This window comes from Diuraphis noxia, unplaced genomic scaffold, assembly GCF_037042655.1.
Source record: "Diuraphis noxia isolate RWA-SAM2 unplaced genomic scaffold, SU_Dnox_SAM2 contig0001, whole genome shotgun sequence".
NCBI lineage: Eukaryota > Metazoa > Arthropoda > Insecta > Hemiptera > Aphididae > Diuraphis > Diuraphis noxia.
In genome coordinates this window covers 19,830,877-19,947,143 of record NW_028301711.1, presented here as the reverse complement: position 1 = coordinate 19,947,143, position 116,267 = coordinate 19,830,877, and the positions used below count along the sequence as shown (strand labels likewise).

Here is a 116,267-nt window from a genome sequence, read left to right as displayed (position 1 = left end):
ACGTTTCTCACAACGTCCGTTCAATTCATTATTGAGTTATTGTACGCTGTACTACCGGTACCGATGTAACACCAACTCGCATATTAATCAGATTTTACGTGTTCCCGGAACTACGATAGTATCTTTAGATATTTAGCTTTCCATAATTGTTTGCATCTAAGTATATCAAACAATAATAATGATCTAACATTGTAACCACCCGTTTACTGTGATAATCTTTTTTACTAAAATATAATTTGATATTAATTTATACGACAATATAAACATATGGTTTAGTCAAGTTACTATCATTAAAACTCATTCTTTGGGTGCTAATAATATATTTTTGTACATAGAAAAAGACCTTTTCACGTCAACCGATGTAATTGGTACATATTTCACAATATATACTAAATAATTTGAATCATACTGTTCCACATTTACGTTTAATGCAGTATCATTATGAATCAAATTAACTTATTGAAGTTCTGCCCATCCATTATTCTTTGAAAGAACACGATTGCATTTTTCTAAAATCAATTTTGCTACTTCACCATTAGCTTCCTCTAACTTTTGTTTTGCTTCTAACACAATATTTATACATTTTTCCAAGGTTTCGCCTAAAAAAAAATTTATATATAGGTAAATACAACAAATACTTGAAACAAAAATAAAAAATACCTCTTTTTTCTACTTGTGTAATTACATGTGGTATAAATCTAAAATTTGTTGTAATTTAGACCAGATTTAAATGTATAGATGGATCTTTTATAAGCTCCAGTGGTGGCCGCAGGGGGGGAGTTCAATCCGCTCCCCCCCTCGAAATGAATGGATGATTAATTTAAAACGTAATAGTTAATAAAATACAATAAATAATTATTTCAAAATAATGGTAATTATTCTTATTTTTTAACATTAATTTAAAATTAAAACTCAATGTTGTTATTCAAAAAAGTAAAAAACTTAAAAAATATAATTTTTTAATAAAAACTTTGTTTTTCTAACAACTATATTAATTTATTGAATGATATAATATAAAATACGTATTTGTAATTCAATATTAATAATGTGGTAATTATAGATATAATATATTAATGTTTAATAAATATTTGTGAATGAGGTTATGAGTAATATTGTAGTCTGGTGATTTTTTTTCCGATTACCTCGTGTACTTAGTACTTACCATAAGTCCATATTAGTCATATTTATCGCCATAACTACATAAGACGTTGAAAACTTAGAATCTTGGATTAGTATTTGCTATTTGGTATTATAGTTGGATCTACCATCCACATGACCTCACCTGGTTGAATGAATCTAAGTTTATAATAAATATGGCGTTTGTATACTTTATTAATTATTATTGTTTATAGAAAAATGTATTTTATTCGTATTTAATAGAACTATTTGTACCTAAAATCTATATACCTTGTTATATCTAATATACATATTGCATACTAACATACTCATTATTATATAGGTACCTACCTAGTTTTTATACAATAATCCTGCAGATTATATGAATTTTTTTTTAATCTATTTTATTCTAGAACGTGTACCTATACATTGTAAATAATTTATTATGTTTAGTTAATATTTTGAATCTGTTTTTGTAACAAATTTTGCAATCTACAAATATATTTATTATTTTTTTTTTTTTTTGGTAAAGGAAATCTTGAACAAATCCCAGTAGGTACTTTAAATTATAAATGTAAATAATTAAGTTTTTGTTTTAATCATGTTTAAAGCACCTTTTTAATCGTTTTTAATATTATATTATAATTCCTATCCTTATGTTATTATCTTTGCTAGGTAGTGAAATCATGGGCCATATATTAAATTAGGGTAACATTTTCTAATATTCATATTATTTGTCAGGTTATATGAAAAATGTATTAATGGCTTAATACCTACAATTTAATTGACCAATCATGGGCCACTAAATCATTAACTCACTATTGATTCATTAATTTTTGAGTGATTATTCATGCAACCCGGTGTATTAATTATGACATATAAATTATAAAAATAACATGATATAATAAAACTGATAAAAAATATGTGTAAGCTGCATTTTATAAGAACTAATTATAACAACTTGTATCACCAACAATGACGATTTAATTTTTTTGTTATAATTTAAAAATATTATTTGTTGGTATATGAAGCTTTTAGAGTATATTGTTATACTTTATATACACGCTATGTCATTTTAAAATGTATTTTTTGGGGTTTTATTTTATTGATTGTCGGTGTTACCTTTGCTCGGTTGGAACCGGTGACGGCGATCAAAAATTTTACTTGAATTCAGAAAGCGACCATCGTAACATTACCTACAACTAACAGGATATCTAATAACGCACATCTCAGAATGAATGGCAAAAAGAGTCACATGGTCAGGTGGCGAGCAAACTAGACTGGTTGGAGTTACACATAGATTGCTTGTTGGACTTGATATTCTATCAAAGCCGCTACAGGCTGCGTCTAAAACTTTGTTGCTGTGATTTTATTTTATTTTTTCATAAATGTTTTTCCGTGACATTTCTATGTTGTCCTGAACAATTATAGTAGTTCAATACAATTATTTTGATAAAACTAAATGTTATAATGATAATAATAGATATTTAGTTTATTAAAATTATTTTAATAGCTATAATAAGTAAGAGTACATCGATATCCATTAATCCTAATCAAAATTATTTTTAAATTTAAATGTAAATTAATCATATCGGTGACATTTTTGTGAACAAATAGCTATTACTAAATCATTACCATAATATCATCAACTCATTTGTCATCGTTAAGATGCTTGATAAAAAACCATCCTGAAAAACAGAATGTGATGGTCAAAACCCAGTTCGTTTAGTGTTCGACATTAAATTATAATATAGATTTTTATTTCTGCTCTCTTTTGCATCAACATCAAGACAACAATTTAAGTTAACAACATTTTTAACGGTAAGAAATATTGATTTTATTCTCGGAAGGTGAAATTCTAATTAGTTTTTTTTTTTTAAGAACCCATTGTTAAAATACATTTAATTTTAATATTTGTCGAGTACCCATTATTTTATACAATGTTAGGTTTATACCTACTAAAAAGTTATATTGTTTATGTTGTTTTTTTTTTTTTTTAAACTATATTCAAGTTATGAAACATTTATATTAAGTTCCTATTAACTATTATTTGTTTTTACACAATTATTTAAACTAAAAGTGAATTTTTATTTTGATGATTATTATTTCACTTTATTTAGCCATAAAATTTTTCCATATTAGAATTTCCCATTTCCTCGTGCTATTTCAAGTACCTAATAAGATTTTTAATATTTTATCAAGATATAAAGACATGAATAGATATGGCATTGTAAAATCTATGTGGCGTATTATGATATTAAGTTTTATTTTTTCTGTAAGTACCTATATAGTACCTATATTATATTTATAATAAACCATGTACCTTCTACCTACTGACGTATATTAATATACTGTGTACTAATACTTATAGATTTTTTCATTGGTTTTCTTACATAGGTAATATTCTGTAAAACTATTCTTTTCAAAGTTGTTACCAAATAAACTAAGTAGGTACCTAGTTTAAAAAAAAAGTATGTGTTCATCAATCTTTCATACATTTTATAGAACTTTTACACCAAATTGAGAATAATAAAAAAAAAATTTTCTGTAAAAGGTTATTCCTATAACAACTTAAAATTTTACATAGTATGATACCACTGACTTCTATAAAACCAAATCAGTGGTATTATTAATGTCAAGGCAGATATTGTTTGTGTCAATAATGTCAATAAGTCACTTTCAAAAGTCTTAAAATTATTTAAGATTTAAAGTTGAATGAAAATCTGAAAATAAATACGTTTATGAGACAGAAATAACTATTCTAACAAATTAAAGAATAGAAACGTTTTATTTTTCTCCTGAACAATTAGCATTTTTGACTTGACACGTTTCTCACAACGTCCGTTCAATTCATTATTGAGTTATTGTACGCTGTACTACCGGTACCGATGTAACACCAACTCGCATATTAATCAGATTTTACGTGTTCCCGGAACTACGATAGTATCTTTAGATATTTAGCTTTCCATAATTGTTTGCATCTAAGTATATCAAACAATAATAATGATCTAACATTGTAACCACCCGTTTACTGTGATAATCTTTTTTACTAAAATATAATTTGATATTAATTTATACGACAATATAAACATATGGTTTAGTCAAGTTACTATCATTAAAACTCATTCTTTGGGTGCTAATAATATATTTTTGTACATAGAAAAAGACCTTTTCACGTCAACCGATGTAATTGGTACATATTTCACAATATATACTAAATAATTTGAATCATACTGTTCCACATTTACGTTTAATGCAGTATCATTATGAATCAAATTAACTTATTGAAGTTCTGCCCATCCATTATTCTTTGAAAGAACACGATTGCATTTTTCTAAAATCAATTTTGCTACTTCACCATTAGCTTCCTCTAACTTTTGTTTTGCTTCTAACACAATATTTATACATTTTTCCAAGGTTTCACCTAAAAAAAAATTTATATATAGGTAAATACAACAAATACTTGAAACAAAAATAAAAAATACCTCTTTTTTCTACTTGTGTAATTGCATGTGGTATAAATCTAAAATTTGTTGTAATTTAGACCAGATTTAAATGTATAGATGGATCTTTTATAAGCTCCAGTGGTGGCCGCAGGGGGGGGGAGTTCAATCCGCTCCCCACCCTCGAAATGAATGGATGATTAATTTAAAACGTAATAGTTAATAAAATACAATAAATAATTATTTCAAAATAATGGTAATTATTCTTATTTTTTCAACCCCCCCCCCCCAAGAATTTTTTTCCTGCGACAACCCCTGATAAGCTCTTAATATAATATTTTCGTCAGTCATAAGCACATTTTCACAATGACAAACACAAAAAAAAAATATTCATGGTTTTGACGAATTTTTGTCAATATTTGAACTTCAAATGCTAATAAAAAAAAATTGTGTGGTCTATAAGTAACTCAAAAAAAGTCAAAATTTTTGAAAATTATACTGTATATAGATATCACTACCATGAATTTCAAGTATTTACAGTTATTAGTTTTTGAATTACAACCATATAAAAAAATCGATTTGGTCGAATACTGGTTTTGCGTAAAAATTCCCGTTTTTCTGTCATTTTTTTTATTGTTTTTCTTGATTTTTTTAAAAACTGTTGGAAAATGTTTACTTTTGATCTCTATAATGCACCAAGGATATTCACTTTATATTGGAAACCACCCCCAAAGTTTGAAATCGAAGCATTATTTCGACTAGTTATGCTGTACACAGACACAAAAACAAAAAAAAAACACACACAACATTGTAAAATCAATACATTCATCACTTCGTTCAGAATCTAAAATCAGGTTTAGGTTAGGTTAGGTTAGGTTAGCAAAAAAAAATTTAATCCATTAATATCAGAACGAATCAAATCACACTCCCCTTAAAAGAAGCATTTGCTACAAAATCCGAGCCCTATTCATCACTAATCAATATTTGACCAAAAACAAAAGAATTTGAAAATTAAAATAAATACCTAAATATAATTGTTACGACCTTATGCTTTTTATAGGACTAGAAACGTCATGTCTTCTTCTCAGTCATCGTCGAAAAATCGTAAACCGTCATTACATGGACTTCAAATGGCGATGGACAAATGTCAGTCGGATTGGGATAAGAACTATAAGATCAACAAGATCAATAAGAGCATTGACAAAACTAAGCAGACTGCAATTGTCTTACCCTCACAGCGATTTGATGTCAAGCCAATGTTTCCAAAACCGTCTGGTCGTCAAAACTAGGATCTAAATTGTATTACATTCTAATGCTATATTATTATATTATCAAATTTGTTTTTTAATAATAATTGTTCGTAGATTATTGATACGAATTATATATCAAAATTTTTAATTATTTTTTTATATTACATTATTATGTCTTAATGTAACAATTTCATTTCAGCATCAATTAATCAATAATTAATACTACATTGAAAAATTATATTAATAACTACGTGTACTCAATTAATTAATTTCCCATTATTGTTCATAAAAATATGTTAAAAACTAATTATTGTAAGTCATATTACATAATATTGTATGTAGGTAGCATATTTGAAAACGTAATCATATAAGTGAATATATAATTTTTAATCATTTTAAGATAATATACAAACAATTTACAATTTTAAAAATGATTGTAAATAATAATAACTATAACTCGTTTTATAGTATAGCTAATTAAAAAATTATAAAATGTATTTATGCTAAAATGTTGGCTCTTGATACCATTGTATTTATCCACGTGGCTCGTAGACGTATTCATGTTTGCCATCGCTGTTATATACAATTAGTGGTTTATATTAAATTGATACAATTGTCCTGCAAAAATTTTACTGCATTATTGGGCATGAAACAAATCGAATAGAGGAGCTTATGCAGGACGGTTGACTACAGGTAGAACAGTGTTTCTTAACATTGACTTTACCATCCTCTAGTGTGTATTTTGGTTTGTTAGGGGGGTGGTGAGCTTTCAAATGCGGAGTAAAGGATAAAAAAAAATTATCAGCGTTATGTGACACATATTATCGTGTTATAAATATTATTTATTTTATGTATAAAAGTTTAAATCAGAGTCAAATAATATTTTTATTTTATTTTAATTTAAAAAACCTAATCATAAAGGTATGAGATTTTTTTGTTGGTGATGGCTGAAGTTTATAGTCCTTGTCTCGACGTTCTAACACGGCACACGGCCCTTCGTATCGTGATTCGTGGTTGAAGCGGCGCGTGTTGCACCGGACAAACACTTGACTGACGGTGTCGAGTTGCGGGGGCACAAATATGCGCCTAGACGAGTCGTGATTTGCCCCCGGTGGCATATTGGCATTCTGGGATCGGTCTCGGCACTTGTATTCTACTACGCACTCTCATTTGTCGATTTTAAATTTCCACCAAGTTTAAATATAGTTAACATATATAGGTAGTTATCATAATATGATTGATAAAAAGCATAAGATAGCAAATACCTATATTATTACGGTGACGTACCAGCTAGAACCCCGTCAGTTAAATCCCCGGGATCAAAATGTCACTAGGGTATCTAGTAGTCGGGGTATCAAAATGACTAGGAGAAAGTAATGGACCATAGGGGATCTAGTTGTAGAGACTCGAGAGTTCAACATTTCAAAGTGAACTCTGGTCACTCAGTAACCAGTGTACCACGAGCGTCGTGTACGAATTTCGGAGAAAAAAATCCCCCGACGAACGACCCCGGAAAAAAAAATCCGCAACCCTAGGAAAAAAAATCCCCAGACCGCAATATTACTCACAACCTCTTGAAAATGGTTGAACATATATTTTTAAACGTTAATTATTATCTATAATTAGCTCATTATTAATATTTAAACTAGCCTTAAGTACACTCGGACATCTTAAAGAACTAAATTTAGAACACCGCAAACGTATACAATTTGAGCACTCTTTTTGAAAATGATAAATAAATCCGATGTGCGCAGCTTTAGGTTTTTTACCATCAGTTTAAAAAATGTCCACCGTTTCCATAGCGTTGTCGTTCTGTACTTGTGTAGTGTGTGTTGTGCCCTAAATGTGTACTGAGACCTATAATATGTGGTACACTGAAAAACGTTGCTAATTTTTATTGTACAATAGAATGTTTCATGTTTGAACATGGTCATACCCTATACCCATTTATTTTAAGATAGAGAGTATCAAAATTATGTTAGTGAGCCCATTACAGATAAGATAGGTAATTGTAACCTTTTACCTTATAATATATATTATCAAAAGGTAACCGGTAGGTACAAACTATACTGCACACAACAATCATATTAAATAACATTTAAAAATCTTATATAGTATAAATTATCGTCAAAATGTTACAAAAAATTTAATATTTTATTTCGGGGATTTAATTTTTACAGACTTATACAAACATAAAATTAGTTTATAAAATATTCTGCTTTGGAATATAAAATTAAAACTCAATGTTGTTATTCAAAAAAGTAAAAAACTTAAAAAATATAATTTTTTAATAAAAACTTTGTTTTTCTAACAACTATATTAATTTATTGAATGATATAATATAAAATACGTATTTATAATTCAATATTAATAATGTGGTAATTATAGATATAATATATTAATGTTTAATAAATATTTGTGAATGAGGTTATGAGTAATATTGTAGTCTGGTGATTTTTTTTCCGATTACCTCGTGTACTTAGTACACTTACCATAAGTCCATATTAGTCATATTTATCGCCATAACTACATAAGACGTTGAAAACTTAGAATCTTGGATTAGTATTTGCCATTTGGTATTATAGTTGGATCTACCATCCACATGACCTCACCTGGTTGAATGAATCTAAGTTTATAATAAATATGGCGTTTGTATACTTTATTAATTATTATTGTTTATAGAAAAATGTATTTTATTCGTATTTAATAGAACTATTTGTACCTAAAATCTATATACCTTGTTATATCTAATATACATATTGCATACTAACATACTCATTATTATATACCTACCTAGTTTTTATACAATAATCCTGCAGATTATATGAATTTTTTTTTAATCTATTTTATTCTAGAACGTGTACCTATACATTGTAAATAATTTATTATGTTTAGTTAATATTTTGAATCTGTTTTTGTAACAAATTTTGCAATCTACAAATATATTTATTATTTTTTTTTTTTTTGGTAAAGGAAATCTTGAACAAAACCCAGTAGGTACTTTAAATTATAAATGTAAATAATTAAGTTTTTGTTTTAATCATGTTTAAAGCACCTTTTTAATCGTTTTTAATATTATATTATAAGTCCTATCCTTATGTTATTATCTTTGCTAGGTAGTGAAATCATGGGCCATATATTAAATTAGGGTAACATTTTCTAATATTCATATTATTTGTCAGGTTATATGAAAAATGTATTAATGGCTTAATACCTACAATTTAATTGACCAATCATGGGCCACTAAATCATTAACTCACTATTGATTCATTAATTTTTGAGTGATTATTCATGCAACCCGGTGTATTAATTATGACATATAAATTATAAAAATAACATGATATAATAAAACTGATAAAAAATATGTGTAAGCTGCATTTTATAAGAACTAATTATAACAACTTGTATCACCAACAATGACGATTTAATTTTTTTGTTATAATTTAAAAATATTATTTGTTGGTATATGAAGCTTTTAGAGTATATTGTTATACTTTATATACACGCTATGTCATTTTAAAATGTATTTTTTTGGGTTTTATTTTATTGATTGTCGGTGTTACCTTTGCTCGGTTGGAACCGGTGACGGCGATCAAAAATTTTACTTGAATTCAGAAAGCGACCATCGTTACATTACCTACAACTAACAGGATATCTAATAACGCACATCTCAGAATGAATGGCAAAAAGAGTCACATGGTCAGGTGGCGATCAAACTAGACTGGTTAGAGTTACCCATAGATTGCTTGTTGGACTTGATATTCTATCAAAGCCGCTACAGGCTGCGTCTAAAACTTTGTTGCTGTGATTTTATTTTATTTTTTCATAAATGTTTTTCCGTGACATTTCTATGTTGTCCTGAACAATTATAGTAGTTCAATACAATTATTTTGATAAAACTAAATGTTATAATGATAATAATAGATATTTAGTTTATTAAAATTATTTTAATAGCTATAATAAGTAAGAATACATCGATATCCATTAATCCTTATCAAAATTATTTTTAAATTTAAATGTAAATTAATCATATCGGTGACATTTTTGTGAACAAATAGCTATTACTAAATCATTACCATAATATCATCAACTCATTTGTCATCGTTAAGATGCTTGATAAAAAACCATCCTGAAAAACAGAATGTGATGGTCAAACCCCAGTTCGTTTAGTGTTCGACATTAAATTATAATATAGATTTTTATTTCTGCTCTCTTTTGCATCAACATCAAGACAACAATTTAAGTTAACAACATTTTTAACGGTAAGAAATATTGATTTTATTCTCGGAAGGTGAAATTCTAATTAGTTTTTTTTTTTTAAGAACCCATTGTTAAAATACATTTAATTTTAATATTTGTCGAGTACCCATTATTTTATACAATGTTAGGTTTATACCTACTAAAAAGTTATATTGTTTATGTTGTTTTTTTTTTTTTTTTAAACTATATTCAAGTTATGAAACATTTATATTAAGTTCCTATTAACTATTATTTGTTTTTACACAATTATTTAAACTAAAAGTGAATTTTTATTTTGATGATTGTTATTTCACTTTATTTAGCCATAAAATTTTTCCATATTAGAATTTCCCATTTCCTCGTGCTATTTCAAGTACCTAATAAGATTTTTAATATTTTATCAAGATATAAAGACATGAATAGATATGGCATTGTAAAATCTATGTGGCGTAGTATGATATTAAGTTTTATTTTTTCTGTAAGTACCTATATAGTACCTATATTATATTTATAATAAACCATGTACCTTCTACCTACTGACGTATATTAATATACTGTGTACTAATACTTATAGATTTTTTCATTGGTTTTCTTACATAGGTAATATTCTGTAAAACTATTCTTTTCAAAGTTGTTACCAAATAAACTAAGTAGGTACCTAGTTTAAAAAAAAAGTATGTGTTCATCAATCTTTCATACATTTTATAGAACTTTTACACCAAATTGAGAATAATAAAAAAAAAATTTTCTGTAAAAGGTTATTCCTATAACAACTTAAAATTTTACATAGTATGATACCACTGACTTCTATAAAACCAAATCAGTGGTATTATTAATGTCAAGGCAGATATTGTTTGTGTCAATAATGTCAATAAGTCACTTTCAAAAGTCTTAAAATTATTTAAGATTTAAAGTTGAATGAAAATCTGAAAATAAATACGTTTATGAGACAGAAATAACTATTCTAACAAATTAAAGAATAGAAACGTTTTATTTTTCTCCTGAACAATTAGCATTTTTGACTTGACACGTTTCTCACAACGTCCGTTCAATTCATTATTGAGTTATTGTACGCTGTACTACCGGTACCGATGTAACACCAACTCGCATATTAATCAGATTTTACGTGTTCCCGGAACCAGTGGCGTACCCAGGATTTTCGAATGGGGGGGGCTAAATCTATATCGGTATTCGGTACCATAATAAACACAACGTTTATGCTTTGCTTATACTAGGTCATTGTTACTAAAGATAATACGTTGTATTCAAAACCGTTTTTTAGAAATATCATGCTTTGTACTTTGTCTTTTTTAATATAAAATGTATTCCAAAACATGGCCAATGGGAGGGGCTGAAGCCCCCTAAGCCCCCCCCCCTGGGTACGCCACTGCCCGGAACTACGATAGTATCTTTAGATATTTAGCTTTCCATAATTGTTTGCATCTAAGTATATCAAACAATAATAATGATCTAACATTGTAACCACCCGTTTACTGTGATAATCTTTTTTACTAAAATATAATTTGATATTAATTTATACGACAATATAAACATATGGTTTAGTCAAGTTACTATCATTAAAACTCATTCTTTGGGTGCTAATAATATATTTTTGTACATAGAAAAAGACCTTTTCACGTCAACCGATGTAATTGGTACATATTTCACAATATATACTAAATAATTTGAATCATACTGTTCCACATTTACGTTTAATGCAGTATCATTATGAATCAAATTAACTTATTGAAGTTCTGCCCATCCATTATTCTTTGAAAGAACACGATTGCATTTTTCTAAAATCAATTTTGCTACTTCACCATTAGCTTCCTCTAACTTTTGTTTTGCTTCTAACACAATATTTATACATTTTTCCAAGGTTTCACCTAAAAAAAAATTTATATATAGGTAAATACAACAAATACTTGAAACAAAAATAAAAAATACCTCTTTTTTCTACTTGTGTAATTGCATGTAAAAATGCTAATAAAAAAAAATTGTGTGGTCTATAAGTAACTCAAAAAAAGTCAAAATTTTTGAAAATTATACTGTATATAGATATCACTACCATGAATTTCAAGTATTTACAGTTATTAGTTTTTGAATTACAACCATATAAAAAAATCGATTTGGTCGAATACTGGTTTTGCGTAAAAATTCCCGTTTTTCTGTCATTTTTTTTATTGTTTTTCTTGATTTTTTTAAAAACTGTTGGAAAATGTTTACTTTTGATCTCTATAATGCACCAAGGATATTCACTTTATATTGGAAACCACCCCCAAAGTTTGAAATCGAAGCATTATTTCGACTAGTTATGCTGTACACAGACACAAAAACAAAAAAAAAAACACACACAACATTGTAAAATCAATACATTCATCACTTCGTTCAGAATCTAAAATCAGGTTTAGGTTAGGTTAGGTTAGGTTAGCAAAAAAAAATTTAATCCATTAATATCAGAACGAATCAAATCACACTCCCCTTAAAAGAAGCATTTGCTACAAAATCCGAGCCCTATTCATCACTAATCAATATTTGACCAAAAACAAAAGAATTTGAAAATTAAAATAAATACCTAAATATAATTGTTACGACCTTATGCTTTTTATAGGACTAGAAACGTCATGTCTTCTTCTCAGTCATCGTCGAAAAATCGTAAACCGTCATTACATGGACTTCAAATGGCGATGGACAAATGTCAGTCGGATTGGGATAAGAACTATAAGATCAACAAGATCAATAAGAGCATTGACAAAACTAAGCAGACTGCAATTGTCTTACCCTCACAGCGATTTGATGTCAAGCCAATGTTTCCAAAACCGTCTGGTCGTCAAAACTAGGATCTAAATTGTATTACATTCTAATGCTATATTATTATATTATCAAATTTGTTTTTTAATAATAATTGTTCGTAGATTATTGATACGAATTATATATCAAAATTTTTAATTATTTTTTTATATTACATTATTATGTCTTAATGTAACAATTTCATTTCAGCATCAATTAATCAATAATTAATACTACATTGAAAAATTATATTAATAACTACGTGTACTCAATTAATTAATTTCCCATTATTGTTCATAAAAATATGTTAAAAACTAATTATTGTAAGTCATATTACATAATATTGTATGTAGGTAGCATATTTGAAAACGTAATCATATAAGTGAATATATAATTTTTAATCATTTTAAGATAATATACAAACAATTTACAATTTTAAAAATGATTGTAAATAATAATAACTATAACTCGTTTTATAGTATAGCTAATTAAAAAATTATAAAATGTATTTATGCTAAAATGTTGGCTCTTGATACCATTGTATTTATCCACGTGGCTCGTAGACGTATTCATGTTTGCCATCGCTGTTATATACAATTAGTGGTTTATATTAAATTGATACAATTGTCCTGCAAAAATTTTACTGCATTATTGGGCATGAAACAAATCGAATAGAGGAGCTTATGCAGGACGGTTGACTACAGGTAGAACAGTGTTTCTTAACATTGACTTTACCATCCTCTAGTGTGTATTTTGGTTTGTTAGGGGGGTGGTGAGCTTTCAAATGCGGAGTAAAGGATAAAAAAAAATTATCAGCGTTATGTGACACATATTATCGTGTTATAAATATTATTTATTTTATGTATAAAAGTTTAAATCAGAGTCAAATAATATTTTTATTTTATTTTAATTTAAAAAACCTAATCATAAAGGTATGAGATTTTTTTGTTGGTGATGGCTGAAGTTTATAGTCCTTGTCTCGACGTTCTAACACGGCACACGGCCCTTCGTATCGTGATTCGTGGTTGAAGCGGCGCGTGTTGCACCGGACAAACACTTGACTGACGGTGTCGAGTTGCGGGGGCACAAATATGCGCCTAGACGAGTCGTGATTTGCCCCCGGTGGCATATTGGCATTCTGGGATCGGTCTCGGCACTTGTATTCTACTACGCACTCTCATTTGTCGATTTTAAATTTCCACCAAGTTTAAATATAGTTAACATATATAGGTAGTTATCATAATATGATTGATAAAAAGCATAAGATAGCAAATACCTATATTATTACGGTGACGTACCAGCTAGAACCCCGTCAGTTAAATCCCCGGGATCAAAATGTCACTAGGGTATCTAGTAGTCGGGGTATCAAAATGACTAGGAGAAAGTAATGGACCATAGGGGATCTAGTTGTAGAGACTCGAGAGTTCAACATTTCAAAGTGAACTCTGGTCACTCAGTAACCAGTGTACCACGAGCGTCGTGTACGAATTTCGGAGAAAAAAATCCCCCGACGAACGACCCCGGAAAAAAAAATCCGCAACCCTAGGAAAAAAAATCCCCAGACCGCAATATTACTCACAACCTCTTGAAAATGGTTGAACATATATTTTTAAACGTTAATTATTATCTATAATTAGCTCATTATTAATATTTAAACTAGCCTTAAGTACACTCGGACATCTTAAAGAACTAAATTTAGAACACCGCAAACGTATACAATTTGAGCACTCTTTTTGAAAATGATAAATAAATCCGATGTGCGCAGCTTTAGGTTTTTTACCATCAGTTTAAAAAATGTCCACCGTTTCCATAGCGTTGTCGTTCTGTACTTGTGTAGTGTGTGTTGTGCCCTAAATGTGTACTGAGACCTATAATATGTGGTACACTGAAAAACGTTGCTAATTTTTATTGTACAATAGAATGTTTCATGTTTGAACATGGTCATACCCTATACCCATTTATTTTAAGATAGAGAGTATCAAAATTATGTTAGTGAGCCCATTACAGATAAGATAGGTAATTGTAACCTTTTACCTTATAATATATATTATCAAAAGGTAACCGGTAGGTACAAACTATACTGCACACAACAATCATATTAAATAACATTTAAAAATCTTATATAGTATAAATTATCGTCAAAATGTTACAAAAAATTTAATATTTTATTTCGGGGATTTAATTTTTACAGACTTATACAAACATAAAATTAGTTTATAAAATATTCTGCTTTGGAATATAAAATTAAAACTCAATGTTGTTATTCAAAAAAGTAAAAAACTTAAAAAATATAATTTTTTAATAAAAACTTTGTTTTTCTAACAACTATATTAATTTATTGAATGATATAATATAAAATACGTATTTATAATTCAATATTAATAATGTGGTAATTATAGATATAATATATTAATGTTTAATAAATATTTGTGAATGAGGTTATGAGTAATATTGTAGTCTGGTGATTTTTTTTCCGATTACCTCGTGTACTTAGTACTAACCATAAGTCCATATTAGTCATATTTATCGCCATAACTACATAAGACGTTGAAAACTTAGAATCTTGGATTAGTATTTGCCATTTGGTATTATAGTTGGATCTACCATCCACATGACCTCACCTGGTTGAATGAATCTAAGTTTATAATAAATATGGCGTTTGTATACTTTATTAATTATTATTGTTTATAGAAAAATGTATTTTATTCGTATTTAATAGAACTATTTGTACCTAAAATCTATATACCTTGTTATATCTAATATACATATTGCATACTAACATACTCATTATTATATACCTACCTAGTTTTTATACAATAATCCTGCAGATTATATGAATTTTTTTTTAATCTATTTTATTCTAGAACGTGTACCTATACATTGTAAATAATTTATTATGTTTAGTTAATATTTTGAATCTGTTTTTGTAACAAATTTTGCAATCTACAAATATATTTATTATTTTTTTTTTTTTTGGTAAAGGAAATCTTGAACAAAACCCAGTAGGTACTTTAAATTATAAATGTAAATAATTAAGTTTTTGTTTTAATCATGTTTAAAGCACCTTTTTAATCGTTTTTAATATTATATTATAAGTCCTATCCTTATGTTATTATCTTTGCTAGGTAGTGAAATCATGGGCCATATATTAAATTAGGGTAACATTTTCTAATATTCATATTATTTGTCAGGTTATATGAAAAATGTATTAATGGCTTAATACCTACAATTTAATTGACCAATCATGGGCCACTAAATCATTAACTCACTATTGATTCATTAATTTTTGAGTGATTATTCATGCAACCCGGTGTATTAATTATGACATATAAATTATAAAAATAACATGATATAATAAAACTGATAAAAAATATGTGTAAGCTGCATTTTATAAGAACTAATTATAACAACTTGTATCACCAACAATGACGATTTAATTTTTTTGTTATAATTTAAAAATATTATTTGTTGGTATATGAAGCTTTTAGAGTATATTGTTATACTTTATATACACGCTATGTCATTTTAAAATGTATTTTTTTGGGTTTTATTTTATTGATTGTCGGTGTTACCTTTGCTCGGTTGGAACCGGTGACGGCGATCAAAAATTTTACTTGAATTCAGAAAGCGACCATCGTTACATTACCTACAACTAACAGGATATCTAATAACGCACATCTCAGAATGAATGGCAAAAAGAGTCACATGGTCAGGTGGCGATCAAACTAGACTGGTTGGAGTTACCCATAGATTGCTTGTTGGACTTGATATTCTATCAAAGCCGCTACAGGCTGCGTCTAAAACTTTGTTGCTGTGATTTTATTTTATTTTTTCATAAATGTTTTTCCGTGACATTTCTATGTTGTCCTGAACAATTATAGTAGTTCAATACAATTATTTTGATAAAACTAAATGTTATAATGATAATAATAGATATTTAGTTTATTAAAATTATTTTAATAGCTATAATAAGTAAGAATACATCGATATCCATTAATCCTTATCAAAATTATTTTTAAATTTAAATGTAAATTAATCATATCGGTGACATTTTTGTGAACAAATAGCTATTACTAAATCATTACCATAATATCATCAACTCATTTGTCATCGTTAAGATGCTTGATAAAAAACCATCCTGAAAAACAGAATGTGATGGTCAAACCCCAGTTCGTTTAGTGTTCGACATTAAATTATAATATAGATTTTTATTTCTGCTCTCTTTTGCATCAACATCAAGACAACAATTTAAGTTAACAACATTTTTAACGGTAAGAAATATTGATTTTATTCTCGGAAGGTGAAATTCTAATTAGTTTTTTTTTTTTAAGAACCCATTGTTAAAATACATTTAATTTTAATATTTGTCGAGTACCCATTATTTTATACAATGTTAGGTTTATACCTACTAAAAAGTTATATTGTTTATGTTGTTTTTTTTTTTTTTTTAAACTATATTCAAGTTATGAAACATTTATATTAAGTTCCTATTAACTATTATTTGTTTTTACACAATTATTTAAACTAAAAGTGAATTTTTATTTTGATGATTGTTATTTCACTTTATTTAGCCATAAAATTTTTCCATATTAGAATTTCCCATTTCCTCGTGCTATTTCAAGTACCTAATAAGATTTTTAATATTTTATCAAGATATAAAGACATGAATAGATATGGCATTGTAAAATCTATGTGGCGTAGTATGATATTAAGTTTTATTTTTTCTGTAAGTACCTATATAGTACCTATATTATATTTATAATAAACCATGTACCTTCTACCTACTGACGTATATTAATATACTGTGTACTAATACTTATAGATTTTTTCATTGGTTTTCTTACATAGGTAATATTCTGTAAAACTATTCTTTTCAAAGTTGTTACCAAATAAACTAAGTAGGTACCTAGTTTAAAAAAAAAGTATGTGTTCATCAATCTTTCATACATTTTATAGAACTTTTACACCAAATTGAGAATAATAAAAAAAAAATTTTCTGTAAAAGGTTATTCCTATAACAACTTAAAATTTTACATAGTATGATACCACTGACTTCTATAAAACCAAATCAGTGGTATTATTAATGTCAAGGCAGATATTGTTTGTGTCAATAATGTCAATAAGTCACTTTCAAAAGTCTTAAAATTATTTAAGATTTAAAGTTGAATGAAAATCTGAAAATAAATACGTTTATGAGACAGAAATAACTATTCTAACAAATTAAAGAATAGAAACGTTTTATTTTTCTCCTGAACAATTAGCATTTTTGACTTGACACGTTTCTCACAACGTCCGTTCAATTCATTATTGAGTTATTGTACGCTGTACTACCGGTACCGATGTAACACCAACTCGCATATTAATCAGATTTTACGTGTTCCCGGAACCAGTGGCGTACCCAGGATTTTCGAATGGGGGGGGCTAAATCTATATCGGTATTCGGTACCATAATAAACACAACGTTTATGCTTTGCTTATACTAGGTCATTGTTACTAAAGATAATACGTTGTATTCAAAACCGTTTTTTAGAAATATCATGCTTTGTACTTTGTCTTTTTTAATATAAAATGTATTCCAAAACATGGCCAATGGGAGGGGCTGAAGCCCCCTAAGCCCCCCCCCCTGGGTACGCCACTGCCCGGAACTACGATAGTATCTTTAGATATTTAGCTTTCCATAATTGTTTGCATCTAAGTATATCAAACAATAATAATGATCTAACATTGTAACCACCCGTTTACTGTGATAATCTTTTTTACTAAAATATAATTTGATATTAATTTATACGACAATATAAACATATGGTTTAGTCAAGTTACTATCATTAAAACTCATTCTTTGGGTGCTAATAATATATTTTTGTACATAGAAAAAGACCTTTTCACGTCAACCGATGTAATTGGTACATATTTCACAATATATACTAAATAATTTGAATCATACTGTTCCACATTTACGTTTAATGCAGTATCATTATGAATCAAATTAACTTATTGAAGTTCTGCCCATCCATTATTCTTTGAAAGAACACGATTGCATTTTTCTAAAATCAATTTTGCTACTTCACCATTAGCTTCCTCTAACTTTTGTTTTGCTTCTAACACAATATTTATACATTTTTCCAAGGTTTCCCCTAAAAAAAAATTTATATATAGGTAAATACAACAAATACTTGAAACAAAAATAAAAAATACCTCTTTTTTCTACTTGTGTAATTGCATGTAAAAATGCTAATAAAAAAAAATTGTGTGGTCTATAAGTAACTCAAAAAAAGTCAAAATTTTTGAAAATTATACTGTATATAGATATCACTACCATGAATTTCAAGTATTTACAGTTATTAGTTTTTGAATTACAACCATATAAAAAAATCGATTTGGTCGAATACTGGTTTTGCGTAAAAATTCCCGTTTTTCTGTCATTTTTTTTATTGTTTTTCTTGATTTTTTTAAAAACTGTTGGAAAATGTTTACTTTTGATCTCTATAATGCACCAAGGATATTCACTTTATATTGGAAACCACCCCCAAAGTTTGAAATCGAAGCATTATTTCGACTAGTTATGCTGTACACAGACACAAAAACAAAAAAAAAACACACACAACATTGTAAAATCAATACATTCATCACTTCGTTCAGAATCTAAAATCAGGTTTAGGTTAGGTTAGGTTAGGTTAGCAAAAAAAAATTTAATCCATTAATATCAGAACGAATCAAATCACACTCCCCTTAAAAGAAGCATTTGCTACAAAATCCGAGCCCTATTCATCACTAATCAATATTTGACCAAAAACAAAAGAATTTGAAAATTAAAATAAATACCTAAATATAATTGTTACGACCTTATGCTTTTTATAGGACTAGAAACGTCATGTCTTCTTCTCAGTCATCGTCGAAAAATCGTAAACCGTCATTACATGGACTTCAAATGGCGATGGACAAATGTCAGTCGGATTGGGATAAGAACTATAAGATCAACAAGATCAATAAGAGCATTGACAAAACTAAGCAGACTGCAATTGTCTTACCCTCACAGCGATTTGATGTCAAGCCAATGTTTCCAAAACCGTCTGGTCGTCAAAACTAGGATCTAAATTGTATTACATTCTAATGCTATATTATTATATTATCAAATTTGTTTTTTAATAATAATTGTTCGTAGATTATTGATACGAATTATATATCAAAATTTTTAATTATTTTTTTATATTACATTATTATGTCTTAATGTAACAATTTCATTTCAGCATCAATTAATCAATAATTAATACTACATTGAAAAATTATATTAATAACTACGTGTACTCAATTAATTAATTTCCCATTATTGTTCATAAAAATATGTTAAAAACTAATTATTGTAAGTCATATTACATAATATTGTATGTAGGTAGCATATTTGAAAACGTAATCATATAAGTGAATATATAATTTTTAATCATTTTAAGATAATATACAAACAATTTACAATTTTAAAAATGATTGTAAATAATAATAACTATAACTCGTTTTATAGTATAGCTAATTAAAAAATTATAAAATGTATTTATGCTAAAATGTTGGCTCTTGATACCATTGTATTTATCCACGTGGCTCGTAGACGTATTCATGTTTGCCATCGCTGTTATATACAATTAGTGGTTTATATTAAATTGATACAATTGTCCTGCAAAAATTTTACTGCATTATTGGGCATGAAACAAATCGAATAGAGGAGCTTATGCAGGACGGTTGACTACAGGTAGAACAGTGTTTCTTAACATTGACTTTACCATCCTCTAGTGTGTATTTTGGTTTGTTAGGGGGGTGGTGAGCTTTCAAATGCGGAGTAAAGGATAAAAAAAAATTATCAGCGTTATGTGACACATATTATCGTGTTATAAATATTATTTATTTTATGTATAAAAGTTTAAATCAGAGTCAAATAATATTTTTATTTTATTTTAATTTAAAAAACCTAATCATAAAGGTATGAGATTTTTTTGTTGGTGATGGCTGAAGTTTATAGTCCTTGTCTCGACGTTCTAACACGGCACACGGCCCTTCGTATCGTGATTCGTGGTTGAAGCGGCGCGTGTTGCACCGGACAAACACTTGACTGACGGTGTCGAGTTGCGGGGGCACAAATATGCGCCTAGACGAGTCGTGATTTGCCCCCGGTGGCATATTGGCATTCTGGGATCGGTCTCGGCACTTGTATTCTACTACGCACTCTCATTTGTCGATTTTAAATTTCCACCAAGTTTAAATATAGTTAACATATATAGGTAGTTATCATAATATGATTGATAAAAAGCATAAGATAGCAAATACCTATATTATTACGGTGACGTACCAGCTAGAACCCCGTCAGTTAAATCCCCGGGATCAAAATGTCACTAGGGTATCTAGTAGTCGGGGTATCAAAATGACTAGGAGAAAGTAATGGACCATAGGGGATCTAGTTGTAGAGACTCGAGAGTTCAACATTTCAAAGTGAACTCTGGTCACTCAGTAACCAGTGTACCACGAGCGTCGTGTACGAATTTCGGAGAAAAAAATCCCCCGACGAACGACCCCGGAAAAAAAAATCCGCAACCCTAGGAAAAAAAATCCCCAGACCGCAATATTACTCACAACCTCTTGAAAATGGTTGAACATATATTTTTAAACGTTAATTATTATCTATAATTAGCTCATTATTAATATTTAAACTAGCCTTAAGTACACTCGGACATCTTAAAGAACTAAATTTAGAACACCGCAAACGTATACAATTTGAGCACTCTTTTTGAAAATGATAAATAAATCCGATGTGCGCAGCTTTAGGTTTTTTACCATCAGTTTAAAAAATGTCCACCGTTTCCATAGCGTTGTCGTTCTGTACTTGTGTAGTGTGTGTTGTGCCCTAAATGTGTACTGAGACCTATAATATGTGGTACACTGAAAAACGTTGCTAATTTTTATTGTACAATAGAATGTTTCATGTTTGAACATGGTCATACCCTATACCCATTTATTTTAAGATAGAGAGTATCAAAATTATGTTAGTGAGCCCATTACAGATAAGATAGGTAATTGTAACCTTTTACCTTATAATATATATTATCAAAAGGTAACCGGTAGGTACAAACTATACTGCACACAACAATCATATTAAATAACATTTAAAAATCTTATATAGTATAAATTATCGTCAAAATGTTACAAAAAATTTAATATTTTATTTCGGGGATTTAATTTTTACAGACTTATACAAACATAAAATTAGTTTATAAAATATTCTGCTTTGGAATATAAAATTAAAACTCAATGTTGTTATTCAAAAAAGTAAAAAACTTAAAAAATATAATTTTTTAATAAAAACTTTGTTTTTCTAACAACTATATTAATTTATTGAATGATATAATATAAAATACGTATTTATAATTCAATATTAATAATGTGGTAATTATAGATATAATATATTAATGTTTAATAAATATTTGTGAATGAGGTTATGAGTAATATTGTAGTCTGGTGATTTTTTTTCCTATTACCTCGTGTACTTAGTACTAACCATAAGTCCATATTAGTCATATTTATCGCCATAACTACATAAGACGTTGAAAACTTAGAATCTTGGATTAGTATTTGCCATTTGGTATTATAGTTGGATCTACCATCCACATGACCTCACCTGGTTGAATGAATCTAAGTTTATAATAAATATGGCGTTTGTATACTTTATTAATTATTATTGTTTATAGAAAAATGTATTTTATTCGTATTTAATAGAACTATTTGTACCTAAAATCTATATACCTTGTTATATCTAATATACATATTGCATACTAACATACTCATTATTATATACCTACCTAGTTTTTATACAATAATCCTGCAGATTATATGAATTTTTTTTTAATCTATTTTATTCTAGAACGTGTACCTATACATTGTAAATAATTTATTATGTTTAGTTAATATTTTGAATCTGTTTTTGTAACAAATTTTGCAATCTACAAATATATTTATTATTTTTTTTTTTTTTTGGTAAAGGAAATCTTGAACAAAACCCAGTAGGTACTTTAAATTATAAATGTAAATAATTAAGTTTTTGTTTTAATCATGTTTAAAGCACCTTTTTAATCGTTTTTAATATTATATTATAAGTCCTATCCTTATGTTATTATCTTTGCTAGGTAGTGAAATCATGGGCCATATATTAAATTAGGGTAACATTTTCTAATATTCATATTATTTGTCAGGTTATATGAAAAATGTATTAATGGCTTAATACCTACAATTTAATTGACCAATCATGGGCCACTAAATCATTAACTCACTATTGATTCATTAATTTTTGAGTGATTATTCATGCAACCCGGTGTATTAATTATGACATATAAATTATAAAAATAACATGATATAATAAAACTGATAAAAAATATGTGTAAGCTGCATTTTATAAGAACTAATTATAACAACTTGTATCACCAACAATGACGATTTAATTTTTTTGTTATAATTTAAAAATATTATTTGTTGGTATATGAAGCTTTTTAGAGTATATTGTTATACTTTATATACACGCTATGTCATTTTAAAATGTATTTTTTTGGGTTTTATTTTATTGATTGTCGGTGTTACCTTTGCTCGGTTGGAACCGGTGACGGCGATCAAAAATTTTACTTGAATTCAGAAAGCGACCATCGTTACATTACCTACAACTAACAGGATATCTAATAACGCACATCTCAGAATGAATGGCAAAAAGAGTCACATGGTCAGGTGGCGATCAAACTAGACTGGTTGGAGTTACCCATAGATTGCTTGTTGGACTTGATATTCTATCAAAGCCGCTACAGGCTGCGTCTAAAACTTTGTTGCTGTGATTTTATTTTATTTTTTCATAAATGTTTTTCCGTGACATTTCTATGTTGTCCTGAACAATTATAGTAGTTCAATACAATTATTTTGATAAAACTAAATGTTATAATGATAATAATAGATATTTAGTTTATTAAAATTATTTTAATAGCTATAATAAGTAAGAATACATCGATATCCATTAATCCTTATCAAAATTATTTTTAAATTTAAATGTAAATTAATCATATCGGTGACATTTTTGTGAACAAATAGCTATTACTAAATCATTACCATAATATCATCAACTCATTTGTCATCGTTAAGATGCTTGATAAAAAACCATCCTGAAATCTTAAAATTTCAAAAACAGTAGGTAGGTAGTATTCGTAGGTTAAAAATTACAATCTCCCAATTTTGAAACTCAAATTGCGTCCAACTGTTGAGATTAAATTAATTTTAAATTGCAGTTATATTATATTTTCCTCATATAATTGACATGTTACATGTACATTCATTTATTTATTTAAAATTAAGGTACAGGCAAATTAGTTTTTTATTATATTTATGATTAAATATTATTTAGTTAACAACTAATTTCATAATTTAACTTTCGTAAAAGATACAATAAATATCATTACTGAATCGAATCAATTCATTACACAACCTGTATGAAACAAAGATTTATTTCTTGAATAAAATGCAGCAATTTGAAACACAAATAATTAGGCATAGGATTAGAAGAGTATTAATACAAGTTATATACTCAGTTATATACTCAGAGTTGTATAACAACTCAACTCTAACAAATAAATTAAACACTAAATAATACCTATCCATTTGTTTACTAATTATAACAGTAAAATAAAAGAATATTTTTTAAGCTGTGTATCTTAAACATACCTAAGCTTTTTCTACTAGAATGATTTGTTTGAGACGTTAGCATTATTTGAAAAAGTGATAATAATTTTATCTGGACATAAATAAGTAATATTATTTTCGCAGGAAAGCAAACCGGGTTTTTACCAGCAACAAAATATAATCAATATGAATCAGTATTAGTTTATTTAGTTTTGATTAAAATGTCGTGCGACGTGCTATCAGGACGCATTATTGGCTGGCGAAGCGTTCGTAGTCATTGTGAATAAAAAAATTTAAAAAAAAGCAAAACCACGGAGATTTTGGTACGGCCAAGTCTTCAAAGTCGTGAAATCTACACCACTAGTCATCCTTTATCCGATTTAATATCTGATGATACCGATATATTAAATCTAGAATATAGATGCAATGCAAGTTTCAGAAACTTGTTTAGGATGGCACGTCTCAGTTTAATGAAATTACTAAACATGGTAATTCCTAGTATCACGAAAATTTACATTAATTTTAGAAAAGCAATACATTATACACTATAATATATGTATATTATACCTTTCACGAAATGTCCATTATTATTTCATAATTAGTTATTGAGAAAAACATTTTGGTATGATTAATCAAAAATAATAGTAACTCGTTTTCTATAACTCCAAGTTCCAACAAAAATGAATTATATGTTACCGTCAATGTCGGAAATAAGCCATTATCAGTAATGATTAGTCAATATTAGCAATGGCTAATTAGTTAAGGCAATACTGACAATGGCTAGGCAATATATAAAATGCCTACAATCGATAGTTAATTTGGGTAATATATTATTTATTTATATAATTTAAATCAACATAACCATGATTATTATTATTATCTTAATATATTTTATTTATTTTCATAAGATAAACTACCATGGCATTTTGATTTACATAATTTTTTAGCTGCTCGACAAGCACATCGATTATTTTGGCATTTTGTTTTACAATGACACCTTTCATATCCCTGAATCCCAGCAATACTGTTATGCCCGGCAGCCTCTCGGAGAGTAATTTCCTTTTCTTTTGCTGAATTTGTAGTCTCCTTCAAATCGAGAATGTTTTCGTCACATGGTATGATTTCTGTTCTCGTGTATCTGTGCTTTAAGAAACCATTTTCTGTACCTAATATTGTATAAATAAAAAATTAACTTTTTCTTATAATTTTCTCATTTTTAAATTTAACCACTTACATCATTTGTACAAGCCATCTTGAACATCGGTGACAACAGCTAATAAGTTAACTAATCGATAACCACCTTGGAAAATAACGATAAATGACAATAATATAACATTGACTAAACTTACCAGTCAATTACAGGAATATACTCCAATTGCCTACAATGACTGGTATGCACCGGCATTACTGACATTGCCTAGGCATTACCGTTATTGCCGGAATTACCGACAATGACGGTAACATATATATATATATATATATAAATACAATAATTTAAAAAATGTACGTATTTGCGCCATAATATGCTTGTGATTGTAAATTGTAATAACTAATAATATGTATTTTCCAGTTCATCCAGCCAGTCTGAGTACCTACAACTCGAATAAACTATTTTTCAAACAATATACATTGTATAAAACCAAAAATGTTAGTTAAAAAATATTGAAATATGTGCAAAACACGTACCTAGATAAATTTCCAAACAAATTATATTTAATTAAAATAATTCTAGTAATTATATTTAAAAAATCAGTTTTTAATAATAATTAGGGAATATCATCTTAAATGAGTTTAATTAATTGTGTTCGGTACGAGTCGCTTTATCACAGGTAAAGCTAATAATTATTGTTCGTGATGGAGACCGGTCGGGTTATCTATATTTTTATATAATAAAGGCGACAATCACCGACGGTCTTTAACCAGCCGTTAGTCAGTCGCAAATAAAATTCGTACCGAAACGCACCGCACTCCGAAAAAACAAAAAAAAAACAAACGAAAATAAATGATAAATTTAATTATTAAAAATACAAATTGCAATACCATTTTGTATAAAAACCATCATTTGGCCGATCGGCCAACGTCCCCACTAAATATGCCACGCGGCTTTCTTTGATATTTACCGACAACCATCGGGAACGACGTGGAACCGGCGGCTTCGGCCGATCGGCTACAAATACTCCGCGGCCTAGCGTCTACACCAAAATATTGAAACCGCACGCCATCGCCAGTGGGGACGCACCCTTAGCCATCTATGGCCTATGCTAAATGATTTAATCAGAAAATCGTAATTCTTAGATGCAATTTTCAACTAGGCTATTTATAAACTTTTTTTCCAATACCGCTGGGTGCAGATTGGTTGTTATCGATAGTGAATTAACTGCAACTATGACCTGGCCCTACACGTCACCGCGACCGTCTTGCATAGTCGTTTATTTATGTTAATTTGTGGCTATATACTGTGTATGTATTACTATTTTTGTATAGTATAGGTGACACCGGTAGTATGGTTACATACTATAGTTGCGGTCACTCAAAATGTATACTATATATACCAATATACCTAATATATACTTGGCATATACATAAAAATGTCATAGTTTAGTGATGTGTAGCCGTGTAGGCCAATTGATGACTATGGAAATGCTCTGAGCACGCGAATTTTGTTCATGTAACCCTGGTACTCGGAAACGCTACACTTGTAGCCCCGACTGACGTGTGTGTTGCTCCTCTCTGCAAACAGAACTCGCCAATACAGACAGCGTCGATGTAAGACACTTGTAGCCCCGACTGACTCTTCTCTGCAAACAGAACTTACCGATACAGACAGCGTCGATGTAAGACACAAAAGTTAGACGAGACTATAAGAAGTGTAACATTTACTATTATCAGGATTTCATGAACAAGATTCGAGTGCCTGGAGCGCCATCAGCTTGTTGACTCAGCTGATGTTGGATGAATGAGCGTACCACACAAAATCAACCGGCGCATTACACACTCCTTCAAACAACAGTCACATACTCACACCAAAGCCATAGTAGATTTGTTCAACAATAAATATATTTAAAAAATTATAAAACACTTATGTCTTATTTATAAATCATTTTAAAAAAAAAAGGTCAAATTATGCATTAATCAAAGGCCACAAATGTTGATATGAACTATATCTTGCATAATAAAATTTGTTATCACCGTTCTTCAGAGTTATAAGGATCTTAAACATACAATTCTTTTTCATGAGACTTGGTGGCTTATTAATCAAAATAAGCCACCTTAAAAACACTTAATTATAATAATTAATGATACTATGATAGATAATTAAATAAACCAAATGTTCAACATATATAAGTTATACATCAAAATCCGTCAAACAACTCAAATTAACATTATCGCTCATCTGCTTACATTAATATATAGGTACACTTCTTGTACCTAAACATATTTTTTTACTTATTACTTTATATGTCATTCGATCGGTATGAAGCTGGTCTCTCGGCTATGGAGGTAGAATTGTGTTTACGAATACCAGGGATCCATGAACAGGATACATGCGCCCGTTCGTTTTTGTCGTGATAGCCATAAACGATTGAACGGTTGGGTACATTTTATAGTACTAGTTAGCGCATGAACGAAGTCTTAATCACGCTCAAAAATATTTATGTACTTAAGAGGACGCTACATTCGCATACGCTGTCTTCGTCTTACAAACGCATAACATAGCAAATTGTATGCTCAGCAGATCACTTATAGCTCCGTTAGTATAAAATTTAGAGTAAATTAAACTCTTACAAAAATGAAAGGTAACATTATTATCGAGGGCACTCGTAGGCTTTTTTTTATATTTTAATTTTAAAGTGAGTTATGTGTATTTTAAAATTGTAAATTGTTTGTATATCTCGCCGTTTATTCATTATTTAATAACTATTATGCATTTATACATACGTTTATCATCTAATATTTATTTATTTATTTTTTGACATTTTTAAGAGTATTTGTTTTATTTTAACAATGCAGTAAGACCAAATAATAGGATTTTTACTATAACCAATCACTGCAGGTTATCAATGGTTTTAATATACGAACAAAAAAATTAAATTAAACTTAAACGTCCTACTCCTCATTTATAATTTAGCATGCCTAGGTGGACTATATACGGTAAAGGATCCAACTTTGTTTGGACATTATTATTAACAAGATATTAGCAGATAAAAATATAGTAGAATTTAATTAGTTTATAAATAAATTTAATATTAAATTAAGTTAAAAATACTAATTAATTATTAAATGAAGTATTAATACAATTAATTTTTCCAGTTTATAGGGTTTTTGTGTTCGTTGTTATATGACCTACCTACCTAATATATTATTATGTTATTTTAAGTCTCCCCTGAATAGTTTTTACTCTCAAACTGTTACCTACTGATGTACAGTCTTGTTAAGAATACGTTTCAAATGTATTCGGAATACTTGGAAATTAAATACTTGGTATCGTTTATATTTAAAATACACATATTCAAATACTTCCTTTTAGAAGTATTAAAAGTAATAAAGGAAGTATTTGAATATAAATACAAATCATTTTTAAAAGTATTCAAAATACTTCAACAAATACTTTTTTTTTAGTTAATAAGTTTTATATTGAAATATTTATTTTTATTTAGTTAATAGTTACCTAATTACGAAAAGTAATGATGGGCAAAATTATCTTGGTCTTGGTCTCGCAGCAGACTACGAATTGCTTTGCAAAATCAAGATCAAGACTGAGTCTGCAAGATCAAGAATCAAGATCATAGAACAATGTAATACATTTAATTTTAATTTTAAGCCCGATGTAATATTCGTAGATTTTGAAACATCTATACACAAGGCAATTCGCTTAACTTGGCCATTGGCTACTATAAAAGGTTGCAGGTTCCATCTAGGTCAATCGTGGTGGCGAAAAATCCAGTCTTTAGGGTTAAGTACGGATTATAAAGACAAAGATAGTGATATAGGAAAGTTTTTAACATATATATTTGGATTGCCATTTTTAGAACCTGAAATGGTTGGTGAATGTTTTGCCATAGATTTAGCTTCTATACAACCTTCAACGGCTAAAATACAAAAATTTTGCGATTATTTAGTGGAAACTTATATTGATGATGATTCTGATTTCCCCCCTGAAATATGGGCTACTTGTAGTTCCAGTATGTATTTGACAACGAATGCGTGTGAAAGTTTCCATTCGAAATTCAATTCATTATTTTATACTTCACATCCAAGTATATTTCAATTTTTGGAAATTTTGAAACAATGCCAAACAGATGCTAAAATAAAAATGCAATCTATAGTTTGTACTCCTCGGGAAACAACTAAACAAATTAATAAAAAAAAATTCATACTAACCCAAATTACAAAATTAAAAAACTTAGACATATCTAATTTTGATTTTGTAAAAATAATAAGTTTTAAAAATCTACTATAATTATTTTACTATTTATTGACATATTATTTGTAATTCACATATTTTTTTATTGTAAACAATTTATTATTTTATATTATTTGACTAATTGTATATATAGGTATATACTTTTAAAATTGTATACAAATACATCCATTCACAAAGTATTTAAAATATAAAATATACTTGCCATGTATTTAAATACTTTTTATACTTTATACTTGTTTCATAATAATTTTGAAATACTTTATTATTTGGTGATTAAACATATTATATATATATATATATATGTATTAATTATAAGGTATTTTGTGAACCAATGTGTGTTTGGACGGGCCGCAATCGGGATACTTAAATTTGGGATAAAATACGACTACCTGAATTCGGGCCGTAATCGGGCAACTCCGCGTCACTGTCGTAATGATGTTGTGCGATAAGTTAGTTGTTGTCCTAGGACCTAAAACGTCGCTCGCTAGGTACGGCATAAATATTTTCTACAATTAATATTGAGTTTTATATTTATTTAAATATTTTATGCAAGCAGTGTCTACAAGTATCTATAATGTCAAAATTAATTGAATCTACACATGAACGAGATGTCTTAGTGAATAATGGTTATATGTATTTGTTTGATGCGTTAAGTAGTGATGGAAAACGCCGTTTTTGGCGTTGCCGAAGTAAAAATGAGTGTAAAGCTCGGGTACACACAACAGCAGACGATATTGAAATAATAAAATCAATAAACGAACACACTCATGATTCCGAAGCAGCAAAAATTGAAGGAAATGTAGCCGTTAACAGTATTAAACGACATGCGGTTGAAACCACGGAATCGACATCAAATGTCATAAACGAATGTCTGGCCGGATTATCAAAAGCAGCTAAAGTAGGTGTAAATTTAGATTTGTACCTATAACAAAAATATATACAGTAGACCCCGCTTATAAGACTCACTTTGGGACTCACTATTATTATTGAATAAATTTAATAAACCTGATAAAAAAAACTAAAATTATAATAGGTAAATATTACATATAAAAAGATTATAATATTATACTTTAATAAAAAATTATTATTATTTATTCTTAAATCGTATGTGTATTTATGTACCCGTAATTACGATAACTGTATAATCGATAATCGTCGCGATAAATGTGAACTTTTATCTGCGATAAAAATTATTATACGTTATAAAGTACCAACAGAAACTAGAAATAATCAATAGAAGTATATTAATTATTTATTTTTTAATTAATATTTTTAGGGGGCCATTCAATCAAATTATGCATTGAAAAAACAAGTTAGAAGAAAACGAAATAATGCACTAGCCGTACCTGAAGCACCTAAGGATCTCACAACTCTAGAAATACCCGACGTATATAAAATGTATTCACCATCTGAAGGACACGTAGAACAATTTTTATTAGCTGATAGTGGGCCTGGGACAGACAGAATTTTAATTTTTGGAAGACGTCGATATTTGGATATTTTACGAAATTCTAAAACATGGTTAGGAGATGGGACTTTTAAAATTTCACCTCCACTTTTTACTCAAGTGTACGTTATACTAGCTGAATATTTAAATGGTGTACACCTTATTATATATGCATTACTGCCTGATAAATTTACAAAAACGTATGAAAAAACTGTTTCAAATGTTGATAAATTTATGTCCTGAATTATGTCCTACATCTATTTCATTAGACTATGAATTAGCTGCTATAAATGCAGTGAAAAAACATTTCCCAAATATTATTATTCATGGTTGTTTTTTCATCTCACAAAAAATTTAAAAAAAAAAATTGGTGAACTGCATCTTATATCAAAATATAATAACGATGCAGATTTTTCTATTTCTGTTAAAATGATAATTGCAATTGCATTTGTTTGCATCAACAAAATTGACATAGCAATCGACGCGTTGGCTGAAAATTTACCAGAAGAACTTCAACCCCTGCTGAATAAATGTTGAAATGGGAATGGTCCATCCTACATTATGGTCATTTATAACTTGTTTAAGAAAAATTCAAGCTGGAAGGGATACATATTTATTTCAACTGGAATCAGGAAGAAGTCCCCCTAAAAAGCTCAAAAAATATATTGACACGGACAAGAGACTGCTAAAAATAGTACAAGAATCAGATACTCGAGACATTTTAACCTATTTAAGAGGTGTAGCACATAATATTTCTTTACAATAATAATATTTTTTTAGTAAGTTTTTCAGCTTTATTATCAGCTATCGATTGTATTTTTTAATTAATAGAATTTTTTTAAATGTTTGAGTTTTTTAAATTAAATAAATAATAATTTTAATAAAATAAAGTCTTTAACTCCGTCAAAATGGCTTCACGCCAAAATAGCTTCGCGTCAAAATAGCTTCCCGCCAAAACGGCCGCGCCAAAATGTCCTAGATCCCTATTGGGACAAAAGAAAGGCTTGCAATTTGTTTGAGGTAAATAAGTCTTTATAAAATATATACATGAACTAGGTATATGAACTATAAAAAAATTTGTATTTTAAATAATGAATGACATAAGAATACATTTTGCTTATAATTAAGTAAATAGTATTTTTAAATATACATAAAAATGAATTTTAATTTTAATAAATTTAGTAATTGTTTTTCGGCTGTGTATCAAGAAACATTGATACGTTTTCATACAAATCTTTAGTCGACTGAGTACGAACCGGGTATGATCCTAGTACCAAAGAATTTGTTGATTTGGGGTGTGTATGTATGTTTGAATAATTGAGTCCTTGAATGCTATCACGAGTATCATTATCAGCTTCTCTTGTGTAGACATCTGTGTATACGTTGGAATAGTTGAGTGCTTGAATAGTATTATCAGTGTCATTTTCAGCAGCTTGGTTTGAGTTGACATCAGACCAAGACGAAGTTGTAGAGTACATTGGAGAGGAGCGTGTTGAATTATGACCGTCAACCTCATTAAGTTCAGCTCGTCCAAATAACTGTGACATCTCCATTTTAAGGATAGCTTGCGTTCTTGGCGAAAATGTCTTAAACGTATGTGCATACGACAAAAAGAGATTGTCAATGTGATCGAGTTTTGTATGAGTCTTATTTCTATTTTTTTTTTCAAGATAGCCAAGTACCGCAGCCACATCTTCTGTTAGTTCTTTCCGTTTGGTTGTTCTCTTAGGTGGTGGCATTTGCGTTGGGGAAGTTACATTTCCACTGTCAGACTCACCCGGCTCATAATCTTCATCAGTGATCGATGTTTCGTGAATCTGTGATACTGATACGTTTGAAGTGGTTGCTCGTGGTTGACACGGTACGCAGCAGCAGCCAGTACAAAGTACAGGCACCGTCGAGACCGAGCTACGACTTTATCAACCACCACCACGACATCGTCGACTCTCCCTCCACGCCGGAAAGGCTAGGCGGGACGAGAAGACAAGTCGTGCCGGTGTGACTGAGACTCATTGTTGCCAGATGGTACGATCTTGATGGGGAAATACGATTTTTTGAGTCTCTATACGATCCCCCACCAGAATCATTGATAGGGTGGGAAATATACGATATTTATAGAATAATTCAAAAGTAAACAATGATCATATCAATGTACCTATTTATAGATATTTTAAATATTTTTATTCATCGAATTTATAAAGTATAGTAAGTATAGTAATCAAAATGAGGTTTGACTTCGATAATCCGGTACTTAAGTCTTTAGATGATTTAAACCCCAAAAAAGTTTTAAGTAATAATCGCCCGAACTCATTTATATCAGTTATCCAATTATTTCCTAGATTAATTAATAAATATAATATTCAGGAAATTGATGATGGTTGGCGAAAATTTAATACTGTTGAATTAGAACCTGAATAAATTATTAAACTGAAAGCACTTAATGTTGAGGAGTTTTGGGTAAATCTTAAAAATAAAGAAGTTGATAATGAATACCCATTTCGTGTTTTATCTAATTTTGTTCTGACGAGTACCGGCCGCCGCCGGGCTCTCTCTCGTTCACCGATATCCGTGTGATACACACCGACGTATACCCGCCGACACTTTTTACGTCAATCATACGCACATAATTCTATCGTAAAGCAATAAACGTGGTAATCCCACATTTTCATCATTATTAGTGACCAACTGTGTTGTTTGTTCTTTCTTTTTACATCGTCACACCAACCTCACCACCATACGTTAGCGACCGGTCTTCCGCGGATCACCACCTTCATCGTCGCCGCCGAAGCCGCGTCAAATTGGCTCCCCGCAGAGGAATCCACCAAGTGAACCTAACCTCAAGACAGCGGAAAGGTTTTCACGCTGACACATACCTCGGGAAATTGCTTATATTACATTAGTATTATGATAGTTAACCAGGAGTGTGTTTGCCAGTAAGCTAGGATATCCAAGTTAGTATTACGTAACAACTTAATATAGTACGTAACAGGGAATTCCACGCGACTGGGCATAACCGTGATACGGATCGGGAAGTAGTTATATAACAAACACCACCCCTCCGCAACGCATACCTCTTCATCCCACAAAAATTACTGCCGAAAATAGCGCAGCGTACGGGTAAGGTACGGTGTCCAATGCGCGACCTGTCGCGCTCTACCGATTATTCGCGTTTCCCATTGACTGGTGTCCTACCCGCGACAATACCGCGACGAGAGCAGTGTAGTGCGACGCGTCGACGATTCGTTCTCGCGGTCAATATGTCGGCTATAGCATTTACATCACAAGAAGATGAACTTTTTATTGAATCTGTGCGTAAATATCCAGAGCTTTATGACTGTTCACACATGCAATATTTTAATTTAATAGTTAAAGATGCAAAATGGAAAGAAATTTCCCAAAAAATTGGAATGTCTGGTAAGTAGATAATATTTTTTTTTATTTAAATAAGAATAACGACTACCTATTTACAATCTGTGTACAACAAATACAATAAACAATTAATACTTAATAATGATAATATTTATATTTTTATATGATATTAATTATATAATTTTATACAATATATTTAATAATAATTATGTTTAACACGTTCAACGCCACGACGGGTTGTCAAACATGTATAACATTGCCCTGGTCGCCGGTGTCAACAAATATATAAATACATTGACAACAGTGGCGTAGCTAGACACTTTTTTCTGGGTAGGCCCGATATTTTGATGTAAGGATAACTAATGAATAGTTTTATAAAATAAAAATGTATCAGAATACCGTATATTATACATTTATTATAGGCATATCACACGGATTTATTTTATGTTGTACAACTAAAAGTAAAAAATTAAATTAATAAAAAAGATATAGGTATAGCTTTATTAAAATAGTTTTAGATTGAAAATTCCAATTTTCTTTTTTTCACTGATGCAAATTCGTCAATTACAGCAGATGGATTTTCTATGAATTTTCCACTTATTTCTCTAACTATTTAGTCTGCTACTTGTCATCGTTGACCTTAGATATGTTTTTACTATTTTCATCGTCGAGAAACTCCTTTCTGCTGAGGCACTAGATACTGGAATTACCAAAACATTTTCAATAATTTTTGTTAATTCTTCAAATCCAACTTTGTATTTTTTTACTTCTTGATATAATTCAAAAATATCAGATACAGATAAAAATAAGGTTTTTCCCAGTTGACATTGGTATTTTAATTTGGTAATAAATTCATTTGATCGATAAAATGGAAATGTTTCAGCATAACGAAAAATTATTTCACTGTCTAAAAAGGTTGATGAATTTTGGTCTAAAGCTTCTAAAGTTGCATACATATCATCATTTGTATTAAAACGCCGGTTCATTTCGAAATATATTACGTCTAAAATATTAAAAAATATTCTTTTTTGCTCTGTTTTCATGTCATCAGATGAATAAGCCATTCTTTTACCAGTGGTAATAGTTACATAATAATCGGCCAAAGTACTTGAATTTTGCCGAGTTCTATTTGATGACAAATTATCACTTTATTGCGTAGGTATTTTAGAATTTTGAGCAATAACCAATGATTGCTCATATAGTTCAAAAAACTTCTCATCATTACGTAACTCTAATATTTGTTGCTTTGTTGCATTAATTAAAAATGTACAACGTTTTATATCAAGAGTAGTTGATTGCAGGTTAATTGATAAGCAATTAATGATATTTAATATTTCGTTTAAGCACACAATTATTATGATAACTTCAAACTTAGCAAACTGTATGGCCAACCCCTTTGCCTCTGCAGCTTCTTGTTTTTTAGTACTTTCTCTAAATGCATTAAGAACTTTTAAAATATCAATAAAATGATTTTTTTTAAATGTAATACCCTTGGTTTTGAAACCCACCTTGTTTCACAATGTTGTGGTACTTTAAACTTAGTTTCATGTAAAAAAGCATGATGGCGAATTGTAGATACCGATTGGAATGCATAAATAGCTTCTAATAAACCAAGTATTTCATCTACTTCTTGAATATTTTTCGTTACATCAACTAGAACTAGGTTTAACCTATGAGCATGACAATGAATATACGGGCATGGATTTTGTGCTAATTCTCTTATTTTTGTTTGAACACTAGAAAAAGCTCCGGACATTACTGACGCACCATCATATGATTGACTTACACAATTTGAAACATCTAAACCAACATTATTTTAAAAAAATATTATGCCATCACACAGTGCTTGAGCATTTATATCTTTCAATTCGACAAAACCTAAAAATCTTTCTTTAATTTTTAAATCGTGCAAATATCTAATACAAATACTCATTTGTTCAATTTTTGACTGATCTCTAGCCTCATCTACAATTAAACTAAATATCTGGCTCCCAATATGAACTTCATTTACTATTAATTACAAGCTTTGAAGTAGCTTTTATTATATCATTTTGTATTTCAGGCGATATGTATTTGCTATTTTTAGGTAATAAATTAAAATTTGTTTTAAAATGTTCATTTTCGATGGAAAGTAATTTTATAATTTCTAAAAAGTTACCTTCATTTACGTCATGACGTGAACACAAACTTGCATCATAATTTTCACTATTGAATTCTTCTTTTCTTTCTCTTCGATGTTCTCGTAGTCCAATATCTTAATATCTTGCCGTGCACAATATAAAACACACCTTATTACACTTGTTAAAATAGCTCGATTTTTTATAACTTGCTCCTTGACTTGTTTATTTATTTGAGTCGAAACTGATCCATTTTTTTTGGTTGATAGCCATGCGCCATATTTAGCAATTGCATTTTTATGTGAAGTAGTATTATCATGTTTTTTAGTCATGTTACTTATATTTTTCCAATCAGAATATCCACCAGTAATTAGAACATCTTTTTCAATTTGCGAATGAGAAGGAAAATGACGACAATAATAACAAAATACGGCATTCATCTTAATTGAGTATTCCAACCATGGGTACTTATTGTACCAACTGCTTTGAAAGCTACGTTGCTTCCCAGATATTAAAGTACGAGGAAAACTGATGACAGGTTGTACAGCGGTATCCTCACAAGTTACACTAATATCAAAAATGTTTGAATTCAACTGTATATCTGTATCTGATATTGGAGTACGCGCACTTGATCCAGGGTCATTAGGTTCCGAAACAGTTGAAACAGCAGTTGATTTTGAATTACCTGATGTGATTAAAAAACGTTCCATTTTTCGAAAATGAGCAACGCGACGGACTACGTAAAAATAAAACCGAAATATAATCACTAGTCACTACGTTGTACTAAAGGCGTTCGCAGTGAAGCAGTGCGATTAGTATTAAACTAATCGACAATCGCAAGCATATCTATCCGACAACAACTTATATTACCGTCTCGTTACTCGCTGGCTACGCCACTGATTGACAATTCACTATTTTGACTTGTGATGAGATGTGATAAACACAGTGGCGTAAACTTAACCACATTTATTTATAGTTATGTTATTAACCATTTTCTATTATTATACCAATATGTACTCGTATATTTATATTTTATTGTGATCGGCCGACTCAAGTGTCAATGGCAGCTGATAAAGAAAACGTATTACATAGTTTAAAATTATTATATGTTTGTTTTATACATGGTGTATGTTTTTTGTATTATTTTGGTTATTCCTGTACAATATAAAACGAATAATTATTGTATATTACAATTTTATAGTCGAAGATTGCAAAAAGCGTTGGAAAAATATCAGAGATTCTTACAATCGTAATAAAAGAAAATTGGGCACGGGTTCTGAAAGATCGCTAAAAAAAAGTGGCCTTTGGCAGCACACGTATCTTTTCTAGATAAAGTTCAACACGAACGAAGGTGATTACTAATTAGGCTTTTATACATTTTAATACAATACTTAACAAATTGTATATATTTGTATATATTTGTTTGTATTTAGTTCTTCATCAAATATAAGTGTAACTGAAAGCGCAACAGTACTACATGAAGAAGGAGAACTCGACAGAGGAATGGGGGATGAGTTTGACGGAGGAATAACTGAAGAAAACGAAAAAACCAAAGATAGTCCACAACGTATAAGATCGAAGCAGGACAAGTTGGCAGTCCTCCTTGCAACAAGAAATGAAGAACAAAAAAAGTTAATAGCAGCTATCCAGTCTCAAAATGAGACAATTTTAAATAGAAAAATGAATGAGGATGATGATATAGATTTATTTTTCAAAAGTTTGGCCATGACTGTGAAGAAGTTACCTACTAAAGGTATCAACAAAGTAAAAATGAAAACATTAGCATTGGTGGCTGAAGCTGAAGAAAAATATGCTGCACAACCAACAAGAAATTTTACAGCTCAAGGATATTTTAATCAACCAAATGAAAACTCCATACAAATGTCACCTTCAAATGCATCAACTTCAACATACGGTACATCTGAAAGCTCACAAGGTTTTACAACATACAATTTTGATGAAAATGTATTATATGAATAGATTTGTTATTTGTTTATTAATTTTTAACTATTCTTATGTAATTATTACTGTACTGTTCAAGATTGAAGGTTATTATTTTATTTTATTCAAAAACAGATATTTAAAAAAAAATTATATTTGTAATCACTAAGATATAATACAAATATTGTTGTTATGCTTAAAAATGTATACTAAAAGGTACAGTGTTATTTATAACTTTAAAAAGTATTTTAATAAAATGTTATTATTATAAAATATTTAAAAGTATTTAATTATTTACAAAATTGCCATGGTACAGAGCCTTCATTATTGAAGTATGACTTGAAACGTGGTTTAAAAATAAGGAATCAATTGGTTTCCTTTTTTTAGGCAACAAATACGAAAATAATATTTCATTATCTTCCAATTCATCTTCTATTAAGTTTATAATTAATTTATTATTATTCAAAATACACAGCAACTCATTATCGGACATGTTGGTACCGTTTTACGTCAACCTTAAGGTACGGTTTCCAAGCTGCGACTGGTCGTTGCGACTGGCCGCAACGATCAGCCGCAACGACTGGCCGCAGCGTATCGTCTGGTTTCCAACGTGCGACGCAGCATATCGGAAAGTTCAGTAACATACCTGAGAGAGCAGTGTTCAGACGTATTTAAATATTTATTACAATTATATTAAACCTTTATAATTAAAATTAATAACTACGTACTCAATACTACTAGAGATGGAACAAATTATTATCAATAATAACACAATTATTCAACTGTTATTGGAAGAGGAGCAAGAAGAAGATGAAATTCAAAATGCATCAAGTACTTCTAAAAGAAATTCTATTGACAAAATATACCAAACAAGAGAAACAGAAGGTTTTTTTGAAGTTTTAATTAATGGACATTTAAATCACAACAAACAAAAATTTCGAGAGTTTTTCCGTTTAAATTTTGATCAATTTTCATATTTGCTATCATTGATAAAATTTGATATTACATTACCTCCTTCAAATAGAGTAAGAAAACCAATTACACCAGACGAAAAATTAGCGGTCACTTTGAGGTAAGTAAGTTCACTTAAATGTATGAGTCTACCAAATAACAATACTTTATTATCTACTAGGTACCTAGAGCCAGATAAATGAAATAAGTGGCCCTGGGCTAATTTATTTTGGGAGGCCCTAATTTTATATAAAAAAAAGCGGGTAAGTAAGTGGATGTCGCTCTGCTGTATAGTAGTTTAAAAGTGGGTTACTGTAATGAATGGTATTAAATTTGAAATCAATGATATAATATCATTGTATACGAAAAACGATTCTGATCGGAGATGAGTTTTCAGTCTTGGATTTTTATACAATATTAATTATATTATTTTTAAAAAAAATGTAGGTACCTATAAAATAAATTCCAAATTAATCAAATTAGATTCATTATGTTACGTGGAACCTTTTTTCAAATTTTTAATCCTTAGCTATAAAAGTTAAACATTTTATAAATTTTTAACAACTGAAGAATTTGTAAATTTTCAATTAAACAAATTTTGTCAAAATTTGAACTTTAAATGGTTATAAAAAAAACGTGCCTATATATTTTTAATATTTTCTATCTGCTATTGTATTGACTTATGAGGAACCTTGTATAACATTTTCAAATTTTTGACCAAACGAATAAAATTTTCGCTCCGCTCAGAATCTAAATTTTTTTTTTTCGTGCATTAAGTATTATTTTAGTTATAAAATTTATAAGTTTCAATCAATAGTAGAAATATGTGTTTTATATGCTACGACTAAATATTTTTTTAAATTTTTAAATATAAATGATCGGCGATATACTTTGATCAGTTTCATTATTATCGAATTAAATACAATAAATTCGATCATGCTAAATATGAAAATACATGCAAAATAAAAATATTGTGTATTTATACCTCCCTTATTTTACGAGCTATATATTGTAAGCGTATATACAGGGTGTCCCGCGAGGATTTACCCATTGCGAATCGCAAGGTCTGCGCACGCCTATGATTGCGATATCTCCTAAGATAATAAATATATTATAAATCTGTTTTTTTTATTAACCTCACATAGACAAGGGCTACATGTATTTTATTTTTTAATTTAATATGAATGTATATGTATCTTAAAATAAATGTTGTCAAAATCATTTTTTTTAAATTGCTTAGCTATAATTGTAGAAAAGCTGCAAGCCCATAATACTTTTTTGGGGGCCCCTTTTTCGGAAGCCCTGGGCTATAGCCCGCTTACCCCCCTCCCCCCGGCTCTGTTGGTACCTAGTAATATATTTACCAGCTTCAGTCATTGTAAAATAATTTGTGGTCTTTGTCGTCGGTGTTTACCACTTCAATGTTGTCTGTTTTAAAATTTGTTTTTATAAATATTATATTATATTAAAATCTTTTAAATTTTATAGATATCTTGCGACGGGAGAATCTTATCGATCTCTATCATTTGCGTTTAGAATATCTCATTGCTATATAAGTGCCATCATCAAAATTACACTATCAGCTTTAAAAAAACATTTAACGCCAATTTTTCTTCCCGGTCCATCCACAGTGAATTTTAAAATCAAAGCAAACGAATTTTGGACAAAATGGAATTTTCCCAACTGTATTTTGGCGATTGATGGAAAACATGTCAGAATAAAATGCCCTAACAATACAGGATCCCTATTTTATAATTATAAGGAGTATTTTTCTATTGTACTTCTTGCTTTAGTTGACGCCAACTACAAGTTCATTGCCATTGACGTCGGTTCGTTCGGGAGAGAGGGTGACAGCGGAATATTTTTGAAGTCAACAATTGGTAAAAATATTCTAAATGGCACGTTTGGTTTTCCAGAAGATACACAATTACCTGGATCAGCCAAAATATTACCCCATGTTATTGTTGGGGATGAAGCTTTCAGACTTCATACAAACATAATGAAACCGTACACACGACAGTCTGCAAGATCCGACAAGTCAAAAGCTGTATTTAATTACAGATTAAGTCGGGCAAGGAGGGTAACAGAAAATGCCTTTGGATTACTCAGCCAAGTTTTCCGAGTATTATATCAACCTATACACATTGAGCCTTCAACATGCGATGACCTTATTGTTGTAATTTGCTGCTTGCATAATATGCTTAGAGATGCATTCATGGAAGAAAGTGGACGAGTATTTCAGGAATATGATTCAAGAGAACCGGCACCAGTCAACAACATATTTCCTATAGCCAGAGCAGGTGGTTATGCAAATTCAGAAGGCTTTATGGTGAGGGATCAGTTCAAGGAGTTTTTCAACAATGAAGGAGCAGTGTCGTGGCAAGAAAATAGATGAATATTAAAATAAAAGTTTTTAAATACATATAAAGAACTTATTTAATAGTATAAATGTATTTTATTTTATAGAAGCAGTATTAGCAGGTATATTAAATTAAATAATTATTAAAACTAATCAGTACAAAATTTAAATATGTCTTACCTATAAATATAATTATGTAGTGTTATTTTTCAGTATTATCATGATATAATTATTTATTTTATCAAATTTAACAATTAACACTTAATAAAAATGAATTCCTTATTGTATATTATAATATTGGTTTATTGGTGAACGTCCTGTTGAACTTGATTGAGATGGATCATCTTGGACTGAATGTTGTGACTGAAAAGGTATTTGATATTCCATCGTAGAACCATGAATAGGGTTTTGATTCAAATGCTTTTTTTCAATCTGTGGTATAGGAGAGTTAGACGGAAAGCTTGATTGAGATCTGTTATACATAAAATCAGGACTTGGCTGTTTGGGTGATAGAAAATCTCCAGAAGAGGAAGCAGATTGTTGGATGTTATTTTTTTCTAAAAGTTGAGACATTGAAAAATTGGACGATGGAGAATTTGAATGGGAAGTATCATCATAATAATCAGGCTGTGATTGAAAATGTTTGAGAATAGGAGTAGATTGAGTATGTTGAGCAAATTGTTTTTCCTCAATTTGTATAACTGAAGAATTTGATGATGAGCTAAAATATGGTATTGGTGAATTTGATAGAGACGAGTTATTACTACAAACAGAGTGAGGCTGAGTAGGTTTTGAAATTTTTATCGAGCTTGATGTTGTAGGTTCTCCTACCGAATATTTTTCTTGGAGATTTGACACTAAAGTTAAAGCTGCAATTTTTGCTTCAATAACACCTTTGGGAGGAAGATTTTTTACAGTCATTGCTATACTTTTAAAAAATATATCCACATCATCAACAGAATTTTCTCTGGCCAAAAGATACTCATTTTGAGATTGAATACTATTGATAATAGCTGTTCGGTCATTTGATCTTTTAATGAAATTTAATTTATCATGCTTTGATTTTATGCGTTTAGTAGTTTGTGGTAGTGTAGTGTCTTGTTGTTCTTGAAATTCTTCAACTGTATCATCAATACTATTGTCATCAGCCGAATAGGTAACATTGTCATTACAAACGTTTGTCACAGTACTAAAAAAAAATTAAAAAAACATTAAGTCCAGTATTACTATATGAGTGCAGTTATCATATTTGAGTTGTAAGACTTATTTTATTTGACCATTAACTTTCTATAAAGAAGTGCACTTATAATGATTTGTGTTTGATTACAAATAAGTTCAGTGATATGATTTTGTTTTTAATTATCCTTACGTGATGATAAAATAAAGAGTAATATTACTCTTAAGACGTCTTAGCTTGTAATATATTAATATAATATTGTGACATAAAAAATTATAGCATCAAGAAATGTTATTGTACTAATCAGCTGAGTTTATTGATTGGTCATTCCATAAAAATAAGTTCTTGATGTTTTTATGATTTTAAATTAATAAAATAATAAAATTTATTTTTTAATATGGTTTTATCATAAGAAATTAAGTAATATCTAATAGAATAATTAAAACAAATAATTTACTTGGTACCTAGGGGTGTTGTATAAGTGTATAACAAACAAAAATAAATTGAAAATTCTATTTTCTTTTTAATTAAAATACTAAAATAGTACACTATTTCAAGTACCCATTATTAAAAATTTAGGAGCAATAAGTTTTAGCTATGGTCAAGAATTCAAGAAACTCATTTTTATATTCAAGGTTTGGAATAAATTCCATTCAATTATTTTCAATGAATAAATTACCTATATAAAATTATAATACGAGTAAAATGTGTCAAGTATACAAAAATTTGTTTTTTTTTTGTTTAATTTTAATAGGTACCTACATTGAATAGCTTTTGTCAAACAATTGTTACCTTGTTTATGCCTTTTAAGGTTTTGTGAAAAGAAAATATTATTATAATTTGTTTACAAAAATAATTGTTTTAAGTCCATATATATCCAAATTTATTTTGTCACAAAATTATAAGTCCATATAAGTTTTTAAAAATGTCACTAAAATAAATTAATAAATGTTATATAAATTAAAGTAATATATCAAATGGAAACTAAATGTATTTTTAAGTTAATTTCAGTTTGAAAAACTAATTGTGTAAATATTACTTATGTTAAATTTAAAATAGCTCTCCTGCACAATTTAAATTTTGTGACTTACAACAAGTGTGCACCGAGCTATCAATATGCTACCACAATTTTATGATCGATCATATTCAGGGCCAAATTTAGGATTGTGGAGGCCCCAGGGCCCATATAAGGTTGACACACATATATACTTACATGCTTTAAAACTTCAAAATTGTATTACTAATATTATTATGTAGGTATGATGTTATTTTATAAATACAGATATAAAAAAGGTGGGCAAGTGGTTAGTGGGTGTCACACTGCTGTTTAAATGTATAATAGGTTTCAAGGGAGTAGCTGTAATGGATTGTGTTAAATTTAAATTCAATGATATAATATAATTTTAAATCCTAAGCTATGAAAGTTGAAGAGATTTTATAAATTTTTAACTTCAATATAATTTAAAAAAATTGTGTGTATGTATTTTTAATATTTTTTAACAAAACTAAAAAAGCACTAGAAAAAAGGTTAATAATTTTACATAGTTAATTGGTTTGCTTACTTTCTTTCATATTCAACACTATTCAAAAATACCAAACTGTCAGCCAATACCCATTTTTTTTTTGATGTAAATGGTGATCCTGTTCCCAGTTTTTTTTTATTTCTCATATATGTGTCACGAATGTTTCGCCATCGTTTTTTACAATCATCAGCTAAAATAGACAAAAAAAGTTTTAGAAATACTAGCAAAATACTCAATAGTGTCTTTAGATAAAGCAACAGGAATTAAAAATTTTAATTCATATTTTATTCTTATAATTTAGGTAGGTATATTATTTGATATATATTATATATATATATTAATTATAAAACATGCATATTATTTTTCATTTCCTTTCTAAATTATTGAACTATATAAAATTTTGTAATATACAAATAAAATAAAATTGTATGTGTATACTGTACATATATGTTTAATTACCTATTATAATGAATCGTACATTGATTCAACAGTAAAAATATTGTATTTTAATTTGCACAAAGCCCAAAAAACGTGTTTAGCTCTAAATATTGTTTAATGTTTTCAAAATATAACAAAATAAATACTTAAAAAAAATCTTAAGTAGATAATTGAATAACATACTTGTTCTTCCAACAATACTAGAGATGCTGTTCCAAATAGCATCTTTGAAATTAACATCTCTGTGTTTTTCGAGAGAGCTATCATACAGAACACGATTTTTTCCTACTTCTTCAATTAATTTCTCATCTTCTGTGGCTGTAAATACTGTTTTCGACATAATAAAGCTTACGGTTTTAAAATTTAAGCACAGTACAATAAACAAACATAATTTAATTATTTAAACACGCGGGAAAAAACACTGACACGCAGTGCGACTCACGCTGATACTGCTTCACCGACCAGTTCAATTGTCGGCCGCAACGACTATTTCTGAAACGCATACGTCGATCGCGTGTTGGAAACCACGCTCGCAATTATAAATAGCACCAGTCGGACTGCGTGAGTCGTTGCGGCCAGTCGCAACGACCAGTCGCAGCTTGGAAACCGTACCTTTAGATAGACATCGGCGTGCTACTGACGAAAATTAGAATCGAGTACCTACCTTTTAACTACGATCGGTCGCGCATTGGACACCAGTCGGTCATCAGCGACTGAAAATTATAACTGGTCGCGGCGACAGGTCGCGCATTGGACACCGTACCTGTACAACATACAAACCGGTATCACTGTCGTCGTCGTAAGCCGCCGCCGTCTTTACTTAAGCAGCCGCCGCGCGCATACGAAACAAATGGGTTTCACCGCCGCCGCCGAGTACGTTGACCTAATTACGTTATATTTGGACCGTACCGGCGACGCCGCAATCAGCTGTACAGCTGATTAGTGTTTGCGTGAGCGTAATCAAAACATCGCGCAAATTACGTTTTTAAAAAAAGATTTTTTTCTTTGTCGTTCTCTGCTTTCCCGCTCACGTCCTAAACTACACTCGCTCTGAGCAACCGTCCCGTATAGCAGGGATGGGCAACTCAAAGTAACTAGCGTGCCACTTTTAAATACTTTAAAATCTAGCGGGCCGCAGTGTATAGGAGAAAGCAAACATTGAGGTTTTTTTTGTTTGTTAATAATAAATAAACATTCATTCTCCCATAAGCTGTTAAAAATTCTATTTTCGTCTTCGATTTTACGCTTTTTAGCGGACATTTTTAAAATAATAATAAAACACGAAAATAATAGTACTAACGGCGCGGCGGTGTGACACTACGGCAGTACGGTACGGCAGTACGGATATGACTAAACCGATAAAATGAAATAAATAGTATGTTAGCTATGCCATTATAAATATATATTTAGACATTTAATAATTTAGTTTCGGTTTAAAACTAGATAAGAATTTATATCTACATTTCATCAAAAAATGTAATAAAATAAAATACAGATAAGCGCTATAATTATAATATGAAGTAATTTGAAAATGTAGCGCGGGCCAGATAAAAAAGGTACGCGGGCCGCATGCGGCCCGCGGGCCGCCAGTTGCCCATCCCTGCCGTATAGCAAGCACAGGCTACCGTCTACGCAACAGTTAAACGTCCGCATTTGTAACTTTATTCGAAAGAAATACAAAATGTCAGGTAAATCGTTGCAACAGTTGACGACGGCGGAGCTACGTAGCGAGTGTACGGCCCAGGGAATAAGCATGTCCGACTCTAAACCGGACATAATTATCAGGCTCGAGGGACATATTCGGGAAAGAGGACAGGATCCCGCGAACGTCAGATTCTTTTCCGTACAACCGTCGATCAATATACTGGCGGACGGTACAGGAGAACAGCCGGACGCTTCGACAACGCTGGTAGATACGAACGCCAGCCACTTTTTCGGACAGCCGTCCGTGGGTATTTCGACAAGCTCCACAGTAAGTCAAATGCCTACGGACAGCCTGTCGGAATACTGCGGCTATCAGTCGACCATGCGACAGGGACAGTCCACACAACCGTTAGGCCGATCGCACACCAAAAGAGCAAAACTGCGTTAGACAGTGTTAGTCAGCCTAACACAGTTTTGTTAAAAATAGAACATCGGAAATTACATTGCACACGCACACTGATTAGACATAGTCAAAACAAAACGTTTTTGCTTTAAAACACAATTAGTCAAGACTGATACTGTCTGAAGTGTCTGCATTTTTCGATAGTCATAATTAGTCATAATTAAACAACGAATATTCTTATATATCATATCGTGTTTATATTATAGTATAGTAATAATATTATTATAATACAAATTATTAATTATTATTAATTATTTATATTATTATAATTTATTATAATTTATATTATATTATTGCAATTTTACAATTTACGTTTTTGGTTTAATGGGTGTACCCATATCTTTTTTTTTCCCCGTTCTTCTAAATTGTGTAGAGAGTACCACATACAAATGGCAACATCTTCGTCAGATGACATTTTTGAAACTAAAAAATAACTAAAATATTGTTTGTCTAGACTTATCTTGACTAACTGATATGCGTATATAGAAAACAAATTGTTTTAAGTTGATTAAAACAAATATGACTAACGATGACTAACACAGTTTTGCTCTTTTGGTGTGCGATCGGCCTAATGGCCTAGTGGGTAGTACCTACACGATACCCATATCAACTCTTCTAAATATCTCATCTTTTGTAGTCACAACAAATAACTATAATACCTAGTAATAACGTCATAATATTATAACCATGACGGGGAAATAAGACCGTCTATTTATAAAATACTTTAAAATCTCAATAATTTTGTTTGAATATTTTTGGATAGTACTCGGTATCGCTCAGCTATATAGTATATAGTCTACAAACAGTACTAAATACAAACTACAATCAATTATTATCAAATTATTAATAAAGTAAAGTATCTATTAATAATTTAATAATTAGACTATAGATTGTATACTGTAGGCAATGATTTCCCATTACATAATATAAAATATTCTTGGAAAGAATAAAATATAAATAAAATAATAAAGACCTAATGATTTTTTTGAAAAATTTACTTTAAAATAAAAAAGTTATAACCGAAAAAAACCTTTAAAAACCGAAAAAATTGAACTTTAAAAATTAGGGTTTGGGTTTTGGTTAGGTTTTTTAAACTTTGAAAATAATGGTCTCGGTTAAGTTACGGTTAATAATTAACACAAGGTTCCCGGTTCTACAACCGGTTATTTTCGGTCCGGTTACAATCCCTGATTATACTTTAAAACTTTCAAATACCTACCTACGAATAATATTTTTAAATAACAAAAATATAACTAAAATCGTTATTCTTGATTATTTAATATGTATAATTTCGTACAAATTTAAATTTTAATTAACTATACAAAAAAATGTATTTATAAATTTTTATACTTTTTTTGTTACATAATGAACTACTTAAGTGAAAACCTGGTTTTAAATTTTCTATCTATAGCCATACAAATAAATACTTATAAAAAAATCGTGCCTATGAATTTTTAATATTTTTAAATTGCTATTGTATCAAAATATCAGGAACCTTACATTTAATATTCAAGCTTTTTGACCTAGCGAAAATAATGTTGCTATAGATATATACAGTAAAAATTAAATCACTTTATTAAAAATGTTGCATTTTACGTCAAATAAATAAACGAAATATTATGAATTTTTTGGTGTGACTTAATAATTATTATTATTATATAAAACTATGACAAAGTATTATACATTATTTATTATGATGTAGGTACCTTTATAAATAGTGACTTTTTTACAATGGTTGATTATAGTTATCATTATTATTTTCAACATAATATTATATAAATTTTAATACTGATAATTTAATCCACACTTTGTAGGTAAGTACTTGAGTATGTGAAAATGAAACGAATTTCCAAAAATATGGAATATATTATAATAATAAAGTTTGCCATACCAGGTAGATTAGCGGAAACGGTAATTTCAAATTTTAGTGGAAGTGGTATACATTCCCTGAAGGACGAAGTTGGTAAATACGACACAGGTAGCGCGTGTGGGCAATTGCAGCCGTTATAACATTTTAGGAATCTCCAATTCTCATTTTGTTTACAACTATCCTTCACCTCGGCAACATCTATACCTACAGCCAATTCACACAGAATCCAACCAATAACCTGTAGCTGTAGTGCTGTACCTCTATGAATTGTGAGTATATTATACTATATTACATACACACATTTTGTGATTATTATTATTTTTTTTAGCAGTCTAACATGTCGTAAATTATTTTTAATTTTATATTATCATACATTTTTTTTATTATTGATATTATCGATTTGCATTTACCTAATTGCAAGGGTGATTAAGTGATTTTCTTCGTAGTTTATAGTCAATTTTTCTGTTAAGATTTTAACTCAAACCCACCTGCCATATAAGTACATAATATTATACTATTTTTCTTATGTCTTATATACATTTAATAAAAATAAACAAATGATTCATTACCACGGGTGTTCTTCAAAACGTTTGATTCATTTCTGGTTTGTTCAATATTTCATATGGCAATTTCAAAATATTCAATTGGCGTCGATTTTACATTTTTTTTTTTCTGCGAATATCCACCCCACATGCATTACCTATTCAACTTTATCGTATCACTTATATTTTTGTAACATGTATTGTGAGCTATGTTCTAGCTACTGCCTATATACAGCTTAAACGTTTTAATTTGTAGGTTGTAGTTCATCCCTAAGACTCCGAACTGATGACACAAAACATTTTAAATTACATTTTGTTGACTCGTCAACTTATCGTTACTTTAACCTTGAGGTACAATATTATTGGTTTGCGTCGGTTCCTTTTTAGACCTCATCATAGTGCTGTATTTGAGTGGTGACGATGGGAGCGAATGCCCTCCCCGTTACTTGAATAATTTTTTGTTTTTATATAGGAAAAGTACAAACAAGATTAAATATTTAATAATAATAATAAAAAAAATTATCATTATTCTGCTAGAAGTGTTATGAGGAAACAAATAAAACATAAAACTGAGTCCTATATATTATATCATAACCTTTAATATCGCGTTCCTTTGCTACATATTATATTTTATAGGTACCATAACATTAACAATAATCCTGCAGTGCCGTAGTCGAGAATGTATGTAACCCCCTCCCTCTAGCTACGCCAACAACTGTCCATATAGTAAATACCTAAAAGACAGGATACGATTTATTTTAATTCAATAACTAAAATTAAATGCGACATTTTACTTTAAAAAATATTTATATGGTTTCCCTGCGGTGTCTTGGTTACTTACGGTCCAGACATAGTTGGCGTCTGAATCCACTATTCGATGTTGCAGGTAAAAAATACATTATTTACACTTCTTTTTTATTTATCAATACGTAGAAAATCTAAAGAACGTGATGTGTTTATTTATTTGAGGATTACGGATTCCACGAAATCTACAACAATAGTAAAATATAAATGGTCGGTTCGAGAATTTTCGGTGCTGGACCACATGTTATCTTATTGAATTTACCTGCTATTATAGTGATCATGCAAGTATTTTATAACAATACATATTGTTAAATGTTAAAATCGTACAACCATAGGGCATGCCCAGACTTCTTTCAGAAATCGTATTCTAGCTAAATATATGGTAGGTATACGTATTTTTTCCCACAAATACCTACTTGTATTATTAGTACGCTGAATTCAAAATTGTTTAAAATAAATATGAAAAAACTAACTACAAAAATGTCAATAGTACGTAAGTTAACTATATAGGTTAGGTCAGCTGTCGCTAAACTTTTTTAGGCTCGTGGTGCTTAAAACAAATATAAACTTTAAACGATTGTCATGAAAGTTTGTCTTCAAATAAAATTATCCATTTTTATTTACATAATCGTAATCGTTTTCGTTGCCACCATTGTTGGTTTTTTGAATCATATAAAATTTCTATGGCACTACGCCGTCTCTGTCAAGACTCCGCGACGTGCACTTTGGGAACCGCTGGGTTAGGTCAATCATTAGGTAATCGGCTATGTTAGCATAGGTCTACGCAGTCAACATGATAACTCATTTGCCGTATTTCGTAAATAATGATCCGTACAAATTGTGTGTTTTAAACAAGCTGTAATCATAATATAATATTTTTATATTTACAATCTAATCGCTATGCGATTTTAAACTGTAAGTTTCCGCAAATGTATTTAAAAACTTTTTTATATAAGCACTCAAAATACATTATTTTTTCTTGAAAAAAGTGTTTGGTAAAATAGATTATTTTTCCCCCAAATCCCGAAGGTCTTTTTTATCCCCGATTAAATTGAAGAACGGCCATCAAAATTGATCAAAAAATAAAAATAAATTATATTCAATTATTATATAGGTATAATATTCTTCTCATACCTAAGTAGATTTTATTAGTTTTCATGAAAGTAGTTTTTAAAATAATAGTGTATTTTAAATAACAATTATTATTTAAAGCTACAATACTATAATATTGGATTTTATATTCAAATAACTTGTATTTACTGTAGTCGATGTAGACCGGCAATTTAATATGATAACAATTTACAAATATAATATAAGTACCAATTTAAAGATTTTTTATGTTAACTACCTACTAATATAGTTGTAAAATATCAAAATCTAAAGCCGGATTTAGCTGCTCCGTCATGTGTCGTGTCGATAAAATCACATAGTCATCGCGTGGACGTTAGTTTTTGTTCATCATCTAATTACCAAGTTGTAAACGAGTATACCAAGAATCGACTAGGTCCAACTCAATTTTTAAACCAATTTGGCCACCATACAATTGTAATCATAGTTACTACGCCCTCACACGTCACGACATATGGCCAAGTAGCTGTGAATCCTTAAGGGTGAAAGTATATATTCTGAAGATATCATGTAACATGATAATTTAATTTAGCATATTTTAATATGTCCTTGGATCATTTATAGAAGTGAAGCCATATCAATAAAGTAGTGTGCAAACATAATCAATTATCGATTGAGACAAAAGGAGTGCTATTCCTCTGTATAAGTTGTGTTAAAATAAGAAGAAGAAAATGGAGGTTTCCGCTATCAGATATTCAAAATCAACATCGAAAATAGTCTTTCTGTCCATGTTGTATGCAACTTATATTTACTTCCGTAGAGATATAACAGATACTGAGCCAGAAGAGATCATCACAGACCTGCCTGGAGATATGATACTTGCGCATTACGATTTCATTATAGTCGGCGGTGGATCGGCAGGTACAAATAATACAGTATATTTGTATTATCTTATAAAATTATAATATAATATAATACACAAGTTGTACTTTCGTAATTTTTTTTTTTATCATTGATAATTTCTTCAATTTTAAATACCTATATAAAATATGATAACGATAAAATACAACAACAATAATTACCCAGGTGCGGTGATGGCGAATAGATTAACCGAAATTGAAGATTGGAGTGTACTACTAATAGAAGCTGGTGGTTATGAAACGATACTAACAGACGTGCCTTTGTTGGCTGCCAATCAGCAACTATCCGAGATTGATTGGAAATATAAAACTGAACCTCAAAAAACAGCGTGTTTGGGTGAGTAATGCTTACATTTATAACATAGTAATTACATACCGACAATAAATAAATATAGATGCACAAGTGTAGATATTCTGAATTTCTAAAATTAATACTATATTTTGATTTGTTAATGATGTAGTAGAGCTATTTAAATGTTGTACTCTTCTGATGTAAAAGTTTTGTGAAGTTCTTCTGTAGCTTAAAAATTACACAAATGTTACAATTTTTAAGTTTTCCAGTAGGTACATATACAATGTTAATTTCCTAAGATATGAAATATACCAAAAGCAATTCAGGTAGTAAGTTTTATAACACTTATTTAGGTTATTTTGTCTATGATTAAAAAAAACCATTACACAGTACTCAATATTTTTCCACTAAAAACAAAATCGATGAATCATAAATATATTTTTGTTAATAATTTCATATTAAAACGCAGATGTTACGCAAAATCGGTTAGAAGTAGAAAATAAAAACATAATCTGTATTTAGTCTGAAAACATATTATGTTAAAAAAAAAAACATGTCTTTTTTTTCAAAAATTTATCAAATTTTAACTTTACATTAAATAATAAATAGACATTGCACATAACCTACATTTTTCTACAAGATATCCTTCGTTGTACTAAGTATGTTAAAAATTCCAATAAACATAATATTCCTATAATACAAAAATATTTGGATTTTTATTTTTCTATCGTGATATTTTTTCGGGTTTACAAAAGTACCATCCAATAACCTTTATTGACGAATACCCATTACAAAATGTATATGTATAACTAGTATAATTTTAATATTATATTTTATTGCATTTTCAGCTATGAATGATCAAAGGTGTAATTGGTCTCGAGGTAAAGTTCTAGGTGGGTCCAGCGTATTAAACAATATGTTGTATGCACGCGGGAATTCAATTGACTATGAAAACTGGTTGAAACAAGGTAATTCCGGTTGGGGCTACAATGACGTAATCCACTATTTTAAAAAATCGGAGGACAACCAAAACTCGTCCTTAGTGCGTACCCAGTACCATTCGGCTGGTGGATATCTGACGGTGTCGGAAGCGCCGTATAAAACGCCATTAGCCGAAGCGTTCATCTCGGCTGGACAAGAAATGGGATACGATGTACGCGACATTAATGGCCAACGTCAAACGGGTTTTATGATACCTCAAGGAACCATCAGAAATGGTTCTAGGTGCAGTACGGCAAAAGCATTCTTGCAACCAGCCAGTCTGCGAAAAAATCTGCACGTGACCCTCAACACGACTGTCACACGCATTAGAATTGACCCGGAAATGAAAATTGTTACCGGTGTTGAAATGGTAAAAAATAACATAAAGTATTATGTTCGGGCGGACAAAGAAGTGTTGCTGTCAGCGGGCCCAATAAATTCTCCGCAGCTACTTATGCTCTCAGGCATAGGACCTGAAAGTCATCTGAAAGTAATGGGTATACCCATTATTTCCAGTTTAGACGTCGGAAAAAATCTACAAGACCACATCGGATTTGGGGGTCTGACATTTTTGATTAACAAAAAGGTGATACTATGTAAATACTATATAAATTAAAAATAGCATAAATGATTTTATTTTTACCTGATAAAAATATTTTAATAACGGTGACTATACAGACTCACTGTATTCAATTATAATTTATCAATATAATGATTTTTAATTTGTTGTATAGGTGTCGCTAATGAATGAGACTACGGAAAGTATCGATTCGGCATTTAGGTATGCGTCGGAGAGCAATGGGCCACTAACGGTCATGGGTGGTGTAGAAGCAATGGCGTTTATTAATTCAAAATGTGGCAATCTATCAGAAGAGGAACCAGACATCGGGTTGAACTTCGTGTCTCGTTCCACCATTTCTGGTATTAGTGGATTCAAAACGTGGAAATCCCACGGGCTAAAAGAAACGTTTTACAAATCAATGTATAAATCTATTCTCGATAAAGACGTTTGGTCCGCTATAACTGTGAGTAAAATATGTCTCAAAAAAATATGAAAAATTCATGACACTGTTCCCCTAACCCACTCTTTATCCCTAACAATTCCCTTTGGTGATAATCAACATTTCATGGTATTGTTTATCTGCAGATATTGTTGAGGCCCAAGAGCCGGGGAGAAATTCTGTTGAAGAGCACCGACCCGTTCGAGCACCCCTTGATCATACCCAACTATCTGACGGCCAGAGAGGACGTGGATACGTTGGTTAGGGGCATCAAGTTTGTGGAGGCCATGGCCCAGACCGAATCTCTTCGCCGGTACGATAGCCGTCTGCATGACGTACCGTTCCCCAGTTGTCAGACTGTGTCGAGGTACACGGACGCCTACTGGGAATGTATGGTCCGGCATTACACCGTGTCCACAAAACACCCGGTGGGTACCGCCAAGATGGGTCCCGAAGGGGACAAGACCGCCGTGGTAGACCCACAGCTGCAGGTATACGGCGTCCATGGACTTCGGGTGGTGGACGCTTCCATCATGCCCACGCTGGTCGCTGCCAACACCAACGCACCAGTCATAATGATTGCTGAGAAGGCCGCAGACATGATAAAAGCCAGATGGCGTGAAGAGAAATTCCGTTACTATAATAATATGATCACATCACGTGCGATAGTATTATCTTAAAAATGATTTTTTAACAATTTTTTTTATCGATTTTAATTCTATGTTGCCAGAAATAAAATATTGAACTGAAATCATTTTGATATTATTACGACTTTTTTCTCTTATTTTTATTAAAAATAATTTTACTTTGATTATAATTTATGTTATAAATATTCTGTGAGCTTAATATGTAAGTAATTATGGATTTTTTTTTGTAAAAATTAGATATTATACAAACATTATAATGATTAAAATAAAATATATACTTTTTTATGCGCAATGGTTGTGTAGTTGTTTTGGCGGTAAAAAGTTAAATTTAATATTTAATATATTATGATAAGATAGAGTCAACATAGATATAAAATATATCAAAATCAAAATTGATTGTAACTAAAAATTAATAGCTTGTATTAAACGCTATTTGAAGATCAAACATTATATTTTTATCGATAATAATTAAATAAAAATCTAAAATAATTAATGATTATAAATAGGTAGCTTAAAAGAGACAAAATACTTTGAAAATTATTTGTTATATGATAAATGATGATAAAAGAAATATTTAGTGGTAATTTCAAGGATCTGTATAAGGTTATTAGGGTTTTAATTGCAAAAAAAAAATTTTAAAATATTGTTCGACTATGATATTTATGATCATTGTATAAGTTGTAAATGAAAATATTGCCAGTAGTGGATTTGTGATTTCGAAATTCATGTACACGATTTTAAATCATATTTTTACATTTTAAATTTTAATACAAAATATCTAATCTTTTATTTGCTAGTATACAAACAATAATTTCTAATACCTATCTTTGTATTTTAGGTAATTGTAATATATATGAAAATTTTTTGCACATTTTTTTTACATTTTATACTGTTTTTATGTTATTAAAACTTTTCGGTAATTTTTGATAATTTTTTACTACATATATTTAATTATCCTTTACCATTATTACTGTGTGATAGATTAATTTAATATTTTCCGAAAATATTGCATTTTAAAAGTCATTGTGTGTGTAAAATATAATAAAATATGTTAAAAGTTTTAAACATTCACAAATTGAATTTTGAAATAACAATAACATTAAACTATTAGCCATATATACATAAGGTTTGAATAGTTTGTACATTTTTAAAACTACCTACCTACAAATTATTTGGTAATTTTTATAAATTTGAGCTTCAAAATATGCTAATAAAAAAAATTTTGCACATCTTTGACGTATTTTTAATATTTTTGAATGACTGTAATAAAAATTAAAAACTAATGAGGGAAAATGTATTTAATTTTCCAGCATTTAGATCTATCCAAATTACTATCAAATTTTTACCAAATACGTAAAAATCACGAAAATGTAAAATTATTTTGAGTTAGAAATTCATAAAAAATTTTCTTTCTTAATCTAAAATTTTAAAATTTAATAAATGATCTTTCATAAGTTTGTCTACTTTTAGTTGTTAAAAATTTATAAAATGTTCAAATTATATAGGTAGCTAAGGATTGAAAATTTATAACCCGATTTTACGTACCTAAGTAGTTAATTTCATATCATAACATAGAATATAAATCTATACACACACAGTTATGTTTATAGTTATTTTAAGTTAAAATTTGGACGAAATTACATATTAAATAACCAAGAATGATAGTTATAGTATTTTGTGGTAATTTAAAAATATTATTGGTGGGTACTTTATATTTCTAGACTATACTTTATATTCTTTTTTTTTTATTAAAGAAATGATAACCCTCAGCAACTTGGCAATTGGGATAAGATACATTTTTTTTTTTTTTTTTAATATTCTTATTGTAGTAGTTAATGTCGTTAATAACTTATATTAATACTCTATGATAAATTGTATATAATTATAAATGACTGAGTGAGTCGGGTACATGACGAATCTAATTTGGTTAATTTGTAATTTATTTTATTAGTACCTATTTTTTTTTTTTTTTTTTTTTAAATAGCAATTTTAATTAATATAGAATAAAATATCCTAGATTGACAAACCATCTCCGCTCAGTATCGTTTTTCGTATACAATGATATTATATCATTGAAATAAAATTTAATACCAATATACCATCTGTTACAGTAACCAACCCACTTGTTACTTACTGTAGAGCACAGTTACATCCACTTATCCACTTTTTTTCGTTTATAATTTATAACGGTAATTATATACTCTGGGTGTTAGCCAATTGTTATGGTTATTATAGAGAATATCAGTTATCGTCAGTTATTATTTGAAGTTGATCTAATAAAGTTTGTTCTGGTAGAATCCCAATATTATGTAAAATATACTATGATATTATGTCACGTTGAACATGCTGTGTATTTTAAGTTGCCTATCTGATATTCTAACGGGCGATACGATTTGCGAGTAACAAAAATTAAAACTATCTTAGCAATCGGGACCTACAAAAATCATATTATATCGTCTTATTTTTTAACTAAGTTTGGATTCAGAGGCATAATCAGAATTTCGTTATGTGTGTGTGTGTGTGAGGGGGGGGGGGCTAAACACTTTTAGTTAGAGTAATTGAAAATCAAAAAAAGAAAGCAAATAAAAAATTAATAGCAACTTTAAAAAATACTTTTTAAACTCAACTATTCTATTATTCAACTTTATAACCAATTTCAAACAAGAAATAAAAATGCTATATTTTCGTATATACTATTTTACAATATAAATCATCACAGGTAAACGGATTTTTTAAAAGCATGAAGTATAAAAACGTTGAATTTTTGTTTCTATGGACATGACAAGAAATTGTATAACGCTTTATCGTTAACCAGCTGGTTTTAAACGCATTTATCTAAAACATGGTTCCTTAAGAAATGATTAATTTCATATCATGGTGTACGATGGTTAATACTCATTTTATAGAGCGTAAAAGACCATAGTAAATGAGTACTTACATTGAAATGCTTATATTTTATAAATTAAACAAAAAAATATTCAATAACATAATAGGCATTAACGTACTTGTACAAGTGGTGGCAAGTACCACTAAAAATATTTTGTTTTGTATGAAATATCTCTGACGCAATGTCATCATTCATTTATTATAATACATTTTAAGAAACATCAAAAATTCATTATGTAAAAAAATGTTATTTTTTGTTTTTATATTTATCAATTATAACTGAAATAAATATCGCCTTGCCAGTTGCAATCACGCACGGCGTATCTCGTATATAAACAAAGTGTGTATGAATATCTTAATGATCAAATTTCTTTTTTAAAACACTACAATATAATAATATTTTATTAAGTCAAACGAAATTAACGTACATTGTAAACCTAATATATTTTATTGGTTTGTTTACTCGGAATCCAGCTTTTAAATAAGATTATCTGGCAAAAATCAGTAAGATTTGAATGTGTTTTGTCACGTCCGTTTTCTTTAGGTGGGCAAACATTGAAATGATACGCCTCCCACCACTTAACCATAAAATGTAAGCCTGCCTATAATATAGGTACCTATATTTTGACTATATATTAAATATTAAAAATATAAATATAAAATTTTTTAAATTCTAAAAATAGAATTAAAAATAATTGTATCGTGATAAACTACAATTACAATGTTTATTATACATGATTTAAGGGCCGTAGTCATTTTCCTCCAAAAACCTACATCAACAACACCTTTTCCTACTCGTACATTGTACATTTTCCTCCAAAAATATTAAAAAAAATTCCTTGACCATTTTCCTCCAACAAATAATAAATAAAATAATGAAATAGTTTATTTGAATAATTTATGGATAGATACAAAAAAAAGAAATAAAAAGTTGTTTATAATATTATATATTTATTTTTTATAATTATAGGACATTTCAGCAACAAATAAATATTTGTTAAAGGGAAGAAAAAATAGACATAGGTAATAAAAAATAATTATTTTACTTTTTGTAATTACTCCGACCAGTGTTTTTCGATATAGCTCATATAGATAGCCAATACCATAATGTAATCATCAACCGATAAGCACAACATGCGATTCTATAGGCTATAGCCTATTACTCTGTCTTTACATAATACGAAACGCAATACAACAAAACCGCCCTAAAATAGTGGACATAATGTTAGTTGAAAATAATGTTGAGGAAAATGGACACCAAACTTATATTTTTTTTTTTTGTGGAAAAAATGGTACTATCTCAAATCGTGATATTATATGAATATAATAATGCTAATTGACCATAATAAATACTACACTGAATACAATTTCATATTATGTTGTTATCAATATATAATACCACTGTACCAGTGTACCGCAATATATCGACATAACTTTTAGGGAATCATTTAATCGTACTTATTCAATAATGATATATATGTAATATGTATAGTTGAATACAAACATACCTTTACCACCTAACGAAATTACCCACCCACCTAAATTTGTTTGGGGGCTATTCCCCCTCAAAAGATAAGCTCATGAAGTCGTGACTCTATATTATTGTAGTTGGTGTTATAAAGTGTTTTGGAAATCGTTTGTCGTGTCATACTTATTTCGAGCCTGTATAAATATTTAGTAAGTTAGGTATAGAATTTATATGTTGGCGGGCGAAATGATGACTACGAGAGACAAAACATTAAAACCATCATTACCTAGTAATCGCGGTAATAATATTATATAAGTCGTAAAATTACGAAAAACGAAGCTTTGATAACGGTCTTACATAATATAATTTTGTCTAATCCGATTACTTATTTTGAATGCTTTGTAATCTCTAGCTTTCATTCGCAGCATTAAAATAATCTTCAAGCTTGTATCTATTATCATAAACGTATATATATAAAGTGGTTGATTTGCACAATATTTTGTTTATTCATGTTACATATTATATTGAAACTAATACCATATAAAACATATTATATTCATAACTAAATAACTTTATTTTTCGTTATTAAAAAATGTTCATATTTTTTGTTTTGGCGCAATAATAGATATCTAGAGGTTGAGTTTACTTTGCACCCCTTCTAAAAATACCTTGTTTTGTATGAAATATAATCGCTGTTGCAATCTTATCAATTCATTAATTATGTTTAAGAAACAAAAATACATTATTTTTCGAATAGAATACTTCTCCATGAGTTACGTACAAAATATAATTCGATTTAAGTAGCACGCTTAATATACTTTATTTTGTATGAAAGTATGAAGTCCAACAATACAATTTATACCTATTAGCGTGGATTTCTACGCACCTAATAACTGTGTAATATTATTTTATTGCCACATTTTTCGATTTTTGTCAGTAATCTATACGTATTGTATAATAATTTGAAGTCTATGACAAGTTCTTGTTGCACATTATTGCATATTTAATGGTTATATGCACATTTGTGCATATTTTAACAAATTTCAATGTTCATTGCATATCGCAGAGAAAATTTAAAGACTGTTCAGTCAAGTAGAAAATAAAAAAATTAATTTTTCTAGCTCTCTACGGTAATTTAAATAAAGTTAGGTTCGTTGGATAGATAATTGCTTAATCACAGATTGTTTAACTTATTCTAAATCATTTTACTACTTTAGGAAATTATTATAATAACAATTATCAAATGAAAATTGTACATTTTTTTTTTTATTATATCACCCTTCGTAATTAAAAATTTTTGCCTTGCATATTTTCACAATCCTGACTGCACTTATATGAAATACTTTGATATTTTTTAGTGTATAAAAATCAGTATTATATAAATTATTACAAGCACCTATATATTCATTAGTATGCAAATGTATAACAAATATTTTGTAGATATTTATTGTAAAATTAGAACCACAATATAATTCCTCAATAAATAGGTGAAATAATGAAAATATACTACAAAATATGCAATATTTTTAGTTTATTTACTGTAAAACAGTATATTAAACTTGGACTCAAAGTTTGAATAAATTAGTTACCAATACATAAAACTATTGATTTTGCAATTTTTACATTTTGATTTATTACCTTGGTATTTTTATGACCTTATTGGATTATTTTTAATATATTTTTTCGATATTTTTAATGGTTTCTATCAGTTAAATGAACTATTTTTTTAATTTTCGTAAATTCATATTTTGCAAAACCTGTACTCAAGACACAGTTAATTATTATATCATATTTAATTAAAAATAATTAACACTTACCTATAGTTTTTAGAGTTTAAACTCGTGTTTGGTCTTTGGTACATTGGTGAATTTTGGTATTTTGAGTGCTGTTTAAGATTTTTTTTTAATGCATTAAATCCATAGTTTCGATTTTCTAAACCCTGGTGATAACTAAACGAAATATTTTTATTTCAAGGATAAAAATATTAATTAATTTTTATAATTTATGCTCGATGACGTAACTATATTATACATAGAATGATTTAGTGAATTTTAATTTGATTTAAACATATGATGAATATCTTTGGGTTTTGGATATTTACATAAATATTGGAAATTTGCGTATTTTGTTCAATCTATTTTAAAATATTACCGAGGTTGTTCTATCATTTTGGTAGAAAATATCCAATCGCGCGGATATTCTCTTCTGACAATGTTCTAGGCATGTATTATATTATTAATTATTAACCACACATTATATTATCTTTTTCACGTAGGTATTTTATAATTAGCTTTACGTTGAAAATCAAGAAAAATAAGATAATTAGGTATTTTATTTCAATACGGAAAACAATTTTATGCATTATACAATTTATAAATATCCAATATACCCTAGGGTGATTTAAAAAAAAAAAAATGTTAAAAATACAATAGTTAAATAACGCTGATTGTATTTGACGATGTTAAGTGTGTAAAACATCCAGAATGCACGGTCGAATAACTCTTGTCCCGGGGCATTGTTTTATTTATTCAGCTGGAAAATAAAAATTAATCATTAGGTATTCACACACGTGCTGAATAATGATTTTTTTTTATCATACGATACAGTGGCGCACACAGGGGGGGGGGGGTTAGGAGGTTATAACCCCCCCCCCCCCGAAATGTCTTCCTTCATTACGAGCGTCTGGAGAGGGAGACAACCCACGAATAAATTTCTCATCGATTATTATGTCCTTATTTCTTATCAAATATATTATAAGATTTAAATAATATCATATTATTTTAATTTGATTTTGTTAGTGCTGATAAGGGATGCTGTCCGTTAGCAAGTTATTTGATAAAAAATTTGCTAGTGGGCAGCCTGCACCACGGATATAGATACTAATATACTATCCGTGGCAGCGCCCTTCTCTTTTCTATGACGTATTTCTATGGTCTAGACGCTCTTTTTTTTGTTACCGGGTACGGGCACCTACAACCATGGTCTCAATTATAGTGTGATAACTAATAAGGATAACTGATAAGCAATAACGTGTTTTTGAATTGTGTGAAAGTGAAATTTTATTAGTATTACAATTAATACAATTTAAAATTAATATTAAATTTATATCATGTTTAAGTTATGAGTGAAAAAAAGAAAAGAATTGCCCATGGTAATATTATGTCATTTTTTAACAAAAAATGTAAAAAAAATGATGAACAACCCTCAACTTCAAGTCTAATAACAGTAAGAATTAAGAAATACATTTTTATTTCATTTATTTAATTATTTAAGTACTAACTTCAAAATTTTTCTAAGAATTTTTTAAATGGTACTTATTTTATTATAAATTAAATGGCATTTTATAGGAGCTAAATATTGATCACTCATTGCAAGTTAGTCAGGAAGTTGAGGTAAAAATATCTGATGATATGTCTAATAGTCAGGATCAGCCCGATCAGGTAATCAATATCAATGTAGATATTATTGGACTATGTTAAATAATATATGAACCATTAGATACAGTTAACATTAAAAGGTACCTACATTTGAATCCTATAATCAATGTATTTCCATATTTAATTTTGATAAAGCTAGCCAATTACTTAATTATTTAAAATAATTAAATTTATTATAATAAGATTAATTTAAATTCTAAAAAATACATAATTACCAAAAATAATGATATGTTGAGAAATTTATTACATAGTTCATCATAATTTTTAAAATAGAGATAGTTGAATTTAATTGATTAGTTAAACATTTGAATCATAAAACAATAAATTTTTTATGATTATGACATAATTAATTAATATATTTTATAGGCTAGAATTTGTTAGATTACAGATCTAAATTAAAAATAAATATAGTGGATAAGTAGGTATTTTTTTACATTAATTACATATTAATTTTACATTAGTTATTAACTTGAGTCTTGAATGCTTATGAGTTATGGCGCTGATCACTATTAATTTTAAGATATTATTTATCTGTATGTTTATAATATAATGTATTTGAGTATATTATGCTTGTTTAGTAGTTTATGACATTGTGGCTTCACTTAATTATTATCACTCTTTTTACTATATTGATTATTCATTATTAAAAATACATTGATCTGTTTAATAAATAATAGTATTATGCATATTTCCAAGTATCATTTATATAATAAATTCTTGAGAATTTAATTTTAATATACTATGCTATATGCTTTAAATTTCTAATTTTATTGGAAAAAAAATCTTGTATGCGCTATTGCTGTTTGCTAATAACTGCTTCTAATGTAGGAGCTTGATAATGGTCTGCTGATTAATGTTATTGATGATAAATCAAAAAATGACAAGAATGATTTTAATTGCAATAAAGATATCTCATTTTATATTGAAAACTCAGTAAGTTTATTAATTTTAAAATGTGAGACATTGCTTTATTGTGCTTTTTAATTATTTTATAAAGGTTTCTGACAGCGAAAAATTGCTTGCACTGAATAATCTTTGGGCTCCTACACCTGGATATAAATTCCCTACAACAGGAAACAGACACTTAAAATTTCAATATACTTGGCTTCTAAAATACAATTGGTTATGCTTTTCTCAAATACAAAATGGTGCATACTGCAAAGTATGTATATTTTTTAGTCTTAAGCAAGGTGTTGGTAAAGGTATGCATCAAACTCCAGGGAAATTAATATCAGAGAAATTTGATAATTGGAAGAAAGCACTTGGCTCAAAAGGGGTATTTGAGATGCACGCAAAAACAGAATATCATAAAACAAGTCTGTATAAATATAATTCTTTTTTAGCTGTTAAAAATAACAAAATTGAATCTATTGAAATTCAAGTAAATAATGCTCTAAGGAAAGAAATAGAAGAAAATAGAAACCGTATTATTCCAATTATTAAAACTGTAATGTTTTGTGGAAGACAGGGTATTGCTTTGCGTGGTCATAAAGATGGTGGATTGGTTAGATGTGATGAGGATGAACTTTACAATGATGGTAACTTTAGGCAGTTGTTACGTTTTAGAGTTGATGCAGGTGACCAAAATCTTCAAAACCATCTAGTAACTTGTTCTAAAAATGCTATGTATACTAGTTGGCGTATTCAAAATGAAATTATAACAGCCTGTAATAGCTTAATGTTACAAAAGCTTGTGCATGATATTAATGCTGCAAAATCATTTACGGTATTGGCAGATGAAACAAGCGATATAGCGAATAAAGAACAATTAACTTTATGTGTGAGGTATGTTCATTTTGGTCAAAAAAAATTAAGGGAAGATTTTTTACAGTTCATTGAGGTTAAAGATGTAAGTGGAAAGGCATTAGCAGATACCATACTAAAAAATCTTCAATCCATGGGTATAGATACAAAGTATCTAGTTGGACAAGGGTATGATGGGGCAGCCTCTATGTCCGGAATATTCAACGGTACTCAAGCTTATATACGGACAAAACACCCTATGGCATTATATATACACTGCAGTTCCCACTGTCTAAATTTGGCTATCTCTTCTTCTTGTAAAATCCCTGATATAAGGAATTGTATGGGAACTATGCAAACAATATGCAATTTTTTCTCATACCCTAAGAGATCAAATGTACTTTTGGATGCTATTAAAAAGCTTTTACCAGATGAAAAATCTTTTAAACTGAAAAAGTTTTGCCCTACAAGATGGGTTGAACGCCATGACGCCGTCATACTGTACTATGAATTACAACCGGCAATTATTTCTGCCCTGGAAGACATTTCTTTGTGGAAAGATATAGATACTTCATCAGCGGCAAATCAACTCCTTGCATCAATTCACCAATTTAAATTCCAAATATCAATGATGATTCTTGTTAAACTCTTTTCAATATCAGTGTCACTAAGCAAATTTTTACAAACAGAAAATTTGGATCTAGAAAATGCCCTTTCTTTTGCTGAAACTACACAAACTACTTTACAAGATATTCGTTTAAATGCTGATAAAGAATTCAATGAAATATTTAAGTCAGTTGAAAAAATTTGCAATACATTGGAAATTGCTGTTTGTGTTCCTAGAATATCTGGTCGGCAAACACACAGAACTAATGTAGACGTTGACACTCCGGAAAGTTATTACCGAGTAGGAGTATTCATCCCATTTTTAGATAATTTTATAGAGCAATTACATAATAGGTTTTTAGAACATCAGTCCATTTTGAAAAGTTTTGATTGTTTAATACCAAAGCCTAATCTTAAAGTTACAAAAGACATTGAAGATAAATTTAAGTTACTGCTAGAAAATTACAAAGATATCTTAAATGATGATAAGAATGATAATATATTAAATGAATATTCATGCTTTGCTGAATTAAAATTATGGCATAATAGCTTTGAATATCAACGTAAACTTTCTGAACATTCTGAACAATCTAAAATAACTGTAACAGATTTATTTTTCCAATGTAATTCAAAAATATATACAATTATTTCAAAGTTGCTTCAAATTTTCATCACTTTACCAGTTACAACAGCATCAGGAGAACGTTCATTTTTCACATTACGACGTATAAAAACTTATCTACGGAATACAACTGGACAAATCAGACTTAATGGTTTATCAATGTTAAATATTCACAGGGATATAACAATAACGCCCGAGGAGATAGTCAATGAGATGGGAAAAACATCAAACAAGAGATTGGCATTAAATTTATAAAATTATATATTTTATTGCATACATTGTTCTATTAAAACAAGTTAATTATTTTCATTTTGAATTCATTGACCTTTAAACTGTTGATAATAAATTAAAAAATTATAATATAGACCATAAAATATATTAGATGTACAAATATAGGTCATACTATTTTGATACAACGTTTTATCATTTTTTAGCATAGGACTATACTATAGTAAATTATTAATAGAACAACCCCCCCCGAAAAAAAATCCTGTGTGCGCCACTGATACGATAAAATCAGATTAATGTGTTGCAACAGACTAACAACTATCATATCATTCCTACCAAAGAGCTACGCTGGAAAATGTAAATAAATATATTATATTGATTTTTCTAACTTTCCATTTAGATGATATTGCAATATATTATACAAATTGAGAAAGTTCACTCTAAGAGCGATCTAAATTCCCGGCTTCTAAACACATTTTAAAACAACGCCGGAACAAACTATATTCCCATATTATAGAGTTTAGAAATAATTATTTGATAAAATTTATATTTTGGCAACTATCTATTTATTTATTTTTTTTTGGCTACTGAGAACCTCTATTTAATGTTCATAATTTGATTTTTTTTTTAAGTATTGACTGGTTTTAAATTATTCTGAATAGAACCACAGTTATAAAATCTAAGATAAGTTATAGACACTTGTTTCGCCGTTGCCGATCCTACGATTACGGCGGTTATCGGCAACGACTCGCGTTATGTATTGAGGACGGGAGCGGGAGGGGTTACCCACACAAATGCAGAAATATAATATTTGACTATAAAGATATTACGGCCGGTGACCGCACGGTATATAATATATTAGTTATTAAATGATAATATTTTAAAAACATGTGACAATTAACTATAATAATAGGTGGGCGCCCAGGACATTAATACATGGAATATAATTAATATAAATATAATATAATATGGTGTACAACGACCTCAAATGTCGTAAAATATATAAAACATATAATACTAAATAAATGGAATAATTGAACACTAAGGTCGCAATAATAAATAACAAAATATTGACAGTTGTCAATCAGTTGGCCACTGACCACGAGTGGACAAAATATAATGTACGTATAATGTATATAATATGACCTGATTGCGACAGCAATAATGAACACGTTGACGTATGATGATCCCACGCTGTAGAACGACGATGATGTTATAGGAAAACACTTGACTCAACCCGATCACAAGTTGACGTCAATCACACTTCGTGTTCACACGAAGTTGGGCAATATTGCAACACGCAAGGACGGCGAACGAGCACGACGTTGTGCTCGGTTCGACCGTTGGAAAAAGACAAAAAAAAACATTTCGCGGCCGCTGGGCTGGCTATCGGCTGACGAATAGTTACAGGGCAGTGGAGAGGGGAGCTTTGCTGGACATTTTATCTCCTTGTCCGATATCTTATCTCCACCACACCTGTGTTCCCCCGAGCAAACATAAATAGCTGGCCAAAGAACGTTCCGCGATCGAACACACTTATTAGTAATAATGTAAAAATGTAATATAATTTTCGTTTATTCGAACATTGAAGTTTTGAATATTTGTATATTAGATGATTGTATAATAGGTATACTCTATGTGGTATAAAATTGTATCTACGTGCTATTAAACACATAGTATAAAATTATTTTATAGGTTGTGTAAAAAACATACGTAAAATAAAATGGTTAATATAACTAGAATATTAATTTGATATTTTAAAGATACAATTTACACTGAAGTGAAATTACATTATTTTGAAATAAAATTATTTCTGATCGCTAATAGGTAACTATTTCAGCTGGATTGATAACCTGACTTAAATATTAATTAATTTCAAAATAATTCTTCTATTATTATGGTTTTTAAAATGCTCTTATAACCAGTGTACAATGTCCCATAATTTAAGGTTCTATACGGTATAATACAATATTGCTAAACATGTGAAAGATACTTTTTTTAAAGTATTAAAGTACAGATAGAGGTACTTATTTTGAAATGTATTTAAAATACGTATTCGAATACTTGGCAAAAAAAATATTTTAAGCATATATAAAAAATATATTATTCATATATGCTTTCAATACTTTCAAATTTTTTATAACTTTTTTGTCTTATAATCAACCGGACCGATTTTCATGTTTTAAGTTTATTTTTTATGGATAGCATACCTATATTTCACATTATATCATTGAGCTAAAATTTAATATATTCAACTGCGTATGTCTAAGTATTTAATTATCATTTAAGTATAATTCACAGTAAAAAAAAACATGTTATTATGTATAATATTCTCAATTTTTATAGAATATGTACATAAACTAAAAAGAATTATTCAAATATTTGCAAATTAGTGTTTGATATTAAATACAGATAATTCGAGAAAGTATTTAAGATTCTAAATGGATAATATATTTTCAGTCTTTTCATAATCTTTATCGGTGGCATTACTATCAGGATTTTCCTCAAGTAGATCAATAATTTGTTCTTCATCAAGATTAATCATGCTATTGGTGTGGTCTGTTTCACTGTTAAAAAAAATTTCAGATAAAAATAAATCAAGATGAATATTATAAATATTTATTACCTGCTATTAGTGCTGTCATTATCTGAAGAATCTAATTCAACCATATTAACTACATTTTCTGATTCATTATCTAAGTCGTGCTGCTGCAATTCTAAAATTTCTTTTTCAATTAAATTGACAGCCTTCAGCATATTAGCTCCGTTATCAGAGGTTATAGTGTAAACTTGATCTGTTTCAATTTTGTACATCCTCAAAACATTTAAAATTGTGTCTTTTAAGTATACACCTAAAAATAAAAAAATATAAATTATGAATTATAAATGTGTAATGTGTATACTGAAACATTAATTATTAAATTATAGGACATGGAACCTGTATGTGATTCAGTTAGTTCGATTAAGGCAAGAGTCTTAAGCTTAATATAGTCATCAATAATATATTGTATGTTAATCCCTAAAAATGATCTGTTAAGCCGTGTAACAGCGTCAAGTTTCAAAGAAACAAGTTTGGCTTTTGATTGAACTTCGATATTTATTTCTTTTTTTATGGATATTGATTCTTTACATACATATTTTCTAGAAATAATAATTATAATATAAATAAATTTTAAATATACTTAGGAAATTCTGACAAAAATACTTACTTTATAGAATTTGAGTTTATACAAAAATTTTTATTTATTCCTTTCAAAACAGGATCAATTATTTTTCTGAATCCTGTATCATTTAACATAGTATATGGACGACCATTTACAGTTACCAATTCTACGCAAGCATTGACTATGGTTTTCATGTCTATTTTAACTTTAATATCAGGAGTTAACTGAAACAGTTTTCATGTGCTTCTAAAATAGACATTTTTTTAGTAGCTGATGACTTCTTTTTTTCTATATTTTTCAATTGCATTTCATGATATAATTCTATATGATTACTTAGATGTCTTATAAGATTCGTCCCATGCTTACCCTATAAAAGTAATGTGCAACTTAGATCATTGATATTTGAGTGTAATATTCTATATTATTAGAACATGAAAAGTAACGAATAAAAAAAAAGAGTAGAGATAGGTAGTTACTAAAATAAATAATTATTATTTATTACACATTATTCTAGGTCAATAGTGAAATTAGTTTCCATTTATAGTGATATAAATGTACCTATTTAATTTTCTGACTCATCTATACTCCAATTTTCTTAATTAATAATTAATTCCCACAACTAACAATTTTATTTTTATATGATAACAAAAATAATTGTATTCCTATTACACAAATATTCACTTTTGAAGTTTTAAAATTATAAATTATAGGTATATGCATAATGAACTTAAACTTATAAATAGTTTCACAATTTACTGACAATGCATTAAGATTTCTACAAGCAAATTTTAACCATTATTCTATGTATTATGTATAAATGTAATAATTAAGAATTTAAATTATTTAATGGATACTTACAGCCAATGTTGATCCACAACTTTTACACTTTGATTTTTTCAATTTTTCGTCATACGTGAAATAACCATACACAGCATTTTGTTTATAGCGAGCCAGTGGCGGCTATCCTCGAAAAAATGTGTGTTGCTGAATATATTTTTGAGGACCCACCCACCTTCATATATTTATTAGAAAAATATAAATTACCCATATTCAATCAGTTGGTACTGGTTCACATACTTTTTCAATTTTTGGGTGTTATTAAATTTTAAGTGTGGAATAATCAAACAAATATAACCCAATATCTTATAAATTATAGTTACAACATTATTTATACTTATAACCTATACTATTCAAATTAAAACAAAAACAACCAAATAAAAAATTATGTATTCTGCAACACTATACAGTATACGTACATAAAATATTGTTTATATTATTTAAAAAATAATATATTAAAGTCTCACTATGTCACAACATTAGTTTAAAATTGAGATATAATAAATAATTTTAAGGAAGAATTATCTATAGGTTATACTTATACCCAATATTATATTATAATTTATAGTGTAGTTTTTATTATAATAAATAATAAATATTTCTATACTTCTTTTATAAAATCTTTATTCATTTATAGGTATAACATATTAGTAATTACATAACATGATTAATCATAGCTTATTAATTTTAAAATATGTAATACAACAAATATTTAGGCTATTAAATCAAATGTTTGCTTAAAACTGTACTTTTTTCTGAAAATATTTTTAGTATATCTTCATGGTTAATACTTTTAGAAATATCTTTCTCACAACTTATGATCATCAAATCTTCTAACCTATCTTGAGATATTGTGGTCCGAAGTCTATTTTTTATTATTTTTAGTTTGGAAAAGCTGCGTTCCGTTGATGCGCTTGCAACTGGTAAAGTCAAAATAATTTTTAAAGCAGTATCTATCAAAGGAAATATAGTAGCTAATTGATTGACTTGAAATATTTTATATACAGTCTTTATGCTATCAACATTTGTAACTTTTTTTCTAGATGGAAGCAATTCTTCTTTTCCCTTGTTTTGAATTACTTCTACTTTTTCTTCTTCTTCATCATCATCTTCTTCTTCTTCGCTATTTTCTTCTTCTTCACATTCTAATACCAAACTGCTATTTATTTCAGAGTGAAGATAAATAGGTAATTGTACAGTTTCTTCAAATGAACTATAAATATTGCAAAACTGTTTGTACTCATTTCTTAAATTATCCTGATTCAAAAAATTGGAATAAATATTACAAAAAATTAGAAAGCTATCTTCAGGTAAAGTAAAATATTCTGTTATATTAATTATTAAAACATCTAGACACCTAAAAAATGTTTCAACTTTAAATTTTTGTACAGGGAAAACTATAGAGCAATCATTTGATTTTTCACCAGGCATTTTCTTTTTTTCTATGGATACGTTTATCTTGTAGATCTGAAAAAATGAATTCTTCTTTGTCAGAAATGAAGTCATTAACCTTGGTCATTAAACTTTCAAATACTCCATCCTTTTGTCGAAGATTATTAATTTTTAACTGTGCATTAGAAATACTATGGATGGCTGCAAAAAGATCTAAATCTGAAGATTGTAATATGGTATTTAATGGCGATAAGACATCAAATACTGTTTTAAAACGTATTGCTGTCATAATAAATCTTTTGGAGAGCAGATAATTTAATAGACAACCAGCCAAATGACCAACACTATGATCATTTCTACCTTCAGTGTCTCTAGTTTGTTCAAGTGTATAAATTACAGAATCAAAAGTATCCAAAACAGCTTGCAAAGCATAATCTTGTGACATCCATCTTGTGGTTGATACACGCTTAAGTCTTCGTTTTTGTCCAGTATTTGAATATTTACTTTGAAAATCTTCGTAAACTGCAACTCTTTTTTTGCTACCAGTAATAAAATTGTAAACAAGTTCAAGATTTCCAAATAAATCAATGGCATCATTATTACAACTCACTGCTTTACCCACGACCAAGTTAAGGCGATGTGCAGAACACCAAATAAATGTAGCTGTTGGACATTTATTTCTAACTAAATTTTGTTAGCCATTTGTTTCCCCTCTCATATTCTGAGCTCCATCATATAATTGCCCTACCAAAAATTTAGTCCAATCAACACTTAATTTAGAACATACTTCTTCAAATATTTTAAATAATTGAGCTCCTGTAGTGATAGCTGAATATTTTAAAGCTAAAAGTCGTTCAAAAATATCACCATTGTTGTCAATGTACCTAATGATGAAAGAAATTTGTTCTCTTCGAGAAAGGTCAAAGGTTGAATCCACAGAAATACTAAAAAATTTTGATATACTCAAGTCTTTTTGAATAACAAATTTTATGTTTAGTGCAATTGAAGAGATTAATTGATTTTGTCTCAATTTCGATAAATAATTAATTTCCGGTTTTTTGGTAGAAGTCTGTAATTTTTCAATATAAGTAGATAAACATGGTGAATATTTTGACATTACTCGAGCTAAATTTATAAAATTTCCTTGGTTAATTGTTATCTTTTTAAAACTTTCTCGATGACTACGAAATGCGAGGTTATTTTCTGACAAAAAAAGTGCTATATCGATTAAACATCTTACGATTTCCCTATTAGTAGCTTTTTCTTGATTGAGTTTTTCCCGTAGAAGGGGAATAACTGGCAATTAACTTTTCCTTAGTTTAAATTTTAGTGAAGCCTCTATATGACAATCTGAACATTCATGATGTTGGATACTAGATATTGCCCTGGTCCATGTTTTAAATCCAATTTTTGTCCAAGAATGTTTTGAATTTTTACCAAATATTATGCAATGTAAGCAAAATGCACTATCATTTTTAATAGAATAGCATAACCAATCTCTTCGTACTTTAATGTTCCCTGGAAGACTTTTCCAGTACCAGGCTGATTGAAAACTTCTACCATATTTATCCTTGGGAAATGACTGATTCTGTGGCCAGTCAGATTCAGTAGGTTGCATTGGACCTTTCTTAATGAGAAACTCAATAATTTCTTGTGGAAGACTTGGCAGCATACAAAAAGTACTAGGATCATTTGAGAGTACATCCAAATTATCAGTAATATCATTATTGTCACTAAGGTCTGTATTCTCAGTGATCAATGTTTTTTCACTTGAACCTAATTAGTAATTACAATTAAAAATATTAATATAATATATTAAAACTAATTTTCCAAAATTAAGGAAAAAAGAATAATGCAAATTATTAATTAATATAAACATGCATTAATCAAATAAATTATTATTATTTTATATTATTACCTGATATTGTTGCTGAATTTGTAATTAGTTCATCTGTTCCAACAATTTCATTACTTTGCAACACATTTACAATTTGTTCTATTAACAAAAAGAAATTTAAAAAAACAATCTATAATCTATGTATTGTATATAATAATTCTAGTATAGATAGGTATAAATATAGGTATTTATAAATTAAAATAAAATAAAATAGCAAATCTATATAATAGATAGGTTAATAGTTATTACTAAATACAAAATTAGTTAGTCTACCTACATTAAATTAACACAATATGGTAATGTATTTAAATGTAAAATACTAAAATCCTATAAACTAGTAAATAACATTTTTTAATTATTGTAAGTAGGTACTTTTAAATAAGTAATATTATTATAGCAATAGCAAATTTAGATAATTTTTTGAATGTTAAAGAAAAAAGGAAATTGTAATATTGAATAAATACTGCTTTAGCGCTTTAAATTTCTGAATTTTTTTATGTAATATGGGTAGGTACATACCTTTATTTTGCAAACATAAGTTTATCTTAGTATCTTTTTGAAATTCAAATTCACCCATAGATTCATTATTAACTGGTATATTTTGGCCTTCAATTAAATCATCATTCCCATCAAAAACAGCTGAAAATATGTGTTAAATTAAAACTAGTTCTAGTTGTGTATTCAACTACTAACAAGGATACTAATCATCAAAAGGTTATGAGTTAATATAGATACCCTAGACACAGTTCAATATTTAAAACAATATAAATACTTAAAACAGTTGTATTATATGGAATATGGATAGGTTACATACCTTTATTTTGCAAACATAAGTTTATCTTAGTATCTTTTTGAAATTCAAATTCACCCATAGATTCATTATTAACTGGTATATTTTGGCCTTCAATTAAATCATCATTCCCATCAAAAACAGCTGAAAATATGTGTTAAATTAAAACTAGTTCTAGTTGTGTATTCAACTACTAACAAGGATACTAATCATCAAAAGGTTATGAGTTAATATAGATACCATAGACACAGTTCAATATTTAAAACAATATAAATACTTAAAACAGTTGTATTATATGGAATATGGATAGGTTACATACCTTTATTTTGCAAACATGAGTTTATCTCAGTATGAGTATCTTTTTGAAATTCAAATTCACCCATAGATTCATTATTAACTGGTATATTTTGGCCTTCAATTAAATCATCATTCCCATCAAAAACAGCTGAAAATATGTATTAGATTAAAACTAGTTCTAGTTGTGTATTCAACTACTAACAAGGATACTAATCATCAAAATGTTATGAGTTAATATAGATACACTAGACACAGTTAAATATTTAAAACAATATAAATACTTAAAACAGTTGTATTATAATATGGAATATGGATAGGTTACATACTTTTATTTTGCAAACATGAGTTTATCTCAGTATGAGTATCCTTTTGAAATTCACATTCAACCAAACATTCAATATTAACTGGTATACTTTGGTCTTCATTTAAATCATTATTCACATCAACAAGAGCTAAAAACATTATTCATTTAAAACTAAATGTATATCCAATAAGGAAATCATACCCAGCTCTAATTCTATATCCCAAATTAACAGTAGTGGGATAAAGTAATGTGATATCTAATAAGACAATAGGTGTGTTATAGTATAATAATGAATAATAGTAGGTACTAGGTAGTATTGGATAGCCAATAGGCAACAAGTATACTTTAGTACTTAACTAATAACTAGTAATTTATTATTTCACCTATTATTATTAATTATTATACTTATTTATTAATATAAAATTATTTATTTAATGTATGTATTTTTATTTTCAAACAAGATAAAACATTAAATTAAGTAGATACTTACTATCTTTTGCATCAGTAATTTAGTGAATTAATTTGCTTTTTTTGTTCTTGTTTCCAGAAAAAAACGATTTTATATCATGTGAGTTCCTTTTAAATTTTCGTATTTTACACGAGTTAATGTGTCTACTCCAATTTATATTGTTCATTGACGAACTTAATTTCCCGCAATCACATTTAGAAACAGAACTGTCCGAACTCATATTCTTGGTATAAATAAATTACTTTACGAGATTGATTTGTATTTAATATTCTTAGAGAATATAAATTTTAAATAAAAGTGGTTAAAACTTAAACACAATAGACGGCAGTGTACAGAAATCGGCTGTGTAATTTCGAAGAGCGATATGTGTATGGACTGAGTCGACTGAGATAATAAATTAATAAAGCGAATAGCATTAATAGCAATGCAAGTAAAAACATTATTTTTATTTTATTTTAGGCTATTTTTAGCCAGAACGCCAGATAATAATATTTTTCCACGGAACGGCGAAAATGACGACGATAACTTCAACATTATATTATCACAGAATTCTGTGATTATGATGGAGGAATTATACACAGCGTTATTATTTATGTTAGGTTATCAATAATATTATTTAATATTGTTTTGTTTTAATTGTCATAGACAATTAATATACCCATTGTCATATACTTATTGTCACTAGACTCGTATAGTATGATAAACAATTACCCAAGTACCCAACATGGCAACATCCATTTAACCATAGGCGTGCGCAGACCTTGCTGGCAGGGGGGGGCAGAATGTATAATATATTACACATTATTATATATTATTATATTATACAGTAGTGAATATTATACTATAATAAATTATATAGTATGTTATATACTATATAATATATAATTGAATATTATTTTGGTTATTAGTTAGGTAGTTCAATCAATATTAGAAATGGCAGTATTTTATTTTATATATCATTAATTATTTACAAATTTAATAAAATAATTGACACTTCAAAGTTTATTTTTAATGTATTAGTATACAAATTTAATATGAAATATAAATAAGTAAGTCTTACCTCTTTATTTCTTTAGAGTACCATTCTTCTTTCAGAAGGAATTAATATTTTAAATTGTTCTATTACTTCGTCAATGTTAATATTATAGGCTAATTCCTGTTCAATTGACATGGTGAGTAGTCCATCTAGTCGATCTTGATGCATGGTACTACGTAATTTTGTTTTAATTAAGCTTAATTTTGAGAATGCCCTTTCACAAGAACAACTAGTCACAGGAATAGTAACAAATATTTTTAGCATTTTTAATATATTATTGAATATAGTTTCCCTTCCACTGCCAAACTCTGTTAACCATTTTATCCACGTGTCACAATTTTTTATATTATTTTTGGGTACATTATCTGTATGTTTAAGTAGACTTATTTCACTTTTTAACATTTCTGCTTCCAAACCAAAGGCATCAGTTAAAATGGTGATATCGTTGTCGTCAACATTTAATTCTAGTACATTGGAAATACTCTTTATCATATTCAAAGTTTCCTGGCTAAATCTCAAATTAATACCATTAATCATTTGGTCTAATGTTGCATTATAAACTGTAATCTTCATTTCTTCCTCTTTAGTATCCATGAAATGTTGGGTATTAGAAAAACAATCAACTTTACTCGAAACTTTTCTTTTTTTAACTGGTGGTATTACAATTTGATTTTCTTCACATAATTTAAATACTTTTTTGTAAATATTATTGAAATTAGATTCAGTATTTCTCATAGTTTTCAGTGTCTTTTTCAATGATTCAACTAACTGAACTGCTGTTAATAAATTAATATCAGATTTTTGCAAATATGAACTCACTTTTAATATTGAACATAATATAGGCTCCAGCATTTCCAACGCAAAAACAAACTCGAAAGTTTTCATTTGGTAAATAATCCCCAAACCTTTAGCACGAATATCAGCTTGTCTAGTGGATTCTGAAATTTCATTAATGGCAATAAGTAGAGCTGAGTAATTTACTTTGACCGCACTAACGGCTTCGTAGCGACAAGCCCATCGTGTTGTAGAAACTGACTTCAACGTTTTTAATTTTATGTTAACTGAATTGGCAATTTTCTCCAATACTGCATGTCTAACGCAGCTGCCTTCAATAAAATTATAAATGAGCTGGATATTTCCAAAAAAATCAAACGTTGTTCGATTATTTCTCCCAACAGAATCGACTAGAACGAGGTTCAAGCAATGCACATAGCAATGAACAAAAAATGTGTTTGAGTTTTTCTCTTTGAATTTTGCTTGTACTCCGTTAGTACACCCTGACATAGTTGACGCTCCATCGAAACAAACGGAAACTATATTTTCCCATTTAATACTATATTCTTGAATAATATCATGTAATGAACTAAAAATACTTTGTGCATCTACTGATGTTATTCGTTTTAAACAAATAAATTGTTCTACAGTACAGTTTGTATGTTTGTTAAAATAACGTATCACAATAGACAATTGCTCGTGGTGGCCTATGTCACTCGTCTCGTCTGCTATTAAAGATACTTTTTCATTAAGTATTGCATCTTTTAATTGCCTTTTGATAACCTGGTTAATAGATGAAATTAGATCGTTCTGTATATGATTGCTTGTATATATTGCATTTTTTGGTCCTGATAAAAAATGTTCATTAAAAATTGGATCATATTTACGCAAGAGACATACTATATCTAAGAATAAACCTTTATGAACATCATTTTTACTTTCTGTATGTCCTCGGAATGGCTTACCACCAATACCTAAACAAACAGTGATATCAATTAATCGTCTCATAATCTCTCTATTTTTTTGTCGAGTTAATTCCTTCACACTGTTAATATTTTTTCTCTGGTCATCTATAACTTCATCAATAGGCTTTGAATTTAAAAAATTTGTCAGTGATGTTGAACTATTTAAATGATTTTTGGATTTTTCATGTGCACTAAATTTGGAGGTAGAGGCTTTCCAATTTTTAAATCCGATTTTTGAATATACCAATTCTGATTGTCCAATATTAAGTCCCGTTGATCCGCTAAACATCCGACAAGGGAAGCAAAACGCTAAATCATCCTTTGGGCTATACTCTAACCAAGTAAACTGTTGGTACCATGACTTCTGAAAACTACGTTTTACGCCACTAAAACTGGTTCTCGGAAAAATGTCCAATACAGGTTGAAATGGGCCTTTTAAAAGTCTTTGTCTAAATTCAATCTGATTTTTAGGAATAGAATTTTTAGGATCTTCAGGATGTATATCAGGGACCATTTTATTATGACCTATGGGCAATAGGTATAAATGAGATTTTATCTTTAAAAAATTGTACTAATATGTAATAAATAAATAATAACAATAAACAAAAAATTTACAAAACTAAACATTTAATATTGATTATCTGACAACACGACAAAGCTAACAAAAAATATCTATTAAGCAACTAAACAAAAAAAAACATATAACTATTAACTACATAACAAAAAAAAAATGCTAGCTTATTACAAGCACCATTGTCCATTAACTTTACTTACATATTTGAAATATTTATAAAATTCTATACTTACCTAAGTTTTTAGGAATGTTTAATCAAAAAGTATATAGTGAACATTTCTATATTATATATTAGTAAGACACATTGCTTATAATGTAATAAAATAAATAACATAAAAAATTAAACCCAATCAGTTAACACAACACATTTATTTAAATAACCACACAATTTTAAAATATAAAACAAATACCTAATGAATCATTGGAATTTTTCATCAGTGATGAAATTCCCTCAGGCATTGGGTATTCTGAATGTTTTGATATATTGTCCTCATGTAATGGAACTGGTAGATCATCTGGATTTGGAACAGCTTTGTCTGATACAAGCATAAATAAATGTAATTTAGTAAGGATCTAATGAGTAATGGCTAATGTAAAATTGTATGTACCTATTGTACCTATCCAGAACTTACATAAAAAACTAATGAGTGTTCTTGTAACAAATTAAAACTTAATAATTTACAAAACTATATTATTATATAATATAATTTGTATTAAGTAGGTATTTATAATATACCATATTATAGCATTACCTATGTATATTTTACAATGTTACTAATTACTATTAGCTGACATAAAAGCCATTCAATAATAATAAATAATTTATATACTTACTAACTAAAAATTTTCTAATGTCCATGTTTCACAATTTGACAAACACCAATTCATCAAACATCAAATATTAATACAACGGTCTTGGATTAATACTATCAAAAAGTCACGTTATCGTAATTAAAAACAAATGAACATTAAAATTGATAATAGAATATATTGGCGTGATTTCGGCAAGGTTTATAGATAATATTATCTATAAACCTTGACCACCACGGTATAAACATGACCGTGATTACCGCGTATCTATTAACACACATTATCAACGCGGTATCGCTTGTGGTTTTAACAAAGTTGGACTTTTGACAACACAAAATTATCGTGCACCATAAATGCTTAAAATGTATTCATTGTAATATAAAATTAAATTATAATGTTTTTTTTTTAAACTATATTTGGGAGATAAAATTTAGCCCGCAGGAGGGGCAGCTGCCCACCCTGCCCCCCTCGTGCGCACGCCTATGCATTTAACCACCCACCCAGGTACCCACCTACCCACCAAATTTTGTATGTGTTGCTCAAGCAACACATGCACCATAGGATAGCCGCCACTGTGGCGAGCCATAATTATTTTAATATTATGGCCGAGTATTCAGAGTATCGAGTATAGCTTTCGCAGTGAGGTAGAGACTAGAGACTGACTCGACGGCCGACGGTGGTATATGGTATAAATGTATAATACTATAATAATTGATAAAAATATAAATAGAACAATATTTCCCGTCATCGGTTCGCCTCACACACACGCGCAATAAACATATTATCGAAGAGTCTCGCTAGAGACTCCTTTCTGTGCATAAGGAACACCGACCGATAAGAAACAGCACACCGACCGATAGCGTGACTATTATACATTAAGTTTCGTCTCGGCGCTCGGACCTCTCACTCGCACGCGTTGGTTGAATGCGGAGTGCGAGAGAGACAGAGCTAAAAACTGCAGTTTTGTGGGTAATATATATTTTAAAATAGTAAAATCATAAATATAATTATCAAAATACAAAATTAATTATTATAATAATATTGTAACATTTACATGACCACACTGTATTATTGACCGTTGTCACCAGTCTCAGAATACTACGAATTGCAATAAATTATTATATTTAATAACGTGGAAACAAATAACATACAGTCGACGCTAATACGCAATCAAGAATACCCTAAGAGAGCGATCTGTTTAAAACCGCGGCAGAGCAGTTAAAGTAGTTAACGCAAACGTTGCCACAAACGAACGACACAAAATCGTTCAAGGCACGTTTACGGGCGCTGGAGGCAAGCATGACGAGTTTCTTTAAAGAGACACGTCTAGCAGCGGAACAGCAGCTACACAACAACACTGTCCCGCGGATAAACATTCAGCCGTCGCCTGCACACGTAACAACTCGCGCGCACGACAGTTACCAGTCGGGCAGACCGTGTGTGTGACGGCGACGCTCAAACGAGCACCATCCACATTCCCGCGGCGAACGACCGACCTTTCTTCGCGCGCGATACCTTACACACACATACGGGTCACACAACATACGCGTCACAATATACACCATACGAAGCACGCACACATGAACGTTCGGTATTAATACCGTACGAGGACTTGCGTACAGCAAGAGCTTCGTTACCCGAGTTCAGTGGGACAAGGGCCGAGGACCCCGTACGGTTTATAGGAAATACCGAGTCAATTTTGGAGCAAGCTCGTATACACCCCGCGGGTTGGTGCAGGGCGGTCGAACCGCAATTAAAAGGAACGGCGAGTACATGGTATAGTTCTATCAGGCCACTCGATCTATCCTGGGCAGAATTTCGGGACGAATTTTATGAAAATTTTAATAACGCCGAAATTCAGTCTCGATTGCGCGCCGACATCGTGTCAACACGACAAACGCCCAAACAGTCGCTAACGGAATTCGTGTTGAATCAGCTAGCACGCCGCGTAACCACCGGCCTATCCGAATCGAAATTGGTAGGTATTATCGCCGGGTTAGCACACGACACGTTCCGTTTTGGATCCGGCAACGGACAGCACCGACCCGTCCACACAACGCTGGACGCCTAAGCCCAAGAAGGGGCCGGACACCCTACAAACAGCACCCCCGGTAAAAAAAAAATATTTTGGCAATTCATCTGATGACCAGCCACCGGGGCCATGCAAGTTCTGTGGGGAACTCCATTGGCACAGTAGGTGCCCACACCGACCCACCAGGTCGGGAAACGACGGGGGAGTCGACGGGGACTAGTCCCCCCCATCGACTCATCACCACCCCACCACCCATCAACACACACTATCGGTAGTACACATGGAAAAAATAAACGCAACCGAAAAGCGCGTAGTACGGAAGTTCGACACACAGAACAACCTGCAACGAACATTTTTTCCATTCCAACGCCTATCGACATCCGTTCATAGACCCCCAACCTACACCACCCCACCACCGAACACACTCACCTCACCGGTGACACGTGTGTTCCGCAACAACCGGCACATGGGGCAGCCGCAGGTGTAGGGACAAAGGCAACAGAGACACGGGTGTTCACCTACACAGGTGACGGGGACGCGAACACACACACCACGCATACCCCCGCATTAGGCCAGTCTGCGCGCGTAGAGCATCGGATAGGCACAGTGGCAACCGATAGGGACAGTGTGGTAATGGCGGTTAACAGTCTCTGTCGCGGTTCAGAACCAGTTGTCCCGCACTACCGATTACAATACGACTAATAACGGTACACGAACATGCCCGGACAAAATTCCGACCCCCGCGGTTGAACTCGAATTTCCGTCAGGCTTCGTAACAGCCCTATTAGATTCGCAGGCGCAAAAGTCTTACGTAAACCCGATAATAGCCCGTAAATACGGCAAAACAACCCCCCGAAAACCATGGGAAGTTATTAGTATCGATTTAATGGGCCCATACTCACGTTCCGGTAAGGGAAAATCGTATATACTAGTAGCAACTGACTGTTTTAGTAGGTGGACCGAGGCTTACCCCCTAGGCACAGCAATCTCTAAAACAATAATCGAAACGTTTGAACGCGAGTTCTTCTCACGTTTCGGTTACCCGCGCGTGTGTCTCAGTGATAACAGCCCCCAATTTGTGTCGAACGAAATGTTAAACGCGTTAGAACGTTGGGGAACACAGGGTTGGACAACTCCAATTTACCATCCGAGGGCCAACCCAGTCGAACGTCGAAATCAAGATTTGAAAAAAGGTTTGCGCGCACAACTCGTAGACGGCAACCACAAATCTTGGGACACAAAATTACCCGCAATTCTATTTTCGATATGGAACAGGTGTAACGAACAGACATGCTACCCACCTGCGGTCCTCGTTCTCGGCAGGGAATGCAAGAGACCCGGAGATTGGGCGCTGTCAAGTTCAGCACCGATCAGTATCGGGAAAGCACTGGAAGAGAGGGTAGTGCGGGAGCAACAGGTTTTAACTCTTTGGAGCACAACATAAATGACAAAAAAAAAACCCATACTGCACAGAAAAAGATATTTTAGGTATATACAATTGGTTTTGCTAATGATGACTTTTTATTAATAATCTAATACAGAATTAATATGAAAAAAATAAATAAATACATTTTGTACTTAAGTATAAGTGGTGGGTTAAAATATGTCCCGTAGTGCACTATCGATAGTCGCATCTGTCACTGGTCAATATATTTTATACAAGGATGATTATGAATAATAATTTCTGAAACATAAAACAATATTATCAGTGATATGTAAGTATTTAAATAATTTAAATAATATTATGATTTACCTTCAACTACTGTGGTATTGTACAAAGCAAGTCTTGTTTTTTCCCAAGCATAACGGAACATCACAAATTGAACATTTCCAATTTGTTCGAGTTTCGTTATCTTTTGTGCTGCATAATGTGCATCTTCTTCTTGTCGATCTTGTAGGTTGATGTGCGGATTGTTCCATTCTTATTGATGGGGAAACTGTTGGTTTTCCTTTTTTTATACTAACTGGCGATGGCGATGACGGCTCTACAGTCATACGTCGTTTTTGCACTGACGTTTTCGATACAAATTCTCTTGAAATATCACGTTTAAACTGTTTTAATGTTGTTTTTTCTGGACACAGTTCTTTATAAATAACACGGGCATTAACTATTGAAGCATCAATAAAATAAAAAAAAATTCGATGCCACCACTTGTGACTTTTTCTGTCCATTTGGTAAGATTTTTTATTCTGATCAAACTTGTCGACGCAATTCATATTATTATTATAGTCTTGTAGAACTTTAGGGCAATTAACTATAATTGCAGAACCATCTTTGGACTTCCTTTGCACCTGGGTTACATTTTGTGGATCGTGAAAATTAGATAATAAACTAACGATTCGTTTATCCTTCCATTTTACTATAGATATATTATCTTGATCAGTTATTTGCCAGTCATAATCTCCCAGTTTCATATTTTTATCTGGACATAATTTTGGTAAATATTTTCTCGTTAAATTTATTGTTCCACAAGCATTTATTCCTTTCATTTTCAAATATGAAAGGAGGGGCAAACTCGTAAAAAAATTATCAATATAAAGATGATGGTTTTTGTTCTGTAATGGAAACGATAAATCTTTTACAACACGACCGCCTAAATTTTTTTCCACATTTTCACCAACTTTACCTGAATATATTTCGAAATTCCATAAGTACCCTTTTTTATCTGCAAGTGACCAAACCTTGTATCCCCTTTTAAAAGGCTTTTTCGGCATATATTGTTTCAAAGTTGATCGTCCTTTAAATTTGATCATGGATTCGTCGACCGCAATAATTTTGTCAGGATTATAATACTTTTGAAAATTATATTTCAAATTTGTTAGATATGGCCTAACTTTATAAAGTTTATCATAACCTATTTCACCTTTTTTAGGCATCATGTTGTTATCATTTAGGTGCATAGTAGACAGCAACCAACCAAAACGATTAACCGTCATTAATTGACTTATATAACTGTCTTGAAGGTCTGGTGCTGATGACCAATAATCTCTATAGCTAGGTAATCTTTTTATACCCATCAATATATTTATACCTAGAAATGTCATAATTTCTTGATTGGTAGTTTTCATATACAATTTTCCTGTCTTCATATATCTTTGCTGGGCATATAAATTAGTTTGTTCTACTATTAAATTTATGACTTCATCGGAAAATAAGAGTTTGAAAACTGAAAATGGTGTATGATCTTGTTCTTTGTCGATTAAATCACTAGGGCCTGTTGTTCCAATAAAATCGGATAATGGGTCAATTGAAAATTTTTCGTTTTTTGACCATGTCGGTGGTATGAAATTGAATTCGATAGCATTTTGGGTATGATTAATAGGCACTTCGATTTGTGAAAAATTATCTTTATTTGAAATATTCGGTATAAATACCTCTGGTGTACCCGAAGTAATTGTTGAACTGGGCGTGGGGCCGGAAGAAAATAATGAACGAGAAACATTTTTATTAAAACTTCTTAAATTTTTACAAATTTTATATGGACTAGGTAATTTTAAAATTTCATTGTCATTCAAATTTAGTATGTCTACTAAATCTTCATCTGCATTACCTGTATCATCACTAGCTTCGTTATCTTCTTCTACTACCATTATGGCCTTTTGTGGAGGTAAGTAGTCCTGGTCATCATCTGTATCATCTACGGTCGTACAACTTTGATCGTCTGATGGTAAATCTTCGTAAAGACAGTCAACTATAGAACTCTCATTTAATTGCATAGAACTCATTTTATGCACGCAATAAACACTACCGTCCCGGTCGATTAGATTTTGTACACTGTCCATTTTCAATGTACCTACCTAATTTTTAAAATCCAAATAATGTTATTTTCGTCGTCAATATGAAAAAAAAAAACAAATTTTACAGGACGTAAAAGTAAACAAATTAATAAACCTAATTTTAAACAATTCATTTAGGGATAAAAATAATAAATAATCAAAATATACTTGATGATTATAGTATACCGACTATTCCCGTCACTACAGGCACGGTGGGTTATAATATGTACACCGATTATTTTCAATATTATGTCTAAAATGGTTTGAAAATAATGATGTTTCCATCATAAATATAAATGATACCTACTAGTTTTATAACACGTAGAAATGAATGCCACTAAAATAGACCTATTTTTGTGTAATTCATGATGAATTAAAAACTATAAATAAAATATAATACACTTTATCATGGACACAATATTGAAAAAAAAAAAATAAGGAAATTCTCAGTAAAATGTCTTGTATAAAATTATACGCACTACCAACTTGTATTTATAACACAACATGAGCTTATTTCTTATTTAATTCGTTAAGATAAGGTAGAAAATATTATTAAAATGGTGGGTTATTTTTTGTACCACCATGCAGCAACGGTTTCTAATTTGGTGGGTTATATTTTAACCCATCGTGCTTCAAAGAGTTAAGCAAAAAGTTAGGGATACAACCAAGCTCGAACACCGGGACACCGGTAAAGTTCAGCAAGGGCGACGTAGTATACTACAAAGCACACCACCTATCAAAAGCACATTGCAATTCTCATGCTGGGTTCGCACCTAAATGGTGGAGACCGGTATGGCTGGCGAAGCAAGTCGGAAAAGGAGTTTTCCTGACCGACCAGCAGCCACCGCGAAAAATACATGTGTCTTGCCTAAAACGCGCACCCACGGGACAAAATTAAAAAAAAAAAAAAAATATTAATTTTTCTGCTGACATCACCACACCCACACCAAATAAATCGCGTGTTTTCTTTATGTGATGTTTTTGTTGTTTTTTTTTTTCCTCTCCTCTCACGTTGTACTCATAGACAGAATGAGCGGGCAGCAACACAACGGCCAGTGGCAACCGGTAGCTGACCTCATCAGGCGTTTGGGATTGGTGACTGGAGACGCCGACGCCCCACAGACTGCAGCACAGGTGGCGCGAATGTCCACCGCACAGCTGTTGCAAGACCCGGTGCGGGCGGCAATCTACCGCCGCGGGTGGGAGGAAAGGGCGGCGAGCATCCAGCGAACACCGCAACAACAACCGCAGCCGACCAGTCGACGCCCGCAACCAACGCCACCATCACCACAGACACCGAGTCAACGTCCCCGCCACTCGCCGGCAAGACGGCCGCAGAACCAAGCGGCCACTAGCACGTCGAGTCGACCGAGCTTCGCGACACCAAGGGCACCGGCACCGGGGCCCAAGGTGTCCGGGGCGACTCCTCCCCCGCTGGCGAAGGTAAAGACGGAGGCACAGCAGGCGAGGAACCGTAAGAAGTTTCAACAGCTGAAGGAGAAGAAGAGGGCTAGGGAGCGATTGGCAAGCCAACAGCACCGGCTAGCCAACCAACCTACGCCCTATTCGGATCTGGAGGCCGCTGGCAGTGGTCCGTCGGAACCGACGTCGACGGCAGCGATGGAGGTAGATGAACCAGCGCCCAAAAGCTTAAAACTCGAGGAGCAGGCATCATCCACCAGCCAGGAGCAGCCTAGCCAGGACACGGACGCGCGCGACGCCGCCGAGGACGCCTGGCTAGCAGCGCCAGGCCCGTCGTTGGAGGAGTTGCCGGAGACAGTGTATGACAACTCGTTCTACACTCCGGTGACGTCACCCCACCATGACTAAGGGTAGCCAGGAACGCGAGACTACCTCAAGCCACAGCGAGAGGTAGAACAAGCTGACCTACACCCAGGACATACCAACACCAGTACAAGTGTACCCCGGGTGGTGGTTTGGCGGGGGAGTATGACACGGTACGCAGCAGCAGCCAGTACAAAGTACAGGCACCGCCGCGACCGAGCTACGATTTTATCAACCACCACCACGGGTGACAACGACACGACATCGTCGACTCTCCCTCCACGCCGGAAAGGCTAGGCGGGACGGGAAGACAAGTCGTGCCGGACGAGTACCGGCCGCCGCCGGGCTCTCTCTCGTTCACCGATATCCGTGTGATACACACCGACGTATACCCGCCGACACTTTTTACGTCAATCATACGCACATAATTCTATCGTAAAGCAATAAACGTGGTAATCCCACATTTTCATCATTATTAGTGACCAATTGTGTTGTTTGTTCTTTCTTTTTACACCGTCACACCAACCTCACCACCATACGTTAGCGACCGGTCTTCCGCGGATCACCACCTTCATCGTCGCCGCCGAAGCCGCGTCATGGTGCTACTGCATCTCTCAAAAATTCCAAATGAGCCGCCCATGGCCAATTTTTGTATTTTTTGCCAGATCCGGTAGATCCTTTTAAATACTTTAAATACTTCATATAAGAATCACGCAGGTTCTTCCATTTCTGTTTCACAATTTCAGCTGTCATACAGTACAAAGTATATACAATAAATAGGTACATAAATACTAAAAGAAAAAATTTAGAGTATTTAAAGTAAATTATATTTTATTTAAAGTAAATAAACATTATGTTTTTAATCGCCGCAGAGCTGAGAAACTGCGTTCATTAGATGCAGTATTTGTAGGAATGGTTAAAAAAATCTTTAATATATTTGTATAACTTGGGAATCCAGTCTGTATATCATTAGATTTAATATAATTAATCTTTTTTGTAATTGAATCGCATTCATGATTTATAAATAATCTATTTAATATTTTGATCTCATTTGATAAATCATTTAATTCTACTTTGTAAGTATTAGAAACTTCCTCTATTGACTGATTACTCGGACTTTCATTAAATAAGACATTATTCATAGAATTTAATAAACTTAAATCATTTTCCTTAAATTTACTGTTCATACACATTATTACTGTATCTATAATTCCATAAAATACGTTTATACGGAAATGGTCTTGAACAGTCTGTAATGTTTGTTTTTTACCACCACCTAATTTTAATGGAAATGATTTTATTCGTGGTAAATTAGGTTTACTAAAACCATTATTTTCCGAGATAATAGCAGCCTTATCCCATACTTTCTGAAAGTTTTCATCTGCCCTTAATTCTTCAAAACTTTTTATAGTTTCATTAACCATTTGACTAACTAAACCATAATTTAATGTTGTTGATTGCAAATATTTGGATAGGACATTTGTCTTTAATAATACATCTTCCAGTAAAATTAGAGAAAATATAAATTCAAATGTCTGTATGCTTCTTAATAAAGCAGCAGCATCAGATCCAAATTCTCGATCACTTTCTGCTATTTCAGCCAATGTATCTATTACAGCAGTTAAATTATGGAACACTGATCTTAAGGCTTCATAACGGCAACTCCAGCGTGTATCGCATAATGTTTTGAATGTTTTAGGTCCTGCATCAGAACTCAACATTTGTTCAAAAACAGAAAACCTTTTAGAAGATGCTCCTATAAAACTATATAATGTTCTTAATGTACCAAACATATTTCGAACACAAGCTATTTGTTTTGCTAAGTCTACAAGACATAAATTCAAGATATGAGCATAGCAATGTACATAAACTGCTAAGCTATTTTCTTTCCTTATTCTGGCTTGAACGCCTTTATAGGCCCCACGCATTGATGCAGCGCCATCGTAGCACTGTCCTCTGATGTTTTCAATTTTTAGTCCGTTAAGTTTCAACACTTCTTTAATTAAATCAACAAGAGATTCTCCATCTGTTGAGTTTGTACGATAAAATCCCAAAAACACTTCTTTTGGCTCTAAATTATGTACATACCTTATGAACACAGAGACTTGCTCATGTCGACTTAAATCTTGTGTTTCATCAATAAGAATGCTAAATATTCCAGCAGACTGAATTTCTGATATAATTGATTTTAAAACATAATCACTCATATAGGTCAAAAACATATTTAAGTATGAATTATGTACATAGTTAAATGATTTTTCTTTCTCCGAGTAATATCGTTGAATTAGATTATTGTCTTTTGCTCTAAGAGTTAATAGCTCAATAAAGTTACCTTTATTTATTGATTTGGAATCCTCTTCATGACCTCTAATAGCTATCCCTTGCTTAGCACAATAAAGAAGAGTTTCCAAAATATTTTTTAAGTAATTGCAATTATCAGATACTACTTTACTATGGTTTTTGTCAATTAACCCAATTATATTTCCAGAACTTGATAATGATTGTTTATATCCAACAACTTTACAAAGCGCTTCTTTATGTGAATTGCTTTTTTGATGAATAGAAAATCGTTGAGTTGCTTTTCCCCATTTCTTAAATCCACATGAAATAAATGCTGTTTCCATACCAACTGTAGGAAAAGCTCGACAATAAAAACAAAAAGCTGAATCTAATTCTTGACTATATTCTAACCATTCATATGACTTATACCATTCTTGCCTAAATGTTCTACCAGAACTACGGGGAAATACAATATTAACTGGTTGATATGGACCCAATTGCATTGTTAAATTTATATAAGCTTGTTCTTTACCTTTTGCTGGGCCACGTTCTGAAAAATTTAATGTAATATTCAATAGAAATCACTAACATTTATGTAAAATAAAATAAAATGATCACAATCAGCAGTTATGCCCAATTGGTGTAGGTACAGATATTAAACAATACCTATTACCCAATATATAAATAAGGCTACAAATAACATAACAAGGATGATTAAAATATCTATTTATTCTCAACAAAAAAACATTTAGGTAATCTGAATGATTTAATTTTCTCAATGGAACATTAATATAAATAATACATTATATGACAAGCAATATTATTATACTATAATAGAATACAAACAACATATAATTATTTATTAAATATGATATTAATAAAATATAAAACAAACACAAATACTATTAAATTATTTGTAATGTCAATAGCAGCCAAGAACTATCTGACTTGGTTAGTGACTACATAGACTACATATTATAACTTATAATTTCAATTATTTTCACATTAAAATATCACATGCCACATTTATATTACTATTATAAAAAAACATAATAATTATCAATAGATTAGCTACACAAATAACATGAAATATGAATATTGACTGAACACAGCTACCATTATATTTATTTACAATACATTATCCACAGGCAACATTGAACATATGACTGTATTTTTAAACTAACCATTAAACCATTAATTAAAATACCTTCTGCAGTCAAATTTAGGCAGGATTCTGTTGTAGCCGGAGAAATGCCCACGCTGTTATTAATATTTATATTATCATCAGTGTCATCAACTATAGTTAAGAATAGACAAATTAAATATTAAAACTTCATAGTAGATTATGACAACACACACAAAATAATTTAATGAAACTAAACTTACTCATAACATCTGCTGATTTTTTTAAAAAAAAATCCGTTATAGTAACCTTAGTGTTAGTATGGTTAGGTTTAAAGTCGACTTTTCTTTTGTTTTTATTAAGTTCATCCATAATTATTATAGGTACCCAGTCAAAACTATAATAGTAATTAAATTAAAACTGAGACAAAACACTCAAAACAGTAAAACACAGTAACGTCTAGTCTAGATTAAAAAGTTGTCAATTGTCATCGAGCGACGAGCATAAGAGTAATAAAAGTAATCAAACAAACAAAATGATAAGCTCAATCCAGCCGAAAACAATTTTATATAATCTGTGATAAAATAATCACAGAAATTAGATAATCTATAGCTTGTGATAGTCGTGTTCATGGTACTCTTTTTAAATTTTAACCATATCGCTATCTATTGACGAATTAGCTTACTGCATTATTTGATTATTGTGAAATAAATAATTTCCACTTAATTTTTTTAAGTATGAGCAGTATGACAATTAATTGAGTAATCAATTCATATTTAAAATATTGATGTGATCCATGGTTATAATGAAAATTACATTATATTACTATTGTTAGCATTTGCAATTCAATAACTAAAATATAATATAATATTTTTGACTGTTGTCTGTGGGTGCAAAATGATACTTTTGCCCCCCTAGAAAAATTGTCGTGGGTGCAACTGCACCCTCATGCCCCCCCCCCAGATGCCGCCACTGGTTGATCTTGTGAAGGTTGTCTTGAATATGATAGAGTGTCTTGAATATTATGAACATTTGTATTTTGATTATATGATGCCTCTTTACAAGCATCATCAACCAATTTCATAATGTTAATTTTTAACTTTCTTTTATTCTGTGCATCTAATGATTTAATATCAGGTAATTAACTCTTTAAAAAGTCCATATCATGGTCGTGTAATTCTTCTGATTTTTTTTGGGATCTTTTTTCTTTAAAATACTCAGCAGCTGCAACATTAAGTTCATCTAATGAAGAGCATTGTTGTTTTTTTGATGAACTATCTATGCCACTTTTTTTCTTGATACATTTATTGATACTATGTGTATCTGTCATAGATCCTTCTCCATGTTCATAACCATATTCCATTTCATCTACTTCTAAACAGTCAACACTATTTTCATTTACTGGGAGACTTGTAAGGTTGCCAGTTTGAGGTCGGGATGTAGTGTAAGGGTCAATAAAATGTAAATAATCAGTGAGGTAATACACTTTCTTTCGTTTAGTCCCTGATCCACTTGGCGGCACATCTTTAATTTGGCGTAAATATCGTCCACGGATATTTCGCCACTTTTCTTTACACTCAGCCACTACAAAAATTAATAGGAATAATTATAATATTTTTGACACTTAAAAACTCAATAATATGTTCATTAAGTGCATAATATAAACATATACTCATACAGTTATAAAAAAATTAATATGATGTAAGTACTATGAGTTGTTTACTACTGTTTAGATACCTTGCAATGAGAGGTAACGTTAAAGCACACTCCATGTATTTTTTGAGAGGCGAGTCTACTACCAGGAATATCATTGCAGAAACAACTATAGCAATTTGGGAATGTCTAAAGGAAAAATATATGCCGCCACCAACAAAAGAAAAATGGAAAAACGTTTCGCAACGTTATTTGGATTTATGGAATATACCCAATTGCTTAGGTAAATTCCACACTAAAACTTCTGCCTAAATTAAATTATAATTGTTTTAGATAATTTGAAGAAAAAAATGTTATTTTGTAGGCGCTATAGATGGGAAACATTTTAAAATTAAATGCCCTCCAAAAACGGGATCAGCTTTTTTCAACTACAAGCAATATTTTAGTATTGTTCTAATGGCATGTGTAGATACTAATGGACTTTTTTTGACCATTGATGTTGGTGATTATGGTAGGAACAGCGATGGTAGAGTGTTTAGAAGAAGTTCGTTAGGCAAAGCCATTGATAATGATTTGCTGGATGTCCCTGACCCAAAGCCTTTACCTGGCTGGGGCTCCAAGGGCCCTTTCCCACATTTTTTTGTAGCAGATGAAGCCTTCCCATTGAAAAAAACCTGATGAAACCTTTTCCCAAAAGATCATTAAATAAAACCAAAAGGATTTTTAATTACAGGTATGTAAACTGATATTAAAATAAATATGATATTAATGAAACAAATATTCAAATTCTATTGTATCTTATGCTATACAAATAATATTATTTAGATTTTTGTTTGAACTATTAAATTAAGAATTTTTATTGTTTAAAAATTTATCTTTCAAATGCTATTGTATTAAATTAAATTAATTCATGTAACTGGGTTTATAACCATATAATATTTTAATTAATTAATTAATTAATTAAAATAACTTATTTATCCACTTATAACATATAACTTGGAACCTAACCTAAGAAGACTTCATATTGGCATTAATTAATTAATCAATTAATAATAAATAGGTATAACATTGTAAAATGAATTGTCTATCTTTATTTATTTAGGTGCTCTAGAGCCAGAAGAAGTGTGGAATGCTCATTTGGAATGCTTGTTTCTAAATTTAGAGTGTTTGAGCAACCTTTAGCTTGTAAGGTGAAAACATGTGAATCTGTTATTAAAGCAGCATGTGTTCTGCATAATTTCATACGTGTGCGGAAAGGTACATTTTCTACACCGTTACATCCTCAATCAATAGATTCAATGGGAGTACAAAATAATCCAGAACTACCACTCATTCAAGTAGCAAGACCCACAAGAGTTGCAGAAAATAACAGAGAGTTATTGTGTAATTATTTTATATCAAATGAAGGTCAGGTACCTTGGCAAGAGAATTTTTCTTAATGCACATTTGATATAGGTAAATAATAAATAACTTTTAAATGTAAATTTAACAGTTTCAAATAAATAATATGAGATATCTTATTGATGCAAAAAATATTGTTATTGAACTCAAACTAGCTTCAGGATTATTGTATGTATAATAATATGATGAACCTATGTTAATTTATAATGTAGTAGTCACTTAAAATCTAGGTATAAATATTAAAATATTAATAATATTATTTTAATTAAATTATAAGACTGGGCTTCTTATAATAAATATAAAACATTGGTATTTGTTTAATACATTTTTATAAAATCTAAAACCTATGTAACTAGGAAGTAACATTTATTGCCATTAGTAATTAATATTTGTCATTTTGTCAATAATATTTAAAAGAATAAAAACAAATAAAGTGAACGATCACATTTACTTGCCTCCTTGACAATATTATTAAAAATTATTATAACCTTGAGGGCAGTGTTGGGAAAAAAAATTACTTATAAACTTTAATCATCGGTTAATCATAGAAAATGTTTGCTCAATACTGCCTGAGGGCACAAACTAGAACAGAGTAGCTGGTGAACAAAATTGTGAATAATTGTAAATGATTTAGCATAGGTGTTCATCATTGTCACACAACACATGTTTTATATTTATTATAAGAAGGTAATTTAATTAAAATGATGTTATTTACCTGATAAATTAATTTCCTTAGCAATTTCATTCCAAGCTGCTGTCTTGACTGTGTCATTAGAATAATCCCCTCTATTATAGTCAAAAAGACATGGGTGGTTTTCGATGTGCCTAACCAATTGCACCATTTTTTCACAATCCTCCACCATTTTTATATGTTTTTGTTGTAAGAACTTGTATAGTTGTATTGGTAAATATATTTTTAAAAAGTACCAAAAACGATTATTAGGTAGTTTGAAGTTTGATAAAATGATTACAGTTGACAACGTATAACAACTTAAATATTTTAATACTAAGGGAGATATTTAAACAAAGTAATATAATATAATATAATATAATATAATATTTTAACAAAGTATTTTACTTTGTTTTTGCTGCGGCACCGCATACGCAGAGAAAAAATGTTTAATAAAAAATAAAAAATAATTCGGAACTATTTATTTATTTAATTTATCCAAATAATATTATTTAAATAATAAGGTACCTATCATAGATTTTGTAACATCAACTTGGTAAGTAGTAATAAGGTACCAATAAACATTGTATCTGGTTAATAGTTTGGTATAATAATAAATACCCAGCCGTTCATTGTTCTATGAAACTGGTCATAACTGGTTCTATGATACTAGTTATCTCATAGGTTTGTGGTTAATGGTTATATTTTTGTTTATATACCTAGTTGGGCTAATTCTATTTTCTCCATTCAATTCGTGATGTCGAGTAGGTACTGTAGTACTGAATAGAAGTGTAGATTCACTATTCACTAATCTCTAGTATATTATTATAGTCAGTAGTCAGTACTCAGTTCAATACACAGTACCTACCTATTTATAGTATATATTAGTAATAGAATAATTACCAAAATTTTGTACGATGACTGAAGAAACACTTACCATTAAACTTGTTCAAGAGATAGAGAAACATGATTGTCTGTATGATTATTCAAAAAAATCATATAGCAATGATCGAGCCAAGACAAGTGCTTGGGATGCCATATCAAAAACCGTCAATATTTCAGGTGAAAAGTTATTCTATTACAATAATATGGTAATTTTTATTATTATTATTAATAGAGCTTGTGTTTGGTATAAGGCTACCTATTGTTATGATTAAAAGTAGGTAGAGAATTTTTTTAATTTTTCAAATCAACACAACAGTTAATTTTCTTATTAATTTGATAACAAGGTATTTAAAAAATTCTAAAGTAACTACCTAATAACTAATAACTAATAAGTAATGACTTATATTTTCCAGTTAATTTAAAAAACATGTGACCAAGGTTTTAATTATTAAAAGTAAATAAATTAACTTCTTTTAACTAAGAGAATTAAGTTTAAAAATATTGCCATAGCTATTAACTTTAAACATTTTTGAGTTAAATATGATGTTTGCTTACTATTAACAGTATTAACTTATAGTTTAATGTTCTAAATGATAAATTAACTTAACTGACTGAACTTTTTTCATTAATTTGCACCCCTTTGGTTATAATATTGCTTATATTATAGGTTCCTTGTACCTACTACCTACTAGCTTTGATTATAAATAAAATTATAATAACTTGTAAAATATTTCGGTAGAAGCAAGGCTAAATATATTAGCCATTATATAATTATTTAGCTATAGGTGGAAGTATTAAAATATTTTTTTTACAATATTGACCTACCAGCTAGATATTTTTAATAAATTCTTTACTTAAATTCTGTAACAGGGTCTATTCTAAGGATTTTTGTCAACAACACATTACATTCCCTCTGCCCCTCTATCAAAAGTCACATTTATAACTCTACTCTTAACTATTTTAAAACATCATTCTAAAATATAATTATATAACAATAAAACTAATAAACATTGCAAAAATGAATACATTTCGACCAAAACATTTGTCATTATAAATATAGTTTTAAATATAAGTATAGTAAATAAGTATAGAATTGTAATGTGTAATATAATTATAAAAAATAAATTTCAATACTTCTAATTATAGGTATGTTAAAATTCAATATAATATAATATTAAACAGAAAAGTAAATTGGAATTGAATCGAAAGAAACCAAGGCCTGCAAATACCTATTATAAATTATGGTGACCAGACGTACTATTTTTCATAGGACAGTACTCTTTTTTGATACATGACCTAGTGTCCTTAACAATAGGTAGTGTAAAGTACATAAAATTGTACTCTTTTATGGAAAATATTAAGGGCTAATACCACAGACTTCTATATAATATTGTATAGAAGTCTGTGGCTAATACATCATGTTTATAATTTTTATAATTTGATATTAATTTATAGTTTGTGGTTCAAACTAATGCAATCTAATATGGTTATTGGTATAGTATAGTTAATTTAATTTGTTATCTGTTAATATGTTTCCTACATATATACACAATAAATATATTACACAATAAATTATTAACAAAGTTTTATATTTATTTATTCAAATTTTACACGTGGTATTTTTACCAAAAAAATTACTTTTTTTAAAATTTTTATATCTGGTCACCATAATTATAATGTTATATTTATGACCCATATAAATAGTTTATTATACAATACACATAATATTGTTTTTTTTTTTTTTTAATGTTAATTCAGTGATTAAAAAATAAAAATTAAAAATATATGATCACCAAAAAAAATTCAATATTTTGGGTTATGCTGTTCTGCTTCTTCGCAAGGCTGAGTGTAAGATAATATTATATAATTATTAGGTATACCAGCTACTAAACACGTGCGTGTAAACAATTAAACATTTCAATCGCATAAAAACTGTTAAATTGTATTACTGGCCACTGCTATATACTGTAATTATATTGCTCATACCTACATTTGTTATATAAAATAATAATAGATATATAAATGTTAAATACACTTACCATATAACGTTATAATAACATATCGATGGACATTGGACGTGAGTGTCTCCAACTTGTATGATGAGTACGGACGATGATGATGGTCGATGGTCGCAGTAATATTATCATGACTATTATCATGACCCTATATTGTATACAATAACAATACAATAGATTCCCGCCATATTACATGTGCACGTATGCCACAGTTTATTTTTAAACCATGATACACTCGGTGAACAGATTATTATTAATATATTATATTATATAATAAACGCACGAACCAATATATAACCAATATTAGTTAAAATATTAACCATAAAACGATGTATGCTCTTCGTGATATTTAGCACTATTATACTTACAGGGAACCGATAATTTACGAATTAAGTTACAGAAAAATCTTATGAACGCTTAAAAAACCATAAGGTTAAATTTTGAACTAAGCAACTGTAACTGCCTTAAGTAATTTTTGGGATTATTGCACTATCAATGAACGCCGATAATATTTAACGCTAACACTTTATATGAACTAAAAGTGAGATAAACATATATTTCTATATCATTCATAGTTTAAAATTAAACCAAAATACTTTCGATGACTCAAATGGTCCTAAACACGGACCTAGAACCAAGAAAATGTTACTCGGGATAATACCTACTTAGTTTTTTAAATATATTGATTTATTAAATGGATTATATTATGATCAGTATCCTCAATATCATTATTTATTACCTAGTTATTAAATAATGTAGTACATTAAGTTGCTCAATATTTTTGTATCCTTTATGGCGATGTTGATATATATAATATTATACAAGTATATATTGATATATTATAAATACAAACATTTAGTTATGTAGGTATCATTATAATTTCTAGGTACATAATTTTTTTTTGCTTTGCTCACCAAGTACAGGTACATTAATAAAATAATACAAAATAACCATTGTACATTTTGAACATTATTATAAGTTTATCATATAATATAATTTATAATTATATAATATAATAGTTGGTTTCTAAAATAATCTTTGTACTTACTGACTTGATTATAATTAAGTAATATATGTTATGTACTTACCTAAGTGTAATTAACAATCGCTCTTCAACTGATATAGCTAATCGAAAATTTGTATCTCTTTTTTCTAAATTCGGCCTCACTAAGTCTGAAAGAATTTTGAAAGATCCTTGTGACATTCGGTAAAAATCTTTAAATTTTTCTGGGTACATTGAAAATTCACTTGAGACTGAAAATGTACCTAATGTAGGTGCATTATTTCTTATGAAAGGATGTACCCAATATTTACGTTTATTTTTTTTTTATTAATGTTGTTTACTAGTAGAAGCATTAAAACATCTTCATCAGAACTTGATGATGACATTATGTGTACTCATATAAATGTACTAATATTATGTAGAATTTAATGTTTACGTGTGAGATATGTGCCTATTATTATTATAAAAACTAATATAAAAGAATAATATAAGATAATAATAATAAATAAATAATAAATAATAATAAAAGACAATAAATTTTGTTCATTAATAAATTATTGAAAGGATCCGCTGCACTGTTTTCGGCTTTGTGTGCTTAGGCGTGATTTTTTTTGTCGGTATCATCTCGATGATAATATAAATAAATATGATTAGAATCATGATAGAATATTTATTAGGTTTGTTCCAGCATAGTGTTGGTAACTAGTTATAATTGTTAGCAACATAAAATCAACGCGCATGCGTCTAACACAACAAGTTTGCAACCAGTGATCTGCTGGAACAGTTTTTGGCTGAAAAAGTTTTCGGTTGTGGTTATTACCATATACCAAGGTATATTACTGCGTTAACGTAGGTTGCTTATCAATTATACGGTATTTCTTATCACTTGCCGCCAAAATTGTATTATCACTATTATCATTTACCACGATTAATCGTGCCAACTGCTATTTACTACTTTAGGTACTAGTTTACTACACAAGAGTCAAGAGTGCAAGACGTCTGACGTAGGTACCTACAACCAACACAACATCAAAAAATGGAAAAGGTTTATACAGGTTAGTAAAATGTAATTAATTTGAAAACATAAATGTCCATTGTTAGACAAACAAAACAGTTTTGTGCTATTATGACGAGCTCTGTACTAATTGGTATTACAACGCAGTACTATTATAATTATAAACATTTTAATTTATTTTAGAACTAAGTGAAATGATTGTGATGCGAAATCCTCCACAGATTCCAAGCAATTCAAATTTAACCACAGTTGAATATACACATTGGTCTAGAAATGTGACACTCAGACTGATTGATGAATATGGTAAAAACTACAAAGACGTAGGAAATAGAATTCGGAGTTACAAAATTTTGTATGAAATGATTGCTGAGATCTTAAACACTGAATTTCAACTAAAATTAACTGGGTCACAAGTAAATAATAAATTTCAAACATTAATAAGATCTTATAAAGCTGTTGTTGATAACAATAAAAAAACCGGAAGAGGGAGGAAATATTTTGAATTTGAAGAGCAGATGGATAATATTTTTCACAAATCCAAAAGAATAAACCCTGAAATTTTGTTGACAGAGACTGAGGTTATCAGAAATACTCCTAGAGCCTGCAATGACACACCAACCCTGCAAAGAAGTGTACATTAAGTGATTGATGAACCAGATGAATTTATAAATGAAGCTTCTGGGTGTGTTGAAGATGAGAGGAAAACAGCAGTTAAAAAGACAACAACAAATTTGAAGAGAAAAGGAACCAGAACTGATGTACTCGAAGGTATAAGAAGCGACAAACAAAAATTTTATGAAAATTATATTCAAATTCAAAATTCTAAAATTGCTGAGCAAAAAAGAAAAAACGATCTACTTGAGGAAAAAAATAAGCTGCTCAAGGAGTACTTAGCAAATAATAGTAGATAAATCAAACATTTATTTAACTGGGATTAGAAGCTAAATGTGTTAAAGGTTTTTATTGTTATTTTTAATATTTTTATTATTATTATTCAGACTGAAGTTATTGTTTTAAATGATATAAAATGTATGGTAAATTTTAATGAAATTAATTAATTAATACAAATTAAACTGTTGTTTTATTTAAGCTATGTAAACATTCTTTGCATTAAATAGTTTCTGTAGGTTGCTCCTTCAGGGACATCTCCTTAAGCATTGTCATCATCCAGTTGAATGTCATCGCCATTATTAATTTCATCCTCATTTTCAATTATTATTTGAAATTCATCGTCAATTGCCAAGTTATGTAATACACAACAAGCTCTGATGAAATGCACTATATGCTCAATTTTGCGCAGCTTGCAGTGGTAAAGTTGCCTAAACTTCTGCTTGAGCAAACCAAAACAATGTTCAATAACGTACCGACATGATGATAGTGTTTTGTTGAAGTTAATTTGTTGACGACTCAATCTACCATTATCCTTGAATGGTGTAATAAGATTGCGTAAGCAAGGATAAGCACTATCTCCAAGAATCACATTCTCCTGACATAGAATTCCCAAGTTAGTAGCTAATGGTGACCTCCTAAAAACTCTGGCATCATGGACTGACCCAGGAAACCCGATAAATATACTTCTTATTTTATTTCTATGATCACAAACAGCTTGCATCTGTAAACAATATACTTATAATTAAAATTCTGTAAGAAAAATAATACATACAAAAAAATACATACATGAATAGAAAAATATTTTTTTCTATTATAGTAGGAATCTGGGTCTGAGGAAGGCTTGTCAATACGTATATGACTTCCATCAATAGCCCCAATGACATTAGAAAATCCTTTCATTTGGAAAAAGTTCCTTGTTTCCTGTTTTTCTTCCTCATTCGGCCAAGTTATTATGGTACTAGCCATACGGCTTATAACATGTGTCAGACGTCTCACAACTCTGAACAGGCTGCTAATTGTTATACCAAACCTGTCAGCAACATCACGGAAAGAAGCAGTCTGATGTCCAGCAAACCAAAGAAAAATTAAAATCTAAAACAATTTAAGATAAGTTTCAGAATCAAAATAATAATAATCATTATAGTTGTTAAAGCAATACCTTCATAATATGTATATATTAATTTAATTAAATTTAACACCTTTATTTATACAAATAGATTGATAAGGTCTGTCATAGATAAGTTTTATAAATTAATTTTTTAATCCAATTTACAACATTAGAATTTAACTCTTATCTTAGGACTTAAGGTTAGAGAAAATCATGGCTGGGCATTAACGAGTTAAAAGTTAAAATTAAGTTAAAACGTTAAGTTGATTTTAATTAAGTTAATTAACTCGTTACTTTTTTTATAAATTGACTTTTAACTTAATAAGTTACTTTTTTTAAGATTAACGTGTTAACTTTAAGTTAATTTTTATTTAAAAGTATCTAAATTAAGTTAATTTTAGTGCAAAGAATAATCAAATTATTAATAAGGTTTAGTTTGGGAAAGTAGGTTTTTTGATAGCTAGTTAATACTTTTATGTATCATTTTAAAAAATTTCCCCAGTAATTATCTTGAGCGTAGAGAAACTAATATTATGTGTGCAATTTTTTATTTTTGCAAATTAGAAAATTTTAACTTTAAACAAGTTAAGTTACTTTTTTTTTCAAAGTTAACTTTTAACTTAACCAGTTAACGAAAAAAAATATGATTAACTTTTAATTTAACATAACTTTATTATTTTAAAATAACTTAACTTAACGAGTTAAAAAAAATTGTTAACTTGCCCAACCTTGGAGGAAATAAGTAACTTGATAGTGACTTACTTGGTTGTAGGCAGGTATTTTTCCATGTCCTCCAATTGTATCATTAAATTCCGGACTGGCCTCAAAGTGTATGGTCAAATTATTTGCAATATGGCGTCTAACACGGAAATGTTCTAAAAACAAGTCATTGTATCTAAAAAAAAAAACTAATAATTTATGTTGCCAAAATATATTCAGCAACAAATTTACCAAAACTACCCCTAGGTTTTAGAAAAATAAAAAAGTTACAATTTAAACCTGAGAGGGGGATGTTTGCTTACCATGTGTTAAATATTCAACGAGGAAAATTTATAAATAAAAAGCTTACTTACCTTGCTACAGTCTCAAAATAATTCTGATTTTTCGGTCTTGTTCTATCTTCAAAATATGCTTCGTTGTCGCTATCAAATAAAAATTCAGAATCGGACGATGATGAAGAGGACGAGGAGTTGAAAAATTCCAAATCCATCTCAAAATGTCAATAAATAAAATAAAAATATAAAAAAGTATTTTAATTTTTAAGCTAACTGTCAAAACAGTAAAACACTCAAAACAAGATAACATTATCACAATAATTAATATTTTGCATTGTACGCATGCGCGAAACATTTGACAGAACGTATAACTCGCAACAGAAAATTATTGTTTCCAACAAGTCGATAACATGTTGCAGCACTGATGGAACAGAAAACATTTTGTTGGGTGTTTTAAATTTGCCCTGCTGGAACACGTTTTTGACGTTGCGCATGCGCTGAACGTTTGCAACACTATGCTGGAACAAACCTATTATATCATGATTGGAATATTCGCACCCCGCCGCGCCGCCACCGCACTGCACCGGTGTGCTTTGACGCGCTTTTGCGGCGCGGACGCAGTGTTTTTCGCGCGCTACTGCCGTCGCCGTACCGCAACCGCACTGCATTGGTGTGCGCCGGGCCTAACACTTTTAATTATATACAAAAAAAAGGCGTTCGCTCCGCTCGCTAGCTAGCCCAATTTTTATTTCAATTATTATTTTTATACTTTATAATTTATATAACACAAACTGTAGCCGCTTTTGTTAACATACTACTTATTAAAACATAAATACCTAATTTTAACTCACATCAACATATTATTATAATCTTCAATGTATAGGTATAGTTTAATCTGAAAACCAAATAATTAATAATATTTGTTTAATATTAATAATAGTTTCCCAATAAAATATGCATTAAGGTACCACAACTGTGGCACTGTTTCACTAAGTATACCTTATTTGAATTATAACATAAAAAAATTATAATACTTAAATTTAAAAAAGCAATAAGCATAAGCAAATAATAAAAAAAAAGGAATTAAAGACTAAAATATTTCTTTGTTCTTTATTATTATTACAATTTAAAGAAACAACTATTTCTAAAAGCATTATAGTTGTGCATTGCTTAGCTTATAAGTGGGTAACGACGATTCTTCATACTAGCAAAAATGCGAAGTGCTTCATCTAAATTAATAGTTGAGGCCTCATCACTTTCAACAGCAACAACCAATAAATCATTGAGACGATCATCACCCTCAGTTAATCTTAAATATGATTTAATTTGCTTAAGTGATGAAAAAAAGCGTTCATTAGAAGCGGTGGAAACTGGTTGGTGGTAAGGTCATAAATAATGGTTATTATTTTTAATGTTTCAGAGTAACATTGAGGTAATTGGAGTAATATTTTTGAAATGGAATATAGTTCATGTCTGGTATTTGAATCAACCTAAAGTAATTCTCTAGCACTCAGAAATTCAACTTTTAGTTTGATAGTATTAATATTAAAGTGCTTGTAATTTTGTAAAAATTCATCAAGGAATGGACATTTAAAATTAAAATATTCAGGCCTGGAGGAAAGGAAAATGCTGCTAGTTAAAAAAATGCTGTTATTTGTATCATTGAAGCGTTTATCTAATTCATTAACAAATCTACAAAAAGAAAAATATATATAGGTATATAAACAAATTCAATACTTGAAGTTTTAGATTATTTTAGTTGTAGGTACAATAGGTACATACTTGTCAACTGCTGAAAAAAAAAATGATTTTCAAGTCTTTACTCAACTCTGAAGTTTTGTTCTTAGAACTTTGACCAACCGTAGTTTCAACATAAAATTCTAATAGATTCTTATTCAAACATGTCTTCTTGGATTCTTTTTTTTATTTATGTTGATACCATTTTTAACAGCAATAGTTTTTGCTTTTTTTGTAACATCATCCCAAAATTCATCATTGCGCATATTATAAAGCTGTTATTTTTTAGATTTAATTAAATCAATGGCGACTGGTAAAATAATAGAACAGTCTTGGAGGGCCTTTGATGCAGTGGCGCCGAGTGCGTACTTTAGGTGGTTCATTTGAACCTACCTATTGGGTGGGTGGGTGCTTGTTGGCACTGGGGTGTATAATAATTAATAATATAATATCAAGTTATAACTTAGTAGGCATAATTATTGTAATTTGTGTAAACCTGTGAACATATTACATAGGTGATAGGTAGGTACCTACAGCTACAAGTTAACTACACAGTTCAAAATAAAACACATTAATTTACAATAACTGTGTACCGTGTCCATAACTGCATAAGGATTAACAATACTCGTATAAACATTATGAATAGTGAATGCGTGTGTAGTGTGTTCTATATTTATCTTTGGGAAATAATTATTGTATGGATTATAATAACACGGACCTGTCAGCTGTCACCAGTTTTAATATAAATATAAAATAATGATACGCATATCAATCTATTTTTGTTTTATAAGAAACATTTAGCTTGAACAATATTTATTTTTACTTATTTTATTTTGATATCAACCGGAGACACACTGTAGTACTGTACATTAATTATCAATTGAACCAATGGAAGGAGAGAGAACAAAACACTACGAGGGAATTAAAAGAAGAGCTACCTAAAGGAAGAAACTGGAAATGGGAAAAATGGAAAGCATTAAATCGTTTAAGAACAGGAGTTGGACGATGCAAAACTACACTCAAGAAATGGAAAATATTAGGAGAAGACGACACAACCAACTGCAAATGTGGTGAAATACAGACAATGGGCCACCTACTACAATGCCCTCTAATAGGAACTACTTGTGATGAAAATGACCTATACCTGGCAAATGACAAAGCGGCAGCAGTCGCGGCTTTTTGGATGACCGAGATCTGAACGACACGAAAGAAGAAGAAGAATTATCAATTGCACTTGGGTTCAAACTCGAAGACTGACGTTGGTCTCCATCTGAATTAAAACTGTTATACTCGAGTAGTCGAGCTCTAAATCATTATTGTGTTTTTGATAACTTACCATTTTAATTTAAAATGCCTGTGAATTGTGCTACATGTAATAAATTTAGAGGAAATCTAAATAAAACAAATTGGCAGAAACACGTCGAGTCATGTAAAAAAAAATTTAAAAAAACAGAAATCAATACACCTTCATTGCCGATTACACGGCCGATTGTTTCAATTCAAAATTATTTTTCAAAGAAAAGAAAAATTGATGAAACTTTTGAGTTAGGTAAGTATTGTTTATAAATTGCTATTTTTTTTTAGTAGTCTGATAGTCAATAGATATTAAAGAACCTATGTAAGTACTTATTTTTCTTTGTAAATACTTGATTTATTGCATACCTAATTCATAGATATGATTATATAAATTAGTAATTTAAGTAGGTAATTACTAAAACGTCTAAAACTGATAATTAAAGTAATAACATTAAATATTAAATATTAAATAATAGTTGTATCTTTATGAATATTATCACAGCCCATACCTGTGTATGTAATTAGGTTATATTATATTATAATATATTTTATTTACAATATTTTATTACTCAAATAATTATTTTTTAAACTAGTACAATATAAACAAAAATTAAAAACTATTTTACATTTTTACTTCGATTTTTATACTTAATTAGGTAACATTATTATTGTGAGTTCATCATTAATATTATACCTACTATAGTTATTTGGTTAATTTAACTTAAGATTTATTCGATGAATTTTGAATTTTGACTTTAGTAAATTAGTATTTTATACATAAATAATATTATGTACATAAACTTTAATATAGATTTTTTTATCAAACTAATATTTTTAAAATTAATAATGATATTCAATCTTAATTGTACCAAAAGAATTTTAAATCTATTATAATTTATTTTTTATTCTTTGTAGATAGGTACCTAATAATGTTACATCATCTTTACTAATGTAAAAACAAAACATTCCCGGTAAATTATTTAGTGTATTAGGTACCTTATTTTAGATTCTAAGCGGATCGATGAATGTACTGACTACAATGAATACTACAGACATAATTACAAAAAGTCAATATGAATTTAAAATGTTGGCAACAAGTAGAAGTAGAAAGAAAAAGAAAATGCCTGGAGAAAATGCGTCAGATGAAACTATTGATGATCCAGTACAAAGATTTAAAATCAAAACATACTTATGTACAATAGATGAAGCTTCAACAGCAATTAAAAACCGTTTTAATTCAACATCTCGGGGCTTATTAAAAGACATTTCATATTTTTCAATAAATCGGCTGCTAAAAATTAAAAAAGATCCATCATTACTACCAAAAGATGTTTTTAAGGTATTGTTTACAATATATAACAAACATATACAATTAGAAGTTTTAAGAAGTGAGTATGTTCAATTTTCTAAACTTTTTTTCAATTTGACATTACCATTGCATTCCAATTTAAATTTGCTTCATGAAGATATTGAAACAGAAAAAGACGATAGTGCCCAAGATAACGAATCAAGCAATGATGAAGAACAGAGCCAATTTGGAGACGAAAACAAAATAGTGAACAATTTAAGAGGTATGCTCAATATATTTCAAGTTTGTCGTACTTCTGGATTAGGAAGCATATTTCCAACATTGTACTTAGCTTAAAAAATAGCTTGTACATTGTCTGTATCCAGAACTAGCCCTGAGAGAACATTTTCAAAATTAAAAATTAAAAATTCTCAAAAACCGTTTACGTACAACTATTTCTCAAGATCGTTTGGAAGATTTGATGATTATAACATGTGAATCAGACGTTCAATTAAACAATGAAGATGTCACTAATATATTTGCAAGTTAAAGTTCTAAATTATCAAAAAATATAATTTAAACTTTTAAATAAATAAAAAAAGAAACACTAATGTTATAATAAGATTGTATAATTAAATTAAAATATATATTATACAAAATATATTAAATTATTCATAATCTAACCTATACTGCTAAAATAGTAACATTTATTTATTATTTATGCTTCAATATAAAAACATAAATGTTTAAATGTATAAAGTAAAGTTGTGTTAGCAAGGTGTTAAAGTTATAAAAATATTGAATATAAAATAATGTTTTTACTAATATAATTTATTTAAAAAGGTAATGAATAATGGTATATTAATTTTTAGTTTGTTAAGTTTCATGGAATTTTATTTTTAAATTAATATTATATATACATATATATATATGTATCTATACACTTACCTAACTTATTTTATATTTTTAAAACTGATGAATTTATTGAATTAATGAATTTACCTATATTGTAAATGCTAACTTTCATTCACCACAGTGAGATTACTACTAGCTGCTGCTTTTTTAGGTTTCATCAGTAACATTATGTATGTATTACTATACAGTAGTATAGTACATATTTATTGTATGTATTATATTAAAATAATTTCATTGATACTTATATGGTTATATGTTATATTTTGTTAAAATGGTATTGGCATAAATCTAGTTTAGGGGCCAAGCGATTTTTTTTCAATTTTTTTATCGAAACTCGTGTATCTTATCGAGTTAAGAACGATGGTGCAATCAGAATTTTTCGCTCTCATTTAGTTTCGAAGTTATGGCCTTCCAAAGTTTTCAATTTCACGTTTATACGCATGCGCGCAACACTACTATAATGACGTGCGGAGGACCATTTTTGTTATTTTTTTGTACTTACGTATTCAGTATACCTTTTTTTTTTTTTTGAAACTTATGTAGTTATGTAGTATGTACCCTGTGACCTACTTGAGGTGGTGTTGCATAGCAAGTCGGGGGATATTTTCGATTTGCGGAGCGTAGCGACGGCGTCGAGGAGCGTAGCGACGAGTGCCGATACACGCGTAATCACTGCAACTTTGAATTGCCATATGGCAATCAGGGCCGGTGTAACAGGCGATTTTTACCCCCCTGTAAATTTTACCGAGGGGGTAAAAATCGCCTGAGGTAAAAATCGCCTACCGTAACAGGCGATTTTTACCCCCCTGTAAATTTTACCGAGGGGGGTAAAAATCGCCTGAGGTAAAAATCGCCTACCGTAACAGGCGATTTTTACCCACCTACAAATTTTACTGAGGAGGTAAAAATCGCCTGCGGTAAAAATCGCCTAACATAACCGGCGATTTTTACCCACCTATGAATTTTACCGTAGGAAGGTAAAAATCACCTGAGGTAGAAATCGCCTGTTATACTTAACTTAAGTTAAGTAAGTAATTTTTACACCCTAGCCACCCCTAGGGCCTAGATAGTTATAGCTCCTTTTCTTACTTGAAACAGTTACTTTATTATTTTTAAGACTTCAATTTAAGGTAACTTGTAGGTACTTATAAATCGTTTCATCAAACTTAAATTGCAATATCGAAAATATGCCATCTTAGTAGCCTTTATATAGTAAAATAGGTACCTATAAATTACATTTATATTATTTTTTTACATATGAATAATTCTTTTGAAAAATGTTTACCATACGAGTATAATCATAAAGTATTTTACCTTTATTACCTTATTAGTTATTAACAGGGTTCGGGACAAAATTTGTCCCAATAGAAAATTGGATATCCAATATCCATCATAGATTTAGTGAAACATTGTAGATTATTATACAAATGCGTTTTATAGTGCGGGAAATTCAACTGTACAATTTTACTTTGTTTATTTTTGATTTATTTGCTATATTGACGCATATTTAACTATTTTTAACAATTTATGAATACCTAATAGAATTGTTTAAAATATATTAATTAAACTGTTGAACAATTAATTCCAAAAATTTGTTTTAAGCATAGTTATACTATTTGTTAATTATCTGACGCAAAAATATTACACATTAATGTGATCTAAAAATACTCAAAAAAAGCAATTTGAATTAAACGATAAAAATAATGTAGTTATCCGAGCTGGATATAATCTTAATAGGAGAGCTTTCCTGTTTGAAAACATTAGAAAACATCGAATACTTCAATACAATCACAAAGGTAAAAATTGTATTAATAACAACAAATTTGTAGTTAATATTTACGCACATATAGTAATATTATATTATAACAAATTATGTAAAACAAGAATTTTAAAATTAAATAACTATACATAAAATTATTAATTATTGGAAAATACATCATAATAATATAATAGATATGAATTGAAAATAATAAAATAACGAATATCTCTTACATTTTTTTTAAGTTTGATTTTTAAACATCTAATTAATAAGCTTACTTTAGCATATTTGTTCACTTAATAAATTAATTACAAATTTTTTTATACAACACTTAAAACCACATCAAAGTGTACGTTACCTATATTTCTTATATATATACATCTTTCTGTATGATAAATATTTTTTTTTAAACTAAAGTTTTTGTTAAAAAGTTGCCAAGTGTTCGTTGCTGTTGTATAAACGTAAATTGATGTTTTTAATAATTGAGTTGCAGCAAAAATCTCTACATCAGTACCCCAAACACCTACGAAAATAAAATTTACATGATCCATAATGTTATATTATATATTTAAAAAATGTATATCCATAAAACATAAGTTCTCGATAATTCTGTTGTATTTTTGGTTGTATATAATACATTAGTAAAATAAATCTTACCATCATTATATATTTTATTTTTTTCTAGATAAATATCAATTTCATCCTCCTTGCCAACGTATTTATGGATATTTGTATTAGTCTTGACCACCTAGAGTAATTTAGAAACAAAATTGCTTAAAAAAATATTATTTACATAGATTTTTTCTATTAAATTTGTACATTACATACCTCAGCAATATGTTTACGTATTTCTTTATGGTTTTCCTCTGTGCCTGTTATCCAATATGATAATGCCCTGTATAAACAATTACCATCTCCTAAAATGTTTTTTGTTTCTGCGGGTTCACTTAAAAATTTTCCTCTTCCTTTGAATTTCAAGACTTCAGTTAGGTTTAATTTTAATTGTTCGCATTTTAAAATCTGCCATGGTTTTGCAATTGGATTAAAAACTCGACTTTTATTCATTCCTGAAAGGCTCACCGTGTCATTATTTAAAACCATTTGACTATTTTCTTGTTTTTCAGTATCATCTTTATCTTCATTAACTTCTGTATTCATATTTTCCTCTAATATCTGTCCTTCTAAATTATTTTTTAAATCAACTTCTTTCATATTATCAGATTCTTTAAAATGTTTTAGGTTACTAAGATGTTGTGTTTTGGCTAATGTTTTATTTTTGGATTTTAATGTAACTGTATTTCCGTTGTTAATTGACACAATTGTATAAGGTCCTTCCCATGGTACATATTTCCAACCACCCTTTCTGTCATCTCTCTTTAAATTTCTTACCAAAACTTTGTCATTTTTTTTAAATATTTGACCTGTGTTATGCCGCTTTGAATATGACAGTCGTTGACGTTTTTGGGCCTCTCCGATATTTTTATGTGCGTGATTTTCCATAACGTTCCTCATGTTTATCATTTGATTTAACGTCTTATCAAAATCGTCTTTATTGAATGGATCTTCTGTCTTACATTTATCTTCTTCTTTTCCTTTTTCAATACTATCATCTAAATCAATTGGTAGTATAGCTTCACGTTGGTATAGCATTTTAAATGGGGAATAGCCTGTTGAGGAATGCTGAGCAGTTCGGTGAGCAAATAAAACTCCTTGTAAAATAGAAGGCCATTTATTTACATTGTCTTGTAAAACTTTGAGCAAGCAATTTTTAATTGTTCGGTTTTGTCGTTCGACTAGACCATTTGCCTGTGGATGGTATGCAGATGTAACCCTTTGTTTAGTTCCTGTAAGCCGAGATAGCTCGATGTTAAGTGAATTCAAAAATTCCCGTCCTTGATCGTTGATTTGAATCCTGGGACACCCGTGTCGACAAATAACATCGTCATACAAAAATCTTGCTACCGAAACCGCAGTTTTATCATATAACGGCCTAGCTTCGGACCATTTTGAAAAATAGTCGATAGCCACTATAACATATTTATAACCGTCCACCTCAGGAAGTGTCATTAGATCGACTCCAATTTGTCGGAACACCTATAATAATATTAAATTATAAATTTATATTTCTCAATATAATTAATTTTTAAATTGTTGTTTTGGATTAATAATGTATTATTGTTATTTTTTGAAACACTATGCAATAAAAAATAGTTTTATTTTAGTGTCGAACTTATAAAAATTTCAATTTACCTATTTATTGAAAATAATATTTTCCATTTTTTAATGGATACTTAGGTATAATAATAATTAATCATTAAAATATATAAAGTTACAAGTTCAACAAATTATTTACTATAATATATTTAAAAATTATTTTTCTTCCAGACTATCATATTATTGGGTCACATAAATATTGAGTTCTCATGTGAAAACCACAGAATATAAAAACATAAAACAACCAACCAAAAATATTATTATACAATAATATAATACCTAACTATCACGGTCCGAGATTAAACATTTTTTTACATATTATTTAGTGGTGACCATATGTTTTCATTTTCCAACAAGGCTTTAAATTTCATAGTTTAAATTTTGAGTGAAATGATGAATGTATTGATTATTTTAATGATACCTATGTTTTTTTCTGTTATCATATTTTGGGGCAGTAAAATTTTTTTGATTTTCTACTTCAACATAATTTATGGTAAAAAATTAAACAAAATAATGATATTTAGGAATAGTTAAAAAAATTCCTATGAAATTTGTTTTAACAAAAAAAATTGTGTTTGTGTTTTAGTATAACTAAAAAAAAAAAAATTATATTAATAATACCCATAAATATATGACATTTTCTTCAAATATTCATATTAGCTGTTTATATCTACCATGAAATTTTCTAAATATTTTGACTCTTTTTGAGCTAGTATTGTACATAATCAAATGTTTTTATTATTTTATTTTTAATTTAATTATTATAGATAAAACAAAATTCCACTTGGTTATAAAACATGAAAATTTAATACAAGGTTTCTAATTAGATTTAATTTACGTAAAAAAGTTGAACGTAAATCCATAATATTTTTTATGATCATCCGAAACTAGAATTTTAAAAATATTCGCCAAAATCGTGAAAATTTGTAATTTATTTTGAAGTTGAAAATTTATAAAATGTACAATCAATTTGTATAACCTAGGATTGAAGAATTAAAACAAGGTTTCTTATAAAAAAAAAAAATACTGCAACCAATAAATCTAAAAAAATTGTTTACACAATTTTTGTGTAAACAAAGTAAATATAATATGATCGGTGGCGGAGAAATGCATTATTGCTCTCTTGTACTCCAATGAACCTCTGCACCAATAACTACATCGAGGAATATTTTAAAAATATTATTTTGTCTACATTCAGGTCTGACAATATAACTTATAAATTTTTATATGTATCATATAATCTTAACTTGTTATCACATTACCTGTTTTGGAACTTCGATGGATTGCATTTCTGGAACAACTTTCAAAGTAGCTGGATTTACTTTCTGACAAGCAGCACATTCTTGAATGAAAGTACGAACGTCTTCTGCCATATGAAGCCAATAGAATCTAAATATTTATGTAATATAACAAAAAATTACATTAAAAATAACAGATTATGTATTAAAATATGTAGATACATACTGTATAAATATGCATTAAAACTTAACACTAACATATTTTCTTTAATATTTCGTAAAATATCAATTAAATTATGCGAAAGCAAAAATTGCTTATGTTGAGTCGTATGTAAAAATTAATTAATTTAATATTTCAATAAAATGTTAACCTTTTTTTTATCAAGCGTTGTGTTGTGTCTCGTCCTCTGTGAGATGATAATGCAGATGATTCTTCACTTTCGTTGGATCCGCAATGAATCATTTTAATTATTTTAATTTTTTCGGTATTATCGAATACAACACGTGCTTTAGTTTTCTTATAAATTAATATTCCATCTTCAATAGCATAAGGTTTGCACTGTTTCCGAAAATTTGATTTATCATTCCGTTTCTGTATGTACGGTGGATAATTATTATTTATTAAAAATTGCATCACATCTCTTAATTCGGCACGCTTATACTTTCGTTCCGTGTCAATATCATTATTCTTTGCAGCATCAATGTTATCGTCAAATTCTAATAAAAATACATTAAAATGTTATAATATACGGTATTATATAATTAAACTACTTTAAAATTTAGCAGGTCACGTGGGATAATTAATAACATCTAAAAAAAAGTAGAGTGTATATTATAAATATTTGGTAAAAATATCAGGTGTATATAACAATTAATATTTTCTGAATTAAAACAAGAAAACTAAATTTATTTTATCGAAAACCGATGTTGAATAAAACAAGGCTGGGCAAGTTAACGATTTTTTTTAACTCGTTAAGTTATTTTAAAATAATAAAGTTAAGTTAAATTAAAAGTTAATCATATTTTTTTCGTTAACTCGTTAAGTTAAAAGTTAACTTTGAAAAAAAAAGTAACTTAACTTAGTTTAAAGTTAAAATTTTCTAATTTGCAAAAATAAAAAATTGCACACATAATATTAGTTTTTCTACGCTCAAGAAAATTACTGGGGAAATTTTGTACAATGAATAATATTTGATACATAAAATTATTAACTAGCTATCAAAAAACCTACTTTTCCAAAATAAACCTCATTAATAATTTGCATTATTCTTTGCATTAAATCTTTAAACAAGACGTAAGTACTTACTTTTAATTCATCTAACCTATAGAAAACGAAAACACTCTAAATAAATAATATTTATTCCCATTTTTTTTAGTAAAATAATTTATCGATATCTTCTACTTCTACATTATTTCTATTTATAATTGCATATTTTGTATCTTTTTCCATGAATACACAATTATTATTACCTTTCTTATAATTGCAATCTTCTAAATTTCCATGTAGCACATCACTATACATATCACAATCGACAAAATCCAAAGAATTTAAATTCTCCCCTTCATTTTCATTTGTTTGTTTGATATCATCCCATGGACGAAACATCCTGCTGAATCTTTATAAAATTAAAATAGAAATTTTTTGTTTTTTCCGATTTTTTTAAAACTATCGCAAAATTTTTACTTTTGACCTCTGTAATGCACCAATGATATACACTTTACGTCTTTACATAATTTTAAAATCTCAATACATTCATCACTTCGTTTGAATCTAAAAATCAGTCTATCCGAATTTGGTATTGAAAACACCGGTTACTATTTAATCCAAATTGTATGGTTTATGCATTTACCGAAAGGGTTAAATATTTGAAATTTATTTGAAAAGTGTATTTATATATCATTAGCTCGTAAAAATATCGATTTATTCCAATATATTTCGGCCGAGAAATTCAGTGTTTCCGAAATTATTAGTGAACACTGCGGTATACTATGCCTATAGTATAATGTGTACAAGTACAATTCTATAAGCCCCAACTAATAATGCCTTTGAATTACAACGATTACTTTCCATTAAATATAATATAAATTTAACACTTATGACTTTTACATACATAATGGTAAGGATAAATATGGGCTCGGGATAATTTACGTTGCTATAATAATTCACTGAATAAGTGTATAATTTTAAAATTGTTTATTGAATACCTCATAGGTACTATATTATTTTTAAAAAAAGCCAAACTGTTGAATTGGAGGTCTTTGGATTTTTTTAACATTCAGCATATTCTATACGACTATACCTAGCAATTAAAATTTTTACGTATTAAAAAATTATTTTACTAAATAATTGATTTAAGGGTAAATAATCAAAAACTATTTTAAAATATGCAATAAAAATCAATAAATCTTAAAAATATGCATTTGTAGAAATAAATCCCAAAATATGCAAAAATATGCACAATAAAGTTTTAAACTTTAACTCCAAACACCACAACACAAATTTTTACTAGATCAGATTTATTCTTTTTACTTCCCGAACAAATATACAATTGCATAAATACCCGATCCCTGGTTATTACTTATTTTATTTAGTTATATTAAAAGTACATTAATTATAATATAATACCTAATTAAAATATTTTTATTTAGGTACTTACCCTTTACGGAGATTATAAATGAAGATTCTGATAAAAAAAAATCGATAATTTAAATATCGTACGCACAACACATATGTTTACATTAAAATATACACATTAAAAATTTGTAACACCGTGTTGAAGTCTTCAGAACGAAGGTGAATACGGGAATGAAAATAATAATCTGAAATTAGTCTAAAATGTCTTTAATGGGTCCTATATTATTATTTTTTGTCCCCTTCTTCCCTCATCTCTAAGATATCAGATATTGACATTGCATTACTTTTTTTTACCAAGAAGTTATAAGCTGTTAACTATAGTATAGTTGATATGGGTATGGGTTTAATGTTTATCAACATTTTTTGGTATGTTCTTTATGCATACTAAGCGCGTCTAACGCGTATGGCTCTACTTACTGTATAGTGTATTGTCACAAGTAACAATACATAACAATAGTCTATCTACCTGTCTAACTATTACGAACCGTTGAGTAGTATACGTATAGTAACGTTTTGGTTATCGCCAACCGCCATTATCGGTTACCTTTGACAGACGGGTCACTGTGACTCATAGAGTATTCTATGCTGTGACTGCCGTACCTTTAATATAATCCAAATTAAATTTTAACCTTATACTATTCTTTGAATTCTTTTTCGTAATTTATTTTATTGAAGTAGTATTTGTGGCGATTTTATTATTATAATACAGGCACATAGCATTGCATAATGTTTTTCACTTTTAACT

General features: G+C 29.5%; 5 protein-coding genes and 4 pseudogenes across 6 annotated transcripts; 4 read left to right on the top strand and 5 right to left on the bottom strand.

Annotated features, from left to right (window-relative positions):
* Positions 1-32,579: 32,579 nt before the first annotated feature.
* On the bottom strand, positions 32,580-88,154 carry LOC149060259 (uncharacterized; annotated as a pseudogene).
* LOC149060262 (uncharacterized) lies at positions 42,418-45,681 on the bottom strand. Its single transcript, XM_089220299.1, has 3 exons — positions 45,460-45,681; positions 44,878-45,028; positions 42,418-43,327 (listed from the first exon to the last, which is right to left on the bottom strand). Exons 1-3 carry the CDS (start codon positions 45,614-45,616, stop codon positions 42,418-42,420), a joined length of 1,218 nt encoding a protein of 405 aa, XP_089076425.1. The 5' UTR covers positions 45,617-45,681.
* Positions 49,409-55,719, top strand: LOC149060261 (glucose dehydrogenase [FAD, quinone]-like). Of its 2 annotated transcripts, XM_089220249.1 has the most exons (6): positions 49,409-49,522; positions 52,292-52,588; positions 52,754-52,924; positions 53,728-54,446; positions 54,595-54,885; positions 55,008-55,719. In XM_089220249.1, exons 2-6 carry the CDS (start codon positions 52,399-52,401, stop codon positions 55,539-55,541), a joined length of 1,905 nt encoding a protein of 634 aa, XP_089076375.1. In that variant the 5' UTR covers positions 49,409-49,522; positions 52,292-52,398; the 3' UTR covers positions 55,542-55,719. The 2 variants fall into 2 exon arrangements, with proteins under 2 accessions (XP_089076375.1, XP_089076382.1); XM_089220256.1 differs by lacking the exon at positions 49,409-49,522 and having other exon boundaries at positions 51,876-52,588.
* Positions 68,936-69,633, bottom strand: LOC149060260 (uncharacterized). Its single transcript, XM_089230723.1, has 2 exons — positions 69,125-69,633; positions 68,936-69,065 (listed from the first exon to the last, which is right to left on the bottom strand). Exons 1-2 carry the CDS (start codon positions 69,310-69,312, stop codon positions 68,936-68,938), a joined length of 318 nt encoding a protein of 105 aa, XP_089086849.1. The 5' UTR covers positions 69,313-69,633.
* LOC107171236 (uncharacterized) lies at positions 86,646-87,446 on the top strand. The gene has a single exon (XM_015521463.2). It carries the CDS (start codon positions 86,646-86,648, stop codon positions 87,444-87,446), a length of 801 nt encoding a protein of 266 aa, XP_015376949.2.
* Positions 88,155-88,252: 98 nt separating the features above from the next.
* Positions 88,253-90,262, bottom strand: LOC107171234 (zinc finger MYM-type protein 1-like). Its single transcript, XM_089228557.1, has 2 exons — positions 88,475-90,262; positions 88,253-88,360 (listed from the first exon to the last, which is right to left on the bottom strand). The coding sequence occupies exons 1-2, from the start codon at positions 90,182-90,184 to the stop codon at positions 88,253-88,255; spliced, it is 1,818 nt and encodes a 605-aa protein (XP_089084683.1). The 5' UTR covers positions 90,185-90,262.
* A 1,488-nt stretch (positions 90,263-91,750) lies between these two features.
* Positions 91,751-94,820, bottom strand: LOC149060257 (uncharacterized; annotated as a pseudogene).
* On the top strand, positions 92,914-93,896 carry LOC149060258 (uncharacterized; annotated as a pseudogene).
* A 4,647-nt stretch (positions 94,821-99,467) lies between the features above and the next one.
* Positions 99,468-100,357, top strand: LOC149060256 (uncharacterized; annotated as a pseudogene).
* Positions 100,358-116,267: the final 15,910 nt, after the last annotated feature.

Coding starts and splice junctions, on each gene's coding strand:
- LOC149060262 (XM_089220299.1), bottom strand. CDS start 45,616: ATGTCGAAAACAGTATTTACAGCCACAGAAGATGAGAAATTAATTGAA. Junction 45,029..45,459: donor TAGTATTGTTGGAAGAACAA/GTATGTTATTCA, acceptor TGTCTATTTTAG/CTGATGATTGTAAAAAACGA. Junction 43,328..44,877: donor AGTGTTGAATATGAAAGAAA/GTAAGCAAACCA, acceptor ATTTTTTTTTAG/TACTGTGACAAACGTTTGTA.
- LOC149060261 (XM_089220249.1), top strand. CDS start 52,399: ATGGAGGTTTCCGCTATCAGATATTCAAAATCAACATCGAAAATAGTC. Junction 52,925..53,727: donor TCAAAAAACAGCGTGTTTGG/GTGAGTAATGCT, acceptor TTGCATTTTCAG/CTATGAATGATCAAAGGTGT. Junction 54,886..55,007: donor ACGTTTGGTCCGCTATAACT/GTGAGTAAAATA, acceptor GTTTATCTGCAG/ATATTGTTGAGGCCCAAGAG.
- LOC149060260 (XM_089230723.1), bottom strand. CDS start 69,312: ATGTACAAAATTGAAACAGATCAAGTTTACACTATAACCTCTGATAAC. Junction 69,066..69,124: donor AATGACAGCACTAATAGCAG/GTAATAAATATT, acceptor TTTTTTTAACAG/TGAAACAGACCACACCAATA.
- LOC107171236 (XM_015521463.2), top strand. CDS start 86,646: ATGAGCGGGCAGCAACACAACGGCCAGTGGCAACCGGTAGCTGACCTC.
- LOC107171234 (XM_089228557.1), bottom strand. CDS start 90,184: ATGCAATTGGGTCCATATCAACCAGTTAATATTGTATTTCCCCGTAGT. Junction 88,361..88,474: donor AAGTTTCTAATACTTACAAA/GTAGAATTAAAT, acceptor AATGATATACAG/ACTGGATTCCCAAGTTATAC.